Raw genomic sequence first — 122400 nt, 5'->3', positions numbered from 1 at the left:
TCAAAGGGAAGCAACTCTTTTCCTTCACGTATTTCCAAAATACCGATGTTGACACCTCCCACACATAGTCATCCGACAGGCAACTCGTTTCGCCTTGACATCCAAATCTCTTGAAACATGTCAGTGCACACAGAAGATACAATCAAATTGGACCAGGACTTTTCACTTTTCATTTGAACGTAAATATTTCCTGCTAACTCCAGGCGCGTAGCCATTTTTGCCGTGTAAGCGCGATAGGAGCAAAGTTTTGTATTTAGAGTGAGTGGGTGAGTTTAGTTTTACACCGCTTTTAGCAATATTCCAGCATTATCACGACAGGAGGACACCAGAAATGGGTTTCACACATGTTACGAATGTGGGGAATCGAACTCGGGTCATCGGCACGACAGGAGATAAAACTTTTCGTTGTGTGAGAAGATTCTCAGTGGTGAACGGGAACGTTGATAGAGAATAACCCGGATAGTGACGAGGATAAACGCACGAAAGAAAACAACCAAATAACAATTTTCACATCATTCACTGCATATTTATTTTTATCTAACATAATTTACACAATAACGATGCTCGAGCATACATTGATTCATACATTAGGTGAGATTTTGATACAGTGCCAATGAACATACATTTATTCATTTGTCATTTATGTTTTTGGAACATTGCGAATCATTATATTCATTTATAAAACATACATAGCTAAAACTATCTTCTCAAACTCTTCTGCACTTGTTAATGAAGCTATCAAATCTTTAAAACAAGAATTTAAAAAACCCATTTAACATAAAGCTAAAAAATTGTTTAGTTTGTGTTTTATGTTAAGGGAAGTAGGGATATGTTTGTTTTTTGTTGTTGTTTTTGTTCGTTGGGTGGGTGGGATTTTCCCGGACGCAGGAAAATCCGATTCTTTTAAGTGAAAGCTTATGAATATGGAGCTTTGGAAGCCACAGTCGTATATAAAAGTCCAACAAATATCGGGTTATTACTGTTACATAAACAACTGATACTTGTAATTTCCAATCAGTGTTCTATTTTATGCTGACAATCTGAAATCACGTCTCGTGTCCGTGTTTGTTCGTCCCAAATTAAAATTAGAAATGTGCTATAACTCACAGGAAGTGCAAGAAGTGGAAACAAACATTAACTTGACCCTTAGTTGCGCATGCGCGCACCATGTGAAGGCAACCAACTCGGGAAAGTGAGAGGCCTTCTGGATGTTTTGTTATTGATAAACATAAACTGGTGCCCGACTAGGGTACCAGTTATCACCGAAAATGGCGTGTCTAGCGAACTTGAAACAGGATATCAAACTTTTGGAGACTTCTTTCCCGAAAGACCACGAAAGGTTTCAGATTCGATCTGCAACACTCGATGAACTGTCATGTCGATTCATCGGAAGAAATGGGAATCACTACGACATTCAAGCAAATATCACGGTATAACGAAATACATTAAGAGCAATCTGATTTGAATTGCCTTGGAAGTAGTTGCAGCAAATCCTTCATTCACGTACTTCTGTTTTTGCGTCTGTTTCCTTGTCGTTCTAGCCATGAAATGATAAGCGGAAGTGATGTCAATGGGCTCGCAGTGAGTAAAGTTGACAACACTCCTCTTTGTCACAACATCAGGAGGGCCTAGCAATTACTCCAAATGGATATTAGGGTTAACTTATTAATACGTTATTAATGACAATACATTAATACGCAGGAATGACAAACGACTGTTACAAGAGGTGTAACATAAGCCCTATTGTAGCCCTTTGTTACAAAGCATGTTCATTCAATGAAATGGTATAAGTTAAGAGAAAATACATGTGTACCTGTATGTTTAGACAGTTTTAACTTTAAGGGAAGTTTCACAAAAAGTATAAGTAACAGAAACATGAACAAACGAAGCATTCATTATCAGCTCAGGCCATACATAGCAATCAACAGTAGATATGGTCAATCTCTTTTTGACTTCTCAAGTAAGGCCCTACCATTGTAACTGAATGTGTTTCAAATTATAAAATTGTGTGTCATTACTTGGGATCACACCGGTCAATATATATTTTTTGTACATTTTTGGCAAAGCATTCTGATACTATTGAATACCAGTGCAATGAAAGATACTCTATGTCTTTTAGATGTACTATTAGTGTCGTCATGATTGGGACATAGCACTTCATACAAAAGATGAACAAGTCAGATTTAGTCTTCTAAACTTGTATGATGCAACCAGGCTGTCGCTTAGGTTTGGTGGTAAATAGGAGCTGAACTACAAGTTTGTTTTGTTGTTGTTTAATCCTGCACTCAGCAATATTCCGGCTATATGGTGGTGGTCTGTAAATAATTGAGTCTGGACCAGAGAATCCAGTGATCAACAGAATGAGCATTGCATGTACATGTTTGGATATGATGACATTACTCAACCCAGTCAGTGAGTCTGACCACCAGATCCTGTTAGAGTCCTCTTATGACAAACATTGGTTTACAATAGATCAATTCTAACCCGCATCTTCGCAGATATATTATAGAGGTATATGCAGTACTATGGAAAGAACTATAGTCTGATGAATCTTGATGAGTTGTCAGACTTCAGTAATGTTGGAAGACGCGGTGGATTGGGGTTGGGTTACTGTGTGCTGATGCATGGGTGCATCACTGAAAGGTGGTGGGGTAGCCTAGGGGTTAAAGCATCGTGGTAGGGACACAGTTGGATTCCTTTCTCATGAGTACAATGTGTGAAGGCCATTTCTGGTGTCCTCTAACTTGATATTGCTGGAATTTTGTTAAAAGCAGTGTAAAACTTAATCTTCTCCCACTCTAAGTGAGTGGATTCCTATCCCCAGTTTTACTCGACCCCCAAGAAGTAAATAGTTTACATACATTATACTTCTGTTATTAGAATATTTATGTTACTCCAGTCTAAGATTTACAATGCAGACATTTTGATTTCCAGTGCTGCTATTTGGGGTTATTACTTCCTGATAATTTGCTGTAGGGAGTTATCAAAGATGACTGTGCCAGGATCTGCTACGGTGATTATTAGCTGGGTGTATTGGTTGCACATCCAGGTTGGTTGGTTTCACGTAGTGTTAATGTTGAACCTGCATCACTTTGGACTCTGCACCCACATTAGTGAGTGAGTTTGTTCTATGCAGCTTTGAGCAATATTCCAGCAATATCATGGCTCAGGACATCAGAAGTGTTCTTCACACTTGCACCCACACTGAAGTATGAGTAAACCTGAAATGCTCTATGTTAAAGTGAGTGATGAAATTTAAATGACCCTGAAGTCATTTTAATTTTAATCAACCACTTCTGCATAACAGATCTAGTCATGATTCCTTCAGAGATACTGTAAGCCTGTGATATGGTATTAGGTAGTGGTAAATATTTAATTTTCCATAGGTATCACCATACAATTTCCAGATATTGTGAATATGTGTGCATGACCCGACAAAGTGACATTATATGCAGAGTAAAGTCAGTACGAGGAAAAAGAAATCTGCTTGTTGGGTGTCCCGTTGGTAGGGCTGGTAGCTTGCACAAGTCTCTGGTATTTTTGTTATGTATGATGTACGGGCTGGTTTAACTGTGAATACAGGGATTGTTCCTGTAAGTCACCTCTACATGGGTCTGTGAAGTTACTTAATATCTGTCGCACTCATGCTCAGTTCGTGTCCTTTGTAGCTTGTAATTGTGCTTTGTAGGTTCACCATGGTGTTGTATCTTGTGCCGGAATCCTCTGATTTGCCAGGGGGTCTTCTTCTGTGGGTTATGAGTATCCCGCAGACTTGCACCTCGTGTACTGTAGTGGTTGGAGTGTCCGCCCGGAGAGAGGAAAGTCATAGGTTCGATCTCCGTCCATGTCATACCAAAGTATGTTAAAGTGAGCAAGGGTCCAGGTGATGATCAATGGATCGTGGCCAGTTTCTGACCTGTGTGTTATGGGTGTGCCACAGATTTGCATCTCTTTTCTGCGGGGATCTGCAGGATGAGGGTCCTCGTGGTTCACCAGTTTCCAACCTGTGTGTTCTGGATGCGCCACAGATTTGCATCTCCTTTCTGTGGAAATCTGCTGGGTGAGGGTCCAGGTGATTCGCCAGTTTCTAGCCTGTGTGTTCTGGTTGCGCCACAAATTTGCATCTCCTTCCTTCCGGGATCTGCTGGGTGAGGGTCCAGGTGTTTCACCAGTTTCCAACCTGTGTGTTCTGGTTGTGCCACAAATTTGCATCTCCTTCCTTCCGGGATCTGCTGGGTGAGGGTCCAGGTGTTTCACCAGTTTCCAACCTGTGTGTTCTGGATGCGCCACAAATTTGCATCTCCTTTCTTCCGGGATCTGCTGGGTTATTGTCCAAGTTTGATGGTTGTTTTAGTCAGTTTCTTATGTGTGTGTTATGGATGAGTCACAGATTTGCATCTCCTTCCTGCCAGCATCTGCTGGGCGAGGGTCAAGGTCGTATGGTCAGTGGTTTGAGAGTTTCTTACGTGTGTGTGCCACTGTTGTGGATAAGTCACTGATACATTTCCTTCCTGCTGGCATCTGCTGGTCAAGTTTTTTAGCTATTAATTAACAGTGAACATCAGGCACCAGTTTATATACAGTATGGTTCAAAATTATTGAGAATAGCTAAAGCATTTCATATTATTAAACGAGAACAAATCAGATAAAATTGAATGTATTGTGAAAGTGAACTGACCTTTTCATGTTGTGTAGGTAACAATTTAATATTTTATCAAGTCTCCTTGAGCTTCACGGCACAGTCTAAGACGGGTAGGCATACTTCCTATCAGAGAGGTTAGTGTCTCGTGAGTTATGCTGTCCCAGTATCGGACCACTTCTCTCTTCATGTCTTCAATTTTTGTCAACCCCTTTTGATTCACACATTCCTTCATCATCCCCCAAATGTTCTCAATGGGATTAAGTCAGGACTATATGCAGGAAATGGTAATGCAGTCACATTTTTCTCCTGAAACCACTGCTTGGCATGTTTTGCAATGTGTTTAGGATCATTATCTTGCTGCAAAATCCAGTCATTTCCATAAAACACATGTGCACTTGGAAGGAGAAAATTATCTAATATGTTAGTGTAGCGTTGACTTGTCAGATTTCCCTCAAACACACACAGCGGGGTCGTTCCTAATAAGGATATCCCTCCCCATACATGAAACTTTGGGCTGTATTTAGGTCGTTGATACAACGGTGCTGACGCAGACTTTGTCCATATTTTCACATTATTGGGATATACCCATATTGAGCTTTCATCAGTAAAAATCACATTTTCCCAGTCAAAGTTTTCATGTGCCCAACACCACTCAACACGCCTGTCTTTATGTTCTTGTTTCATGAGAGGAGAAGGAATTCCAGTCTTTTTCTCCCATCCAAGATCAATCAAATTTCTTCTAACTGTAGATTTTGATACAACTGTTGATCCCCTTTCTATCATTTCATACCTGATGTTGGAGATGCTTGCCCTTTGCTTTTTAGACGCTAAAATTCCCAGCCGGACGCGATCTGAGAAGTCCAATTTTCTGGGTCTCCCTGCTCCTTTCTGGTGCCCCAAATCCTTTCCCTCTTTAAAATTCTTCCTAATCCTATACACAGTAGAAAGAGGAGTTCCTGTTCTCTCTGCCAATGTATTTACATCATCAATTCCTTGATTACACAACTCAAAAATCAACCTTCTTTTATCTTCAGCAGACATTGTTGACAGTGCTGAGGAAAATGACGTCTGCTACAAATTCAGGGGAGGTAACTCTAATTGTACTATACTCAGTAGGCCAAGATGAGTTACCTCCCTTGTACCATTACTTAGTTTTAAGTATCAGTGAATCAGTTGAGGTGTTAGGATAGCTCAAAGTAAGAAGAAAAATTCTCAATAATTATGAACCAGACTATATAAGCTTTGGTACTGAGTAACTGTTGCATCTATTGCATATCTGCGTTGAGTATATCAGCTCATTACATTAACAAATTGTTGTTTCTCACCTGGTTACCAAGTGTGTCTACTTTGTTTTAATAATGAATACAAGTGAAGCTCAACAAGCATTATGTACTGATTATAACATCATTTCCCCCTTGAATTAAAGAAGCAGGATCCATTGTAATCAGGCTTAGGTACAGTGTTCAGAAGATCAGGGTTAGAAATGGTCTTCAATAATCCATGCGTCTTGTTGGAAGCTACTAACAGGATCCGATGGTCAGACCCGCTGTCTTACTTGATACATGTTATATCCCATTTGCCTAGATTGATGCTGATGCTGTTGATAGTTTGATTGTCTGGTCCACACTTGATTATTTCCAGACTGCCATCAATATTGTTGAGTGTGACGTTAAACGACAAACTAACTCTATCTGTGCTAGGTATTCTGATAAGCACAAGGCTAGTTCAGTCTCAAATATTTCGACTTAATTTATGTATAATATGAATTTTGTAACCTCTGATTATTTCTGCTAGTGCTTAACGAGCATGATAAGTCCCTTGAAAGCAGTGTGTGAAATAGTTTCAAACTTTAGCGAGCTAGTCAGCCTAGTTATGCCTGAAAGTTACTAGTTCACAAAATAATTCACTAGCCCGAAATCTGAAGCAAAATATTACAAAACAGATAAGGATAAGAAAAATATGATGTACATTTTTAACAGGCCATAATCTTGCATGATTTTATAGTGTATTATAACTTAATAAGTTGGAGAGAGATATATATATCTACAAAATGACCCCATGAGAATTCACTTACCAGTCGGGCCAGTGACTGTGGGGATTTACTGGCCCGATCGGGTTTTTACTTGCCAGTATAGTGGGCCGGTGGCCACTTCACACACTGCATGAATGTGCCTGTATTGCCGTCTCATTGGCAACGTTTGTGTTCATGTGAATCGTGATGATCATCATGGAGGTGACTGTTGTTAAGTGATTTTGTGGTGTTACTTCCTGGTTTCATCAAAAGTGAAATATAACATGGTTTGAGTCAAAGAAACAGGATGCCCTATAATGGTTTGAGTCAAAGAAACAGGATGTCCTATGGCAAGCATGATTATCACACGCCACAAAGTTCAGAAGGGATATGGGCTCCATCCTTTAGATTTCCCTTGCAATCAGTAACATTGTATTTCTCAAGCATCTTCAACTTACCCTGAAAGTTACTTCAGTATTTCTTTATCAAACTGTGCACAGATATCCTACCCTTGGTCTGGTGCCACTTTGCACACTTTCAAGTTTGAATACTTTCAGGATAGCATAGTTGTTGATAGTGTTCTGATCAATTGAAATAAGTGAGGATTGGTCACTATGACCAAATTACCAAGCTATCGATCACATTTTTTCATTATCAAACACAACCGATTTTGGAACTACTCTTTTAGAGTTTGAAACACTTGACGAATGAATGTTGCCAGGGTCTGAAAACATGTTTTATTCTTGGAAAACTGACTTGACGTTCTGAAAAGTCATGACTCAATATTTCTTGAAGTCACTTCAGCAAGTAGCAAGGTTTATCATTTGACATTGTATTTTAATTTTGTAAGTGCAGTTTGCACAGTTTGAACAAAAAGCAACAGGTAAACACGTTATACTTATCTGCAATAACAATTTGAATAGGAAAATCTGACAAGTGACGCTAACCTGTTTTTTTCTATGATTGCTTGTTGGTAACGAACCAGTTATGAATTGTAAGATTTCAATTCCAAAAGCTAGTTATTAATTAGGGCCTAGATTTTCAAATTTCTCTTAGTGCTAAGATAGTTGTAAGTGCCATACAATAACATTAACTTACGATTAACTTAGTGTTAAGAGAGCTTTGAAAATTTAGGCCTGGTTTCTACCATCATTATTTATGGCTAAAGGTTATTTTCTTTTTTCAGGAAACGTATCCACAGTCAGCTCCTATCTGGTTCAGTGATTCCGAGGAAGTGGTGGTCACCACTGTGATAGAGAGACTCACAGAAACCACTCCTGACAAATACAATGTAAGCTGGAACGGAGGTGCTGGGGAAAACCTGTTGATTCACAACCAGAATAGGATTTTATTACTTGATGTCACATTATCATGAGGGCAGCAGTATTAGGATCCATACGTTACAGTATCTGACCTGGCTGTTTACCATTTGCTTACCATGCTTAGATCTGACAAACTTATGGGTGTCTATGTAAACCTGTTTGGAACATTTAATTTTCAAACCATGAAGCCCATTTCACGTGTTCTTGCTGGTTCTGGTATGAAGGAGTTTGCTTGTTAAGCTGAAGGCTGGGGTTTGATTCCCCACATGAATACAGTGTGTTCTGAGTTGTGATATTAATGGACTATTGCTAAAAGTGGCGTAAACCTCACTTACACACTCACTGTGCTACTGCAGGTGAGATGAATTATATGAGCTTTGCTGTCGATATGGTATACTTTGCTTGTTATCCTCCTGGCATGTAGTCGACGCCTCGTCCGTTCGTCCGTAATCATTTTGTTTCCGGAGCGTAACTCACAACTCGTTGAATATTTCTAGTCCAAACTTGATAGATATAATAATCTCAACCTATAGTTGTGCCCTTTGCTATTTACAGAGTTTGACATTTTAAATTTTATTTGCTTTTCCATGGAACATTTTGATGTTAGTCTAATGGTGGGATAGGCTTCATTTCTGGAGCAGAACTCAAAAACCGTTCAATATTTTTCTGCAAAACATGGCAGATATATCAATCGGAACCCCAAGTGGTGCCTTTTGCTATTTGCAGGTTTTTGTGATTTATTATTTTCTCGGTTTCCATGGAAATGTTTCAGACTTAATCTCAAAAGTGAGTGATGCGTTTCGTTTCTGGAGCAGAACTCAAAAACTTCTTAATATCTGTCAGTAAAACTTGGTAGATATGTGTGGCAGATCCCGAAGTGGTGCCTTTTGGTATTTACAGGGTTTTGTGATTTATTATTTTGTCGGTTTCCATGGAAATGTTTTGGACTTGGTCTCAAAATTGAGGGATGGGCCGATAAGTTTGGGTGGTATCTGTCACGTTGTCCAGTAAAATATCAAAGCTATTTTTTGTCCAGCTTAACATCTTACCGATATGTCGCGGTAGGCGCGATAAACGGACCCTCGCGAGTGTGGTAACTGGAAATTGTACGCGTATGGAATGAGGTAATGCCATTCTCTCACGGGGTTTCTTTCAACAGTTTTACTAAATAAAATGAGGATTGAATTTTATCAAATAAAATGTGGTTTCTGACACCATACGTTTCTGGGATGACTGTGTTTTACCGTGCTTACCGCATGTTGCATCACAGCAAACATTGTAAGTATTCGTCGCATGTTTTAATTATTGTTGAGAAAACCCTGCATGTTTTAAGCATCTGAAACAATGAATATATACGATAAACATTGTCAGTTGCCATCCACACTGAATTTCACTAGTATATAAAATTTAAAGGAGTGCAACAGTGGATTTGTTGATGAGTTATTTTCGATTTCCTGAAGGGTGAGATCGCAGTTCAACTTTTTTTGTGGGAGCTACGGATTACCCCACGGTTTAACCGAATCTGTGGTTTCGTGAAGCATGTTATTGCGAGGGATGACTATATTTTGTATCACAAATCATCACTGTTATCATTGTTGTCACATGAACCCAGAAGTGTTAGACAAAAAAGATTAGATACTGATGGAAAAAACAACTGGTCCGTCTTTATTGTAGTTGCAATAAGGTCTATTAAAATGATTTTGACAGTAGTCAAGAAAAGACACCAGGGGGTTTCAAGGATGTTGACTGGTTGTTAGTGATAACGTCTGGATAAGTTTTTCCCTGATTTGATAAAGATGTTGACATGTGTCATATCAGATGTTGGTCTAGGGGCTGTGTCATTTGGGTCAAGAAAATTGACTGAATGCTGATATAAACTGGTAGGGGTGAAACAATACACTCTCACCACTGTATGGTACGTATTGCGATACAAGACAAGGTGTTCGGTTCAGTCCGTTTCACAAGATATGATCATGGTGGAGAAAATTGACAACAAGTGCCAAACTAAACGTTACATTGTTTATTGCATATTAAGACATTGTAATCTTTGTTATTTTGAGTCACAGTATGGCTGAAACATTGCCATGTGACATTAAATCTGAAGTCACTGTCTCACTTTGTTATTTTTTTATGAACAAAACCATCATTATTTAAATAAAATAAATTAACACAACACATAGGAACAGTACAGCAAATTGCACATGATCCTCACAAACATGTAAAAAATTAACTGCAGGTTTGGAAGACCACCAGGGATGTTCATGATTTATGCAAGAGCACGTCTGTTCATGGTTTCACTGGATTAACTTACCTTTTGATGGCTAACTACATATTTATATACTACAAACAAAAAGTATGGAAACACCCTAAATTTATGGGAACACCCTAAATTTGATAGCCATATATATACTCAAACGTGGTGAGGTCATTTATACTTATGTAAATGCAACTTTTTGTGTGTGTAATGGGCTCTTTGAACGACATGTTAGAACTTGCTTGGAACTTGTTAGAACTTAACACTAATTTTCCTTCCAATCATAATACTGTCATGGGCACACTGTCTCCCCCTTGACATAAAACTGTGTATATGTACTTGAACACAGTATACACCTGCAAGGCTTCAAAAATCCCATCATCCAATGCCCGGGACAAGTCAGTTTTCACTTTGAGCAATCAAATAATGGCATCTAACTTGTCCTGGGGCTACTAGATAATTTCCACTTATGGTTACAAACTGCAAATAAACTTGGATTTCATTTCATGTCTGCTCATAATGTAGCTGTTACATTTTGCAAAAATAATAAGTTAGAGATATCGTTCTATGAAATTTATCACTCTTAGGTTAATAGTCCAGTAAACATTAACATCAAACATTGTGTCATAAAATCAAGACATTAAAAAATTAGTCAGGACAAGTTACTTTCTTGAAGTTTCTTTCTTGTTAATACATGTATCAGAACAGGTGCTTTAAATAAGAAACTCATTCCAATGACACTTAATGTTGTGACACATTAAGATCTGGGTTAAAATTGTTGGACCACAACCTGTTGTTGCTGTAAGAAGCTATTAGTATTTGTGGTATAGGGAGGCCAAGCTTATTCACTTGGTTGATGCATGTCATCTTATCTCAGCTGCACAGATGATTGATTGTCTGGTCTGGTCTCCATTATTTGCAGACTTGATATATTTTGGTTGCACACACTTGTCAAGTTTATGTAGCAGTTTAACATTGTTTAATGTTAACATATGGCTGGTAGGGGTTTAACATTGTTTCATGTTAACATATGGCTGGTAGGGGTTTAACATTGTTTCATGTTAACATATGACTGGTAGGGGTTAAACATTATTTCTTAACGTATGGCTGGTAGGGGTTTAACATTATTTCATGTTTACATATGACCAGTAGGGGTTTAACATTATTTCATGTTAACATATGGGTGGTAGGGGTTTAACATCGTTTAATGTTAATATATGGGTGGTAGGGGTTTAACATTGTTTCATGTTGAAATGTGGGTGGTGAGGGTTTAACATTGTTTGTTTCATGTTGAAATGTGGGTGGTGAGGGTTTAACATTGTTTCACATTGGCATATGGATGGTGGGGGCAGCTTGTAGTTACGGAATGGCTTTCGCTTGTCACATGAAAGACCTGGATTTGATGGGTACACTGTGTGAAGCCTGTTACTGTTATTCCTCCACTGCATTATATTGCTTCAGTATTTGCTAAAAGTTGTGTAAAACCACCATCTTTCTCTCACTCATTTTGAAATCTGTAGATGGACTCGAGAGAAATGGTTACCAGGCAACCTATATAGCTCTTGTCCAAAGATAAACAAATGCCCATTGCAAATATCAGTTTTAGCTTATTGCCCATAAACATGGCAATATATGTAATAGTGACAATTTTGAAAGGAAGCTGTTAATGGGTTAGGCAAGTCACTTTGATGAGCTAATTTGTTCTTAATCAATAATACAGTGATTATTATCCCCAGCTTCACGCCAAACATGATGCGTAATACAGTAATAGTATTAGGTTCCTTGCGTGTTTCTGTACGTATGAATGAAGTGGAATATCTTTGGAACTGTTGACTAGATTCTTTCATATTTGGTACCTAGATTCATCACAGTGTAAGACCAGTCGCAGTGAGATTTGGTGACCTTGACTTTCATTTCAAGGTCATGAGAGGACTTTAACGTTTTATCTTTCACTGGATTTTCTTCAAAGTCAACACCAAGCTTTATCCTGGGAAGGTGCAGGGTGCAGTCTATTTTGGCAACACATTGACGATTTCACCATGTTACGAGGGAATGTCAAGAAGTTTTGAGTCTTGCATAGAAAAACACAAAATATTGGTATGAACCACATTTATTTTCCAACACAGTCCCCTTGTGAGTCAAGACACTTGTTCCATCTTTTCTGCTAGTCGCTGATGCCATCTCTGTAGAAGGTGCCATTTGGGTCCTCAAACCAAGCCTCAGTAGCAGCAATAGGCTCATTATCATCTTGAAATCTACAACTACGCAAGTGTTTCTTGAGATTTGGGAACAGATGGTAATCACTTGGTGCCATTTCTGGAGAGTAGGGGGGATGCGGCAAGATTTTGTACCCGCATTCCTGGATAGCAGTGGCTACAACGCGAGAGGTGTGTACTGGAGCATTGTCTTGATGTAGAAGAATACCACGTCTGATCTTGCCCCAGCGCTTCTCCTTGATTGATTGTCGCATTCATTATTCTACCTTTTGGTAAGTAATCTATGTGGCTGACGCCTTTGCTATCCCAGAAGACTGTTGCCATTACCTTCTGCACTGATCTGGAGGCTTTGAACTTTTTGGTCCTGGGAGAAGTGACATGTTTCCATTCCATGGATTCTTGTTTGCTCTCAGGGTCATAGTGGTGGATCCAGGTTTCATCACAGGTTACATCTGCTTAGGAAGCAGATGAAGGGGAGGACTTCCCATAAACTGCTGAAAGCCTTTCTTCAATGTTCTTCGGCGAGTTTCCTTCAAGAACTAAAAACTTAATTACTGCCCTATACTCAATTTTATTCATTTTCACTGCCGTGAAGGGGGTCTCTTTCTGTCAATGTGAGCTGTTCAATAACTTCTGAGAGTGGGATACCAAAACTTATATATCACATCAGCTACACCCCAAGGTTCAATGTCGTACCATAGGCTGTGACACCTGGGTATGAAAAATGCTCAAGGCTCAAAACTTATTGACATCCCCTCGTAACTAGCATGATAAGCTTGTCAGTGAGGTGGTCTTCAAACATTGTACCCATGTGGGGAATTGAACCCAGGTCTTCAGCGTGACGAGTGAACGACTTAACCACGAGGCTACCCAACCACCCGTCTAGTATGTAGTGTATCAACAGATGTGATTTTGAAATGTCAAAGCATGTTATTTACGATACATGTACAATACACACTGAACACATTCTATTGTGAGAAGGGAGCAGTGGGGTTAGAAAAGTGCCTAAAGCATTGATTAGTCGTACTGAAGACCCTGGTTTAAATGCCACATTGGTACACTGTATGAAGCCTATTTCTGACGTCCCCTCTGTGATATTTGCTGAAACATTGCTGTAGTATTGCTGAACATGGTGTAAAACAAAAATCACTGTTGGGGCACAACAGGAATAACATATTCAATTATGGTAATTCAATGTGAGATGATATATTATGTTTTCAATGAGAAGCCTTGATGAAAAGATTCCTTGATAGATATTTTTTTAGACATTTTAAGGACTAAGTTAGGTATTGGTATTGGTAGTCTGACATTCCGACCCTGAAACAAATATAGCCGAGAAAACCCATGGAAGTCAAGAATATGTGCAGGTCTACATTTCCACAGTTTCTCAAATGAAGAATGTTTCTGGGCTCCTTTTCATTATGTTTTACGATTATTTTGAAGGAAAAATATTTTTCTGTAAAATATGTTCATATCAGAGACTAGATGTTAGTCTGGGATGTTAGTTTTGCCATGAGACTGGTTTGTCTTCAGTCATATACTGTCTATAACTTGAGTATAAGTGCAGAGAGTTTGAAGCCTCGTTAACCCTGGGTTGGCCTCGTCTTGTAACTTTCCTCCACAGCTGCTGTGACTGATGTCATGGATATTCCACAGTAGTCAACAGCTGTGAAGTCTTTGCTTTGTCACTGTCAGTAGACTAGTGTATTCTGTGTGAATAGGTATGAGTTGGTTAATCGGATCAGATAGTATGAATTTCAGCAGTTTACAAAAAGCCACACTGGCACCTGTATGATAATTAAAAGGATTATAATGATAATATTTGGAGCATCATTTGGCAAACAAGCCTGGGTCCATCCCCTGAACAGCTGAACAATTCTCTGTTGTGAGAGATGACTAATGTGATCAGGTGGTCAGGATTTCTGACTTGGTTGACTCGTGTCATCAGTTCCAAGTTGCACAGGTCGATTCTCATGGTGTTTATCACTGGATTGTCTGGTCCAGACTTGATTAAATTTACAGACCACTGTCATGTAGCTGGAATATTGTTGAGTGCATCATAAAAGTAAAATCACTCACTCACTGAACAATTCTCTATTTCTTGGAAATGTTGTTAGTTTGACAAAGCACTAGTGATTGGAATGGACACCGAAACGTCGCATCATATGCAGTAGAAGAAGTTCTTATGTATAAAAAGATGTATATAGAGATTTTGGGTTTTTGGAAACACATATTGTCTGTATTTCTGTTGGATCCAATCAGCAAATACTGAAATGGTGAACTTCATCAAAGTGCAAAGAAACTGATAATGTGAATTTGCACCACTTTACTTCTGATCCTGTCATCCTGGAAAAATGGATGCAGATTGTTTGCAACCCACAGGTATAATAATATGTTGTGTACAAGTATCAGACCTACCGGTCAGTGTATTCCTTCTATGGTCAATGGCCTGATAGGTGTTAAGTTCAAATTGCATGTGGCCAATGACTGAAGTTGAATATTGCAGATTGTCATTAGCAAACTGTTGGGCAGATACATAGGTGTCAACAAAACACACATTGAGTTTTGTCACTGACAAAGACAACTTTTAACAGTCAACATATTTTATGTTTCCCTGGACATGTATTAGAACATTTCGGTTTTCAAGCTGAGCAATTTACTAGCAATTTAGTATTTTTAGAAATTAGTATTTCTAATGCTACACTGTCTTGAAAACTTGGTTTGCAAATCTTTTTGTTTTGGACTAGTGTATATTTATTACTGCAGACACAAGATACTTGCGGTCACAAGAAACATCTTCTTCTCTAACTTTGTCCATAGCAATAATCCTTGTACGTATCGCTTGCTCTATCACTTAGCCGCAAGAACATAAGTACTGTACATGACCTAGTGCTGTGGGAAAGTTAGTGTTTCGTTTGAACTGCGATTTCGCTGCCTTTTTTTCATTGCGTTATTTTTATAACTTTATAAGTTGAATTTGCAGTTTTGATAATTTGTTACTGTAAGTCCATGCCGAAAGGTATCAGAATCTTCAAAGTTGTGTTTTGTGTAGCATGTGACCTTCAACTTTTTTGATGCTTAACAGACAACTGATACTGAACTGATAGCTGTCCCTTGACAGGTGGTTGGAATTGGAAAGGATTGTGTTTGCTTTATTTGTTGTCTAATGTTGCACTCAGCAGTGTTCCAGTTGCTTGTCTGAAAGTAATCAAGTCTCCACTTGACAAACCAGTTCTTAACAGCATAAGCATCAGTTGAGATACAACCGATGGCTTATGTCAACCAAGTTAGCCAAGTTAGCCAGCCTGACCAACCAATCCTGTTAACCACCTCTTACTGTGTCAACCAAAATCGTCCAGTCTGACCAACCGATCCTTTTAATCACCTCTTACTGTGCCAACCAAGGTCATCCTGTCTGACCAGCCGATCCTTTAAATTACCTCTTACTGTGTCAACCAAGGTCGTCCAGTCTGACCAACCGATCCTTTTAATCACCTCTTACTGTGTCAGCCAAGGTCATCCAGTCCGACCAGCCAATCCTTTAAATTACCTCTTACTGTGTAAACAAAGTCAGCCTGCTTGACTAACCAATCCTGTTAATTACCTCTTACAACCAAGTCAGCCAGTAACCAATCCTGTTTAACTACCTCAAACTAAGCGCAAGTTGCTGAAGATTATTTTAACATGTTTATTCAGTTTAAGTCCATCTCCTACATTCTCTTCCCACTGAGGTTACTTGTCATATCTTCCTACGAGCCTCTGTTCTAATACGGCCATATTTTGCGGTTCTCATAAATTCCCCTAGCGTCAAAAAATGGCAGCAGATTTATCTCCCTTTTTTCTGTCCAATCAGAACATGTGTTACATCGACTTAGATTCAACTTGACAAATGCAAGCAATGTGGAGAAACAAAAATGACATGACTGAGTTCTGTCTAGAAGAAACATTTGAGTATTGCACTCGGGAAGAGGTTCTAGTTTTCATGATGCATCCGGAAATTACTGAGATCTTTCGAATGATAACTTTTGAAACAAGGTCGCTGATTGTATTACTAAATCACGAGTCTTGAACACTCACACCATGAAAGGATAGTATTAGAACAGAAGTTACGTAGGAAGATGTGACAAGTAACCACTGTGGGAAGAGAATGATCTTCTCCAAGTGGAATGAGTAATGATCTGGAATTATGTGTCTAACTATATCAATGTCTAAACTTGAGTATAATTATTTGAAAATTATTTGATATTATTTCCTTGACAAGTGTTTTTTGTGATCTAGTTGATTAACTGCTTGTCTAATTTGTGAAGGTAGCCAAATGTATTAGATGGTCAGACTTGATGACATGCTCAATTACATACTTTTCTCACTCGCTAAATGGGTACTTATCATATTGAGTCATTTACACACTGACATCATGAGGGTGCAGTGTTAACCTGCAAAGAAACAGGCTGATATTTACTTCAGATGACTTGTGGTAGATCTTATCTATGATTGAACCTTGTCACTGTGAGATTATACAGATTGACTTCTAGTCCCCTTACCTCACATAGTCAAGTAGGAAAATACAATGGGACATACTGATAGTTTAGGTTAAGTCATGTTTACCCGAAGTGATGTTGTTGTTAAAGCTATGTGACCGGTCTTTGAAATTAAGTATTAGATAGAGAATATTCCGTGTCAGATTGGGAACAGTTTTCTGATAAAATTCCCAAATTTGAATAAACCTTCCTCAGTTCATGATGATACAGTATTGACTGTTATTATGGCTTAATGGAGATGCATATTGTCAGGATACAGAAACAGAAAGAGAGGTGTTTTTCATTAAGGCAGTATTAATCGGTTTGATATCCTGGTCACACCCAAATACTGTCAACAGATGGGGTAGCCTTGTGGTTAAAGTGTTTGTCACGTTTAAGACCTGGGTTTCATTCCCCTGGGGTACAAAGTTTGAAGCCCATTTCTGGTGTTCCCAGCCGTAATATTGCTTGAATATTGCTTGAATATTGCTTGAATATTGCTAAAAGTGACACAAAACCCATCTCGGTCACTCTCTCTAATTGTAGACTCAGGCTTTGTTTCTGAATGTATATAAGTTTGACAGGTAGAAAAAAACCCACTAAGTTGGAAAGGAGCCCCAATGAGTTGGGAGATCCTAAACCTGAGGATATCTAGACTTGCTTCGATGAGGGCTATAGCATTTCAGTGACGGCTAGGCAGTAGGCTGGTTTATGATGTTAATGTTGTTTTAAGATGGTCTACCTGTAGTTAACTTGAATTTTACCTATCACAGTGAACCTGTGCAAAACCATCATGAATGGATTGAATTATGACTAATAGCAGCACATGCATGTACATCACTGTAGGAGAGAAACTGTTATGAATCAAAACAACAAACATTTTATTTGATGTCTTACGTTAGATGGTACCATTGTGTTGAAACATGTGACTTTAATTGTCATTTAAGGTATCCAGTTTTGCTGTCAACATGTTGAGTGCCACCTCGTATACTCGTATGAATTCTGGTCAAATTTGCCCCTACAAGTTACCTTGTAGCTATATCAGTGGTATTTAATTACAAGTTTCACAAAGAATCACATGTCAGTAAAATAGACACAAGATGCGATTGTTGCCTGGCAGTAACAAAGAACGTATTGTGCCTATTTTGCCGACTGATCTAGTTATGAGTTAACTAAGTTAATTCATGACACTGTTACGAATATGGTTAGACACCTTTGGTACTTAAACTTTCATTCTGACACAACATTTGACAATACAGCAGTTCTTTGGCTTTTCCATTTTCAAATGTCTGACACCTTTTCCTGTATGAGTTGGCAGCAGCATTTGAAATTGGCTTTACTCCACTCGCCTGGGATTTCTACATCATGATAAGCAATAAACCAGTGATACTACTGATCGTTGAGAAGTAACAGTGAGGGCTGTTACTTCCAATTCAGTTTTGATACTAACAAGTGAATATGCCTGACAGAATATGTAAATACGGTGAACAGTTTTTACTTATTTAAGCGGGACCAGCTATTAAATTCCTGATCTTGAGAACCTGTGAAGGTCAGGATTAGAATTGGCCTTCAGTAACCCTTGCTTGGCGACTAGCGGGATTGGGTGGTCAGGCAGCTGGCTTGGTTGACAGATTGATGCTCATGCCATTGATTATCTGGTCCAGACAGTCTTTACAGACTGCCACCATATGGCTGGAATATTTGCCAAGTGTTGCGTAAAACTAAACTCACTCACTCCCTTGATCTTGAGATCTAGTTTAACAAGTAGTAATCAGGGTCCCAATGCACAAAGCTTGTGTAGCATTAGGGGCTCTCAGATATGTAGAGTTTATAACAGGCTTATGAATATCATTGTAGCACAATTGCTTTAAAGATATTATGGTACTTGCCAAACATTATTTGGCCATGGTATTTCTTCAGGTAAACTGTCTTATAATTTTCCTTTGTCCTACAGCTTCCTAGATATGCCAAGGACATCAGCTTGGTCTGCCTAGTTTCAGACACTGAGGACACATGTCTGAGGTTACTGGATATCATTTCCTGCTAGTCTAGTTCCATCCCTTGTTCATGTTGTGACAGAGTGTTTGTCATGTTCCAGATTTTACAACAGGTAAAGCTACTCCTGACAGAGCTCTGTTCCCTCCACGACATCCCTGTACCAGAGGAGATCGCCTTTATTGACAGTGCTTTAGTCAACAGGGTAGGTGTGTCTCCTTATTAGGGTCCTGGAGCAGAGGTGTTTGAGCCTGACTGTTTTTTCTAAGATGCTTCAGTGAAAGATCAAATACTTATCAGACGATAATGTGCACTTTTTGCATTATGTCACAATGTGTTGACGTCAGTGCGCCATTCCAGTCTGCCCCCTCGTAATGGAATTTTTTTGCATTACGTCACAATGTAACCGACGTCACGATGGAGGTCAGTTGCCATCTCTTCGTACAGCCTCCCACAGTAAACTGCTTCGTCGCATCCTGTTTCTTGGTTTGCACTTGCATCACACAGCTAACATCACCGGTGGAAACATTATGTTTATGTTTTCAAAAGGATATATGCCTCACAGTTCGACTCAAAACTTTACAGAGACACGGTCATGTTTGCAATGTTTACATTCCCACAATGTAATCGTGGAATGTCGCATGACTAGTCAGCTTCAGCTGAATGTACTGATCTAAACTTTTATTGGTAGTAGAAATGAGACAGTCATTTTGCCTTGTATGGTTTAAGAGAATCACAGATGTAATTAAAATGATCTAGAGAAGATATTTAACCCAAACATAAACCTTCACGAAACTGTACATCATTTGTTTTTCTAGTAACGTTTGTCTTAATGTAGGGGGCTGACACGTCAAAAGAACAGCGCATCAGTTAGCCCTGCGCCAGGATTCTTAATTTAGGTCACAGACACTGTCGTTTGTTTTCTGCCATAGATTAATCGAAATTAGGCTTAGAATTTATTAAATACGTCATCTTAGAAAAGAAATACAGTTCGCTCTACCACCATGTATAGTGTAATAAAGCACACTTCTTAAACATAGCACTCCTTGCTTCATGTTTGTTTCTATATGAGGTGGTGGGGAAGCTGTAACCTGTAAGAGTTACTATGACATTAGGACATTAAGTCGATAATAAAATATTTAGGATCCTTTCAGGATGTGTGGTCATGTGGTGTCCAAAGCTCAGTATATCTGTCAAAGAAGGCACTGGTAACAGTGTGGTCTTAGGCACTTCAGTGTACCCTGAGAGGTGCATCCCTTTGTTTCAGCATTCACTGGTTTTGCAGTTAGATCCCAAATTAGCTCATATGAGCAGAGGAGTAAAATTGTTGAGGTGTAGTTTGACAAGTTTGGAGTTCATTCAATTTACTATGCTGGACAAATATGACTGCACAAAAATTCTTTCAAAATATCATTAAATTCATACACCTGCTGATGGATGTTTCAGGGACAACCAGTGCGTGACCGCCATGAGAGCTCTGAAGAAGAAGATGAAGATGAATTCCACTATGACATGGAAGATGATGCTCAAAGGTAGGGAAGAACTGCCGGATAAATGAGATCAATCGATTGCTCTTTGCTGTGAAACTGTGAGTTGACAGACAAAACAGTTTACCAGGGGTGATGATCCTGAAACAGTCTCATGAGGATAACCAAGACTGTAGTTGCTCTGTGTCAAGTTCAAGTGTTACTGCCCTGGGGACTTGGCCTTCCTGTATGAGAGAATTCCCTAATGATTTATGTGGGCAAACTGATATGTATTTTCCATACAGATTTATCTTGGAGGATGCACAGTTGTTGTTGTCTTGAAGTAAGTTCAGTCAAAGTAAACTTAGCCCTAGTGTTATTCGTTACACTCCTACACTGGGTCTAACAATCAGAACACACCTAACAAAAGTGGACATTCGCACATACCTTTTGAACTGTTACCCACGCAAAGGTTTGTACCTGAATGATTCCGAATGCTACTTTCCCTACAACACCCTCTGGGCGATGCACATGGAGCACGCCACAATAGAGAATAAACAATTGCAGAAAAATAGCGACTTCGTTAATATTCAAGGATGTCAGCTTGCAGAAATATTAGCTAATGGTAACCATGTCAACAGAAATCAAAAAGTGTATATATACACTGCAGGTCAAATGTCAGTGTTATATGCAGATTTTCATTTGTTGAAAGATCATTGTCAGTCACCGGTGTGTTTTGTAAGTCCCACCAAACCCTAAACAGTAGCCATTGTCTGATTGGTTAAATCCGTTAAGCAGTCTTGCATTCCACTGGATGGTCATAGGTCGCTCAAAGGTTACCTGACGCAACCTCCTACTAGGTTTTGTTAGACCCAGAGTAGGAGTGTAACGAATAACAGTGGGGATAAGTTTACCTAGACTGGAAATAAATTCTAAATGACAATATGTCAAAATTCTTAACTTCACAGAGTGCTTGTCTAATCAATAATGTGAAAAATCTGTAGATGCGTAAACATAGCCAAACATCAGGGACACTGCTCTGGTATCATAAGTCCCATTGAACCAGTAGTTAGCCAGTCTGGAGACAGGAGTCCATTTGTAGACATGACCTGTTGGCTGAGATTCATGGACACAAATATTATGTTATTTTAACAGATAAAGTGGCACAGAAGCACAGTAATCTTCTAAAATGTTTCTAGAATGACATCAACAGTAGACTGAACTGTATATTAAATTGTACTCTCATTTTGTCTAAGAAATGTTTCATAGCAGACTTGTCTTACCCAAGGAATGTATGTGTGTAAAGATGGTGATGGTGATGGTGATAATGACAATGGTGATGGTGATGGTGATAGTGATGATTATTGTAGTGATGATGATTGTGATGATTGTACTCTCTTGTCTAAGATATTTGCCAAGGAATGAATAAATTTGATGATGATGATGATGATGATGATGATGATGATGATGATGATGATGATGATGATTGTTCCAGCAGTGATCAGAAGGCCAAAGAAGAAATAGATGGAATTGACACAGAAAACCTGGCTGTCCTGGAACGGCTGAAACAGAATCAGCGTCTGTCTTACCTAAAGGTATTACAGTTTCTAAACTAGGATCTTAGTTGTGGGAAAATCACTAGTACTGGTACCTTTCTCAGACTTGTCATGAAAACTAAAGGGAAATGTTTTGTTGCTGAGGTGTAATTGGATAAAAACTGTTGTATAAAGTGATTTAATACTTCTGACTTAGCACTGCTGCAGTGTAATTGGTTGAAAAGGTTAAGGGGTTTTCTGTCTTGTTTTCTGGTACCGGATACTTTATGATGCCTGTGAGAGTGGAAATATGAGATGTGATTTATTTTTCCTTATTCTTATTCATGCTACATGCATATCTCCCTTTCCCTTAGAATATTATGTGAACGCTTGAATTCCAGAAGCAAATGTAAAATCACCCACCCAACAGGGTTACCTCCCCTTTCCACCACAGTTCCCAAATGACCGGAACACTGGAATGGTCCCGGCTCTCTGTTCTTCAATTTCTATCATTAAATTTTAGGAGAGTGTAAATAATTATCATCACTTGAAAAATGCTACTGGGATCTAATACAACTTCTATGCAAACTAGTGAGATGTGCCATGTGATAGGGGCAGTGGGTGGCTTAGTGGTTCAAGTGTCAGCTTATCATGCAGGAGACCCTGGTTCGATTCCCCACTGGGTACAGTATTTGAACCCCTTTTTTGGTATCCCATTTTTGATATTGCTGAAATACAGCTAAAACTAAAAGCACTTTTACTCTATCAAATTCTTGCCTGGTGAGATAATCCAGGTGTTAACTTGAATTATCACTGACTGTTGAGATACACTATTTATTACATACCCATATAAACTTTGGGGTAGTAGTCTTGGTTTACAATATGCATGTAGTGGTCAAATTCTGTATTGAAACCCATTAAAATCCCTGCTGGTCCTACTTTCTTCAAAGCTTCAGCCCTTTTCTAGGATTTTCTATACCCACAAAATTCTGAGATTTTTTTGATTTTATGAAATCTTGACAAGTCGAATAGCTTGTTTGTTCCTTCATACAAACTTGTATAAATTAAAATATATATGAATTTCATAAGAATGGTGTCATTCTTTTGCCTGTTGTAAGCTGTGAAAGTGGGGTTTTATTCATACCATCGTGTAGAGGAATGTATGATCTAGGGTCAGTTGCTTGATCCACACACGCACGGAGTGAAAATATATATTGCTACACTTTGATTTGTTTTATTGGATAACAGATTAATGCAAGATAAGAGGGTATATGATAAATATAGACTGTCGTACTAGTGCATTTGGATGTTTAGAATTGAACTCAAAAAACAAGTTGTTTCTCTGCACTTTTCCTCATTCAGTACAGTACACTCAAATGCACAAGCATGATGTTCTGTATATGTATTTACTGCTGTGATTGATTGTGTTGCTTTATGTTCTAAGCAGGGATCAGTGACTGGATCAGTCCAGGCCACTGACAGGCTGATGAAGGAGCTACGAGACATATATAAATCTGAAAGCTTTAAAAGACGTAAGACATTATCCTTCACCTTACTTGTGCCTTAAGCATTGTAACATACTTTCGCTATTCAATATTTATCATAAAAGTCAAAGTGTCCTGTATATTCCAAATAGTTTTAATCCTAATATCAGTATTTAAACTAACTACAAAGACCCAGATCATCTTAATTTCAAACACTAATTTTTTACATGTTTTGAAGATGTTATTTTTTGGACTGGAGTGGTTACTGTAAGGACAGCATCACGTTTGATTATGTGTTCTCTGTGAAGTGTCTGTATTCCGTGTTGACTGAACGGTTTATTTATTTTTTGATTATGTATTCTCTGTGAAATGTCTGTATTCCGTGTTGACTGAAAGGTTTATTTATTTTTTGATTATGTATTCTCTGTGAAATGTCTGTATTCTGTGTTGACTGAAAGGTTTATTTATTTTTTGATTATGTGTTCTCTGTGAAATGTCAGTATTCCGTGTTGACTGAAAAGTTTATTTATTTTTTGATTATGTGTTCTCTGTGAAATGTCTGTATTCCGTGTTGACTGAAAGGTTTATTTATTTTTTGATTATGTGTTCTCTGTGAAATGTCTGTATTCCGTGTTGACTGAAAGGTTTATTTATTTTTTGATTATGTGTTCTCTGTGAAATGTCTGTATTCCGTGTTGACTGAAAGGTTTATTTATTTTTTGATTATGTGTTCTCTGTGAAATGTCTGTATTCCGTGTTGACTGAAAGGTTTATTTATTTTTTGATTATGTGTTCTCTGTGAAATGTCTGTATTCCGTGTTGACTGAAAGGTTTATTTATTTTTTGATTATGTATTCTCTGTGAAATGTCAGTATTCCGTGTTGACTGAAAGGTTTATTTATTTTTTGATTATGTGTTCTCTGTGAAATGTCAGTATTCCGTGTTGACTGAAAGGTTTATTTATTTTTTGATTATGTGTTCTCTGTGAAATGTCTGTATTCCGTGTTGACTGAAAGGTTTATCATACATACACTGACTCCTAGATTACATTTCTTTCAGAAATCTATACTGTAGACCTAGTCAATGATTGCCTGTATGAATGGTGTGTCAAGTTGAAAAAGTAAGTAAATAATCCTGGTCATCTGAGCATTTATACCTGTCAGTAGGGGTAACAATTCACAGAACTATGTTTTGTCCTGAAATGCATGTTGACCCGTTTTTTTTGTAAATAACTCTTCATCCAGTGATCCAATCGATCTCAACCTATGCCAGTGGATGTTTTGCCAGACAACCTAATCACATAGTAAATTACTGATTTTATGCATTTGTATGAAAGAATCTGTCTCTGTAACTGTCAACAAAATAAACGGCAGAACGCTGACAGCTTGCAGAGGGAGGGAGCCAGTGACCTGTAACAGTGGCAGTGTTGGGTCACAAAGGTCAATGTTTGACAATGTAGGTCAGCTCTGCACGTGACAGGTATGCAGAGGTGTCACAGGTTCATTTCTAGCATATAGCTGGTGAATGATATCTCTGATGACAAAAGAATCTTAACTTTGAATGCCTACGTTTTTGTACAAAGTTTTGTTTATTGGTTGTTGGTTTATTTCTCACAATTTTTAGCCCGATATTCTTTTTCATGCCAAGAGCAAAAGCGTTTCATGTAATCCGACAGCTTATAAATCGGTTTGGTACGTTTGCTCTCTTTATAAAATACATGAAACACCTTTCTAATTAAACGTTTAGCTTCATCTGAATAAGCTTTCATGATGACAGCTAGAAGTTGTCAATGTGAATGATCCAAACAGTGTATCACTGTGTAGTGAACAGGTAACTATCATTAACTGCACATGCATTTACGTTTCTTTCCCAGCACTGCTACTGTTACAAGTCATTGGCTTCCTCCCTCTGCAAGCTGTCAGCATTCTGCTTGCAAAGTTTGAGATCGATTGGGTCATTGGATAAAGAGTTATTTACAAAATACTGCGGGTCCACATGCATTTCATGCCAAACTATAGTGATGTTTCACAGTACCTTTTGCCCGAATGGCATAAAAATTCCATGCATGTCATATTTCATTATTACTAACTTTTTTGAGAGGCATTTAGAAGTTGAGGCACCTGTTAAGGATAACTGGATATAGAACAACTTTTTATTACAGTGGGAGTGATGTGTTGGTTTTGGTGTTAGAATACACAGAGAACCTTGCTTGTTAGAACGTATGTCAAAATGCAAGAAAGTTTGCAGCTTGACTCGTTTGTGAGACAAACCAAGAGTTACCTCCCTTTCGAAGATATTTTTTGCTGTTTTAGAAGTGTGAAGTCTCATTTGGTAACTCATAGTCCATATACTTGTAGAGTAAATATGTCATCTCAAAAAGTATAACTGTTTGTACTTTCTGTTCAAATTAGTTTACGTTACCCAATGATTATGTTAAACTTTCAGAAAACTTTTACAGGCAGACTGGTTAGAAATAAGGAAAGAAAATGTTCAAGCAGGCCAGTTCCAGTGGCTGCTGCCATGATATTTGTTGTTTGTTATTTGTCTGGTATATTGAGTGTTATGTTCACAGGGTTGATCAAGACAGTCCTCTTCACTCCGATCTTCAGACATACAAGGAAAAGGAGGGGAAAGATTTCATCCAGCTTTGTTTTACTTTCAAAGTAAGTAGAAATATTTACAACTGTTCCCTTTTGTTTTGATATAGCCTGATTTAATTAAGACATGCTTCACTTTGGAGCATAAGTTGAATAATTTTTCAGTTTTTCTGTTCATATAGAAATAGCAATGGGTGTCTTTTCATGGAAAATGAATTGCTGAACCCTGTAGGATGTGTCCAGGTTTCACTGTTACTGACCTGTTTCAATGCAGAAATATTGTCCAAAACTAGAATTGGTGGATGAGTTTGGTGTTATGCTGCGTCTAGCGTTATTGCAGCAATATCAATGCCTGGGACACCAGAAATGGGCTTCAAAAACTTTACCCATGAGGGGAATCAAACCTAGGCCTTTCTCTGTGACAATCGAAAGCTTTAACCACCATCTCTCATAAGTAATCAAACAGGTACTTCTGTGATCTTAATTTTTTTCTGTGTGCTGTGTGTGCAGATATGTGTCCCTTGGATGTACCAGGAACTGCACCACCCATCATATTAGCTCTAATAACTATTACAGATATGATATAGAACCAATTTGACTGCTATTTGTTCTGTGTGGATCAGGTGCAGTGAGTGATTGTTTCTGTAAATTGTTACTGATAGAATGAAGTCTGAATTAGTATTGCAGTCACGGTGCTTTTATGGCACTACATGCAAGTTTAATAATCTTGAATGCAGCAAACTTTAACCCTTCTCTCACCTTACCTCTCCATATAATATTTACAATTTCATTCAGTGTTCAAATTTCATATGACTTATAAAGATCTGAGAAATAATTGTTCTGTAGCAAACCATGCTTGTCATAAGAGGCTGCTGATGATATCAGGTGCTCAGGCTTGCTGACACATTTCATCGTATTTCATCGAAGATTGATGCTCATGATGTTGATCACTCCGTTGTCATGTCTAGACTCAATTAATTGCAGACAGCCACCATATAGCTTGAAAATTGCTGAGTGCTGCTTAAACAATAAACGGCCGAAAGTGATTGCCAGTTGGAATAATGCCCCACTGTCCACTGACAAGATGCTTTATCTTTTCTTTGTAGGATTCCTTTCCTTTTGATCCTCCTTTTGTGAGAGTGGTGAATCCTGTCATATCTGGAGGCTATGTATTGGGTGGAGGAGCCATATGTATGGAGCTTCTTACAAAACAGGTAGGCTTCACAGCAGTGCTCCTCCAATTCATCTGTGTTGTAGAAAATGCTTGATTCATGCATCAAGTCTTCAAATCAACACAAGGCAGAGATGGTGCAGTGTAAGTCTGTGTCTAGAGTATGGGGAAAATGATGGCCCTGAGTTTGGGAACTGATAGTTTTGATAGAGGTATTTGTGGGCAAATTGGTTTATGAGTTACCTCCCTTTGTGTGATTGTTCAGCATCGCTTTAGTTAAATACAAGCATAAGACATTGAGAAATGTTAGGCCTGGCCACTTACGTAAGATTACATTTATGTTACGTTATCATATATTTTATAAATTCCAAACTAAGTATCAGACAAAACAGATGAATTATTTTGTTTGGATTTGAGACTAAAACTCTCTTTTTTGTAAACACATTTAATTTAACTGATATGGTAATGTGTTATGCAATACTAAAAGCAGAACTGAAAATTGATGCTGTTTGTTTATTGATCCTGTTTCAGGTGAGATGTAAGTCTACACAGCTGAAGAAGTTACCGTAATAGTTAAACAAGCAATGTTAAATGTCAGTGTTTAAAAGTTTACTGACAGTTGCATCTGATTTAAGATCACGTGTTGTCTACTGAGAATGTCTTTATGAATCCTTGTAAGTGGTGAAGATGCTTACCTGTACTCATGATTGTGTTTGTTTTGTTCAGGGTTGGAGTAGTGCGTACAGTCTGGAGTCTGTTATATTGCAGATTTCAGCTACTTTAGTGAAAGGAAAAGCACGCATCACATTCAGTGCTTCAAAGGTTTGTCTTCATTTGTGTTGAAACTTCATTCCTTGATGATGTTAGTCTTCATTTGTTTTGAAACTTCATTCCTTGTTGAAACTTCATTCCTTGATGATATTTGTCTTTCGATTTAATATTTACCAGTTTCTACAACCAAATGATCATTAGATGTAAAACATAAATACATACCATGGTACCATCAAGAACATTTAACATTAGCATTTGTATATAACTGTTTTCCGTGTTTATTGCTTGTACAAGGGTCAAGAAACCAAGTGATTTGTTCAATTTCTGATGCTGCTGGGTAGAAGGATAAGTTGGACATTCAAGTGTAATTTTTGTGGTAGCTTGTATTCTAGATGCCAACCCATATGATGTTATGATATTCATTACAAGAAAACAACACAAAATACAGGACTAAAAGATAATGCCTTGAATTTTCACTTGAGCAACCACAAGTACAAGAGGCATCTAATCATAAATTGATTCTGAATGAATCTTTATTAAGCGGTCTTGTATTGTACCTTAGTTTTGTGTGAATAATGTTCAGTTTCCTTGTACCAGGTGAAAAGAGATAGAGCTGCATTTATTTTACTTTGAATTTTCAATGTAAAAACCTGCTAAAGAATCTGTGTTTCTTATTAAGACTTATATATCAGTGCCATCCATCATATTAGTGTAAATTCCAAAATAAGGTGCAATAAGAACCAGTGACTTGGATGCTGGAGAATAAATACACAGTATAACCTGTTTGAACTGGCACCTCACAGGACCAAAGTAAAATTCTGGTTTAGACAGGGTGCTGGATTAGACAATGACAACAATTTTCCAACATGGTTGCCATTTGTAATTGTCGCTCACTTAATGCAATCTCCCAGTGTTTATATAGCATAACTGTGGTAATCTTACAAGCATTTGATTCACCATTTGTAATTCTACAAGTGTTTGATACACTAAGTGTATTGGATTAATGGACCTTGATTGGACTTATCGTACCATGTTGGTTTAGACAGAGTTATTTGCACTTGTTGGGGACTGGAAAGTAATGGTGGAATGCGGAATAGAAAGGTGCCAGAATTAGACAATGTTTTAAGGATCGTAATATCGTAAAATGGCCAGAATGTTATGACAGTTATTAAAGTGTGGTGGCTGAGACAGGCAGTGTTGGCTGGTTACGCTTTATAGTGATCTTTTTGAAGTTTTACATGTAAGTTTGAATGTGTAGTGTGAATATTTTCTTTTTTCTTTTGTACTAACAGACCCAGTACAGTTTGGCCAGAGCACAACAGTCTTTCAAATCACTTGTACAGATACATGAAAAGAATGGTATGTATGAGACAGGCTGGTATAATTCATTGCACATTGCGCCGGATGCAGAAATAATTAATATCTATGTTGATCTGAATAAATAGTATCAAAGGTGGGCTGATGTATGCTCTTATTGTCAGTCACTGGATTTGTCTGGTCCCAACTTTAATATTTACAGACAGATGACATTTGTTTGGATATTGACTGAGTGCTGTGTAAGCACCAAGCGAACACAAATCTTGAGTGAATATTTGGTGGTCTCCCTGTGTGTATTTCGAAGTTCAAGTAAAGAATGGAATACATGGTGATTTGTTTTGTCTCTTGGATTGTAAGATCATGTAATGCATGTGGTGTGGATGGCAGTCAGGGATAAAAATTGGTAAGACTTCCGCCCATATCTCCTCTTAATTCAAATGACGAGAAAGTATTTCTTTGCTTTTTTTAGAAGCTGGATATGCCTTTTCGTATTTTCAGGTACAATGAAAGAAACCTATTAAAACTAATCCTTATCAGATGCAAAATATATATTCCAGTGATTAATGATTTGGAAGGAATAAAGTTAAAGGAGGGGAGGGGGGAGTATTCGGGCAAAGTCTTTCCTAAAAATCTACTGATTAATATATGTAGGCCTATGGAAAAAAGTTATACTGAAGAAAAAAGTTGCCGATCATTTATGTTTGAGGATGATCCTGAACTTTTTTCATTCAATATAAGTTGGTTTTTGAATGGATGTATGCCTTTGTCAGCCATTCAAGAAAACTCAATCTCATTAAAATCAAACTTTAGTGCTCACTGCTTAAAGGTCTAAACGGAACCTGAAGTGACGTGTGATTTTAATATGCCCCTGCTCTCCCAGCAGTGAAAGGGGTACCAGGTAGAATGAGATTGAAGTGTGCGTAAATACTTGTAGCACCTTTAGAAAGTAGTTTGGAATTACCTTGAAATCTTTCTGCAGATACTGATCCTTTTCACTCAACATTTTTTTGTTGCAGGTTGGTTTACGCCACCGAAAGAAGACGGCTAAGTGACAATGCTACACTCACAAGTGCTTTGCTGTTATTGCGATGTCATCGATTTGATAAGAGAGGACTTAATGATGACACATAATAAACAATATACAGATGTTGTGCTATTGGGGATTAATGCAAGCTGTCTGACAACTTCCAGATGTACTGAGCTCTTCCTACAGCCTCAGTGTGGACTTCAGCCCATCCTTGGAAGACTGCACCAGTGATCAGTCAGCCATACCGAATAACCCTTAGATGCCACAACTGCATTGGATCAGCCTGGTCCTTCTATGTTCATAGTTCACACTTTGTATGCTTTAGTTCGTTTTCTGTCTGTATACTATGGATACTTTTGCAATAGGATGCTTTCAAATGATACTCTGTTCACATTGACAATAATGCAGCAGCCTTTCTCACTGCGATTTCATTTTGTCTTATTATCCAAATTTCATCATTGCATTTGTAGAATTTTCTTTTTGGTTGCCTCGGTAATCAGTGTCATTTCGTTTTGATGATTAGTTTCTGGTTCTTGGCCTCCACTTCCCTTCCCTTCCCTCCCCACCTCAACCCATCCGCTCCCCAACTTCCCCAACCCCTCCCGGAAACAAAAATATTTCCAGGTTTGAGAATGTACAGTTCAACATCGTCAAGCCGATCTGTTGATAACGAGAATGGGTAGAAAAGGACATATTTACAAATGTTAAGCAATCAGAATTGTGCTATGTGGGTTATCCTGAGATCTTTCTGTTTATTTATGAGTGTTATTCAACATTTACAAAGTTTGATGTTGGTTGATCATGATCTGCCTTGACAAAGTGTTCACATGTTCCTGGAATAGTGTCTCCAGACACGGACAGCAGTCTCAACTATCCGGACAAGAGGTCAGTGATGACCGCCCCCATGCTATACCAGCTTCAGAGGCATTCTCTAGCCGTAGCTATCTGATTGATATACAGCGCATGACAGAAAGTGGCATCTCAGCAAGTGTGTACAGGCGTTATATGCAACTCTTACACAGGGATTCTGGGATTATTTTGTAGTGTATGTGGTGTGAGGGATTTAACAGACGTCATGGACGATGCCGTGGGACTTCTCACCCCCTCAGTACAATTGCTTTTAGAGGAGATTCTCACACAATTATGATTCTGTACAAATAACGAATATTGTACTCTGAACATGTCGTCATCATCATCATCATCAAGTAAACTTCTGTATATGTTTAATCATTCAGTGTTTGTGTTTCCATGGTTTCAGCCTTGGCCAATTCCAAGGTTGAGAACTAAAGTTAAAAAAATTATGGGATTAGATAACAGTATTAGCACAAATCAGAATGATGTGACATCTGAATCAAGGATATTACCAAAACCTGTGGTGGAAATCAAGGATATGATCAAACCTGTGGTGGAAATAAAGGATGTGATCATATACAACCAAACCTTTAATTGAAGGAAAGGATATGATGAGACCTGTGGTTGAAATCAAGGTGTGACTAAACCTATGTTTGAGATCAAGGATATCATCAAATATAACCAAAGCTGTAGTTCAGATGAGGGATATGATGAGACCTGTGGTTGAAATCAAGGTGTGACCAAACCTATGTTTGAGATCAAGGATATCATCAAATATAACCAAACCTGTAGTTCAGCTGAAGGATATGATGAGACCTGTGGTTGAAATCAAGGTATGACCAAACCTATGGTTGAGATCAGTATCATCAAATATAACCAAATCTGTAGTTCAGCTGAAGGATATGATGAGACCTGTGGTTGAAATCAAGGTATGACCAAACCTATGGTTGAGATCAGTATCATCAAATATAACCAAACCTGTAGTTCAGCTGAAGGATATGATGAGACCTGTGGTTGAAGTCAAGGTATGACCAAACCTATGGTTGAGATCAGTATCATCAAATATAACCAAACCTGTAGTTCAGCTGAAGGATATGATGAGACCTGTGGTAGAAATCAAGGTATGACCAAACCTATGGTTGAGATCAAGGATATGATCAAATATAACCAAACCTGCAGTGCATTTGAAGGATATGATCAAACCTGTGGTAGAAATCAAGGTATGACTAAACCTTTTGTTGAATTGAGGACTGTGATCAAACCTGTGATAGAAATCAAGGATATGAGCAAACTTGTGGTTGACACGGAAATGATCCCAAACTGTTGTTAAAAGCAAGGATAGTACTGGAAACCTACCGTATATTACCAAAACCTATCATTTAGTACAGGGCCATCAGTAATGTGAATCAATAGCTTTCTGAAACATAGTTGTGCAGTAGTCTGCATCAACTGATTGCAATGCCAACGTATAATCTCCGCAATTGGTGTAGGCTCTGGACTAGGCTTACACAGATTAAGATACAGATAATCTATAATTTAGTCTGTAATAAGGAAGCTAGCAATACCGAAGACAATATTCATTTGGTAATCAGTAGGTCTTGATGGACACCAGAGAAGAAATGTCTAACCTGAATACCACAATGACATCCATTAGTAGTAGGATCTTTTTTATTGGTGTGCATTACATCAAGCTTTTCATTGCCAAAATCAACACTATCCAGTAACACAACTCAAGTACATTACGTTCATCAGGACGAAATGAACGAACCTCCACTTGATTCATCCTTGACCTCTCACAAAAGCGCTAATACAATCCTGACTATTGCCCCGGGGGTCAGCACTAACGTTTTGTGTGTTATTTTTCTATGTGGAAATATACTTCACAGTATGATTGGAAAGGAGCCCAAAGATTATCTCCCTGCCAAACCCGCAGATGCATCTTTGCAAGCGTTCACTTGTCAAAGTCAGGTGATCCAATTTTATGCTGTACTCCCCAATATTTCAGCTATATGGCTGCGGTCTGTAAAAATCGAGTCTGGACCAGACAATCTAGTGATCAACAGCTTTCTGACAACGTGACAGGGGTGCCATAGAACAACAGTCATCTATACTCACCCCCCCCCCCCCCCCCCTAAAAAAAAATGAAACGCAAAGCCGGATTGTATGGAACATTTCAAATTCATATAATTCAGAAATTACTAGCAATAGGAATTGCACAGACTTGAACAACATGACGGCACCCTTAGTGGCCAGTACAATTCCCAACGTCACATGTACCGTCCCACACCGTCAGTAACGGGTGTGCCCCTGCGCGGCAATCACTGCTTGACATCTCCTGCCCATAAACAACATCAGATTACGGATTACATCATCGGGAATTGCAGCCCACTCACCCAACTGTTGCAGTGTCTGTGCCTGGGGTTGTCGCCTTCGCACACGTCGATCCAATTCGTCCCAGGGATATTCTATAGGGTTCAAGTCAGGGGATCTGGACGGCCATGGCGTAATGTTGACGTTGTTGGCAAGGTAGGCTGTTGTGATGCGTGCTGTATGCAGCCGGGCATTGTCCTGTTGAAAAACAGCGTTGACGTTGGCAATAATGGGGACGACGTGCGGACGCAAAATCTCGTCCACGTAGCGCTGTGCCGTCAGGTTGCCTCTCGCCTGCACCAATGGTGTCCTAGCGTTGTATGAGATGTCTCCCCACATCTTCCCACCAATCTGTCAATTTGCTGCAAATCATTCACGTATCCTGCGGTAGACACGAACCCTCCCTTCTGCTCTGCGGAGTAGGAATTTCGTCACTGAACCAGACGCTCCTCCATCGTACCTGAGGCCACACCCTGTGTGCCCGACACCATTGGAGTCGACGTTGGCGATGATCCGGTGTCAGATTGACACCTCGAACAGGTCGTCTTGGACGGAACCCTGCCTGTCGCAGACGGTTCCGCACAGTCTGGTCCGAGATTCTACGGTGACCTGGTATTGCCGAGGCAGTAGAGGTGGCAGTGGTCGTTCTTTGGCGTAGGTGGGCCGGAGTAGTCACCCTTGGTCTGCCGGACCTGGGTCGGTCACGTGTGGATCCCTGCTGTTGGTAGCGATTCCAGAGTCTGGATATGGTGTAGGGGACACATTGAAGAATCTGGCCTGGTAACCTCAGATCTGCTTACGCCCGCTTCCACTCGCCCAATAGCGTTGTTCCTCTGCGCTTCAGTCAGCATTATTCACGTTGGGCTGGAAGTTGTAACCGAAGTGGAGGAAATTCGGGAACCCTACACTTTTATAGAGCTGGTTGTGCATATTGCACGTGCAGTGCATGAACTTGCTGCGATGACTCAAACGGACATAGTTGCGTTTTCTCGATTTGTCACTTTTTACACATGTCTATTGGAAATGTGTGACCTTAACGGACATTGTTTGATGAAAATGCATTCCTTAGGCTGTCTCGAACCATATATTCAGCTTTTGTAACACAAAATTCCCATTTGCATACATTAACCGGATATATTTCCCTTTTGCGTTTCTTTTTTTGAGGAGTTTATATCAGGAAAACTGGGGTGCGCAGCGTAAGCAGCAATACTCAAACCTTTGTTGTGACATGCGTCTCTCTTATCCCCTCGTCTACCTTGCATTTACTGAGTGTTACAGATCGTCCTGTGAGATTATGTCCCCAAAGCTCTTTGTGATATATATATAGAACACACATCCACATTATCGACTAGAAAAAGTTACCTATTTTCAGAATTTTCACATCGATCCCGTGGGTCGAAATATATATAACGTTTCATGGAAAGCGAAGTTTGAATGAGTTTTCCTGGTTAAAACGGAGGGCTTTCGCGGTGACGTTCGCATTTCCAGGGCAGCGGGGGACCATCGTGTTCAAAGTGCTCGCTTGTCACGCCAAAGATTCGGGTTCGATTCTCAATATGGGCACAGTGTGGAAATCCCGTTTCTGTTGTTCCCCACTCCAATATTGCTATACATGGCATAAACTTAATTTCACTCGCTCTTCTATTACATATAGCTGGAATATTGCTAATTTCTTGTTCAACAACATAGCAACCAACCAGTCTTCTATTGCAGAAGGGACGATGGTGTAGCCTAGTGGTAAAAGCCTTCGCTCGTCACGCCGAAGTCTCGGGTCGGGGCGTGTGGGCGGGAATTCTGGAAGTAAGTTTGTGTGACAAGTTTTGATTCGTGACTGATTCGAGAATACTGAATAAATTATAGTCACTTCTATTTTGTTGAGCTAACTACCGAAATATCTCGTTTTCGTGGTGTTGTAACGGTATTTAGAAGAATGAGAACTGTTATTATGGACACACAACGTCTTTACACAGTACAGACTATACAACTTGGCTACAGGTTCTCTATTCCGTATAACGAGATTGTGTTCTGTGTTTGATTAAATATAGAATGAGTAGTTGTGTAGGTAGCATTCATGTGTATGTCTGGAATGGTACGCCACGTTCTATCGCAGGGATGTAATGAAGTATCGTTTGTGTTTACTTTTTGAAAGCAATGTTGAAATAGGTACGAATATTTTTAGACAAGTGAAATTTTCTCCACTTAAAATGCAAAAGTCCAAAATAGGATCATTACCTGGGCTCAGTTCCTCAAAGCAATATAAGCGTCACCTCTATGATAAACCAAGGCCAACGATCGCTATGGTGAAATCCGAACACTGATAACATGTAATATATGTACCTTAGCTACCTCAATTATATCACATGCAGTTAGACTTTTTTTATGCGCAGTCAGACCATGAACAATGGGCAAAGTCGGGTCTAATCCAGTTTTCTTTGAACACCAAACAAAATATATTGAACAGCAAAAGAAACGAAAGTATCGAAAAAAAAAATGAAATCTCATAAAAGTTCCGCAGTTGCGTTTCTTTTGCTGTTCATTATATATGGACTACATAGAATAAACATTACACAGTTACCCGCTTTAGTTGTGACTATTGCTTCAAAAGGTAAACCGTTTGGTAGGATGATTTTGTGAACTTGCAGCCTATGAATCAAGGCATGTCAGTTTGATGCCAGTCTGTGAATAATAAAGTGTCCACCAAAGAACTTAATAGACAATACCATTATCGACCATCCATATCGTCGGTTGTGATGACTCATTAAAGAGGCGGTGGGGTAGCGTAGTGGTTAAGGCGTTCGCTCGTCACGCCGAAGACCCGGGTTCGATTCCCCACATGGGTACAATGTGTGAAGCCCATTTTCTGGTGTCCCCCGCCGTGATATTGCTGGCATATTGCTAAAAGCGGCGTAAAACGTAACTCACTCACTCACTCACTCATTAAAATTCAGCGAACCTGATCACTGGATCGTCACTTGTGATCAGAGGCGGCGAGGTAGCCTAGTGGTTAACCTGTTTAGTTTTAAGCCTCTTCCAGCAGTATTTTTGCAATAGTCCGGCATGGGACACCAGAAAATGGGCTTCATTATACCCACGTGGGGAACTGAACCCGGGTCTTCGGTATGACAAGCGAACGCTTTAACCTCTAGGCTACCCCACCATCTCTACAAAGTAAAGACACATGTAATGAACTACGTTGAGCGGACGTGCCTTCCACATGTACAACTTCAGTTCTTTTAGAATATGAGACGAACACCAGGTTGTAACAATGACTTTATTCTAACAAGTTGTTTACATATTTCGGCAAAACACAACATGGATTTCATGAACAAATGTAACACAGCATTAGCTGCCAGAAAGGCCCATCAGTACCCACGCTTTCCACGACGTCTTCACGACGTCATCACGCTGTCGCAGTAAGCTCTCTGTAGGAAAGCGCTAACCAGTATTCATTCTACTTGGTGCTGGGAATATTTTATGTAAAACAAACAATATAGCCTATGGAAAAAAAAATACAAAACAAAACAAAACAAAACAAGAAACACACACATATACTGGAAAAAAATAACAATTGATAAAAAAGCACTTTAAATTTATCGTCGGCGATATCCTAGCCTAACGAACTGAAACATTGTATTGTTGAAATCACGCACTGAAGTCTTCTGGAATGTTGCTTTTAAACGCAAGAATGCAATCAATGGCATACTGGAATAGTGATTGTGAAAATACGTAATCAAGATAAACTATATTATTCATATCGATTGCATATAAAGCGGTTAATCAGGGAAGATTGTTTCAAAAGTCGCGAAGCGCGGTCAGTGTTTGTAATTGCTTTTGAGAATAGTATTTCCTGCCATTAGACTTACAGCCATCTCTTCCGAACACTGCAGGGGCGGTGGGATTAGCCTAGTGGTTACAGCGTTCGTTCGTTACGCCGAAGGCCCAGGTTCGATTCCCCACATAGTTACACTGTATGAATCCCTTTCTGCGTAGGAGATTTTAGTTTTACCCCACCTTTAGTAATGTTCTAGCAATGTCAACAGCGTGGGACATATGCCTCACACATTTTACTCCTGTGGTGAATCGAACACGGGTCTTTGGTGTGATGAGCGAACGCCTTAACCACTACGCTACCCCACCGCCTCTTTAATGAGTCATCACAACCGACGATATGGATGGCTTACAAGGCTTACCTCACTCCATTCAATGGTAGGGTTTGCAAAGCTGTGTATATAAGGATATTGCATTGGTTAGCTAAGTCTACCGATGAAACCGAGAAGGTTTTAGAAACGTGTTGTCGCACTTACAAATACAGAAAAATTAAGAATTGGGAGCGTCATCTGTCAGAGACCATTAATTAATACGTGTTTTCTGAATCTGTGGGGAAATTTGGGATTTTATTGTTAGAACTAATGTCAAAAGTGTTGAATATGATCTTTGATAAACGGAAACATGTCACTGTGAGTAACTGAGTTTATAAATAACAATCTATTTCTGTGCCAATGACACGTGAGATCAAGGCGACACGGATGACCTAACGATTAACGACACCTCAACGGTACCTAAAGAATTGCCTCTATTCGTTTGCCATATGGAACTGGCTCTAGATATGGGACCATGCATTATTACATGAGCGGGGATTTGGTGATCATATGTCGATGTGCTCATTTACAGGTACAAAATAATCCTTTACTGATCGTGGATAAACCCATGTGATGACCCACCCATCTATCACCTCTTTCCAAACACCTCTAATCATCCCCGTTCCCTCCGACCCCTTCATGATAATTGATCTTGCTCTAACCAACACCCATGGGATTCATAACGCCTGGTGACACATGCCGACAATCAGTGTCAGTCAAGTATGACCTTAAACCCAAAAAGAATCACGTTTGATAAACCAGCTCTGGATGTACCAAAGTCAGAAGTGGTATTTCATTACCTCAACTTCCTTAAAGGCACAATGTCACGCTTTTTCGACAATAGTTTGGTCTATAACAGAGACCAGCTCCCAAACAGACTACACTGGTGCATATATGGAACATAACCGATTGCTCCGTACATCGAAAACTGTCGCACGCGGTGTTGTCGGTGTTTTTGAGAAGTGTAGCGTGGTGGTGTGCCTTTAAAACATGAGTCTGATATTCTGTTCAAAGTGGTGTTTTATCTAGTATTTTGGGCGTAAATTAAGAGTGTCCAGTGACCTCCCTTGGTTCAGACTGTATCATGACACGACATTAACTATGAGCTACAAAAAAAAACCCACAACAGAAACGGAATGAAATAAGTAAATGTTCTTGCAGAATGTTTTCAAGCAAAAAATGCAACCAGACTGGAACTGAGCAATACCTCTTTATTAAGTGATAGAAATTACAAAATATCAAATAAGTGTATGGTTTGTTACTTTCAGGAGAGTTCTCACTGCACAAAACGCATCACCAGGAAAGATGTTTTCACAAACGTTTATCAAAAACAATATTTTCCAAATTCAATAAATTCAAGTTAAAGGTAGATCTGTTCTTTCCTATTATGTTACAAAATACAAAACATTTCAAACACATTGAAACACATTTTGTAAAGTTTCTAAAAGTTCAATATTTCCTGTTTTTGGTTGCATTTTGTATGTTTGCGTTTTAAAAGTGATTCAGTCATTATTTACATGTTATTTTGATAAAATAATGTGAACTAACCTTTAAGTGAATTTGTCCAGCGATTCGACACCAGTTCGGGCAATATCAGCCTACAGTAATTTTGGCCTATCGCCTGTCATTGTAAATCAACCAGTAACTACATACGCCCAACAATTCACTATGTACAGATAAATGACAATATCCAGTGTGGAAAGTTCGTGCAATAAGGCCCCGTCAGTCTGTGATATAGCAAGATACACGCACTTCAGTCTATACAAATTATATACACAATCCAGGAAGGTTGAAACCGAAAACTAAATCTCTTATTATTCATTATTCATTATTCATTATTCATTATTCATTTTTCCGCAAAGTATTCCAGCACTAAGACTGGCTTAGTGATATTATCAATTCATTGAATGGGGCTAGTTCTTTCACATACTTTACTTTCATTATCAGAACATAATATTCCTAGTCATGGTGGAAATTTATTTCATAACAAGTCATCTTTGTGCAACAACGACCTTTCACTGAAGGTTCACAAGTTTATGTACAGTTCATGCATATTCATGAAGCTTACTATATAGTGGCCTTAACGGTAGGTTAGGAATCATGAATATACATAGAGTTCGCTGATAGGTCCCGTGTTTTTATTAGATCGGAATGCTTTTAAGTATATCTCACGTTGTACATTATATTCAGCAAATATTCAAAGATTTAATTGCAAATCAAAGTCTTTATCACAAATTGGCTACATGCATGTATTGCCAATTCACAATAGCTTGAGATCACAATAGCTTTGGGTGGACAAAATGCCTTCTTCATGAAAACCTTCGCACACCTATATACATCCATCAGCTCCCGATATTTGGACATCAACACAGGGAATAGTAGTTACCCCGACACTGTTACGAGGGATAACAACTGTTGGGACATTTTTTTCAGGAATTACTAATTAACAATTTCTGCCATATATAGAATCTTAACAGTCTCCAGATTAACAATTGTTCGGTATCCATGAAATGGCCCTATCACACAAGCTGCCTCATAAGTCGAGACACATCAAAACACCGAGTCTGCACATTCTGATTCCTGGTAAAGAGATATTACCTTAGACTGTCTCACCATCCCTGAATCGCAATACTCCCCCCTCCGCCAAGCCCTCTTGGTACCTTTTAAGCCCTAAATGAAACAAATCTAGATTTCCTCAGGTCTTCTCTCTCACTGGGGCTCCTTTTCAGTTAAAAGGAATTATTTGTTTCAAACATGTATTCAGAGAGTAAGCGTTTGTTGATGATGGCGGAGGTGAGACTGGTTTGTAGTATAGCCTCTTCCAATGAGTTCTACATCCCAGTAAGTGTTCTCATGAACAGTCCGATCTATTGCTTTTAGGGATATTGGTAACAAATATTGTTAGAAGTGGAGGTTGGACACACCCCTGCCATCTAGGGTATATTATCCCATTCTGGTAAGATAAATATCATGGACCTGCTTGTTAAGATGGCTTTGTTTTGTTTTGTTTTGTCTCCATCCATTCTGTTGTGTTACTGGATTGGGGAGAATAAAGCGTGCTTATCTCTGGTTGTTATTCGTGTGCGAAGTCGGCGTTAAGAAAGATGGAGATAGCGACATAATTTCTACATTAGCTGTTATAATGGCAGTTTAAAGGCTGATTTTTCCCTTTGCGTCTACCACTAAAGAAAGTAGCAGTAAGATTTCCTGAGTATACACAATTTTATGGATTATGTCGGTTTCCGTTGATTAACAAAAGTGTAAATAAATGACTCCTATTGTGTGTACCTGATGCAGTAACTGAATTAAGCAAACCACAGCAAACCATGTAAGCCCCATCAACTTGAAAGACAATCGTTTCGTCGTATATTCTGTCCATATTATACACTTACTCTGAGCATGCGTTGTTGAGCAAACGCCTCAGTCCCAACCCTGATTATGAACATCATTAATTATTATATTTATTTGTACATTTAAATGTTCCTTTGGTTCATCTCCGAACAACACAACTGTAAGTGTTTTGACAACACACTGTTAAGTCTTCTAGATTGCTTGAGAAACCATCTAGTCAATAACAAAATTCTTTCGGTTCGAGAACAGTTATTGATGACGCTGCTGAGCTAGGACTGTTGGTCCTAAAGTACCGAGCAGACGTTGCTTAGCTGACACTGCCAAGGCGACATTGCTCAGCTGACACCGTTCAGTCGACATTGCCAAGGTAACTTTCCCGAACTGACACTATTCAGTCGACACTGCCAAGGGACATTTCCGAAGCGATACTGTTCAGCCGGCAGTGCCAGAGCGACGTTCCCGAAGCGACACTGTTCAACCGACAGTGCCATAGCGAAATCGCCTAGTCGATACTGTTCAGTCGACACTCCCAAGGCTAAATTGCTGAACCTACACTGCCATAACGCCATTGCCGAGCCAACACGGCTGAGCTGTCACTGTCAGTCTGACACTACCTACTGACACAGGCCCAAGCCGACACTGTTTCTGCTGACATGGCCGGGTCGACATTGGTGGGCCAACACAGTCGTTACTACAGAGCCGACACAGCACAGCTGTCACTGGATCTAGAACATCATGACAATGTGACCGCATTTACACCAGTATTCTGAAAGTCCGCACATGTGTTCCTTTATCTCGAATACACATACCCTGAGTGCCGAAGATGATTTAAAACATGAGTGTCATATCTTTGAACGCACGAATAGAACCATTCTGTACACTCAAATGGAACCACTCATAAATGTACACTCTTCGCCTGGGTGCTGGATTCATTTGAACTATACATGACCGTAATTCATCTGATTCAAAGATCCTTGAAAGATCCATTTGAACTGTCATTGAAATTCATGTGATTCATTGTCTATGCCCGTACATTGGAATCAGGTAAGGCTCTTCTTCAGTAGACCATGTGTACCTTGAAACATCGTCCACCGCACGACTGTCGGTTTACCAATCCCGCACACCTTTCATGTTTCTCATGCAATTAAGTCCAGATAGGTTGGTTCCTTGAGACACAGACTGTCAAGGCGTTTGTGGATTTCCTTCATTGTCAGCCTCTCCGTCGGCTGCCGCTTCCAACATCCCAGCATCATTTTATACACGTCATCTGGACATATCTGGGGGCAGTCGAGCAGGTGCCCGTTCTGAATGCATTGTATGACCTGCAACAAAATTAAAGCGTCAGTCATATTAAACGTGAGGGGCTCGTGGGTCACACCCAGAGTTATACAATAAATATAACTATATGTACTGTAGATATTCATGTCAGTGACTGGTAATAGGATAATACGAGTCACCAAAACTGATGTCTTAACAACAAGTGAACATACCATCGATCAGTCACACGAAGCAACTTACGTCATGTTCCATGCAGGGAGTAATGATGTTTGATGGCATGAGTCAGTCATGTTCGGACCAATCAACCGATAATGTAAAATAAGACCTATTACAATTAATCATTCCATCTGGACGCGATGCTAGGTACAACCAACGAACCAAACACCTAACCTAACCTACTCCATCGACACGACATACAGACATTCAGACATTCAGACAGACAGACAGACAGACAGACAGACAGACAGGCACGCATCACCCACTTGGGCTGTCGGTTGCAAGTAACATCGTACCTCAATATTGGAGAGTTCGTAGTAAGGCTGTTTTCCGTATGTGAAGATCTCCCACATTACAACTCCGAAACTCCACACATCAGACTCCACTGTGAAGGTTCGATACAATAGACTCTCCGGAGGCATCCAGCGTACTGGCAACATGGCTGTTCCGCCGACCTGAACGACAAGGATGCACTGGCTGACAAGGAGGGGCGGTGAGTGTAAAGTAGGTTTAACAACATAACCTGTATACAAATAGCTACATGCGTCCTTGTGTGTGATGGGGTACCTGTCATAGTCTTAACGTAAAAAGGTTACGGACAACCGTACAGAGAAACCATGTAACATGGATATACGGACACGGTGTAGAGTTCCCGAACTAGGGTATCAAACGGTACCTTCTTTTAATGTCTGGTGGAAACGCCACACAGAAGCTCCATCGAGACTCTGTTCCAAACTATTTTACGCCAAGGATAGTTATAAAAATCCTTCCCCCAAAATACCAAACCGTTGGTCCACAATGAGTAGTCCCCTATCTTTAGGCGGTAGCATGTCCTAATGTCTTATCATATCAGTGTGCATACATGGTTGGTACAAATGCATCAGCCTAGAAACTTCCAAAAATAAATAGATAAAAAATAATCGTAAAAAAAAATAGAATAAAAAATGAAACACAAACACACAAAGAACAATGAATGAAGAACAGTGTTCAACATGTGCTCATGGATTTACATATTTTATAAATAGATTTTGTGGGACATATATGTTGTGAAAAAGAAAACAAACAAAAAAATAAATTAAAAGGTAAAACCTGCAACGTGCATCGACTATTCATAACAAGGATATATTACTGTAAGCAAGCCTTGTCTATATTATCCTGAATGTATTAGGCTAAACACTATGTTATCCGTAGCCTGGGTGGCAGCTAAGAAGGTCTAGCGATTTAGGTCAAAAAGGGGCAGCATCTCCGTCTCGTTGCTGCGAAACTACCTACCCTGTAGTAGTCGGTGCTGTAAACATCCCGTGACATGCCAAAATCCCCTATCTTCACTATGAGCTTGTCGTCAACCAGACAGTTCCTGGTGGCCATGTCGCGGTGCACGAAGTGCTGTGATGCCAAGTAGTCCATGCCGGTAGCGATCTGGTTGGAGATGTGCAAAAGCTGAGTGATGGTGAGCGCAGTGTTCTGTTGGGCTCCTTTACAAATCACTGACGAGTCCGGACCGTGGGATCTGTGACAAGGAGAATGAATGAATGAATGAATGAATGAATGAATGAATGACAGCTTGCTTCCTTGACTTCAGAATCTATGTCGAAACGTAGCCTATACAGAATAAAGAAGTTGCATATCCATGAAAATAATCCTCATTCTTGATCTACCCAAGATACCGAATGCCAGTCACAGAAATGAATGAATGAATGAACGAATTCTTGATCGCCGTATTCAACAAACGCCATTGCCGCCAAGCAACCACACTGCTTGTAAGTGATAACTACAGTGGAAGCTGTCTAAACCGGCACTCGTTGGCACTGAATAAATAATCCGGTTTAGACCGGAGTGTTGGATTGTTGAGCTGACGGTAAATGTACAGTCATGGATAGGGGGCTGTGATTTTATATCGGTGTTTCAAAACCTGCCGGATTGGACAATTGCCGGTTTTGACATCGTCCACTGTATACGTGAAGATCCGGGTTAGAACTAATCATCAGCAACCCGATCTTGTTGTAACAACGCGTCTAACGGGGTCGGTTGGTCACACTTGATGACTTGGTTGACATGTCATCGTGTTGCAATTGCGTTGATTGATGCTATGTTGTTGATCATTGGCTCGTCTGGTACAGACTCGAGTGCAGCGTTAAACTAATACATCGCCGATTTTGAAGGGCTTTATCAATGCATACCATATTATATATAAATGTGAATCCCTTACCTCAAATAGTTATTTAAATCTCCATTGGACATGAACTCGAATATCATCATATAGTTCTCATTGTTTTGGGAAACTCCATAAAATGTCACAATATTGTCATGTTGGAGGTTAGCCAGTAGCTCTGCCTCTCTGTCAAAGTCTTTCATCACTGATTCACTTGATGCATCTTTGAGAGTCTTGATTGCGATGAGAGTTACTTCCCCTTCTTCAACAAGCCCAGTGCACGTTCCAAGATAAACGCGTCCAAACGCACCTTCTCCAAGTTCTCGCAAAAAACATATTGTTTCTGGACGAATGGTTTTCAGTGCTGAAAAAATGAAATGTGTAAATATGGTTTTACTTTGTGGTGGGTGTTTATTGTTGAAATAGGACTTATTGACTTTACCAAGTCAAAAACTTATGGCATAAATATACTGAATATTTTAAAGGAACTGTGCATTTTGATTTTATATTCCTGTTATAACAGCCATATAGTTGGAATATTGCTGAGTGTGGCATAAAACTAAACTCGCTTACTCCTTTTATTCACTGTGAAATCTGTGCATATACTGAACTGCACAAGAACCGTAACTCTGGCTTGTTTTCAGGTGTTTAAATAGAAGACATAAACATGGACGCTCACTTGTATGAGATTTCTTTTTTCCGAAACTGCAGTATTTGTTTATGTTGTCAATAATTAATTTACAAATGCAGTATTGATATTGTAACAATCAGATGATATAGCAAACCCAAATAATAACACACTGCCATCTGTGCATACAGTTGAAGTTTTGGTCTCATCATATCATATATACACATACTTGAATTATTCCTGTAAGCTGTTTTTTGCATATAGTTAGGGTTTTCAATCAAATGAAGACTGTTGAGAGGTGCTGCTTCTAGGAGTAGTCCGCCCTTGGTGACCTTCGGACCCACGACCCCCTTGTTCCGATTGTGGAATGTCGCCTGACGATTGATCTTTCTTCTGTGCCGACGTATACAAACGACGAGCGTTATCGTGAACGCCAGGATGATTGCTGTTGCAGATGCTGTGACGATAACTGTCTGGAAGAAGACATAAGTTACCGTGGTATCAGTTATCATATCGTTTTTGCGTCGTAGTACCAATTTAAACTTAACCCTAAAGCACGGGAGTAAACTAACTATACAAGTCTCATTTCCACCGACCGGAAGTACGGTGTTGTGGTAGAAGCAGAGAACCTGTGCTTTGTCAAGTCAGTATCATGTAACTGAGGACATTTTGTTGATACAAAGTAAGGCGACTGTCGTTCAGCATTCGTGACTACTCGCCTCTTTCCGTGATGGCTTGCCGGAATAACACGAGTAGTTACAAATGTGTCTTTTAGAATTGCATGTCTAGCATCCGCTGGGTGTCGACATATGTTGTAAAATTTTTTTCATGTTTAACATCAATGTGCTGAGATAGGGCACGTCCAAGATAAGACAGCTTTTCACAATACACCGGGACATCTTGATTGGTTTATGTATCGTCTTGCCTGGGTGCTGTCTTTTTGTTTGAAGAAAATGCAAGTGATAGGAGAAGTGTGGTTCATCGACAGGTGAGGCATAATTTGTAATAATGATTGTTGTACTGAGGACAGGCGACAACCGTCTGGCCTATGATCATTTATAGTCAGTTAAACTGCTTCTCACGGAAAGAGCAGAAGAAATTCTTTCATCTTTCTTTCATCATGAAAGTCTGTAAACCAGTCCTCATCACCCTCCACCCTCATTATGTTTTGAGATGATATGAATGACAATGTTTCAGTACAGATGAGCTCACTTTGCTGAATGTTGAATGTTCATTTGTTGAATGTCTTCCTGCTAATATTCACCCTTCCCCCAAAAAAAGGTTAGGTGAGCCCAGAGACGTTGTATACTGTGCCTGAATGGGGTATGCATGTTGACCTATAGCTGGATATGCATAGCTAATGGCTGGATAACGTAATATTAACAGAGGTATGCAATTGTACAGGCATTTGTACGTGGCACAAGTGAGTGAGGTACTACGTTAGTGCTATTCCAGCAGAGGCAACAGAAAATGGAATCCCACGCTGTGGCCATGACAAGAATCAAACGCAGGGGCTTGGCGTGACACTTTCAGTACTAGGCTGCCCCAAAACACGGAGTTTCTATATGCGATATTCTTGAAAGAAATAATAGACCCTAATCCCCCATCCCCACCTCATCTGACCAAACTGTCTGTATTGCTTGTCATCATACAAGGATTGTTGTTCAAATATCAATCACAGACTGAATTGTTTAGTCCCGAATATCCAACATTGTGAAGCTTATACATTACTGAATGTTGCATTCAACTAAAACAAAACAAAAACATATACACATTACTGTGAGAGTACACTCAGTATGACATCGCTTCTTACTATTTTAAAGTCGTCTGTATTCTTCACTTTGGGTTGTGAAGTGCTTGTCACTTTAGGCAGAAAGGGTGGTTTGTTCGGAAAAGGGCGGGGTCTCTCAGGATGCCCTGAAAAATATCACCATAACTGATGTGAGTTGAAGTAGCTCTTAACAATACCGGGTTACATCACAGAAAGTCTGACATGATGCAAGTCTCATAGGAATCCGACAGACATAGGTATGCTGTTGCCAAACACAGGAACAATACGGGGCATGCCAAGATTCACACCACGAACATACATTGCTGGCATACACAAATGACCCAACTCTCGGGCGCAAACTGTCACCCCAAAAGAGTGGGCCATCTCTACCATATCTTCAAAAAAAACCATTGTCTTGTTTAATCTGCTTGGATATCAATATCATAGAACAAACAGAAGATTAAGTACACAAATACCGCCATTAGTTATCAAAGTCATTAAATATGTTGTTACAAAATATGGCCATGTATAACAAAATTTTGATAATTATTTCCATAAATAATATCAAAGTAATCCATAAAGTTCCAAAGGGTAGATAAGATCTTAAAAACAAACAAATCACCATGAATATTGTAAAGGAATAAAGTACACAAGCTATTGTCACAAAATGCAAAGAAACTGAAAGTCACAGACGGTTTTCTATGCCAACCAGGACTGCGACTTTGATATTCTCGTGAAATGATAACATACATTGTTTTTCTAGAGATAGAGAGTTGGTGTTTTATAGGTACATGCCCTAGAGATTCAAAACATTATGGTCCGGCGTTTTAAAGAATAACATACGTCGATGTCACTACCCGACCCTTTCCATAACCTCCAAGAAGCTATTCGGCTCGTCCCGGAATAACGGAAGCTGGTCATGAATGTGACATACTGTTACGAACCGTACGCGGAGTGATCTCCGTTGAGAAATAGTTCCATGTTATGTTTTTAACAATTTCGACAGCCAAGAAGTGGAGCAGTTCGTAAGTACTCATAGTTAAGGATTAGATCGACAAAATGCCAAGTGGGATCGTTGAAAGATGCACTAAGCCGAACCACAGATTCTGTGTTAGTGATGCTTCCAATTCAGCCAATGACGTATGAAGCAGAAATCTACAAACAGCAACAGGGGCACTAATGTAACTTTAACACCAGGTGTTCGGAATCAATCAGTTGCTATGGTATCAAAGCTCCAGACTAAACACTCCCTGCTATAGGATTTACAGCTTTTCACGTCTAATTTAATCAATTCAGACACGAGACGACCATTGACTGCACCATGTAAATGTCAAGCAGAGGGCATCCTCAGGATACTGAAGAAATAAATGCACGAAGCGCTAGGACAGGGAGTGAGAGACAGTCAAATAGTGTTACTGAAGAGGCAGACAGTCTGAAGAGGACAAGAAGATGGGTAAAAACGGGTTATCTACTAATCTACTTGTTGAACTGTTTACTCTACCATGTTCTGCAATTGTCAAATGTGCCACTGTATAAAATGCCTAACTTTACTTTTTCTACAATGTAGTACTGATTCTAGTCTTGTCTACTTGTTCTACTATGATATACTGTGCTTTACTGTTTCTGCTATGTTCAACTAATGCTATTATCTCCCTGTTCTACTATGATATACTGTGCTTTACTGTTTCTGCTATGTTCAACTAATGCTATTATCTCCCTGTTCTACTATGATATACTGTGCTTTACTGTTTCTGCTATGTTCAACGAATGCTATTATCTCCCTGTTCTACTATGATATACTGTGCTTTACTGTTTCTGCTATGTTCAACTAATGCTATTATCTCCCTGTTCTACTATGATATACTGTGCTTTACTGTTTCTGCTATGTTCAACGAATGCTATTATCTCCCTGTTCTACTATGATATACTGTGCTTTACTGTTTCTGCTATGTTCAACTTATGCTATTATCTACCTGTTCGACTGTAATATACAATGCATTACCATTTCTATACATAATCGACTGATTCCAATCTTGGTCATATTATGTTCTACTATGTTATACTTTGATGTACTACTTCTGTGTGCTTTCTATTCTATTATTATTTACTTGTTCTACTATAACAAAATTTTCTTAAATGTTGTTACTATATTCTCCTGGTTCAGCCAAGATCTGCTGATTTTACTTTCATCTATTAATTTTATCATAATCTACTACTGATTCTACTCTTGTGTACAGATTCTACTATTGTCTAAGGGTTCTACACTCTACCGATTCCACCATTACGTAGTGGATCTACTGTGATCTACATTGTGTACTATTATCCACTACTTCTACAAATATCTTCTGGCCTTTCATAATGCACTTTGTCACCATTCCAAAAGTTAAAATAGAAGTTTTGTGAATATATTTACATGGAGGGTAAACTCCTAGTCTATTGTCCGTTTGCAGGAAATGTCGAGGTCTGGCTGAAACAAGCTATAGTAGTTTCAAAAACATAATCAAAGACTCGATGGGCGAATGAGCATGTGCACCGATCATTCATCATTCATCATGAATGTTTAACCTATAAAGTGACATCTTCAGTGGTTATGTATATAAACCACAGAATCATTTGAACGGCCATATGGTGTCCAATTGGACAATTGGTCATGACACCTGGTGCAATACAACAATATAATCTTACAACACGCAGAGTGGACAGTTAGGAGTGATAATAGGAGATGTCAGAGAAACTGTCAGCAACGTTTCAAAAGGGAACCACATGTACAAAACGACATGAAAATGGACGTATTAATTTGGATATTACATTGATACTATATGAGTTTATTAAATGATAAGACAACAGGTTCCAGACATCACATTATAAGATCTCATGAGTATGCACTTTCTCAGAATAAAAAGAGAACTTACAACGTTAACCTGGGCAAATGTTGGGTTTCAGTTCAGTCCACAGCTATACACTCACATTCTGTTACCACGAACAGTCTAGCAGTTGCTGATTAACCTTATATTGAGATCACCTACAATTCCAATGCTTCGCTAATTGCAATGTCTAGACTGTGATTGATACTGTGCTTCAGGGCTTGAAACTCTTGCAGAAGGAAACAAGAGTAGATGTAGAATGTAAATCAAGAACGGCTGTCCTGAACATCACAAACGTATACATCCACAAAAAGATTGTCATTCTACAACGTCATGATGAAGCACATTGTCATTTTAGAATAAGGTCAAATACCCGGTCAATATATTGTGACATCAACAAACAAGACTGTTACTTTACCATGACACCAATGAACAAAACTGTCATCTTATGCCTCAAACAGACTTGTTATTTTATTACTGTGATATCAAAGTAGAGACTGTCACTACATTCTGACATGAAACATACCTAGTGCCCTGTGACATCAACAAACACACTGTCGATTACTGTAACATCAACTAACACGCTGTCATTATACTGTGACGTCAACAAACACACTGTCGTTTGCTTTGACATCAACAAACACACTGTCGTTTACTGTGACATCAACAAACATACTGACTCGAACACACTGACTGCAAGTCTCAAGACTTACGTATTTTATTTTGATTCCCTGATATGTAGATATTTCTTTGGTCCCTTCCATAAGTATTGTTGACGATGATGGTGTATGTTCCGCCGTATTGGTAATTTGCTGCATCAAATTCTAGAGAGCCCCGCACTAGGCCAGGATAGATCGTGAAGTTGGAGCCGAATATCCCTTTCCTGTTCAGAACTTTGTTATTAAACAACCACTGAATAGAAGGCTCGGGCCAGCCGTGGACTGCATATTTTAGTTTCTGGTCCGTGGCTTCGTTGATGGTCATGTTCACCTTTGTGATTTCCAACCGAGGAGCAGCTGGAATGAGCAAGGTTTATGAATTTGGGAAGGTGCGTTACACGACAGTGTATTCATATCCCTGCCATGTAATGACCCTAGACAACAAGGTTGTGTCTCATCTATACAACATAGAAAACATTTCTACCAGAGAACAACCAGTACTTTTTTTTAAACTAACCCCATTGCATAAAATGTAAAATAGTGGAGAAAATTATATGATCGGCTTTCTGGTAATCGCTGATGGCAGCAGGTCTTTGCGGATATCGTGAGCAGGCCACTGGACAAATCCTTTTAATCTTATCCGGATTCCCAGCGGATTCAACCACTGCCTTCAAGATTAGGGTAGGAAATATCCCCGCAGGCTGAGACATCCAAGTGCATGTGACCTTAATTTCTTTGTTTCCTCTAACCATGTTATCCCTGTAAGGACTGTTGGTTCCTTGTTGTCAACTGGCAACCATGAAACCATTGAAAAGGTATGAAACGTTGTTTGTCACCGGAAGTACTAAACAACGTAAAGTCACGCGAGGTGTCGATAAGGACTAACGGGTCGGCGAATCTATTTGTAGGATCGGGTCGGCGAATCTATTTGTATGATCAAGACCAAGCTGCTAACGGATTGCATATAGCTAAAGTGCGAGAATGGGGTGTTAGACAAATAAGCACAAAAACCCTTACAACAAAATTATTACAACAAAGTTATTGTTGAAGTTGTTAGTCACCGGCACAGTCTAAGTAACCTTAGTCTCAGTACTTTTCGTTACACTCCATTACTGAGTCTGACAAAACCTAGTAGAGTGAAGTCCAGTAAAGTGCCGCGAACTACTTAGGGGCTTTATTTGTAGGTTGCTTACAGCCTTCATTTAGTTTAAATAGGTGGGTTTTATAAACGAAATAAGGACAAAACTCCCCAGTGACAGCCATATCACAACAAACTTACAATTGACAAGTATTTCAACTTGAGCTGACACGTTATCGACTTCATTCTCCACAATGCACCGAGGGAGGTTGTTGTGGTCAGAAGAGCTGACATTCCACACTCTCAGTTCCTTCACCGTCTCATTGGCGGTGTCCTCCGTGCTGATCGTGTAATTAGAAACCAGATTCTTCAATTTCCATCTGACATCCGGTTTAGGACTTCCGGTTCCTTTACATATAAACACAGCGTCCTGAGAGGCGTTGATTGATATTTCAGAGGGGGACGCGTATACGTGTGGTGTTTCTGTAACAGGAATAAATCTTTGATTAGTAATGTTCTTGTCAAATACTGTTTAGTGTGATCAGTGCAATAAACAAATCGGATGACGTTGACAGCAGGATCCGATATTTATGCAAATGCGATTATCAGGAACTACTTTTATTATGTCTGCAATATCATTTCGCCAAACTCTCCCCAAAAGTTGCTAAAGGCGGCATAAAACACAACGTAATCACGCTATGAGTGGTCCCAACCAAAACTATTCATTTTAGCTAATATTCTTTCTCCCTTTTTCAAATCTGTGACAAAACAGAAGATTTAAAAGAATGCAAATATATTAAACAAATGGTTTTGGTATAATGCCAGCCAACGAAAACACTTCTAATACTATGCTATTCTGAAAAAAACATTCGAAACATAAACCGTGGCCATATTCCGGCATGTCTGTTGTGTTATTCAGACAAAAATGAACAATAAAAAGTAAGAGCCAACATCTCACAGAACAATCAAATCTATGGTTTCCTGATGCATACTGGATGGAAGCGTTGTTTCCGTGTGTCTACAAATATTGGACAACATACAAAAGATCTCAGTGCGCTGGATATGCGGAGGCGTCTTTCTTCATTTATTTATTTATGAATACAACTCAGTAAGCATCTGTCCTGTCTTTGACCCATCATGGGATGAGCAAAACAGCTGCAATGAATCATGTTAGACATGCAATATTTATGAACCAACCCAGCTTGGTGTCACGAAACTGAAACAGTTCCATCTAATTAATCAACCGCGAACGCTAGGGACGCTGAAACACGCTACTCTGATGTCATAGCAGCGTTACGTCAACGTCAGATAATGTTTGACGTTCATAGATAGTAAACAGATACATATATCGCTTTTATTATGAGTGACATTCGCTATTTGCATTTCATGGGTTATATCGCTGGCATCTTATCCTATCGGCGATCTGTTCCTGTTAGCATCAATTCTCCTGATTCTTCATTCATTCTTCAAGTTCCTACAAAGCCATCCTTTCATTCAACCCCACGTTCCTACAAAACAATCCCTTCATTCAATAGTATGCTCCTGCAAAGCCATCCTTTCGTTCAACATCATATTCCTACACAGCAACCCTTTCATTCAGCATTGCATTTGTACACAACAATCCCTTGATTCAACATCACATTTATAAAGATCAATCGTTTCATTAAAACTATATTCCTACCACGCAATTACCTCATTCAACATCATATTACCTTCAGTCAGCATCATATTTCTACACAGCAAACCCTCATCCAACATGGCATTAGTAAGGAGCAACCCATTTATTCTACATCACATTCCTACACTACAATACCTCCTCTTCAGCCAACCTTATATTGCCACACAACAATACTTCAACAACCTACCCCCCCCCCCCCCCCCCCCCGGACGCAGTGTCCGAGAGAGTATAACTGACTAACTGAGAAAGGTTTTACGCTGCATTTATAAATACATCCCAGCGATATTCCAGGGGACACCGCAAGTGGGATTCTCACATTCTACCCATGTTGGGACAAGAACTAGGGTCTTGAGGTCGACGAGCAACCGCTTCAACAACTAAGCTACCCTTCGTCTCCAGAGAAAGGTAAACACTCTAAATGGTCTCTAGCTCTCACCACAATCTGGGTTCTCCATCTCAGATATGTGGCGTTTGACCCCATCCTGTATACACATTATCCGTTGATTGTCCAAGAACTTGGAGTTAGATCTCTGTTTTAGTTTCAGCCATTGCATGTTGCAGCTGCACACCAGAGGGTTTTCATTGAGGTTCCTGCAGGAAATTCAAACATGTGTCAGACGAAATTGCCATTTGTTGTAAAACAATCTACTTTGAATCCTTTCTTAAACCACACGTTTGTTGTTTAACATCACGGTGTTTCAGCAATACGTGGACTTCATGTAATGATCTAGTCAAAGCTAACACCAACATAAAAACCTCAAAAAACCCAAAAAACAAAACAAAAAGAACAAAACAGCAACAACAACAACAACAACACACACACACACACCACCACCACCACCACCAAAAAGGAAAGAATAAAGAAAAAAAAATTCTTGGACACAGAAAACAAGAGACAGTTATCTGAAGTTTCATTGTAACTAGACAGTGATGCGTCTTTATCATATACAGGAGACAATACATTAAATATACAATGTTATGTACAATGCTACAACTGGAACCAACTTTGACAGTGAAAAGTAATGAAAATATCCATTAATATCATTAGTAATATAAAAAGCATAGTCCTAATACTCACAGCTCAATGATATGCAGGTGACTCACAAGGAATCGAGAGAACGTCTCCAGTTTGTTGTGTTCAAGGTTGCTGAAAACAGAAGACTTAAAAGTATTGACCAGCAACGCATGGAGGAATGTTTCGACACCATGTCTCTGCACTGGAGACACATTTCTTGGAACATCGTTATAGATTAGTATTATCACAATGTACAGCGAATATTGCAATAATTAGTTCTGAATGTTGTCTCTAATGGATGTTTTATTCCAGTTTAAATAAAAAAATCACCCCTAAAAACAGAAAACAAAATCGAAAGGGATTTTGCGTGTGCTTTAGCAAACCAGATGTACACTTCAGAAATGATTTTCTGGCACTATAGATGCAAGGAGGGGATATAAATACCATATCACTAAGTATATTTGATCATATATTTGGTTCTCAGTAGAAAATATGTAACGGTGCCGCTATTAAATTTGGAAACTTAAGACATATGGACTTCATATCTGGAAATCGAGCCCGGGTCTTCGGCGAACATTTTAACCACAAAGGTATCCATATCGCCTCTGTGCCAGTGGACAGACAGCGAATTCGCTCCATACGCGAAACGTTTTAGTCAGAATGTGAGTGTCATATATGAAACCTTTCGAGCATATGGAGGAATAAACTGTCAATTCGAAACATTGTGTTTCCGGATTGCACTGTGTCATCTCTTGAAGATAGTACATAGTTTTGTGTTTTCTTGAAATTCGGGCCTTCCTCGCTAGTCATCAGTTTCATGTGAGGTCATCTGGTACCCTATTCAAGATACTTCGAGTTGTGCAGCGAACACAAAATCACACCTTATAATACAGGAAATGTATATCAGTTATAATACTTACATTTTATTCAGTTGTGTATTTGTTTCAAAAGCTCCATCTTCTATAAACCGAACACCACTGTATTTTATAACACTGCAAATGGAATAACATTTGATTAATAAAATATATGTCAGTGTATTCTGAGGTGAGAATTCCGTTGATTCACAACCGCAGTGATTGTTGAAATGGGTCGATGAGTTACAACGGCATCGCGGCAATATGATATCATCATTAATGCTGCTGCTGATAATTTGCAATACGTACAGCTCTTGCAAACTTTCGTACGGCTTGAGGTCATCTTTTCTTATTCTTGTCAAGTTATTCTGACTGAGAATCTCTCTGCAAAAAGAAAGAAATGGATACCAGAAATGAAGAATGTCTTGTTATATTCTCAATGTAGTTACACAGAAGCAATGGGAAGACAATGAAGTATGCCCTCTGTGGAATCATAACGTTGGGAATCTGCACACACTACATAGAATTCTTCACTTACAACTGATACATTACTGATCACCCTGAATATCAGTGTGGCCTTTGCTGAGATCTGAAGCAAATGAAGAGGATCATATTTTATGGACTGACAACTTTTGTTTGCAATAGATTCGATGATTTTCTTGAAGATATTAGGATCTGCACCGAAACGTTTCATCCACTGCATTACAGAAGTTGGCTATCCATCCATAAAAAGGGTTCCTCTACATCATACCAGCTTCAAAATACCACTTTAAAAAGTAGTAAATCTCAAACAACATACATCTTGTGAGGTAATACGTTTTGCCACTCTTTAGAGCATTCTAACACTGTGATATGAGTTGTTGGTGCTTTTTCTACCAAGTTACATTAAAGTACAACTGATACAATTGGGCCTCCTGCACAACAGTCTGTTATTTGGTCACGTCTGTCATAAATGCCGAATAGATTCCATCTGACGTTTCTTCACGCTTATCTTTCAAGTTCTTTGAAAGTTTACGACTATGTATAGGCAGACCCTCTTCGTGCTGCAGTGAAGGCATTCTGCTGTGAGTCTACTCCCTGCAAGCATTTACACTACACACACATCGCACTATACCACCATTGAACCATTCCTGTAATAAATCATTTCAATGCGAGTCCTTTCTGATTTTTGTACTCGGTACAATCATTCAGACCGAAAGTGTCTGAAATAATCTGAATTAACAGCACAATGTCCTTCCCAATCTGACAAGGTATGACAATGCACTTGGTATATAACTGTGCAGTGATTTAGGAGAGGGAACTTAGATAATATCATCAGTTCCTATCACTTAATAAACCACGCACGTCACAGCCATATCATCAGTTCCTATCACTTAATAAACTATGCACATCACAGCCATATCATCAGTTCCCATCACTTAATAAACAACGCACATCACAGCCATATCATCAATTCTTATCACCTAATAAACCATGCACATCACAGCCATATCATCAGTTCCTATCACTTAAAAAACCACGCACGTCACAGCCATATCATCAGTTCCTATCACTTAATAAACCATGCACGTCACAGCCATATCATCAGTTCCTATCACTTACTAAACCATGCACGTCACAGCCATATCATCAGTTCCTATCACTTAATAAACCATGCACGTCACAGCCATATCATCAGTTCCTATCACTTACTAAACCATGCACGTCACAGCCATATGATAAATGCACAACACGTAATAAAGTACGGCCGTCACAGCCATATGATAAATGCACAACACGTAATAAAGTACGGACGTCACAGCCATATGATAAATGCACAACACGTAATAAAGTACGGACGTCACAGCCATATCATAAATGCACAACACGTAATAAAGTACGGACGTCACAGCCATATCATAAATGCACAACACGTAATAAAGTACGGCCGTCACAGCCATATCATAAATGCACAACACGTAATAAAGTACGGACGTCACAGCCATATCATAAATGCACAACACGTAATAAAGTACGGCCGTCACAGCCATATGATAAATGCACAACACGTAATAAAGTACGGCCGTCACAGCCATATGATAAATGCACAACACGTAATAAAGTACGGCCGTCACAGCGATAGACATCATCAGCGAATACCATACCGTCTCACAAATCATGCACGTCACAGCCATATGATAAATGCACAACACGTAATAAAGTACGGCCGTCACAGCCATATGATAAATGCACAACACGTAATAAAGTACGGCCGTCACAGCCATATCATAAATGCACAACACGTAATAAAGTACGGACGTCACAGCCATATGATAAATGCACAACACGTAATAAAGTACGGACGTCACAGCCATATCATAAATGCACAACACGTAATAAAGTACGGCCGTCACAGCCATATCATAAATGCACAACACGTAATAAAGTACGGACGTCACAGCCATATCATAAATGCACAACACGTAATAAAGTACGGCCGTCACAGCCATATGATAAATGCACAACACGTAATAAAGTACGGCCGTCACAGCCATATGATAAATGCACAACACGTAATAAAGTACGGCCGTCACAGCGATAGACATCATCAGCGAATACCACACCGTCTCACAAATCATGCATGCCATAATGATGCCGCAATACAAGCATGTTTTAAAGTCATGTTACGAATACAGCGGTAGCATGTGATCTGTATACTAAATAATACACCTCCTACTGCTTAGCCAGGAACGATGCTTCAGAGGATAATTCTTTTATAATTTAAAAGATAAAAATATTTCAGTTACTCTCACCACCCTCCCACGCACATTGAAACCTTTATACGATAAAAAGGATATCTTACAGGATATCATGACTGTTTTTTGACGCATCAGCAGTTTTGGTGCTTACGATATTGGTGTTACACTCGTGCCAAGCGTGTCTCTAATACGGCAACATAATAGTTTCCCTCACACTGACAATGTCCCCCGCTGGCTGATATAACCCGATGATCCAGACTGATTGATGCCATTCATGTGAACACGTGGGTGGATGTTGTAGGCGACAATGAATGCCACGACTTCCCAACTCGAGGCCATTGTCAAGGTATTAGTTCAGCATCAGAACTCCATGGTATTGGGTCGGAGAATGAGTGCTGCTGTCGAGTTACGGGTTGGATTGCTTAACACCAAACACGATTACGCCAAAAGAGTGGAAATGAGAGACAGTCACTATGTTGTATATAGGGGTCTTACGTACCGCCCCTGTGATTGCCAAGTCAGAAAGCGTCATTATGTTGAGGTGATAAGTAAGGCGGCCTCGAAAAGAAGCGATTATCCTCTTCCACATTCATTAAGAAGCTTTACGGTTCCAACTATATCATGACTCTTTTTAACTGACTCACGATGTCAGGAAGCCGGACGTAAGCCTCCCACATCGGTGGCATAAACTACATAAACACGTGCGTTGGCTTGTCAGTTGTGCAGCTGACACCTGCTCCCACATCCCAAACAAACAAACAAACAAACAAACAAACAATATGCTTTTGGATATCTGAATTAATTATTACCCCCAACCAAAAACAACAGCAAAAACAACAACAAAAAAACAAAACCAAAACAAAATCCAAAACAAACAGCAAAAGAACAAAATTGTGAATAAAACATGAAAAACCTATAAAAAACAACAAACAAACCAAATACAGGCAAACTCCAAAAGCCAAGAATATACAACAAGAACGAAATACAAAACCAAACAGACAGGCAACTAGTGAACAAGCAAGAAACATAAAAAACAAACAAACAAAACAAAAACCGAAAGCCAAAAACCAAAAATTCATACAACCCAAAAACACAACACACACACACGCACGCACGCACGCACAGACACAGACACAGACACAGACACAGACACAGACACACACACACACACACACACACACACAAACACACAAACACACAAACACCAAGACAAGAGGTCGCTCTGAAAAGGGCAACGTCTGAGCAGCGGGCTTGTCTCAACCATAGTATATCATTGCATACTCTCTTTGAACAACCACAAACGTTTAAAAAAAAAACCCCAAAACAAAAACAAACAAAAAAAAAGAGAAAAAAAGACCAAAGCAAAAGAAAAACAAAACAAAAAACAAAACAAAACTGTTTAATATAGTGCGGGTTGATTCATTTTCCTCCTTTTAAGTGCTTTCTACCAATGACATCATCGCAATGGCGCAGCCCACTCTCAATGAGCGAGTGAGTGAGTGAGTGAGAATGCCCTTACGCTGCTTTTAGCAACATTCCGGTAACGTCATAGCGGGGGCACCAGAAATGGGCTACACACAATGTACCTACGTGGGGAATCGAACCCGGGCCTTCGATGTGACGAGCTTACGCGTTACCAGTTGGCTACCTCACCACACGATATTCCTATTAATGTAAATCTATGCAAAGGCTTGTCTAATTTTCATCAGGACCTCCAACTTGACTTAACATTAAGAAGCCATGTAGACTTTCAATATCTGACATTTATGAAGTAATTTATGTATAATGATGGGAAAGTAAGATTTGAGCATACACAGGGCCGTAATTGGTAGCCGAGTATCAGTCAGTGCATCTGACCGGCAACCCACACAATACCTTTCGCCAGAGTGCAGTCAGTAGGCGGCGTGTTTTGCCTTGAAAGGGACTGTCTGTTAGGTCTCAGATGTAATGTAGCGTGGTCAAAGCTTCTGATGTTATGGATCCACACGATACTCTCAACGAACCAACGAAGGAACGAACGAACAAACGAAGGAATAAATAGAATTATGCAGTGTCTGCTTGTCTCAGTATCAGGAAAGTCTTTGTATATGTCAATTGATATTAGATATAAGATATGTCACCACGAGTCCTTCTATGCTTACCAGTGTTTAAACATTTATGGAACATATATACTTGCTATCAAAAGACGCTCAGAGGCGATTCTGTTAAACATAGGTCCGTAATATAAGTCCGTGATTGGACACTATGTGGTTGATGTCCAAAGGTCATATAAAGACGGAACACTTTCTTAATTGTCATCATCGATAATTCATCGATAACCTTCTAACACCTGAGCCATGAACTCATATGCAACAGAGTGTTATAGATTTCAACTGTTTCTTAATGGGAGTTTGATGTTATCTACTTGCAGCATCACAGCCACCTTCAAGATCCGCAGATATGTCTCACCCTTATTTTGTGGATGGTCACTCTGGTTTGGGTAGTGAGCAGTAAGCTGGGTTACGTCGTGGGTGTATGTTGCGTTATACATTAGAGCTCCACTGGGCAGACACAATAGGCTTCACCGATTCATTTCTCAAATGGTACAATTTTAGCGTGTGTAAGAAACCGATGACTACAGTTGTGGTCGCCATATACCATTTATGTTACAACTACCATGAGCTCAATCAATCGGTTACAAAACAACTCGTTGGTATCCGACAGACAGTCCTGCAGTAATGGTTGTGTCTCCCAAGAGCTGTTGCTTCATCTCAACCAAAAAGGTGCGGTGGGGTACCATTGTGGTTAAAGCGTTTGCTCGTCACCCCGGAGATCCGGGATCGATTCCTCACATGGGTACAAGGTATGGAGCCCGGGTGTCCCCCGCTGTGATACTGCTGAAATATTGCTAAACGCGGCGTTAAACCATACTCACTCACTAATCTCCACCAAGCCGTATCTGTTGTAGAAGCACGTTTGGGATGGTGAATCTGGATCTCTTAGAGATGAAAAGCATGCCTCACCAGACACTACATTCAAATTCAATGTCGATGACATAACTGTGGACAATCCATTATCTCCTGTTCTACATTAATTTACGACGATACTTTGGGGATTGTTTGTTTTTGTATAACGCCTCTTTCACCAACATTTAAAGTTATATGATGGCGGTCGGTAAATGCGGAGTCTGGGCCCATGCTTGACGACTTACAGGATCGGGTTGTCAGACTCGCTGTCATCGAATCCCAATTGCGTAGATCGATGCTCATGCTGTTGATCACTTGAATATTGCTGACAGCGGCGGAAAGCTAAACTCAATCGCTCATACACTAACGGTTAGTTTACTTCGCGAGGAGTTGCGGTGCTTAAGACCTTGGATAACTCATGCTCCTGCAAGTTTTACACTTTTAATAAGTTTGATAAACTGTTCCAGATCTGTAATTTGCCTTCACAATGACAAAGCGTACAGAAAATACGGGGTCCACGGATTAACATGGATGATGTATGAGCCAAACATGCACCACATCTTCCGGGGTGCGATACATTGATCAGTGATTGAAATGGATTAGGAACCAACGGCGTCCTTCCTCGCTACAATAACCGGGATATAATAACAAGGTTCTGGCAGACGTGCTAGTATTGGTATCACTTCATCCGGAGTGTGTCAGACAGACAGTCGGGCACCACGTGGCGAGTAACAGATCCTAGGATGAATATGAACACTACAATTTAGAATACTAAGACGGAAACAGTTTTGGAACCGTGAAGCATTACTGAAAGGCATAATCGGTGATTGCTTGAGACAGCTCCTGTCTGATGGTGTCAAGGAGTTCTGATGCTCTTGGGATAGGACGAGGGGATGGTGAAAACAAGAAACAAGTTCCAGAAATTGTATTCTTTAAATGGCTGGAAGAGTTGTTCGACAATATTTACATATAACATGTCACAATATAATTCTGGAAACCCTAATGCCCTCTTATCTGACAAGTGATTTGAGGAAATTCAACACGCAGATACCACGAACAAACGCTGTGGATGAAAACATTTTGTTTTGAAAAATAACCAGCTCGAATACTTTTGCTGAAAAAGTATGTGTTGAAGCTGGCAAATGAATGAAAGTAGTTTTATAGGCATCATTGCACAAAACTCAAGTCATTTAACTTAATTCGACCTACTTAGAACATTATTGAAATATTTCGCCCGATATTTACTATTGTTTAAGAGGTTGTGACATGTTACATCATTAACATTGCTGCTTGTACCTTCTATGAACATGAAAGTATATGCCCTTTTGCAATGCAGGAGTAAACTATTTTGCTAGCGCTTGTTTGTTTGTTGTAATATTCCAGCTCTGTAAATGCCACACCAGATAATCCAGTGATCATCATGAGCGTCGATCTACTCAAATGGGATAGGATTACATGTGTCAGCCAAGTCATCGAACCTGATCTCTTACGACAACAACGGGTTCGATTCTAATCAACTCTAAAAAACCTAGGGCTGCGTGCATCTTTAACTTCACAAAAGAGTCCTGGTTTCCTTGTCACAGAGACATCAAGCTGACTTAAAGGTACATGGTAAATATCAGTCGCTGACTGTTTTATTAAGGACTGCGGAATGTTATACATGCATCAGTTGAGTCATGCTACGTTTGAATATTTCTTGTCACGATTCCAATATTTTGAGGAGTTACTATAAAGTATTATGTTTGCCTTGTAGAGCAAGATTAAAATACAGATGTAACGGATTTATTTTGGAACTAAACTCAAAGTGCGATTAAATCTACATGTATACTAGCTCTTGTACTATAACGTCCAATCTTAACGGCCACACCGCGGGTTCATTGGGGTTAGCGAAGATATTGAAAGAAACGCGATGGGACTGAGACATTCTCTGATATCAAAAACCATGATATAATCGATATATGTTGTCTGCCAACAAACATGGTTCCACATGTAATATAACTGTACATGCTCTTTTTTCCCAAACATTCCTTATGAGACTGAGTGAGAAAAAAATACTTATATTTCGCGGTGTCTGTGCCTTTGATGTGGCTGTTTTTATCAGAGATGGTTGTAATTATTGTAAACTCCTCATTACAAATCAGTCTCCAATGATGTTACAACTGATGGAAAAATACATATCTGTTCTATTTACTAATGATGTCGGATACCTCTATTTTAATGAAGATGTTCCATGACTACACCTATGATTGAAACGTAATATGATAAGTCATTTGTGAGTTCTGAAGATGGTACTAAAATTCAGTGTTCCATGTAAAGCCGATGTCACTTGAACTAGATCAAATACAACAGAACTGCTTGGATCGAGACATATAAATGTTTCCTACTACAATTCGACGTGTACACTCACATGCACTCTCAATCAAGCACACAGACACACACACACACAATTGATATTTATGCTCATATAAACACAAATATGTAATCACGCGGAGATATTTTCATATAAAATAAAACAGATATACATAGACATTCCCCTACACAGACATACTCAGACATACACCCATGCTCACTTACAGACATAAGGCTACAATCATTGACTTGGTTGACACATGACATCTTATCCTAATTAACATTGTTTCATCATACTGTTTTAAACTCACAGTTCCAACACAGTGCTTCCACACAGTTTCAACGCACTGCTTCAATATACAGTTTCCGTATCAACATAGTTTCAACGAACTGCTTCATCAACACACAGATTCAACACACTGTTTCAACACACAGTTTCAAGATACAGTTTCAACACATTATTTCAGCACACTGCTTTAACATACATTTGCAACATAGTTTCAACAAACTGCTTAAACATACGGTTTCAACATACTGTTACAACATAAAGCTCAAGCATAGGTTCAACAAACTGCTTCGACATACAGTTTCAACACACTGCTTCAACACACCATAAACAGGCCTGACACTTTGTGTCTATGTAAGGAATTTGCCTTTGTTGTGGCCAGCGTACGTTACAACAACTAGACTACACCACCACTCTTTGAAGAAAGCGATTGTCCACACTATATATTTTTGTTATGGCGTTGTTTTTGCCTGAAAGACGGACACAAATATGTTCGCTCTGATGTTAAATTTTGAGAGTTATGCACGTTCAACGATTTACTTGCATGTAGCAATTGTAAAAAGTACATTTTCAGCCATGGCTGTCCGAGAAGGACAATTTCGCGAACAATGGCCGTACAGTACAGATAACAAGGAGATGTGGGTAAGGGTGATTACTGTGATAGCCGCGATGGATGAGGCAGGCTAATTGAGCATGCTGAAAACCAATTGCAGACCAGGTCTACTTGTTGAAGGATGAAAAACGATATCGAGAGAGAGTTTAGAGGTTTTGCTGAAAAGTGGAATAAATATGCACCTGGGTTAGCTGAAGGTCACATGTAACTACTTTGTTTTTCGTGGCAAGATCGTGTGACCTTGGACGTAAATATAGGAGATTTGATAGAGGTGCTGGTTTGTGTGTCAATAATTTAGCAAGCAACAACTGTTAAGCTTTACTTTTTCTGCTTTATTAAAATGGGTTTTGCTGGTTAAAAACGCTTGAGACAATATGACGTGTTCAGTCTTGCTTATAAACATGTTTTCTTCAACGTCTTTTTTCAAGAATTTTACGTTAATATTTGAGACTGTCATTCGATTGACGATTTTCCTTTTTCAATCTGACGATAACATATTGACGCCAGACTCGTTCAACGCTTATCCTCCTTACTGGTGTTACTTTTTAATACACCCGTCTGATCTGGTTGAGAAATGATCTTCAGCAACCAAAGATGGCAAGTAGAGCCGTGTAACGGAATCGGTTGGTCATTCTCACTGACCTGGTCATCGATAATGGCACTGGATTTTTTGGTTCAGAAACAATCATTACATGCCATATATCTGGATTATTGCGACGTTTAACAACCCCACTGAAATGAAGACCTTGCATCTGTATTGTATGATTTATGTGAAATCCTAAATGTCATGATAGAATGAATTTCACGACATTATTAGTCAAGACGTATGCCAAAACCATAACATAAAATGGCAACAAAGTATGAACCATGGATTTGTATGCAAAGTTTGAAGGTATCTCACACTGAAGAGCTTATAATAACAAATGACAATGTAGGTAAATGGGCGTGCAGTACGTTAATGTCAATCAAACAATTGATGGCACTAACCACACATAAACACGCCTCCCCCTCCCCCTCCCCCCAAACATGTTAAAATTCAGAAAAATCCAAAACAAAACACCAACAACAGTAAACAAAACAAATCAAAACAATCCCTCTGTTTGATTGTGTTTGTGTCAGATGTTTCCTCTCGAATATTTGTCAAATTTATAACAAATGTAGTATTTTATTGCATTCCAAAAATGTTACACACTGAATTTCGGTGGAGCTATTAATGAGAGTTGATCAAACTACAGCGGGTCATTGAGCATTCACGTCCATCACTTTTATCAGCCAGGCAGGGAAACATTTTGTCAATTTTATTCATGAACAAGATCAATGTAGGATTTAACAAAAAAAACCTGTAAACTGTAGTTTTAATTTTGTTCCACTTTCCTGAAATTGGGGTCGGCTGATGCGCAAACTAGTTAATAAAAATCAAACGCCTTATCCTCCAATGTAATCTTATCAATATGCAAATGACAGCATGGCAGACCTCTCCCGGAAAAGGAGTGCTAGCATTTCCATGTAGCTCAGCCTGTCCGGCGTGTTACTTCCTGCATAACAGCTGCGCTGATTCAGTAGCCCTGGGAATATGATCAACAGCAACCAGGCGTGAAGCGTTCAATACGGCGTGACTCAGCAGATGTGGTCCTCGTTAGGTTGTTGTTGTTTAACGACGCACTAAGCAATATTGCACCTATATGGCGGCCCTATTAAATCCAGTTTCTCGAGATTATGGCATTTTCAAAAGCACGATCTACCTACATGACAATGACAGTGAATTCCAAACGTGTTACCTAACTCACCGTTGACGTATTAGTGTCAATGTTAACGCAAAAGTGACCTTCAAACAATAACGTGTCTTTATGGCACTTAACAGGTTTGGATATAGTTTAGTCGATATTTGCCTTAACTGAGCGTGTGAATTGTACCACTGTCGTGTTGACGCATGGATCAGTATCGTTAGGAATCGAACCCGGTAGAGTTGCAATAAACGAACACTTGATCCATATGACTACTCCTTTTTTGACGCTTCCAACCATGGGTACAGTATATGAAGTATATTTCTGATGTCTCCCGTCGTGAAATTAATGGAATATTGCTAAAAGCGGCGTAAAACTAAAGCCATTCATTCACTTTATTTGAGGAAATCTGTACTGTGCAACCTTGCACCAACTGCCGGAATAGGTCCTTGTTTTGGGGAGCATGAGTGCATTTAGGATTGCCAAATGGTAGACTATATGTAATGTTCGTATTGTTACACATAAAACATATATAATCTGAATTAAAAGGAAACTGATTGGGGATCCTACCCATATACGTTTATCAGGCCTTCCAGCTGATGTGCGCTGTGGTTTTCTATCCATATATATACACACTAATGGAATGGCTGTTAATACTGTATTTCATATACTCATGAACTATAAAACACAGGGATATCATTTCCCTGAATATATAGGAGCTGAGTACATGATAATTTATCATTGGTCGTCAGATTACATGAGCAGCTTTCACCCATCTTCACAACTTAAAGGACGGTGGGCTAGCCCAGTGGTTGGAATGGTTTGCTCGTCACGCAGAAGACCCGGGTTCGATTCCACACATGGGTACAATGTGTGAAGCTCATTCCTCGTGTTCCCCGCCGTTCCCCTGCCTCATTTAAATATAAATACGAAACGGCGAAGGAAGATAATCAGCATTGTGCGAAACAGAGTTCGATGTATTAAACGAAAAAAGAACTATATGAATGGATGATTGCAAATTCAGGAATGACACCAAGTTTTCGCTAATATGGTATGCATGTCCTGATCTGTTCTCTTCAACACTCACAACATAACACACGGAAATAATTACATTAAAATCCTTAAATCCTGAAACATCTTATAAATTCTTCAATCCCAGCATAATACATATTTGAATTTTTATCTGATGAAGTCAGTCTCGTTTTACCGGTAGTCCTTGAGATTTAGGGTTCTTCCTGTCATTGTAAATCAAGTGTTAGTTCCGTTATTTAGGAGAATATTGCCACGGAGACTGGATGCTTGCCACGAAAACACCCTTAATGCGTTCATTATTTTCATGATTGCTGTTACCATAACATTTGCTGCCAGTGTCGATTATCTCGACTGAGTTATACCATTATTTCATACATAATACATCCCGCATTTATTAGTTTACATCTAAACGGCCCAATGCATTGATTTTCGTTAATCACATAGGACGCCAGCCATGTAGTGATTGTTAACACCTGATTAAGATCCTATTTGTTTGATTGTGGTGTGTTGTGCAGTCATCTAGGAACCCTTGCACAGTTTTTGAGGCCACGTATACTTCTTTTATAGTATTACGGGACGTCTTTGGGACCTTGGTGATTAAAGCGTTATAGAGAGGTTTAAGATCATCTCGTTATGCTCACTTGATCACTTCACGCATCTGACACAGATTTTGGAATTTTTGTTAGAAATTGATTTTTTCTCTTAAAACTTTCCAAAATATTTTTTCGTTGAGATAAGTACAAATTATTTTGTTACATAACCGAAAATACAATTTAAAGTCCATAAAAAAACCAACGATTTTTTTTTTTTACTTTGGCGGCTTATAGTTCTGTTCCTTAAGCATTTATACTATGTATATTCCATTGTGACCAAAGCATACTGGAATTGGAACAGAACACATTAGTTTTGTATCATGCAATAACTACAGGAGAGAAATTCTGTTTCTTGAAACAGACACTGGTTTACTGAATTCGAAAACACTGAGCCTACACTAATGTCACGAAGCATGTTAAGCATCGAGGAAGCGGAATCCTACTGTTGTATCTTAGCCTAAAAAATATACCGAACACCTGATTTAAAGTTTCGGTATTGTAAAAGTGCGAGTTTAGGACATTCAAAGTAATTTTTTCCTTTGGGTGAGAGATAGTTGGATTACACATCAAAATGTGAACAAGTTGTAGTTGGAACATTTCAGACTATTGCTTTGAACAATGCTTTTTTATGCTTTGTGAGTGTGTGAGGGATTTGGTTTACGGAACTTTTAGCAATATTCCAGCAATATCACGGCTGGGACACCTGAAATGTGCTTTATATAACGTATCCATGTGGGGAATCGAACCCGGGTCTTCAGCGTGACGAACGAACGCTTTAACCAGTTGGCTACCCCACGGCCTCTTACGCTTTATGAAGCAGCGACAATAGTACTGTGGACATGTCCATCAATATTATCGACTTTTGATGAGTACGCACACATTCTTGGCACTTCTTCTATGAGTTCATTATATTGCAATTTGTTTAAACTAAACTGAAAGAAAGCCGAGTGCGACATAAATATTACACAAGTTATCAACATGTACATATGCCGCCGAATGACTGTAATCGTAAGTGAGTCAGTGAGTTTAGTTTTACGACGCACTCAGCAATATTCCAGCTATATGGCGGTGGTCTGTACATAATCGAGTCTGCACCAGACAATCCAGTGATTAACATCATGAGCATCGATCTGCGCAATTGGGAACCGATGACATGTGTCAACCAAGTCGGCGAGCCTGAGTACCCGATCCCGTTAGTCGCCTCTTACGAGAAGCATAGTCCGCCTCGTCTTTTATGGGTTGCTGAAGGCTTATTCTACCCCGGGACCTTCACGGGTCCTGTAATCGTAAGCCTTCAAAGAGTACTCGAATCACATCCTTGCCTTCCAGAAAATATATAACTTCTTGTTTGTATCAATATAGCACAAATCAGTTTATAAAGAAATTATTTTTCATGTTAGCAAACTTTTAAGTCGAGAGCACATTTATATAAACATAAAACGTCACATATAGTCAAAAATAAAATAAAAAATGAAAATTCAAACTTACCTCCATTGCCAAAAACCTGATATGTTATTTGAGCCGGACGACTGATAAATCTTTTTCCCTTCTACATCTTTAAAATTTTGTTGACGCAGCAGAGCCGCTAAGCATCTTTTGTTCGTTTGATACTGTCCTTTGTCCGGCGTACTTATCGATTACTGTTATTTGACGTTCGACGTGTTTGCTATCGCTAGAAGCTGGCCACCGAACATTAGTTCAAAGCGGTAATTATTCGATAAATTGCCTTTATTATCGGAAATCTTTAGGTAATTGTAACCTCTATCTTGCCTCGTCATCAACTAATTATCTTTTCCACTTTCGACGGTTTGTATTGATGCTATTTATATCAGTACATGGTATTGTACTGTTAAACTGTTAAACTCAGTCCGTGGTGGTGACTGGATAAGGGTGAAGCTATTTCACATTAAGGAGTATTGATGTTTGCCGCCAGATTGGAGAATATGTCAAGGGAACGCTTTTCCTGCATTTATACACCTAAAAGGTAGTTTTTAGGAATATATTACACAACTAGGTAAGCGTAATAGGGTCACGGTGAATTTGACTTAGTTTCTCCTACGTAGGACTTAGTTTCTCCTACGTAGGACTAAATATCTCCAAACAAGGACTTATTATTCGGGGTCGGATACAGCTGCCTGATAAAGGTGAGGGTGGCTGGGTGCACACTATTTAACTAGTTTTAACGATCATTTAACAAAGGGTAGAGGGGTGGGGGGCCGGTGGGGCACCCCCTCTGGATCCGCCTATGTTGCTTAGTATCTCCTTAAGACTCAGTACTTAGTATCTCCTACGTAGGACTTACCGTCTCCTATGTAGTACTTAATATGACATACGTAGGACTTACTATCTCTTACGTAGGACTTACTATCTCACTCGTACTACTTACTATCTCCTACGTAATTGTTTGCGGTTTGCCTTTTCGTGATTGCTTACAAGTTGATTGTTTGGGCTGGAAAAGTGTTTAGCGCGGGGTAAAACACTTTAAATTAAAAAAGGCAAAAGATTGTCAGTATAGTTGTTTGATAAATATACGGGAATAAGTACTCATAGATTACCACCGACAGTCTCTACGACATGTCTGTGCACGCAGATATGACTCACGTGCAACGTCGTCTGACCCTGAAATATTCATGGTATAATGGTAAAGTGTAACAAAGTTCAACATATAACAGTACAGCAAACTTATCGCGAATCATTAAAGTACAACATTCGATGCAACACATAGCAGTAATGTGCAATAATTAGTTGAACACGAGTCTAATGGTAAATGAAACAGTTGACTCTCACAGTATATGAAACACATTAGACTCTAATGGTAAATGTAAAGCATAACTGTAGACTCTAAAAGTGAATGAAACACATCACTCTAGATCCTAACAGTGACGAAACAACGACGCAGTAGATTGTGTCCGTGTCTGGGGTTTGAAGTTAACCATTTCAGACTAATGTATATTAACATATATCGATCATCTCCTTCAGGAGATACTGAGTCCTACGTGGGAGATTTTAAGTGCTGGGTAGGAAATAGTCAATTCTACGTAGGAGATACTAAGTCCTACATTGGAGATACTAAGTCTTACATTGGAGATACTAAGTCCTACATTGGAGATACTAAGTCCTACATTGGAGATACTAAGTCTTACATTGGAGATATTAAGTCCTACATTGGAGATGCTGTCACACGTAGGAGATAATAGGTACTGCGCAAGAGATACCATATACTACGTAGGAGATATTAAGTCTTTCGTAGGAGATATGAAGTGTTACGTAGGCGGTATTGGGTCGTACGTGGGAGATATGCAGTCCTACGTTGGAGATAGTATCTCCTACGTAGGAGATAATGACACAAAAAAAAACGTTTTCGCCGTGGCCCAATTATGCTTTCGTATACAACGGACCTTCCTTGTGGAGAATGTCATCATGATCTCTGTCTCATCACCTTCGTCATCAGTGACTTAATATCAAGCTGTCATCAATTTTCCCCTTCGACCCGTTGGCGATGACAACATTTTCCGATGATGTAAACAGAAATGGTAAACATGTTAATAATAAGTTTTCTCAAATAGTCTGTACACACACACTTAACAACACGTCTGTTTCTGTTGAATAGTTTTATTCAATATTAATATTGATCACCGGTTTATATGGGTATACGTATAGATTTATGAAGATGCATTATCTATTCATGATGTAATGAAGCATGTGAAACGTCGATAAGGGTATTGTTAAAAAACAATGGAGCAAAACATGCGAATGTTTACTCGTGCTTTATATGTTTACATGTACTTTAATACACAAACACCGCTGTTTCAGTTTCTGAACGAATGAAATCATGGCAGGTCGTGCATAATGGCGACCGGTAAGTGAACACTGTCATATTGCATAGACTGGGCGAGCCTGTGTTACACGACGTAGTAACGTGCTTGTTTACTTCCTATATTTACTCGGAAGAAAATTCAATTGTTGTTGTATTCATTAGTACATTTGTATATAGTGGAATAGCGTTGACGTCTTTGAGAGATCTTCTTGCTCAGGTCAACACTGTATTGTGTCTGCGTATTGAACGCTATACTTTAAGCACAGCTGGTGGCAATGAAATTTGCATCTATGTTGTTGGTAAGCCAATTTATCTTTGCAATAGCCTAATACAGTTCTATTTATCACAGAATGGCAATTCAGTGGAGTGTTTATTGTGCTGTAGATCTTTTATTTGGATCATCGTTAAAGCACTAACAGAAGAATCAATAATAAGCTGCCAGAAAACAGAGTTTAGTATTTTCTTCTTGTGATCGATCTTTGAAGCTCACTTGACGAAATTAGCATTCTCTCCGCTTTTGTGGCCTATTAACCGAGCCCCGGACTATCAATTCCAGCGCGGACATTACATTCGAAGCTAATGATGTTCGCTCCAAACAACATATATGAATTATCGAGTCCTAGTCACAGCTTGTTTCCTATAATCGTGCATGTACTAGCAGGTAATATAATACTGCATATTACGTTCCCACGCTACTCGAGTCGGTGGGTTACTCTAGTCTTTAAAGCGTGAGTTCGTAACGCCGAAGACCGGGGTTCGATTCCCCACATGGATACAATGTTTGAAGCCCATTTCTATTGTTCCCCGCGTGATATGGCTGGAATATTGCTAAAGCGGCGTAAAATCATTCTCACTCACTCACTCCCACGTGTCATGGTATTAACAACACGGTACTCAGCTGTCCTTGTCTTTCATAACTGTGGAAGGAGTAAGCATCGTTTGACGTGACTTTCACGGTATTCGTGTTACGTCACGTCGTTTCTGCTGTGTTACGTTGGTCGTGGGTGTTCACCACTTATGTAGCCCAGTGGATAAAACGTTTGCTCGTTACGTCGAAGGTCACATGGGCACAATACCTGCAGCTCATTTCTGGTGACCCCGCCGTGATGTAGTTGGTATATTGCTGAAAGCGGTGTAAACCCCACTCCCATTTAAATATGAATAGCATGGCGTTGACAAACCCAGAAACATAATCGAGACGAAACGGGATTCAAACACTCATTGATACCTTAATGTCGTAAGCAAGAGACGCAACTCAACAGTCAATAAATCCAAGGGAATGAAACGGCTTCCATTCATTGTGAATAAGGAGGCGCTGAGGTGGTCTAGTGGTAAAAACGTCCCCTCGTCACGCCGAAAACCCGGGTTTGATTCCCAACATGGGTACAGTGTATGAAGCCCATCGATCATCGATGCTGTCGAATCATGAAACGTGGGTTCGTGTGAAACGGAACATGCTGAATTATGTTCTGAGTTGGCAAGGTAGCCTAGTGGTTAAAGCGTTCGCTCGTCATGCCAAAGGTCCTGGTTCGATTCCCCACGTGGATACAATGTGTGAAGCCCAGTTCTGGATTCGCACGCTGTGAATATTGCTAAAAGCAGCATAAAAACAAACTTAACTTGAAAGGTACTTTAAACCACACACCTAGTACGAATTATAGTTAGTTCCCTTTTGGGATTCATTTCGCTTATGTTATGGTCACCCATTTACAGTTATAGTCGAGTCATTGATCACACTAAAGACTCACAACAATCGTCTCACGTACGTTTCATGACGATAATGACAGATCCGTACCATAACCGCGAAAGCAACAATTACCTTTAGTACACGATCTATAACGCTGGCGGACACAGACTATCATTCATTCCATTTACGTAATTAAAGTTGTTACCTACTCAATCTACTGCTGTAATTTCCAAGAGAGGAATCATTAAGTTCAATTCTAACTGAGCTGAGTGAATTTGAAAGCAGACTTATTAATTCTACCGAACCTGGCTATTCCGTGCAATAGGTTTACACTTACAATCCCTACATGACCCGCAATGACAATATTGAATACCGCGGTCGCCATAGGGATGAAATAATGCGGTAATAAATTTCACTCACTCACTCACTCACTCACTCACTTAATACCCTGTAGAAACACATGATTATTGTTTCTGAAACAACCTGTCATTTCAAAGTAAGGACCCGTGTTATAGAGCAGGGTTGTTCTGAGAGGTGGTTCGATCCCCACCGCGTTACACCAAACTACGTTAAAAATGGCACTTGTTACCCTGCCTGATTCCAGGCTTTAATGGGAGAACGTAAGGACTGGTAGGCTCAAAATCTGTATACATGTTAAGTATATAAAAGTATCACAGCGAGCAAGCATACCAGTGTGTGTGTAAATAACGATGACATGTGTCAATCAAGTCAGCGATCCTGACCATCCGATCCTGTTGGTCGCCTAATACGACAAGCATGTTCTTTCTTTTCATTTTTACTTTACTATCCCCATTCAACAATCATCCAAGACAGTTTTAAGTATTTGTATTGCTTGTAGCCTCTTTGAATCAAAGCTTAACATTTTGTTTTTCCAGACAAAGTCACATTTAATGAAATCGGAGCTAGAACATTTCTCCAGGCTCGGAAATCATGAAGGAACATTGTTCTTTGATCTGGCGAGAAGCAGACACAAAGTCCAAGAGAATGAAACAAGCATTGGACAAATCAATCAGACAGCCATACAGTGTGGTACGCCATATGAGTGAGATTAACTAAAGTAAACTAGCCCTTATTTGTTTTTAATCATAAATTATTTTTTGTCCCTGTGAAGATCGGTTGGAACTGACCTTCAGCAACCCATCTTCATCACCAGCGGAGACTACTGCGGTGCTGTATTGGTTCACACATGTCATCGTGTTCCAGTTCCTTAGATCAATGCCTCTCATGCTAATCACTGGAATTTCTGGTCCAGAAGCGATAATTTACATAGGGCTGATAGCCAATATTGTTGAAAAAGCTCTTAAATTTCGTCATTCACATTGTACATGCGATCATAACCCCCCAGCCATACATTATGAACGGTCCCTTATTCACCCTATATTAAAAGTTAAGTAAGAACAACTTACAACATCACCTGTCCACACCCGTGTACCGAGCACCACATGACGCACCAACAGTTATAAATATACATATGACATACGTTCTCACTTGGCCTTAAAACTACTTACAGCATCGCCGATTCACACCTGTTTTAACGAGCAACACATGACTCACCTACAGCAACGGCCAGTTATAAATATACGTATTTCTGGAACAGTAGACAGAGATGTTCCTGTATTACTAACATGGCTCATATGAAATGCCATCGTGACAAGAATTTAACAGCATGCCTGTAGGTAAAACTGTTCATCTTATGTCTAGTGAAGACTCCCCTCGGCATGTTTAGACTTGAAGAAGGTCGGCATAAGTGAGTGAGTTTAGTTTTACGCCTTTCATGGCATTATTCCAGCAGTATCACGACTTGGGACACCAGAAATGGGCTTGAAACACTGAATCAATGTGGAGAATCGAACACAGGTCTTCTGCGTGACGAGCGAACACCTTTCAGCAGGTCAGACTTGCCATTCGACTCGTGCTGAAAAGTTGTTTCACAAGCTTTAGAAATTGAATTCCTTAGAAACAAAGATCCTGTTTTATGGTATTCATCAGGATAACAGATGATGTAGGTTTCTGTTCCCGAGTTTGCTGACACTTGACTGATATTTGCACGTGTTTGCAAGCGCCAACGTTGGGTCACAGCTTACGTGTTCACAGTTTACCAGTAGCTGGTTTCCTACGTATCACAGTCATGCATTAACACATGTCTGTCATATAGTCGGAATCGTGCAATGACTGCCTTGAGCAACCATGTCTCATGATTCAGGTGGCAGGACCCAATCTCTGGAATCAACCCCCACTTGACCATTGATAACCTGAACATTTTCAAATCAAAACTGAAGACATACGTTTTAAGAAAACATACAATGCCTAACTTTTCACATTCGAGTTGTTCAGAGCGCTCTACGGAGCAGTACACTTGACTGGACCTGGCGCTATATAAATGTTTGATGATGATGATGATGATGATGATGATGATTATTATGGAGCAATATTTGGCATGTAGCTATAAGAGGTACCTCAGGCTGCCTCTGTGTAAATCTTCAATCGCTTTAAAAAATTAAAGGGGGTTCAGAAACGTTTTCACTTCTTTTTAATAAATAATGTGTCCTCATCATTGGAATCTCTCCATCACGAGTCAAATGATAAGAACACATGGAGTGTAAAGTAAAAGTCCTAAATGAAGGAAGTCCCGATTTTCCTCTTTCGAAAGATTTAAACTGAAAAGGAGCAAATTTGACACGGGGGACTTTGAACTCCAGATTTGATTCATGGGCTTTGCATCCCCTTTGAGCCTCGACGGATAGAAACGTAAGGTTTTTCTGGGAATGGCGGCACAACTATGACACCTGTATCAAATGTTTTGCCATCGAACACCTGGTGCTCTCGTTTGTTCCATTTGTAGTCGTCAGCAAACATGGGTGCATACTTTCCTTGCCAGTTAGTTCATGAATTATTTTTCTGCGATGTCATATTCTGTGAGAGGATACTGAACATTCTCCTAGACGCATATTCCATCGATCACTGCCAGAATTGACGCCCGACACATTATTTTATTATAGGAAATAATCTTGTTTTCACTTTCACCGTACACTTGTACTGTGATTTCACACGAAGAGTCTTTGTAACAACGGTATGACAACTGTAGATACTATTCAAATTTAAAGGCCCTGTGGCAGTACACCACGTTAACCCATCACAAAATTATTCACGAGAATTGTTTGTCGAGTTGCGCCCCTTACGACACAACGGGATGCGCGGATCGTGGTTTCAAATAATTGATGCCGACTCAAGCGGTCTATTGTGTGGTAAACGTTCACGACATGTCCACGAATGTGGTTTCATATAAAGATGTCACAACTTGATAAAACTAAATGTGGCGTAAACTCAATGACGATTTAAGCCTTCTCTATGATAGTTTATACACAAAGATGGAACAAATGGTATAATATATAGAAACAGAATTTCCACGATGATTACTTAGTAACTGTGTATCTACAACCCTGCTCAGGGACGCATCTAAGGATGTTGGGGAGTGGATGGGGCTAAACCACAACCGTCACTCACCATCCCCCCCCCCCCCCCCACACACACACACACACAGCCACACAGCCACACACAACAATGAAATTTAGTTTGCACCTTTAACCGAATTGAATGTCTAATATCAACACAGGATGTCATACCAAGAGGATCATACCTGATGCGTTAATAAAATATTAGGTGAAACTATGTATGCACATTAAAATGTTTTATGGAGATGACGTTCAAATGCGGGCTACACTCTCACATCAATGAACAAGACAGTGCAGAAAAATCAGACATTGCAATGTGTAACGCAGAACAATTTACAGCTCATAGAAGTAAGTCAGGTAAACATGATGCGGTATTACTTACATTTTGGTAATATTTTCTCTCACTTGAAGATCCTGGATAGAGGGGATTGTATTCACATTCACATCGGGAGTCACACACGCAAGCTTATATGCTCCATTGTGTAGGTGGGATGTCGTGCATCCCCAACACGCATGCACGTGCAAGCCAATCACAAGCACGTGCACAACAAAGCACCATAACTTCCTCCACTGTGTCACAGAATTAAACATATCACAGTAGTTTTGAAAAAAAAGTCAATATTCCACTTATTGTCTCAAGACATTAACCATACCGTAAAATGTAACACTATCCAAGACGCGCGTCACATTCAGAGTCACTTCATCGCTGGAGACTCTTTAACCTTTGAAGATAGTTGCTGCTTTCCACCGTGGTGGACGTGCTCATGGCTTATTATAACGAGTGATAGCGCGGTTGGTGTAAGTCGTCACTTTGTCAGCGATCTGTTGCGTTTATGAAAAGGCACGAGCTCAATATCCTGGGGTCTTTTATGTTCCCAAGTTTCTTTCGTCACATCTGGTGCCGAGCCTCTAAACCGGGCACAATTCGCCTTGTTATAGTCTTTCTTCGATCAATCAAGCGATAGCTGATGACCAATCGAAATAACGCTAAGAACCGTCCGCGTGCTGTCTGTCATATGATGTGTAGAAATACAACTGCCAACGGTAACTACATCTAGCTGTGACCATAACACCAAGTTATGTGTGCTTCACACTGACGTCACAACATAACCTGAAATATACTGTTTCTTGGATAAGGCTAGAAGCAACTGAAATAATTCGGCTAAAACACGCTTTTCTTGTGTTAATGTTTTCAGTACGAGTGGGCTATTGAACTGTTTAACAGTCTGAATCGCTTAGTATTTTATAGGAAAACTGACTGTCATCTGGACACTGACGAAGCAATCAAAATAGTTAAATTCGGTGTTCCTTGGTAATTCTGTCAATAAGTGCAAGGAGTGCTTTAACGCAGTTTAAGTGTTTGAATCGCTTGGTATTTTTGGAAAGTGTGACTGACCTTAATAGTCTTATGGACATCTTTAGAAGTGACCAACGCTGTTCTTTGCTGATTCTTTCAGTAAGTGCGAGAAATATGTTAACGCTATGTTACAGCTGGAATTGCTCAGTATTTAATAGCATGTGTGATTGACCCATTATCCATTGAACAACTGTCTTACAAAAATCACCCAAACGCTCTTTGTTGCTAATACCATTCAATAAGTGTGAACTTTGTTTGAACGAAATTCGACTGTTTGAATCACTTAGAATTTTGGCCACGTGACTGCAAATTAGTTTGACTTTTTAAACACCATGTATACTTCACTGCCAAAACGTGCTTTTATATCATGCAAAGGGGAAACATATTTCATATGGATAGATTTAATATTGTATATAAATATGATATTATTTATGTTTAGTGTTTATACTACATTATGTCACGTTATATTCTAATCTCACTTATAACATTTAAAGGGTGTTTCAGATTTATGTTACGTTTAATAGGTATGTTTAGATAGGTATCTTTTGTCAGTTGAGAGAAAATGCTGAAATAAATACATGTCTGTCTATCTGTTTGTCTGTGGAAGCAACCGTTGCTAATTTCATTCAATAGGTGTACGATTTGTCTCAACGCTGTTTAACAGTTTGAATCATTCAGTATTTCATAGACCAACTGACTGACCCAGTCTTTACAGCTCCACAAATCACGACTATATTGTGAATTTACAAAGAGGACACCCGTTGTTGCATCAGCTCACACTCAAGGATACGATAGACCCAAAGTGATTTTGTCCAAGGATAAAATCGTTGCTCTCAAGATCATAGTAGTCACTCATTGCAGGGGGCGGTAGGGTAGCCTTGTGGCTAAAGCGTTCGCTCGCAAACGCCGGAGGCCCGGGTTCTATTCTCCACACGGGCACAATATATGAAGCCCATTTGTAGTGTCCACCGGAATATTGGTAAAAGCGGCGTAACACCAAACTCACTCACTCACTCATTGCAAGATGAAAACGCACCTGCTCACTCTCCACGTTCGTTCACGATATGAAGCAGCACCAAGTTCATAACTGATTTGTTTGTTGTTTATCGCTGCACTCAGATATATTCCTACTATGTTGCGGCAGGCTGTAAATAATCGAGACTGGACCAGACAACAATGTGCACGTGATCCCGACCATGAGCATCGATGTATGCAAGTGGGGTAATGGGAGACCAGTCTCATCCGGAGCGGCCATTAAATTTACTAAATTAGTAAGTAAGTCAAGATGTAATAATAAATAAAAAATGAATCTATATGAAAGTATGGAATGTATTCCCTTCATCTTAAAGTTTGTGCTTATAATTTCAGACTCTCTCTCTCTCTCTATATATATATATATATATATATATATATACTTATTGATTCAGGCCATACACACACACACACTCACTCACACACACACACACACACACACACACACACACACACACACACACATACATACATACATACATACATACATACATACATACAGACTATATATGCTGACTCCGTGCCATTATTTAGAAATGCCAGCAGGAATAGGAATGTCATCATCAAATTATCCAGATCTATATCTAGAGGTACTGCACCAATGGTACACTTGAGGTTTTGGAGCTCAGTAAGTAACGTGACACATACAACTGTTAACAAAGCAATTTGACTTTGACAATTTTCTCTGTCCTCTCAAAAATATATCAGAGTATACTCTATCTGTTTCCATTTGGGCTGGGACCGGTAACCCGATAGCTGGGACGGGTGAGTTGAGTTGACCCCGGAGTCCGTCTCAATACCCGCACCCGTTAATAATGTGGATAATAGATTAAACAATGTAATAAGTTACTCTTTCATGATTAAAATCTTACATTGTCTTTGAAGATTTCGACATAACTGTTGTATAGAGGGCATCTATACAACACATAACTTACAGCCAATTCTTTTGAATATACACATGGTTAAGATATAAAACTCAAAATCTAAGAATACATTGCCGTTCCTTGCAAATCTGATGTCAGGAATTAACATAACGGGTATCAGTGTAGGGTAGGGTAACATGAGGTGGTGTACCCGGGTAGAAAATTTGGACCCGTTCCACTTTTCAAAGTTTGGTTATTTCCTAATAAACGCTGCAGACGCATTGTATGGTGTAATTTGTGGCAAGGAACGCTCCAGTTCTCTTCAGTGACTTTGAAGACTCAATTTTCCACACAGATGGTGAATCCGATCGACCAAGCAACGATGGTGGAATTAAATGTTATCAAGTAGGCGTCATGACGGGTTATCCTAATTTGCCACTGGACCTACACGCAGCCAGCTTAACCACTGGTTGTAGCGGAGAATACATTGGTAAGATCACTATAATTAAACAGAATTTCCCCTGACAAGTGTAAATTCAAGGTTTGGTTCCTCTCAGTGCGTACCTAAAGAGACCAGTGGTTTCTTCTTCTTGAGAATATTAAGTTCTCTGTTGGGTAAGTGTTAATTCATCGACGTCTCCTGGATATAATCGTGTAAAGAAGATAAATATATAAATGTGTTAAGGATGCACTATCTGCTTGGCAGCGTATAAACCGTAGAACGTTGGGGCATTCGATCGGTTTGAAGAAATTGGCAATTTCAGGGGTAGAATTGAGAATGCGAAAAACATGTTGTCACTATGGGATTCTTGATAAAACACCGGAAATCGTTGTGTGGAAACAGTAGCATAAGGATGTAGAAGGTTCTCGAATAGTCTAGAGATTTTTCCAATACCCATTTTTGTGTGGGCGCATCTTTTACATTGGGAAGACGCGGAAACGGGCGGTCATGCTTGCTGGTTCGGATGAGACTCTTACACCAATTCCACATATCTATGCTTACACTGTTGATCACTGGACTGTGTGGACCAGATTCGATTATCTACACATAATCGCCAAATTTACATATAACAACCATTTTGCTGAAATATTGCTAGTTTCGGCGTTTCGAACCAACAAAAACAAAGCTGATTTAATCAACACAGATACCATCTATGACAAAAAGCATTTGATTTATTCTTTCACATTGATATACAAGATCATAGATACATTACTTCCACACCTAAATTTTCGCATGAAACTAGCTGTTGGCGCCTTGGCAGTGCCACTGTGAATATCTATTCAGTGCTGAAGAAGGGAGGTGCATGATCTATCAGAAAAGAATCTGTGATACTTGCAGGACATTTATTGATTCAGGCTATCCATGATTTCCCTGCTGTGATCCGCCAATCCGGAAACAAAGGATTCTAATCTGGACACTGGTGGCCTGTGATTTAATCAAGCAGGGTCGCAAATAACCTTAAATCATCCAAAGACTTAACAACGTCAAATTGAAGCGACACGTAAGAACAGGATGATATAACCGGGTTATTTGATTGATGTGATGGTCATTATCACTGTGTAAATGACATGACTTGAAGTTACTATTATCGTAATATACACCTGTGTTTCTTATAGTTTGGAGTTAGTTTGAATCAAGACCAGAAACAAATTTTGCGTTGACTGAAACGTTTATGAAAATACCGAAACTTATTCCATCCGACACAAAAACAAATAAAACGGAACCTGAGTGTCGAACCTATTAATGCTCTTGACGTTTACAATGAGTTTTCTATATTGTAGGTTGAATTCCATTTGCTGATGTTTATTAGTGCACGTGGTAGTTAAGTAGATCCAAAGATCTTCAGCCAGCCGTAAGAGTTGGCATTTCTTCTGAAGCGACAATTGATTTTTCTGTAGTATGTTTCAAAGAATCTATTTCCCTTGAAGCAAAAATCAAACAGGTTGTTAAGTTATTTTACTTCATAACATGAGCGAACACAAACACAGCCTTCCCTGACAATGTTGCTTCAGTTGTCATCAAAGGAAAGTGTCCAATGTGCACGTTAACAAGGAAAAAGCATTCGATTATGTAACCAGCCAAACATTTGTAAAGAAAACTTTACATACAATCTAGAAACGCTGAAAGAATACAGGTCCACCGGCGACTGTTTATTCAACCTTTCCGAAGTTGTTTATTAATTAAAGAACATGTCAAGACAGTAATTGTTTGCGCGTAGCAAAGTGGTTATGTATTGTATTTGAATATTGCGAGATCTGTCCTATTACGTCGGTGATTAACTTCTCTCTATATATAGGGTAGTTTTTGTAACTCTGAAATCATGAGGAACGAGCCCTGAAAGGTAGAGAGGTAAGTCATCGTTTTTCCTTTGTTTTCTGATTTATTCCATATTAACATCGGCCAAGAAGACACGTGGATGTCAAGCTGTTTCAAATTCTTTTTTTAAAAAGGTCTGTGAAAGAAGATCGGAGAATGAATATTCCGCTGTTCATTTTTGTGGACAAGGACAGTTTGCCTTTGCTTTAGTGGTTCTGATTACTCTTGAATGATACTGCCTTGAAAAGTAACAAAAATTTAGATCTAAATGATAGCTTTACACCTATCTTTTATCTTCTAGTGGTGTGACTGTCGACCCGTGAAGATCCGGGTTAGAATTGATCTTCAGTAACACTTGCTTGTCGTAAGGCGACTAATGGGATCGGGTGGTCAGGCTCGCTGACTTGGTTGACACATGTCATCATATTTCGTAGATCAATGCTCATGCTGTTGGTCAGTGGATTGCCTTGTCCAGACTCCATTATTTACATATTGCCGCCACATGGCTGGAATATTACTGCGTAAAACTAAACTCACTTCGGTATGGTATTATTTACGTTATGTGTCATGAATGTATAACTTCACGTGATCACGATGTGACTGAAATACTGCCTATGCGACTAAATATCCTTACTTACTCACACACTCACTTGACGGTGTCCTCTGAGAGCATATTCTCAAGCTGAAAGTTGAGTTTGGTCTGCTGTAAGTTTACATGTCGGTATGACCAAAATGACCAATTTCGGAGGCTTCGTAAAGATCGATTATATGACGATACAGGTTGGTTGAGAAAGGCTAGTGGTGTTGCAGCTGGACCCAAGCCACCTTATGTATTTTGAAATCTGTTTCATTTTACTCAAGTTCGATGGACAACGGATCTGGCAGTTGACGAGGTTGAGGATGTTCTGGCTTGTAATGAAGTCGACGACGATTCAGGGACACATAAGGTATTACAAGGTGTTTTGTGTATTTCAAGACAAACTGACCGTCACTCTGGAATTATTTTGCGACATAGTTTCTCGTTCGTAAACTACCAGATTATTGTGAAACAACATGACCTTTAACCTGTTTTGAAAAAGAATGAAAACAACCATTGATATTTCTCTCACGCACCAAATTGACATTTTACTGTCGGCATCCAATTCTGAAGGCTGACACTGAGCATCAACGTCCGTAAACTCAGCTATTTGCTTCAAGAAGATTTGCATGCAATGTGAAAGTACTGACACATCTAAAGTGGCGTCCATGGGATTTGTAAGTATGCATGGTTCCATCTGAATAAAGACGTCATGTTGGAGCTACTTATTTTGTAAAGTGGGTATTCTCCACAAAAGCAGTATGAAACAGAATCTGTTTAGAATGTTAGCGATACACCTGTTAAAGGTACTGTTCTGAGGATACGTTTTGATAAATTGAAATGTCACATTAGTTTACCTTTAGTTATCACGCATCACAAAGGTTTGAAGCCCTGAATGTGGATTTGAAGTCACACCTCGACTTGGCCTATACCTTGTAACTTGTTGAGAGTGGGCCTGGGGGTTACTTGCCCTTGTGGAATGTCAATATACCTACTGAGTACTTCAGGGATAACCGATCAATTCGGGACTGGATCAAACCGTTTCAAACACCTGTATCACGATTATTGTAGGTCAGACCAGATTCAGTTACACTAAACAGCGTCCCGGGTCACGATACTTTCAAACATAAGTGGGCATTGTTGTGTGGATATCAGAGAACAAAACTAACTACAGTCTTGATATTAAAAGTCAGGCTCGAATACAATAGCCAAAGGATTACCATCAGTACTTAGATCTTTTAAAAGTTATTTCACAGTAACTTGGATCATCACCAAATCTATGAATCGCGAACACGAACAATATGTACAGGACCTCAAAACCCTTACGAAACCTTTTTCCAACTGGTATTTGGTAAATAATCCAAAAGCACCATATTCATTAATAATATATTCATGTTTATTTATAAAAGTAATCCATAAACATCTCTTGTGTAATTTGGTTTGTATGTCAATATGTTTCTATGCCAGTTCTGACCAAACATTCACAATACATATTATGTAGTTCCTTTTGGCCAAGAGCTATGTCACCATTGTTGGATATACTATCAACAGTAATAGTTGTGACAGTGTAACCCTGATGCCGTAAGCATGGATTATGTGTTATAAAGTGTATCTGAAAACGCGAAGGTTGGCGAATGACAAATCAGAAGTGGCACTGAAGGGTGATCGTGAAACAGCGTTTGTGCAAAATGTGTGTTAACTGTGTTGTCGGCCAGGTAGCAATGAATATTTATTGATGTCACAGGTCACAGGATGAAAAACGACCCTCACAGATACTCACCGTCTGTGTCATGAGACAAATATGCAAGGTGACGCCATGTCAAATATTGCAGTTCTGTCAAAGCCGGACTAGAGTAATTGGTACAAACGACGGGGAATAAAACTATCTGATGAACCTGGCTCAGTATATTAGGGTTTGATACGCCCTGTTAGTATTACACACTATTTCGTAGGTCACCTGGCGTGTCGTCAACTGTAGCATGGTTTTTAATTAGACGCATTTCTTTGCAGCATTAGTCATCAACATCATGCTGACATTTGTCATCAACATCATGCTGACATTTGCCGATAGCCAACTCAGCTACTCAAAAGCGCTTTGTGTTTCCCCCGATTACTGTACGTCGGTCTCAACGGCATGTCGTATTATCAATCTCTGCTGCCTGGGGATCACACAACGTACTCTTGCTGTCACTTTATGTGGCTTTCCGATGCTTATGAGGTACCCATACACATCTGGGTAGACTGGGACACATAGTCACAGTACTTTGTCCAAGTTTGTTTTACGTTAGAGGCGACTAACGGGATCGGTTGACACATTTCATCGGTTTCCAATTGCGCAGATCTATGCTCATGCTGTTGATCACTGGATTGTCTGGTCCAGACTCGATTATTTATAGACCACCGCCATATAGCTGGAATATTGCTCAGTACGTCGTAAAACTAAACTCACTCACTCATCTTCGATAATGGTACACAATGGACATAATCTTTGGGTCTTTTGAATAGAAAATTATCTTCCACACCATCACTTCTGGTGTCATAAACAGCCACAATCTGGGGTCGAACGGGCCAGAACATAATCATGGACACTGAATTAACGTCCTACGTCCTACACATTTTTTGAAATGTTGAATAAGCAACCGTTGGACTTGTATTCTAACTGCTTTACATGATTGCATGTACTGCGTTTGTACTTGTATGATGTAATCATTTGTCCTTGTTAAGGTTTTCTTGTGAAGATTAACCACCTTATTTTGAAGAACCAAGAGTGTTGATGGAAACTATGTTTGCGTTCGTTCATGTTAAAGGTTACAATGTTAGTTTTTACTTCACAAGAAATGAAATCTTTGAAATAAAAGACTCAAATGTGGTTTCAGAAGAAATGCCATTTCAGACGTCTAGCTCATAATCCTTGATTTTAACCATTACTCGTTGGCACAGGTGCATTATAGTACCAGTAAATGGAATTCAATGCACATTACACCGGAGTGATTGTAACCTGTATAGTAATGAAAGTTCATCATGATAAACTTTTCTGTGATTACCTGTAATCTTGTTTATCATCGGGGCAGAATGTGTGAAATAATTCTTGTGATAGCTGCCAGTTACGCTGATTAAAGTCAAGGATGCCAGGCTTATGCAGACTGACTACAGTAACAGTTACTATGAAGCTGCTTCAGATGTCTGCATGCCCAGATTACACAAAAAGTGACATATTTGAATACATGGAATTATTGAAAAAAATATATCACTTTGGACCACTTGGGTTCCAGTAAACATCAAGACTGATGTTTGATGCAATTACCTGACGCCATTTCTTTGTACATGCCTGAAACACTGTGAAGATCAATCGCACTTACTTCAATGGAATTCTTGTAAGTTAAATTGTTTTGTTCATCACTGGGCAGAGTATATGAAGGAATTGTCATTGTCTTGCTATAGTTGATATCTGTGATCATAACAATGTGAGGACCATGGACAGTAGGGTATTTGGATCATATAACTATATTGCCACTTCAGAGTGTTCTCTCTTCTGACAAATTGTTAGAAGTCATCGTGGCTCATATTGGATAAAATTGTTCCATTATGGTTTCTGGGTCGATCATTTTCCCCACTTGTGGGAAAAACCGAGTCATCTTTGAGGTCATTGAAAACAATCGTAACGTTCTTTTTCACAATTTTTACACCGAATAATACGCCTGCAGGATTACATAACTAGGGAAACCCACTGCAGACCTTAAGTAGTTATTCTTGAGTTCTTCAAAAAACTGTCTTCATTATGCATTAATGTAACTTTGAAATAATGTGGCACACGTGATATTATCCCTTACAGTTGATATGAACTCACTGAAGTGTTCTTATGAATCACATAACCTGAAGCATTATTCCATCTTTCTGTCGCCACCAACGAGAGTAAAGTAAGAGTTCTCGTATGAAGAAAGGGAGGCTTCTGTACTATTGACAGAGGTTAATGTGAGCAGCCATCACAGTGTACCCTCTCATAGACTGCCCGACAAATCCGCGTCATATTCCGTGACTAATTAGCCTTAGAGAGCGCTCATATAACTCTATTTTTGAAGTTTGGCAGTTATCAAAGGTATGTTTTGCCTCAAGTGACTCGGTTTCACCAAGATAAGCATACGTTACGAAGTTATTATTCTTGGGACTTTTGTTTGCAAAGACCGGTATACTTTTAGTATAGTTTCAGCGTTATCATTCGTAATCATTGCACCATTATGTATACGTGAGTCATCTGATTACCATACTAGAATATGTCAACTCCAACACAATGAGATATTAATGTGCATTTTGTGACGTTGCACAGGAATTTGTCTCGTCCCTTTGTAGGAATCTGGCAACATATAGATAAGTTGGAATGGGTAATCATTTACAGAAAAACAGAACTGTCTGTGTCACGAATACTTGCTTGTTATTACTTTATGTGAAGTCTGGAATCTCTGATACATTACATACTTTAATTTAAAGTTCTATCGGTTTGAAAGGAACAATGAATTTTTGCACCAGATAATCGACTGACTTTCTGAAGCATCTGGTATATCTATCAAACGTTTTCTGGAACCACACGTTACTTTATATAGCCCTCCCCTACACAACGGATAGGCAACGGTCGATAAGAAAAGGTATAAAGAGTATCATTCACATATACTTCCTTGAGGCGATGTGGACTCACGTCCATATCATGATGATCAGTTATCGTTATTCAATTATTATTGTTCAATTTCTTTTGCATCTCGCCTTTGGCAAACGCTTTGTAAAACTAACATCAAACGCTATTTGTTGAGCACATATTCCTATATTAAGCTACAATAATATGAATTCCTCATATAGTAGCTTAAAGATGTCTTGTTATGAGCATCTTTCAACAATAAGTAGTTTTCGATTTAGTCTCATAACTAATAATTTTATCGAGGAAGGAAATAGAAGTTTAAGCATCTTTGACATTAACGTTTGATGAGCCAGAAAGTTGAGTACCTATTTCTAAAGTATGAAACTTTTAGGCAATAATTTTCCTTTATCAAGATCTGTGGATGTAACAAGGTCAGGAACTCATTCTATCTGACAAGACATGGCAGGTTTGTGTCATGAACTTCACATCGCATCCGTTGAGCGTTAATGTGTATCAGGCACATGCATGGGTCAAGGGAGTGAGTTTGTGAATGAGAGTATAGTTGCGCAGTGGCATGCACGAATCACATTCGGTTGGAAGAATATGCTTTGTGCTTCTACTGAGGTGATTCATTCACACAACACCAGAGTTCTGTCTGAAAATCGAGCCTGGTGTAATCAATAATCATGATTTAAGATATGTAGTTGTATTTTATAACGTAAACTGTGCAATGACTTCACACGACCTGTCATTTCCCGTTTAAAAATACATTTTCGTAAAGGTTAAATTTACAACCAGTGGACGTGTTTTCTTCGTGCCTGTAAGGATTGCATGTACATGTGTTTTCTTTGCACGTGGTTTGCGACTTGCAAAACAAGATCCATTTCCAAGTTAAAAAGAACATTGGTCACCTCCCTTTGATCAAAACCAAAGCAACATGAAGACCGTGTTCGCATGCGCTAAAGTTATACATTACAATAACCAACATGTCTGTGTGATGTTGAATTCAAAGAGAGTGGAAACGTTGCAACATATTACAGAAATCTCAACTGTCACTTCAGACAACATGCCATCTCTTACATCTGACTCAAGATCTACTTACCATCCATTGTCGCACATGTACTCAACCAATGGTCTTCATTTCTAGTTTCAACGGAGGCATTTTGTATATGAATAACAAACCACGTTTAACGTCTTTGGCAATCATCTATTTTGCTTCTACTACGGTTAGTGGAATCAATTTCTGCGGTTTATTCAGAGTATTGTTTGATGTTGGCGAAAATTCTACTCTGAAATTGCCGGCTTAACGATTGAATTTTCCGTCATCATTCGATTCATATACCGTCAAACACATACTACATTTTGAACACAGTCATGCTGTTACTTTCTTCACTAGATTTAGTTAATTGACAGGAGAAAAATAGAAAACACCAACCTAGCTGGAAACTAAATATTCCCAAGGAATGGAAACCACTGCTCTTTCGAGGTACAAACTATTGGGAATCAACACTGTGTTTACATTTATCAGTAGAGTTGGTCTCCAGTTATTGTGATCTAATCAATGCATATTTAGCAGACTAGTCTGGACTTGCGTCCCGTGTACTACAACAATGGATAAACAGGCCAGCTACAACATTTGTGGTTAAATTGTTGTAACGGCCATGACGCCTCCTTGGTAAAATTTAATTCTCCATCACTGCTGGGTCGGAATATGAAGTCTTTATTGAAGCAGACTGGAGCACACTTGTCATCAAATTACATCGCGCAAGGCATCTGCAGTGGGCATAAGTAAATAACCGTGCTCTGATAGAGTGAACTCAAAATCACTGCAGAGAATACTGCAGTAGTTTGAAGTCAAAGCACGTTGTGATCGCATGTGTTGACATGTTTCTTGAGCAGTACACATGTATGTAGTCTTTGAGGCTTCTCCCGGGGACGTATTTTCTCCACAATAATACAGAAACAACGTTAAATTTAATTTGGAGGCAAAATTAGTCGTAAGATCATAAACCATTTTCATTCTTGGTCAATATTTTATGGTTTCACAGATCAATCCAGTTGAGTTGAGGAGGTTAAATTGTTTTCATCACGTGGTAGTCATACAACGTCATCTTATCTTCCTACTTCAACATCGTCTCTAAACAAAATGGGTGAAAGAGGGCTATGTACAGTTACCGATATCTCTTGTATTTACTATGCATAGGTGTGTATGCGTGCATGCCAGGTCTATAGCGCGGCACCACTGAGATGCCGTGTGGCCTGTATGCCCCACACAGACTCTGAATACCGACCTCAAGCCGATCATTACCTCAACTGAATGATGGCACGGCAACAACCTGTTGTATTTTCACGTCCTGGTTGTCTGGAATTAGAGTGAGTGAGTGAGGTTAGTTGACGCCGCTTTTAGCTATATTCCTGCAATATCATGACGGGGGTCGGCAGAAAGGGAATTCACACATTGTGCCCTTTGAGAAAATCGAACCCGTCTCTTCATCTTTAACCAGTAGACTACCTCTCCGCCCTCTGTAATTAAAACAGTCAAGATTATTAAGAATGTGTTAATGAAGGTGGAAGTACGCATTGAATTCTAATTGCTTTCCTGATATTTATGCAGTTAGAAATGTTTGAGCTATTCTGCCCTGCCCCCACCACCTATGGCTACAGTATATCAACTAAAGTCAACACTATTAAGAATTAATCGGTAGACCTTTCCCTAATTTGACAGTATGGCATAAGTACAATAAAAAGGCCTCCAGATTCAACACATTATTGGATCAAATGTATCTTCTATGCTCACAACAATGTACCTCTTCGCAGGATATACAACATCACTCTACACGGACGATAAACTTGACTCACCTCACTGTAAGTGATTCTGTCAAAATTTCAGTCGAAAACCATTTTCTCATCTGCCGGGTATGATTGTCTGACCGACCATGGTGTTACTGGCTATAGTCCAGAAAGTGGTCAGTGCCTAGCGTGTCCAGAGAGTGAGTGAGTTTAGTTTTACGCCGCTTTTAACAATATTCCCGCAATATCACTGCGGGGGACAGCAGAAAATGGGCTTCACATATTGCACCTATGTGGGGAATCGAACCCGGGTCTTCGGCGGCATGACGAGCGAACGCTTTAACCATTGGACTGCTCCAGACTGCTCCCTCAGCGTGTCCAGACTGTTAGTACAGTTACTGCATGGCGTTAGGATAAATAGAAAAATGGCTAGCCACACGGTTTTGAGTGTGACATAAGACTTTCGTGGTTTGATATTTAACAAAGTTATTTTACATGAAATGAACATTTTATTCCGTATTTGAAAATGACTCGGTCTCGTTTACTTTAAATATGTAATGAAGTTGAATACATGACTAATTTTTATGGATAACGACTTCTTTTTATTCTTTATAATTCATTACAATGAATGGTCTCTTGCTTGAAAGAGCAGGAGTTAGCTCTGAAATGTTGTATAAAGAATAAAAAAGAGCTGTAATCCATACCGGCATGTGAGGTATTCATCTTCGTCAAGGTTACAGGAGTTCTCACTGTTTGGACTTAATGCATGCAATGATCCGGATGAAACAAGGAAGTGGTAAGGGGAGAAGTATTACTGTTTGTTTGAGACACCTTCAGTGTCAATGTCCATCTATTATCCCAGCAAGTAACTAATGGTCGATCCCTAATGTAAGATTGACCATGGAATTCCATGAAGGTTAATGGCAAGGGTTCCTTGAGTGACAAGTAAGACAATGGGACGGAGCATGAACAGCCGGTTAATGCCATTAGGCATTGTATTCACGTCATTATTTAGTTTATCCAGCATGCTAAAAGGCTTTACTAAAGCTTTGTACTGATCACGACTTTCTGTATTGAGCTGAAAGAAACTTAATGATGTCTTGGTAACAGAATGTCCCATGCTTAATAAGTTTCCGATTAGATTTGGATAACAACATGACATGATTTCGTTCTAACTGTATGCGTTTGTGCTTCACATGATAGCAATTCTTTTCAGAGTTAGACGTAAACACTACAAGTCAGTTGGGTACAAGTGGAAAAAATAGTGCAGTGATATAATTGCCAGGTTAAGTGAGTGATGTAGTTTGACAACCAGTAGCATCTGGTGCACCTTCCACAAAACGGGTTTGTCATGTCATGGAACTAATAGACGCACATGCATATCGAAAATTTAAAACCCAAAGAGGGTTTTGGATATATATGTAATTACACTCGAGTTACCAGTACTGGTCTCTTGCCGCAATATCTGACAGAAAATTGATGGACATGGGTGTAGACCTGCATTTGCATGCTGTTGTGGCGGGTTCTTATGATGGGACAAGACACGCTTACCTTTCACAAACTCCTGTTGTCACTTTGTAATAATACTATAAACACGTGTGCTTGTGACATAGCATGAACAGTGCAATGGATCTCCAGTGAGCAATGAAGTTCTTTATGAGTTTGGAAATGGTTTCTCTACGTTTAGTGTTGTCATGACAACACATGACATGTCATAAGAAAACAAACAAGTGTCTGAAACTGGATCATGACTGACTTGACAGGGTGTGTGAGTAAGTGTCATTAACACTGCGATTACAAATATTCGAGGTATGATTCTACGGACTGTAATTAAGTCTGTAGGTAAACCACTGGTTGATATGTCAACAGTCACCGCTGTTGAGTACGAGCTTATTAGAACCACTCATATACTGTATAGCGGAATATTTGCAAGAATGCTGGTGCGGCATTAAGTAATAATCATTCACTTGCATTGTCACCATCTGCACCTCTGTCGGTTCTTGCACGGGCACTGAAGATATGGCCAACTGTGGAAAACGCGAAGTTCAAACCCAGACCAGTATATACTGAAAAGATTCTCCAAACCAAAACCAAATTCTTTGCAAACTGTGCGTTATACTGCAACGACCACGCATTTCAAGACCAACTGAATGTCACTCAACTGAATGTGCCGTTCCTTATTTTGCGAAATAGTTTCTAGTTCCTAATCTACTAGATTATTGTGAAACAATATCACCTTTAACGTGTTTAAAAAAGACACGCAAACAGCCATTGATATTTCCCTCACGTGCCAAATTGACATTTTACTGTCGCCATCCAAGTTCGAAGGCCGACACTGAGCATCAACGTCCGTAAACTCAGCTATTTGCTTCAAGAAGATTTGCATGCAATGTGAAAGTACTGACACATCTAAAGTGGCGTTGGCCGACCTGAGTCCATGGGATTTGTAACTATGACTGGTTCCATCTGAATAAAGACGTCATGCTGGAGCTACTTATTTTGTAAAGTGGAGATTTTCCACTGCAACATACACTAGTTTTGTCGATTTGAAACCCGAGAACACCATGTGTTGTGTGTACACCACTGACACGTGACTTGGAAACCAAAAAGATGTTCAGGGACTATCACTAGTATTTGGAGATGAGGCTGAGGCTTGGGCTGAGGCTGAGGCCGAGGGCGAATCATGCAAACAAAGATGTAAATAATTATTCAAGTAATCAGACTGTACAGGTTACCTCGATGCAGAAATGCATGGAAAAAGATGATGTTCTACATCCTAGGGTAACATCAAAGACCTATTGGAATTACACGCAAAACATTTACTTCATCCGTACGTTTTCTTACATTAAAAAGTGCACGAAATATAACAAATACATATAGACAAAAAGTATAAAAATGAAAATATCTGGGTTTTGTTGATATTCATACTGAAGGATTCATTCCTAAAAAGGAATGTTTTTATCTGCATGCACTGGGAACGATTTGCTAGGATACAAAAATACCGGGAACACGTTACCACCCCAGCACATCACATGAGAAGACTGTGGAAAGTGAATTTTTGAGACAAGAATATGATGTCTTTTCATTTGTCTGTCATCACAACTGTGCAGATATTTAAAGAAAGCATGCCACAACTGACTGACGCTCAGCGCTTCAAATTCATCCGTCTACTACAGACAGAAACTCAACTTCGGTCATAACCACGTTTTTTTCAATATTGCCATACTCAGGGGTCAGCCTGTGACCCTTGACCTGGCCGACCACATATCACGGGTTCGTCACAGTGACTCACCTCGACCCACTCTACAGCAATACCAGGATTTCGTAGGATGTCAGTCCAGACACGACTAAACCGTCTGCCGCTGCGGGTATTCGCCCGAGACGACAGTTCCATGCGTCATTCTGTCTGAACAGAATGGTCGTCAATGGTTTCAATGGATTAGGATATGAGGACAAAGACGATGGACGCGTATTCCTTACAGAAGGAAGAAGACGTGTTTACTGACGTCACGTGTAAGGTCAGGATTGTAGGCAGAAGCATCATCATGTGGGCTGCCATTTCCCATACCATAGACTTGGTAAACGTTCAGGGCAACGAAAGAGCACAAAGTTACACCGGTGACACGCTCTTGATCAAAGTCTGCGATCACGTCAGCAACACCCATATAACCTCCAACTTTTGGCGCAAGCACTGCAGGAAGACAACAGTTGATTCCATTGTTTCATGTTTGCTAGGGAGAAACTCAGTCAGAGGCAATAATTTGTGCCACATTCGAATAATTTATTTCGATCTGTGTATTATACACATAAATATACATCTGAAAAATACTGTTTTTCATTTTTTTGTACACTGTCAGTATATTTTCAAGGTTTATGACATCATCGTGCTCATGGGAGTTTTGTGTCAAATGTTCAGACACAACATTCAAAATGTGTACATTTTGTTGTCGCCTATGTCCCATAAACAGGAATGGATACAGTGGCATGAAATGTACTAAGAGCATTACTGTGAGTGAATGACAAGTCAGAAGTGATACAGAAAGGTGAACGCGAAACAGTGTTCGTGCGAAATGTGAGGTATTTGTCGATTAGGTAGCTATGAGTATTTCCTTGATGTCACACGTCTTGGTGTCTCAGAGGATGAACAGCGACGCTAACAGATACTCACCGTCTGTGACAGGAGGCAAATATGCAAGTTGGCGCCGTATCAAATATTGCAGCTCTATCAAAGCCGCATCAGAGTAATTGGTACAAAGCAATGGGGAATAAAACTATCTGATGGAACTGAGACAATGAGAAGCAGTCGAAGCGAATCAGACAGAGAAAGAGAAAAAAGTACTTTTTATGCTTTTCATATATAATGGATAATATTAAGAAAACAGGACAAAGTAACGCGGTTGATTATGAAAATGAAACGTACTTTTCTCACAGATATCCAGTAGTATATTGGCGACTATTATTCATTTCAATCTCACGTGTACAAGATATAATTATTTCTTTCTTAAATACTTAATCTTCAAGATTTTCATCAGATTCTTCCTACATCTACAATACCTGAGAAAGTCAATCAGCTTGGTTAAATCCCGAAATGAACTGAGCACCAAGCAATGCGTCCAAACGGAACTCGGAGATTGAGCATCAGACGTTTGGAACACGTATGGTTTTACATGGAAGGTCGTTTAGGATCGTCTGTGTATTAAAAAGTCAAGGATGTTAGGATCATTGAAACTGGTATTATATATTTCTTGCATCTTTGAGTCATTATGATACTAGTTCCCGCTATCCCGTGGGCGTCACAAGGAACCATAATGTGCAGCAGACGGACGTCTTTTGCGTATATAGAATTTTTGGTAATCATTATATAATTACGAGTCTAGTGACACATGTAGTTTCATCATGTATTTCCTGTTTCTAGGATTCATACGTCAAAGAATGATGTTTGATGTAAATACCACACATCATTTCTTTACACATACCTACAGGAACGTCACCAGGAGTATGAAGGAGTGGACACCGGGTCATATTCTACGTCATACAATGATGCATATGCACATAAGCTTGAATTGTATGAGACGCCATGTTAAGGGTACAATAATCGTAGCAGAAATATTCTTCTTCTTCAAATGATCCTTAACATACACACACAGACACAGACACAGACAAACACACACACACACACATACAAAAGAAAATCCCCCAAAACAAAAACACATAGCGAGCAAGATAAAACAAAACAAAAACAAAAGACAAACAAAATAAACAAAAACAAAAACAAACAAAACAACCAAACAAGAAAACAAACAGGTCTTGTGATGTGAAGACTTAGTGATGGCGAGCAGTTGCAGCTGATATTGGTAACATGCAGTCTCAGTTCAGATAGTAGCTTGCGTTTGGTATTTGACGTGGGTGTTAATCAGTAAGATTCTGACTGTGAGTCCTGAATACGTTTTGGCCCTGAATAGATTTTCACCTTTTCACATTCCTTTTATGCAGTTGAGATAACCAAGTTTCATTATCGACCTATAAAATACCCAAGTCTTTTGGGAATAATTTGATGAACCGAAGGAATGAACAAAACAGATGATTGCCCAACCGTGGTGCGCTTACCGATTCAGACAAAATCGAATAAGACGTCCTACCAAGGCGTGTCATTTTGAGTTGAGGGCCCAATGTCTTTGCCATCAACCTCCCTCTTTTGGAGACACCCACGAGGACACCTACAGTGTAAAGTAACCTGAACAGAAAAATCAATGGGAATCTCAGACTTGATCTCAGAAATGAAGTTTCCTGGAATGACTAAAGGACGTAGCAGCAAAAAGTATTTAAACACATATATATGATATAATTGAAACAAAAAACAAAACAAAAACAAAACAAAAAAACAAAACAAAACTAAATGACGTGCAAACACGAGGTATCAAACGTGACATATACAGTATGCACATGTAAACTGCCTTACCACCTTCAAACAGACGTAAAATATAAAGTGTTCATGAATACGTTTAATTCAACAGTAAATCATCACAGCCGAAAAAACTATAAAAATGAAATTTCTTTTGAGAAAACGAGGACTTCCTAGATTTTTATGCTACTACTACTACTATTTCACAAACCAATTAGTCTTCTGTTGATGGCAACATCTTTTTCTTATTTTAGAATTTCATCCTCTGAAATTGCCAATTACGTCAATACGATTGAATCTCCCACCATGCCTCGACTTATGCGCTACCAAGCAGATATTGCATGCTAAACACATTTGTAAATGTGCTTTCTTCATTGGATTTAATTTACCAGAAGGAAGTAAAATAACAGTTATACCACTGTAGTTAAGCAGGCTGTGTAATGCCCTTCTGGTAAATTAGGATAACCCATATGACGCCTGCTTGATAACATTTAATTCCACCATCGTTGCTGGGTCGATCGGATTGACCATCTGTGTGGAAAATTAAGTCTTCACGGAGGTCATTGAAGAGCATGGAGCTTTCTTTAGCACACAATACATCGTACAACACGTCTGCAGTGTCTATTAGTAAATAGGTATACGTAACCATGGCTTGGAAACTGATAGAGTGAACTCAAAATATTCTGGACGGCAGAGTAAAGGTTTGAAGTCAAATGACATTGTGATCGTTGTGATATGTTGCAGTGTCTTTGTAACATGTGTTTGTGGGTCTTGTTCTCTTGTTCCGACCGATTGAATAGTGCATGTATATGGATATTTTGAGTCTCCTCCGAAGCGGGAAAAGAAAAGAATGAAGGTCGTAGCAAAACCACTTACAGTTCTTTTTAGTTGAGTTAACGCTATGTTGAAAAAGTAAATATTGCATCATGTTTCATTACAATATTGCACAAGATATATCATTATATCATTTATATAATGCATACATAAATATTCAACTGAAAAACCCTTTCTTTTCTTTTTTTTGAACATAATTTTTTCAACGTTTATGACCCCTTCACATTCATAGGATGTTTTGATCAAATGTTCAGATATGACATTCATAACGTGTAGAAATCTTTGTTGTGTGTGGGCGAGAAGCCAAAGTCACCTATGTTCCACACACGGTTGCGTAATAGTGCTATTAGAATGGATACAGTGGGATATGATGAACTAATAACATAACTGTTAGCGAATGACAAATCAGAAATGATACAGAAAGGTGATCGCGGAACAGCGTTCAAGCGAAATGTGTGTTTTATGTTGGCGAGGTAGTTATGAATCATTCATCGATGCCTTAGGTCTTGGTGTCTCAAGAAGTGTAAAGAGACGCACACAGACACTCTGTGTCATGGGGCGGTTGTGCAAGTTGGCGTCTTAGCAAATATTGCAGTTCTGTTAAAGCTGGATTAGAGTAATTGGTACAAAGCAATGGGGAATAAAACTATCTGATGAACTTGTCTCAGTGTATGTAGCTGGATGACCCTGTGGTATTATGCCTACTTCCTGTACATCACCGATCCCATAACCATCTTCTTAGTTTCTTCACCTGGCAATAGGGAGCGGGTGGTAAATGCTGAGATATGGAAGCGTTTGGAATGCTTGAGAGACAGAGACAAGTACTAGTAATTGGACAGAGACACACAAAGAGAAGTATAAGGGGAGAAAATGAGAGGCTCAAACAAAGAGAAAGACAGTCAGAGATGCAGAAACTGACAGATGCAAATGAGGAAGCGAGAGAATAAGAGGCTCACCCTGAGTGAGTTGGAGACAAGGGAGAGAGAGAGTCGGAAAGAGTAGAAGCTAATCAGAGAGAGAAATAGAAAGAGAAAGAGTTGTGTATTACGCTATTTATTATGGATAGTATCAATCATACAAAGGATGGTCAGAGTACCAAGATTGATTATGGAGAGGAAATCCGGGAATCTTTTCCTCTCACACACATCCAGTTAGATGTGGATGACAATTATTCCTAACAACTTCACGTAGCTCAGGTTAAAATATTTAGTGTCCTACAGGTTTTCCTTATATCTATAACACTCGAGGAAGTGAGTCATCTTGGTAAAATCTCACTTTGAGCGGTTTCCAGCTTTGAGTTGAGTATCTAGCAATGTGTCCAAACGGAAGCTGACTGAGCATAAGACATTTGGAACACTTGTAAGCCAAAAAAAATGTGCATCCAAATTTGTACAGCCATTTTATTTCTCCTCCTGACTACGATCCCTTATCACCGGACCCGTGAAGGTCCCGGGGTAGAATAGGCCTTCAGCAACCCATGCTTGCCACAAAAGACGACTAACGGGATCGGGTGGTCAGGCTCGCTGACTTGGTTGACACATGTCATTGGTTCCCAATTGCGTAGATCGATGCTCATGTTGTTGATCGCTGGATTGTCTGGTCCTGACTCTATTATGTACAGACCACCGCCATACAGCTGGAAACTGAACTCACTCACTCACTCACCCTTATCACCGGTAGCCACAACCTGAACTATCCATGTATCCTGAAGACATGCAAGAACATTATACAGGCAGGTCGAAAAGAAACTCTTCATTTTATAACCATTTTCAGGGTTTTAAAAGCAAAAGAATAGTGGACGTGTAGGCAATTTACGTTTGTATGTGTGTTTTCTTATATGTGTTTGGAATGTGAACACTGGCCACCTTCCAAAGAAGACAACCGAAGTAAAACTGTTGATGAAGAAATGTCATGTCTAACCTGCTCCAGATCTGTGATTCTAATTTGGAATCATGGGCACATGTAAACTGTGCTCCTGCTCAAGATCTGTGATTCTAATTTGACCTCATTGGCACAGGTAAACTGTGTTCCTGCACAGGATCTGTGCTTCTGCTCAAGGTGTGTGATTATAAAGTGGACTCATTGGCACAAGTAAACTAATAAACACCAGTAAATGGAATTCATTCCACATTACAGGAGTGATTGCAAAAGTTCATAAAGGAATTCATTGTAATGAATTAAGTTTCTGTGTATAATTGAGGTATGCAATGCCCTGGCATTGATGTCTCTAATTCCATGCATACTTACTCTAATCACTCTAATCGCTGGTTTCATAAGTGACACAGTTCAACTCAGCTCGAGTTCCACGAGTGCTTCTGACGAGATTTAACGAAGCTATCAGAGTATGAATACTATTACAGCGTTTGATATGATTAAGATAGATACAACATAGTTCCATACAGGTTCCAGTCAATAAAAGAATATTTTTGGATCCAGATTCTACTTCAGGTAATGATACTTTCGACGATGGATTTGTATATGTGGGCTAATTTGTGGATTAATACTCTTCCATGTAACTTCCTCTAGTGTGGCGAAGGTAAATGGAGGATGATCTAAACTATTTTAGGATTCTGCATGATCACATCCCTGATCCCTGACAATCTTAGACCATAGTTCAACCCTTTGTTTCCAGATCCTACGGCCCCTGCTGGCAATTCCCGAATTTTTTCACGAATAAATATAGATCTCATCCTGCAAGTCTGACATTTTCTTGTATGATAATTCACACATCTCCCCTCTTCACCATCGAGCAGACTAAAGCAGTACCGCCAACGTGCTATACGTTGGTTTCTTATAACCGATTTGTGTGTAACCAGTGTACCTGCAATCTTGCCTATCATCAAGATAACCTCTACCCTGTTTATACCAAAATGTCAAGGATGCAAGGGTCATGGAAATTGAGTTCTTTATTTCATGTAATTTTGGTGCCATTTCAGATATTTGTTCCTGCTGTCTCGTGGGCGTCTCTCCAAGGCGACACAATGTACACTGCCAGACTGACCCCTTTTGCGTATGTAGAGTCCCTGATAATCATTATGGATCAAGTGACACATGTACTGTAATCATCATGTTTCCAGGACACATTCATCAACGAGTGATGTTTGATGTAATTACTACACGCCATTTCTTTATACATACCTGTAAGTACGTCTTCGGAAGTCTAAAAGAAAGGACACCGGCTTATATTCTACATAATACAATGATGCATAAGCATACCAACCTTGATGACTTCATCTGAAGGGTACAGTAATCGCAACTTTAGCATTATTATTCTTGAAATAATCCTTAAAAAAGACAACACAAATGTGAATAGTATTTGAAGCATTGGGGGTGTAAGTTAAGTACGTCAACATTGATAGTGTGAGGGGAGGCGTAAGAAAATTAATTAATCGTCTTAAAAAGAAGACATGTCTTCTAGAAATATATGAAGTAATTATCAGCACATGGTTTTGCAGTGAGCTGGGAGTAATTCGAGTTAATGCTGTTTGGAAAAGGATCAAGTCTTTCATCACAGAAAAGCGGATTAACAGGTGCTACAGGGGATGGGGTTGAAGAGTTGAAAGTTGCTTGAAACCAAGCGATGGAGCGTAATTCGATTGAAATAAGCTGGTGACCGGTGTTATATTCGATTTCCGAGAACGTACAGGGAATGTTGCATGAACACTGGATCAACCCGTTTACTATTTCTGTTTGGGTACCTTAGAAAGGTACCACGACAAGAAAAAAGTCATCCGTTAAAAAGGTATGTCTACTGTTGTTCAAAATCAAAAGGGAATGATGTAATACTCAGCATTAACGAAACAAATGGAACATCTATTTCTTCTCATTCCCCATTCGCGAATTTTATCATAAGGTCGAATCTGAAAATACATGAAATGAAGACGTGGAAATACAAAATGCAGTTACACCAAGATGCCTTGAATGTTATTATACACCATAAGATCAACGCATTTTAGAGGAGAAGTTACACTTTGTGCCGAAAACTTTTTGTGTGTCCTTTTCCAGAAAAACCAATGACGTTGATCTTGAGGTGTGATGGCTTTTGTGCTGGGAACTAGCTTAAGCTGATATCGGTAACATTACAAATTTCAGGTTACACAGTAGCTTTAAACTGGCTCTTCACATGGGTGTTAACAGGTACGATTTTATGGTTCTGTGTACATTTCGCAAATTCTTGTCATTAAGTATTTGGAACAAAAACAACAACAAACAATAAAAAACAAAACAAAACAAAAAACCCAACCAAACAAACAAAAAACAAACAAACAAAAACAAAAAATAACTTCACTATTAACCTAAAACATACTGAGGTCCTTGGGGATTACCTAGATGAACCAGATAAACAGATAATTGCATGTCCGTGGTGTGCTTGCCGATCCGGACCAAAACGAATGAGACATACTACGCCGTGTTAATATGACGTGAGTGTTGAACCCAGTACTAGTTTCTTTGCCATCAATCGTTTGGTGACATCCACGAGCAAGGCTTCAGTGCAATGTAACCTATAAGGATCTCACACCTGAACCCAGTATTGAAGTTTCCACGGATGTTTAAAGGATGTACCAGTAAAAAGGAGCCACTTCTGTGTGCCACATGGTAACATTATGAAAATACATTTGGATAGTTTTTTAAGAAAGTAACTATCATCCAACGATCCATGTATTTGACATGACATACATAATTTTTTTCCAAGCTAATATTTTGACAAACAGAAGCAAAATATAACTTGCTGACGAATGTCTTTAAACGCTCAGTAAATCATCATTGCAGAAAAAAACATTACAATTAGAAACCCCCTTGAAACAAGAACCTTCCAAATCCTGATGTTACTATTTCACACATCAGTTAGGTTTTTTTTATTAAAGAACCGGTGATGGCAACATGTTTTTCTCATTTTAGAATTTCAGCCTCTGAAATTGCCAATTACGTCAATACGATTGAATCTCCCACCGTGCCTCGACTTATGCGCTACCAAGCAGATATTGCATGCTAAACACATTTGTAAATGTGCTTTCTTTACTGGATTTAATTTACCAGAAGGAATTAAAATAGCAGTTATTCCACTGTGGTAAAGGAGGCTGTGTAATGCCCCTCTGGTAAATTAGGATAACACGTCATGACGCCTACTTGATAACATTTAATTCCACCATCGTTGCTGGGTCGATCGGATTGACCATCTGTGTGGAAAATTAAGTCTTCACGGAGGTCATTGAAGAGCATGGAGCTTTCTTTAGCACACATTACATCGTACAACACGTCTGTAGTGTGAATTAGCAAATAACCAAACCTTAGAAATTAATAGAGTGAACTCAAAATAACAGAATACAGAATAAAACTTTGAGGTCAAGTGTCATTGTGGTCGCTTGTTTGCACATTCCCGTCGCTGTTTATTTTTGACATGTTTGCGTGCCTCCTTTCCTACATCATCTTCGGACAGAAACAGTCGCGACCAGTAGAACAGACCATGTATATGGATTTTTCGAGCCTCTTCCCACCGATAGTTTTGTCAAAAGTAGTGGAGAAAATATTAATATCTAGGTCACTTAAACTGAAGTTAAGTTGTAACACTTGTCATATGACCATGAAGACGTTGTTTTCATTCACTGTTGTATTATAATATTGGAGATAATTCCATGCTGTTGAATGAGATGATTGAATATCTTCTTGCCACATAATCACACGACGTGAGTGTCGCTTCATCTTCTATGTGGTCGACAGCCAGAGTGATAAATTGTTTCTCTTACAAACTGTGCAGCCCAAACTGAAACAGAGGGTTGTGTGAATGATCTTCAACATCTCTATATTTTGAGATTTAAGAAGGTCGTAACAAATGTTATTTCTTGGCACACAGTACTCACAAAATACATCACCAAGATTGTCCTTCAAACAGAAATGAACAGCAGACTCACAGACTTTACTGCAGACTCTGTTCTTATAGTAGTCTATTATACGTGCGGCATGTAATGTAAGAATCACATAGTAACGTGACAGATTCATCGGATGCAAAGGAAAATATGATGTTAATGATCACCTAGGAAACTATATACAGTATAGTATTTCGGAAACCTGCAATTTGCTCATGAAGGTATAGGAGTATAAAGACATACGGTGGGATGTGAATAGTCCGAGCCACGGGGATTTTGCTGTAGACGTTAACTGACGAAACATTTCTGAGATGAATAAGATTTTATGCCACCGTTTACAATATGTCAGCAACATCACAAAGGGATGGGTGAGGCCAGGTATAAGCCTACAACTTTTTTATTTTGTGACGTATTGAACCCTGGTCTAAGATGTAGTGATTCGCTAGGTAACCATACCGCCCTTCGGGATATGTCGTCTATGCGAGTTAGTGAGCGATTGAATGACACAGATGGGTGAGGGGTATGGTGAGGGTTGTGGGTTGTGTGTGTGTTAATAATTAATGGAGCTGTTGGCAATTACAGCAACTCATGTCTCTAGGCTTAAAATCCGATTTGGCTCGACATTTCGAGGAGTAGTAAGCCATCTTTGAATCTCCCATGTGTCACTTTCTGAAGGATAAAACGGAAACAGTATTGAATTCAACTTAAATAACAAAGTAGAGTAAAACTGCGAAAGTCCGTCAGCTTTAACAGTTCTCACAACATTTTAATATTTAATTTACAAGGCAGTTGTAATGGGCTATAATGAAGTCTAGTGATCAAGCCTGTTTCACCAGAGATTAAACACTCAGTATGTTTTATGGACACTGTTGCTATATATGACGTCTTATATCTCCGTGAACTTATGTTTCGCGGATGCTTTGTTTGAATCAAATTACGGGAGTTATGCGAAATGTCCCATAGCCAATATATTTCCCCTATCGGCTTTGTATGAAACGTTGCAGTACACATCGTTCGTGTGTGCAACAGGACTGCTGGCAACGGAGACCCAATGTCAACATGAAGACAATCGTCTCTGTGATCATCTTATTTGCTTTCCGCATATCACGTCGACGGACGTAACCCTGATGGCGAGTGGGAGGGGTACGATGTGTTAACTGACCACCAAACAGGAAACACAGACCAGATGTGCAAACATTTAAGCCGGACCATCGCTCCACACGTTATTGGTCCAGATTTTGCACTTCAAACAAAGGTTTATTGATCAATTCGCTGTAGTGTCCTTATGTCAGAGTTGGGTGTAATTATTAACAAAGTTGACGGTGTTATTATTAACAGTCGTGACAAAAATAACAATAAATAAATTAAACGTTGATTATATGTTGCAAACATTTGCAATGCAAATAATATTTAAATTGCTTCGAGTTCAACATGTTTAGTGATACCCATGGAGGTTAAGCAGAATATGAATGCATTGTTTTGTATTGTATTGTATTTTATGTATGTATGTATGTATGTATGTATGTATGTATGTATGTATGTATGTATGTATGTATGTATGTATGTATGTATGTATGTATGTATGTATTTTATGTATGTATGTATGTATGTATGTATGTATGTATGTATGAGTGTGTGTGTGTGTGTGTGTGTGTGTGTATGTGTCTGTCTGTCTCTGTGAGTGTGTATATGTACTATTCACTACGATCATTGACCTCCTAAAGAACGGGCAAGAATTAGCTCAGAAACACCGCTGACAAACAAACACAAGAAGTTGTTATCCATAAGAATGGTCTTGTATGAAATCCTCGCAGTTATCAAAGACAGACAAAATTCCCCTCTTGACAACACTGAAAGGACTAATAGGATCAGGGGATAGAATTACGTCACAAACAACATACACTGGCTGTTAGAAGCCAGCTAATTGGATGGGTATTCAGCACATTATAACCCGAAGTCGTATTCAGTCCATTATATTAATCACTGGATTGTGTTCGAGACGCGGCAATAGACAGTGAACCGGAATACACATTAATGACGTAGAGAACAACAAATACGCAAAACATCGTATAGATAATCATTACACCTATTGTAAATACACATTGATGGGGGAATTCGTTGCTATGGCAACTATACAAATTGTACATATTCCTATTGTTGTACTGTGTAAATAGATGCATGCAAACAGTATGTCGGTATTCACTCTACATATTGACATGCTCCTTTTGATTATGAAGTTTTCACATTTGATTAGAATGCCATGTAATTACTTTGAATCTGTTTTTAAATGTAAACTTCTTCTCTATCTTCCATTTTCAATTATGGTTATTTTTAACGTCAGAATATACAACGTTGTTATGTAATTGTTTTATTTTATCATAAACGTCGTTATCATGCCTTCTGCTTTAACAGACCAAACATCAATACAAACATCAATACAAACATCAATACAAACATCAATACAAACATCACTGAGAAGTAATATACCGAAGCTGTTTCAAAGTGATGTGCAAGAAGAATTGTACATAGCCAAGTACATACAACATTTCGCTGTAACTGCATGAAAACGACAACGTTGTACAATGTTTCTAAAATAAGGGAGTACTACTGCGTACGGTCTATGTGTCTCATATACCTGTCTATTGTTTTTCATTGCATGGACAGACCGGATCACACAAGCCAGTGTCTGGTAAGCGAATTAATGGATAGAATGGTCATTTGTTTGATAATGGCCAATTCGTTTTACGAATCACCATCGCTGATGTCATAGAGCTTATTGATCGCGTCATTAAAGATACACGTCATACAAAACACACTGGGGAAGCAGTGATTGATCTTCATGAGCCCTTCTTTATTGCGTAAACACGGAATAACGGGATAGGGTGGTCAGGCTCCATGATTTGTTTGATAGTTTCATGGTTTCCCAATTACGTACATCGGTGCTCATGATGTCTAACAGTAGATTGCCTGAAACCGACTCCACTATTTAAACACAGTCATCGTAACTTTCAAATGTTGCTGATTACATCATTAAACAATAGACAGACAATTTTGTCAACCGATGCAAAAATATGAACTTTTAAGTGCATGTATTTTATGGAAAGAGAAGTTGGCTTTCGTACACATTAATAAAATAAAGTATTTGAGTAAAGTAATATTTTCCGATTATAAAACTAGTATACTATTGCCAGGGTGTAAAATTCCCAGGATCTATCAGTATAATATTTTCTTTCGTACTAAATTCAATATAAATTCGTTATTCACTAATGATATTGCTCCCTTTTATAAATGGTTTATAAATAAGTACAGGTTTGTAAGTCATACAGGAATATATGTGATTTACACATCGCGTGAACTATGGCAGTAATAAATGTTAAGAACGGATTGACGACCATCCACATATAATGCTGTGATTTAAAAATACCAGAGCGGCAGAACAGTATACGAAATGGATTTTTCGCACGGTGTATATCATGTGTAACTCTCCTTAAACATAAAATTCCATGCATCGATCTATGGATGAATTCAGTCAGTTATGTAAACAAATTGTTAGGTCTAAACCAACATTACCTAATTAGGCTGTCCGTAAAAATGATTAATTTTACAATACGAACCTGCACGCAAAACGAAAAAAACTGCAATGTAATTGTTAGCACGAAACGAAGAAACCAAAAATACGGAATGCCTTTATTTGCTATGGTAAAGATCAACAGGTGTAATTTATAATGGTTACAATTTCTTTCATCAAGTGCTGAATGTTACGTCCTTTGTTTCAGTAAACACTGTCGAAGACAGCTCGGTAGAAACCCAACAAGAAAACTTCCGGACATTGTGTTAAATCCAGGCCTGTGCATACCGCAGACGAAAGAGGAGACACGCGAATGCTGATCTGCAGGTGAAAAATAAATAACAAATACAAACAGTTCATGTTTAATTTACTTGATTTCAAGCCAGCCACAGCAAACGCGGTCACTTCCGATACAAACAAGCTACACAAGCCTATATACGTTTGAGTCATTGAATTAAAATCACTCTCAGTCAGAATTTGCTGTGGTACGTTGAGACAGAGAAACGGAATTTTCCCCAAGAACATAATGGGTTTTCGGTGTTACATATGGCTCTACGTACTGTTAATTTCGGAAACTGTGGAAACTGTTCTAACGTTGCGGTCAAACACTTCGGTATCCGACAATGCCGCAGATGATATATTTTGTGATCGCAGCTTGTACGACAAAATCTGGCTGCGGCACCCTACTAACTGCTCCCGTCATTTCATATGCGCCGATGGACAGGTTACGGAGTTAAGACCATGTGAAAATGGCCGAGTCTTCTCCCTCAAATCAAAAACCTGTGTCAAAGCCAAGTCTGATTCAGATGACTGTGACGAACTTATCTTCAGCATACCAGTTCCAGCATCGCAGTCCAATGGTCCGCCACTTCTCTGGCAGCCACAGCTCTGGAAAAACCCTCTTCTGAAACACGGCGCTAAGGCAACATCTATCAAAGTCGACGGTAAGAACGTTACGGTGTTGGAGGACACCAAGTATCTGTACTTTTCATGCCCCTGAAAAAAACCCATCATTATGTGATGTTGTAATTGAAAGAGTTAATAATCTTACGTGTATGTCCTTATGTTTACTTTTATCATATCATGTCATGTTGTACATAGGCTTGGATGAGTAATAATGATTACACGATGCCATGTAGGAAGTGGTCAAATGCAACATACAGTATGGTTCAAAATTATTGAGAATAGCTAAAGCATGTCATATTATTAAACGAGAACAAATCAGATAAAATTGAATGTATTGTGAAAGTGAACTGACCTTTTCATGTTGTTTAGGTAACAATTTAATATTTTATCAAGTCTCCTTGAGCTTCACGGCACAGTCTAAGACGGGTAGGCATACTTCCTATCAGAGAGGTTAGGGTCTCGTGAGTTATGCTGTCCCAGTATCGGACCACTTCTCTCTTCATGTCTTCAATTTTTGTCAACCCCTTTTGATTCACACACTCCTTCATCATCCCCCAAATGTTCTCAATGGGATTTAAGTCAGGACTATATGCAGGAAATGGTAATGCAGTCACATTTTTCTCCTGTAACCACTGCTTGGCATGTTTTGCGGTGTGTTTAGGATCATTATCTTGCTGCAAAATCCAGTCATTTCCATAAAACACATGTGCACTTGGAAGGAGAAAATTATCTAATATGTTAGTGTAGCGTTGACTTGTCAGATTTCCCTCAAACACAAACAGCGGGGTCGTTCCTAATAAGGATATCCCTACCCATACATGAAACTTTGGGCTGTATTTAGGTCGTCGATACAACGGTGCTGACGCAGACTTTGTCCATATTTTCACATTATTGGGATATAGCCATATTGAGCTTTCATCAGTAAAAATCACATTTTCCCAGTCAAAGTTTTCATGTGCCAAACACCACTCAACACGCCTGTCTTTATGTTCTTGTTTCATGAGAGGAGAAGGAATTCCAGTCTTTTTCTCCCATCCAAGATCAATCAAATTTCTTCTAACTGTAGATTTTGATACAACTGTTGATCCCCTTTCTATCATTTCATACCTGATGTTGGAGATGCTTGCCCTTTGCTTTTTAGACGCTAAAATTCCCAGCCGGACGCGATCTGAGAAGTCCAATTTTCTGGGTCTCCCTGCTCCTTTCTCGTGCCCAAAATCCTTTCCCTCTTTAAAATTCTTCCTAATCCTATACACAGTAGCAAGAGGAGTTCCTGTTCTCTGCCAATGTATTTACATCATCAATTCCTTGATTACACAACTCAAAAATCAACCTTCTTTTATCTTCAGCAGACATTGTTGACAGTGCTGAGGAAAATGACGTCTGCTACAAATTCAGGGGAGGTAACTCTAATTGTACTATACTCAGTAGGCCAAGATGAGATACCTCCTTTATACCATTACTTAGTTTTAAGTATCAGTGAATCAGTTGAGGTGTTAGGATAGCTCAAAGTAAGAAGAAAAATTCTCAATAATTATGAACCAGACTATATGTCATATTTGGGATTTGTGTACCCCTCTGATAAGTGTGACTCTGAGGGTACGGGTTCGAATCCCGGATGGGACTCAACCAAAAAAGTACTAGAATTTGTACTTTACTGAGGTAGTGAAATCCCAAATATGACATATGTTGCATGAGTAATAATTACAACGTCTGCAGTGTTGGTAGTGTGGTGTAAGCTAAAATTTACAATATAAAACTGAAACATGACCAACTGAATCATGGTAGCTTATATCCAAAGGGCAAGCGTCAAGTACTTTGTGTCATGAAGCCGTGAAAGAGTTGGTTTAACGTTGCTTTAAGCCCGCCTCCAGATATACATCAAGACATTACTGTTTAACGAGGGAGGAAATCCTAAACTAATGTGGGGCTTAGATGTTTAACACTCTGGCGAAACCCTAGAGTAAGGAGAACGAGGGAAAGTAAATAACTTTTAAGAACTCACTACCTAAGATTGAGAAATACCTAGCAGTATTGCATACATTGATCATTCATTTGATACCTGTGAAAGTTTGAACACCTCGCATAAAACGGTAGTAATATTGTGATTCCTGGAAGAGATTTGGGGAAGAGGGGCACCATAATGATCTTCACACATTGTACCCATGCGGTGAATCGAACCGGGGTCTTCGGAGTGACCCGCGAACGCTTTAACCAATAGGCTGTCCGACCGCTCCCGCACACATGAGTGAACTGTGGGTGGATATTGAGCGACATATCATCTACATTTAGAGCAAGCATCACGTTAATCTGATTTTTACGTCTTTGGGTTTGAATTATCATGGTTGGTTTGAATTATCATGGTTAGACAGTATTGCCTTTGCTGTCTTACAATATCCCGAATGCAAGGTTTTCGGTATAAGTGGATCTGTCGTAAGGAGGAGATTTGTATATTATTGAGTCCAGTGCAAAATTCCTGTCATGAATATGCTTTTATGCATAACTATCAAGTAGCTGTGACAGCTTGCTTTCGAGAAAAGGCCAGTCTATCTTTTCCCACTGTTTGGACCTGTCACAAACACCTGCAAAGGCATGTCAGTCGTGCAGGTCAATGGTGTTGACTTTTTAATAAAATGCCGAGCCAAATAAAAAATATATTTATTATCCCAACGAAACCATAAGCTCCACGCCACTAACAGCTAGCAAAAGGACCAATGTCATTTATCAAACGGACTAAACGAACCACTTTTGAATATAAAAGTATGAACGTATTCTACTTATTTTCCCAAAGATTTAAAGACAAAGACAAAATTTAATAACAAAGAGTCACCACACGTTTAATGTTTGCCCATGCCATCGCCGACTACCAGAGAACGTAAATGTGTCGCCATATCAGACATGTGATTGTATGAGCATCCAATTCTCTTGTGACTGGTTTAGAATGTTTTAGGCTTGAGCCTTCTTTTGTCAGATATTCCAGCAATATAACAAAGCCAGAAATGGGCTCGACAAAACATGATTAAATTGTGACCTGGGATAGTCCCATTGACTTCTATGTAATGATACAATTCGGAACCGAATATAGCGATTGTATTTATAAGTCTCGCAAATATTTGGATATAGGATACAATGAAGTTGTAGTTGTGTAATGACCCGACAGAATTCCAAGAAAATCGCAGTAAAACGTCAGTTAAATGAAAGGCCATTTCCGTTACGGCACTCACTAACGGTGAAAATGTTTTTTCTTCGTATGTCGTTTATCTTGCTTATGTCGTTTGATATACAGCTAGTGTGAACACAACAAAATTGTATGTCGAAGTAAAACCGGCAGGTCTCTGTGTAAAACAGTTAGGATTCACTGGAATCAAAGAGAGAGTGAGCGATTGAGGGTCAGTGCGTTGGGGAGGGAGTTTTTTTCTGAAATCTAAGTTTTAATGGTTCATGTACCTTGTGGGTTGTTTATTCAGTAATACAAATATTCGAACGACTGAAGTCCAGATGGCGTTATAACTAGTGTTAACAACCAGGGCATTGCAGCCCCTGATCTTGAGAGGTCCATGTACTGTTGCCGGATGAACAACAGACGCAACACGACCCGAGGAGACTTGACTGAAGGAATATGAACAGGAAATGGACAACACGACTTGTTGGGAATCAGATTTTGGAGGATGAGCACGAGAAGGTAAACACTACCTGTAGGGGCTCAATTTGTTTTTTGAAGCTGAATCCGGGATGGACAAAACGACAAGACGACTCAAATACTGGAAGATGAGCGCGAGATGGTCAAGACCTACAGGGACTCAAATGTTGGAAGATGTGCACGAGACAACTCGACTCGTATTGACGCAAATGCTGGAAAATGACTCGAACACGAGATGGACAACTGTGTTGACTCAAGTGATGGAAATAGCACGAGATGGACAACTGTGTTGACTCAAGTGACGGAAATAGCACGAGATGGACATCACAAACTGCTTTGAATCAAATGTTTGAAGATGATCACGAGGTGGATCTGTATTGACTCAAGTGTATAAACATGAGCACGAGACTCTACTTGTAAGGACTCAACTGTTTAAGGATGAACACGAGACTGGCTTGACTGTCTGTAAGGAAGCTAAAGTAGGTTTATGTAGGCGTGTGTGTTTGAAACTTACGCTGACATAAATTTACAGTGAGCTATTCGCAGTATGTCTCGCTATTGTTTATATCCATCCTTTAAACAGATCGTCGGGCAGACAAATGTATGGTGGCTAAAGGAAACAGATTTGACATTCCAAGAAATATATTCTTCCAGCAGCTCAGCTCGGTTTTCACACGTTCAAATGGAATCATTTGATGTGATTTTGTCCTATATGTTGCCAGTGTATTGCATTTCTACCTGATACCCCAGTGCATTGATGGGCCATTTTAAGACGTCTGAAAGTCCCGTTGAACGAGAAATACTGGTCAGAGAACAATCACATTAGTTTCTGACTTGTTTCCTAATCTAATTATAGCCAACAGTGTAGGCTTGGGGAAAAGTGTCACACCCACGATGAAGGCTTTGTGGCCCTTCCAGACGCCCATCCATCTGGACACGTGTTGACTGTGAACTTAGCACTCACTGTCTGCATCGTCAATACAATCAGCCACTTACCGACAGTCAGACATGTTCAAGAAGTCGGCACAATGACCATTTGTGCTCGGCAGCATTTATTTACTCAGGTTAAGACAACTGCTTGTTTCCATCCGTGGCGTGAAAGGACAAGTATACGGAATATTATTTTAAGCCACGAAATGCTGAGCAAACAGTGTGTTTTATTTAGGATGTTAGCCTGGAAGACTCGTTGTTATTTAAAATCAGCACATTTTCCCACAACAGATGCCATTGTACCCATCCGGTTTCGAGTTTTGCACATTTCTTCCTTTTGTATGTTGGGCAATGCTTCAAATTGTGACATACATGCGCTTTTGAAGCAGGTTTTAAGGGTTTGTAAACCATCAGAGCAATAATATTGATCTCATCATAATACAGGTGTCGATGGTCTGGTCAAACAGGTAGGTGTGTAAATCTTAAATATAAATATCACAACACGCAAGAGCTCTCTCTCTCTCTCTCTCTCTCTCTCTCTCTCTCTCTCTCTCTCTCTCTCTCTCTCACACACACACACATACATACACTCACACACGCACACACATACAGAGCGATTCCTTCGTGAAGGCGTTTCTTCAGGACAAAGGAATATGACGCATCCTTTGGAACTGATTTTGTTCTAGCATTTCATTTACGCAATAAGCACCTAACTATATTTCTGGTCGTCATAGCAAGGGTATAAATCTTTTTTCTTCCCTTCGATTGGCATTTACCTGTTAATAATTATCTCGTACCGATGTGTTGCCAAGGCAGATGTCATTTCTACTTACTTTTCCAGTCCTGGACCTTTTTTTCGCAAACCATTCTTCGACAAATAAAGCAAATCTCAAACAAGCAGGCATTCATATTAAAGTCTTGTCATCCTGATCAATCAACTTCTTCAAAAAAAAAAAAAGAATCAAATCGAGTCACCGCATTAAGTGCAGTTCGCGTCATAAGGATCCTCAGAGCTTTACAAAACAATATTTTACCGACACCTGATGGAATTAGACCCATGGACCATTAATCTCAATGTAAGGCGAAGATCCGAGTCCTGTGACCTGCATGATGCCGGGGACAGATATATGTTTCTTACACACCCGGCGGTAAGAAACCGATCTGAGGTAATTGATATTATTAGGGGTAATTGCAGCTGGCTGATTAGCTACTGTGTGAGGATCACCCAAGGTCAGAATACTGGACTGCATGGATTGTAATTCATTGATACGTTTCTTGTGTGTTAAATATAAACTGACGTGAAAAAGAAAGCATACACCTGGTATTCAGAGATTGTTTGAAAGCCATATTTACATGAAAGGCATTTCGAGAAACAAAATTGTGAGTACAGGTGCACTACAATTATAAGCAGCAGAGTGTTGAACACTTTCGTACATCAGTCTATGCCATTTGATTGTAACTGACTTGGGGTATCAACGTCACTTTGCGTTTCAGAAAAGATAAGTTGAATGTATGAATAGTATACTACATTTAAACAGGTGAAGATTTAGGTTAGAATTTGTTTTCAGCAAACCCACGCTTGGCGTAAGGAGCGATTATCGGGATCTGGTGATCAAGCTTGCTGGTTGCTTAACATATGTCACCGAATACCAATTGCGTAGATCGATGCTCATGCTGTTGATCAGTGGACCTACAGACTTGCAGATTGACTTCAGATACCTTGGATATAACTGGGTACGGCGTTTAAACAAAAACTAAATTACCGTAACAAGAACGATTTTCACGAGAGATATACATGTGCCCATCGTAATATGCAATGTAATGTACTTTAAGAGTCCAGTGAGTTTACATATGCCATGAACGGCATGAATGAAACGCGGCTTGAATTTTGATCTAGATTCCATCGTCTTTATTGCTTGTCCCGACACTTCGGATATAGTTCTTGCTTCATCAACATGACGTGAATATATTTAAGGAGAACGTTGCTCTGAATCAGCAGACAAATAATAAAGAAAGTTGTTATCCTCACCAAGTCGTGTATCCACGTAAAACAAACTTCGACATGTTCACCGAGGAATACGTATATGCCCATTAATGCATGTTCATCTATCGTCACTGTCTGCGGTTCGGATGAGTTCAATTGTTGGGTAGGTAATTGGTTACACATGTATCACTCGGTGGCATTAAGGGGTCATATATTCACATGAGCAATCTATGTGATAATCGTTATTGGAACCTGGAGCCATGTTGTTGCCGTATAAACGTGTTTTATATTTGTCTTGTGATAATCACCTGGTTGCGTTGACATGCCTGTAAGATCTGAGTTGCCCACTTCCCGAAGGCGAAGTTCTTCGTTGTGCAGAGTTGCGCCCCCTGGCTATCAGGATCCGACATTTTGAGGTCTCAGTTTTCGTGACCTGTGATAGATAGTCACCTAGATATAGAACCAAGACCAAATGTCCATGGTTCTGGATTTCATCAAAGAAAGGAACATTCCCTATGACATTTCTCTAAATGCCCTCAAAAGATTTGGACCTTTCTCCATTGATACGCCGAGGGTTAGATCATGAATCACTGATCAAATAAAGTTTCCTTTTATGCCCTAAATAATGTGACGAAAGAAGAATTACATATAAATATAACTCACAGACACATGAAGAGGCCATCGCAAAGATGCAGAGGAAATCACTAACACATACATGGGTCATCACAAACATACAGGAGTCACCACAAACATCACGAATATACATGATCCATTACTAACACATGCAGGATCATCGTAAAAACATTTTTGGTTAATCACAAACACATGCAAGGGTCATCACAGACACAAACAGTGGTCATCACAAACACATGCAAGGGGTCATCACAGACACAAACAGTGGTCATCACAAACGGATTCATGGTTGACATAGACAAACACAAGGGCACCACTAACACGCATAGGGGCCATCACGACCATGAGATCATTCCAGATACATGCAGGGGTCATCACGAAACATTGTAGGGGTCATCACAAACACGCACTGGTATCATCACGTCCACAAACAGTGATCATTACAAACACATGCATGGTTGTCATAACCACAGACACATTCAGTTTCATGATTAACACGTACAGGGTTCATCACCAACAATCAATGCTAACTATTGACTGATTTTGCATGTTACTGTTCCGTGTACAATACATTTGTATATTGCAGACTAAATTGATTTTTACGTTATCATGGAATCGGGGAACATTAGGTTCAAACGATGAAAACATGATTTTACATAAAAACAACAACTGTGGCTTGAGCTCGTCAAACATTTCAAATGTTCTGTTTCCTCTTCTTTTAACGCAAATGATATGCCAAGGTTCAGATATACTTGTCTGATCCCTCAATGCAACATTACCTAACGGTAAGTAATTGACAACCGTTTGAACACATTGTCCTGACTTAAAAACTAAGACTAATAAGCTTTGATTGATTTTTCTGTTTGACGTACACGTAAGCATGTATGAGGCTTTGATCGGCAGGCATCATCACGGAGATCAACAGTCAGACACCGTCCGTTTGGAAATCTGGGTAATTCACTCTGACTAATGATATCTGACCCCGGGGTAGTTAATGGTAGCCACGGTTTTCTGGGTTTATGTCAGGCTAATTTGTAGTCACCATATGTAACCCACGGCTCAAACTGATTGACGATGGTTATTCATTTATCGGACTGTCGACAGAGCATCGCCGCGATGACGTCCTAAACATGCAGTATTGACGCATTTGAAGAACCCCGATGGGCCATATTGATTGTAAGGTATAAACACATGTGATTATTGTTTAATCTGAATGCTATTTTTAGAATAGAACGTTCCAAAATTATGAAACACAAAATATTTAAAACATGAACAAATACCATTATGTAAAGAATTATTTCGAATGGGGCTATTCCGAGTAAAATCGGCAGAAACAATAGAGTACAAACATGGTAATTAGACACAACTCACAATTATTAACTCTTGTGAACTATTTCATAATCAGAGTACATTTTACCATTTTAGTGATGATGCCAAGTGATCGTGAAAAAAGATTAGGGTATCCTGCCACATTAAAAGCACCAATACACCCGAACATAGGAAAGGCGAATGCTTCCCTAGAAATATAAAACCTCGAACGAATCTTCATGAGGACTTACACAGAACAATACTTTCGTGAGTGATGTGATATTGCTCTAAATGTCCTCACTATTCGTGCAATAACACCTTTCAAATGCATTTACATCAGATAAATTCTTCACGTGGACCGTGGATGTCAGAGCCCTGATGTATGGAATACTGTAAGGGACATTCTCGTGATCTCGCATTCTCGCGATCTCGACCTTTGGAAGCAAGCCTAAAAAGCCAAAAGTGCGAGAATGCGAGATCGCGAGAACGCGAGATTTGGCCAAATGTCAAATGGCCAGCTTGTACAAATGTCGCATTCTCATGTTATCGACTTTTGACAGAAACGTGCTCTGTACCGAAAACACGAGAATGCGAGATCGCATTCTCGCACTTTTGGCTTTTTAGGCTTGCTTCCAAAGGTCGAGATCGCGAGAATGCGAGATCACGAGAATGTCCCTTACAGTATTCCATACTTACGTTGTGAAAACGATCTGGTTCCACCTCTTGCCTGTACTCCTTGAAGGGTCAGCAATTTCAAATATCTGTAAGGTTAATAATTGGCTCATGCAAGTAGCCAATGCATCAAAAATGTAAAAAGGACAAGTGTGTGTGTGTGACTAAAACATGCGTCACTGAATGTCATCGTTGACTGTGCTTACCTGAGGCATGCTTACCTTAAATAGTGTTACCAGGTTGCAATTATTTCATTTTTCACTTTAAAATCAGTTTTGAGGCGAAACAATTATATATACAATAAGTCAATAATATACATTTTGCATAAAAAGCATAAAACAATTTTTAGAATAATTCATGATGTTCTTGAGCAGGAAGAGCGGTAGCCGTTCCGATACTGTCAACGGTCATTCTATAGTCCGGTGCAGGGGTGGTAGGGTAGCCTGTGTAGTTTAAGCGTTCGCTCGTCACGCCGAAGACCCAGGTTCAATTAACCCATTTCCGATGTTGCCTATTATGATATTGATATAATATAAGTACAAAACCGGTTTCTCTCACTCGCTCACACATCTGGTACAAGATCAACCATTACGATATACACAATGCTAGTTATAACGTTATATGAAATCGATTTCCTTATGATCTTCCAGTTAACGTGAAAAAAAACGGGAACAACGACGACTCTATGAGCAAGCATACGTTATTACATGGACTCCACTGAATTCTGATAGGACCACAGGTGCAATTGGCTTCAGTGAAGGGTTCCTGTATCTGTCCATGGTCCCCTCTTCTCTTGTCATATAAAGTCCCCCATTGTCGTTTATATGCGCTGAAGCAGTGAAACGCCGTTCGCAAGTCGGCGACAATGCGCCCATTTGCGAACGAGATGATCGTTAGCTCGATACCTTCCTATGTACCGAATAGTTGTTATGGCGGGTTCGTGGTAAGACGGGCTCTCGGGATGGTTAGTTTCTTCAAAAACGACTTTGGATAGGTACTAGATTTGCCAGATGCATGACTTATTCGTGGTGTCGAAAGACAATGGTTGTCCAGGGATTTGATTCACTAGACGGTTCATTGGTTTGATATTACGTGTTGATGCGAAAAGAGAGTGTAGTGTTTGAGTGAATGGGATTGATTGGACGCCCGTTTTACTCTCAAGTCACCCAAATCAAGACGCTGGAACACTAGACATGGACTTCATTGGGATGACAACAAAATTGAAACCTGTCCAATATTATTTTTGCTAACAGTATTTATCGCCATGGGCGAGTTCGCTAAAACGCCAGGCTAGTGAAATAGTGAGGTTGAGGTGTCGGGATCGAGCCCACCTGTGGCCGGGTGTAAAAACCTTGGAGTCAATTTTATGTGCAGACTGTTGTCACAAACCCTTGTGTATCGTACACAACCCAGTGCTCTTAAATTCGTTGGTATATGACCAGATGGTGGCCACACAATACAAATACCTACTTGTGCAGTAAAATTGGACAAGGTAATTTGATCTGTCCCAGTCCACCCACCTGGGAATAGGTACCTCGTTAGGATGCATGAGAAAACCACAGGGACTGAGCGCGGCTAGTGCCAGCAAGAGTTGTATGTTCCTAAAGGGTTGAGACTGATAATACGACATCCAGTGACAGAGGGAAAACAAAGCTCCTTTGAACAGCTGAACTGGAAAGCGGCGCTGTACAAAGGCTAGTATGTATGCATTTAAAATGTCCTGGTACCAGTTACAACTAATAACAAATGTCCAAGGAAAAAAACAACTTATGTGCAGCGCATTGAGAAGAAGAGCCATGAGTCCTTCACGTGGGATGAAAACTGAATATGTTTTTTCATTGCTGCTTAGTCCAGCCTGGTCTTAAATGAAGCCGTTTTGTGTGTTGTTTTTCATCCAATTGTTAATATGCCATACAAAATGAATGTAAATGCAAAGAATGTAATGCAACCGTCCAATACTTTGGTCGGCAATTCCTATCGTTTGCAATGAACCATTCTAAACGATATGGTAATAGTCCTGGGTAGTTTTTGTAGTCTTGACTCAGAGATCCATACAAGGTTCGACTTGATGAAAAAAACGTTCTTTTTTAATTCTTTTGAATATTCACGTATACAGCCTCAGATTCATCAAGCTAAGAAACATGACAGTCAATTTTGAGAGATCAAATAAATTCTTCTATTTCTAGTTCGTTTTGACACTGATGTGATTGACAGGATTCAACATGGCCAATATTCACACTTAGATTACGATATGTCATAAATACCAGTTTGGCCGACTCGCAATAGTTCTAGGTGTCTCGGTACCCGCTAGCCCGTGGCTCGTAAAATCCAGACGGACCTGTAAATCACCATAGTCACTGGCTTGAGTGGCTGGTAAATTTTCATGGGATCATTTTGTAAATATATTACGCTCTCCGACTTGTTAAGTTATAAGAAACTTTTAAATCCCACAAGATTATGGTCTGATAAAACGTTCTTCATATAAGTAGCTTAGTGATGAAATCCGTGTCATGCCGACAATATCTCATTCTGAGCCATCTTTTTGCAATCTTTGGCTCAGTAAAATTCAAATTTTACATTCACATTTTGCGCAAGTGAATTATTTTGTGGGCTAGTAACTTTCAGGTAAAGTTAGATCGACTGGCTACCAAAATTTGGAAACAATTTCGCACACTGTTCAGGTATGGTACCTCGCAATTCCTTGACTGGTATTGGGAGTATACACATCTTTGTGAACACATTCTGGGTAATACAGGATTCAGAGTTGGGGCGTTTTCAGAGTCCGAGAAACTTCACGAATTCGATTGAGCAGTGCTTCCTGGGAGAAATCCTATTCGCTGTCTGGGGTGCGTATGAAGGGGACGTGTCCTGAGATGATGAGCTTATTGGAGCCCGGATTATGAAACTTCATTGTGGCCATTATCTATTCTGATCTGTGAATGATAATAATGACAGTTCAGAGCTGCTATTGAATCATGGCGCTAAACACAAAACACCCTGATACTATCATCCGGAAAAACGCACAGGTATTCTATTGAAATACATATATATTGTCTCATGTTATTGACTGACATACAATCCAAAGTGTATATTTTGTGATATACATATGTCAGACTACAAAAGTATTTTTGCAGAGAAATCTATGACATTCATTAAACCCCATGCTGTTTTAACATCTGCATTTTTGTGTTTTTTTGAAATTGCGATATTAATTCTCTAACCATCTGTGGTATACTGACATACATTTTATACTCTTTTAGCTAACCCTTCAGAAGCAGTTTGATCGTTACCTACAATAAACGTACTCAATATATAGTCTTTCGATATACATCTGTTGCTTTATTTTTTTGTTCCGTCGCCTCTTTGAAGTTTTCCTTCACAATAAGCAAGGGTTTCCATTTATAGGACATCAAAAACGAAAAAAAACTTGATGCACTTAACATGACTTCATGTCGATGTCTGCCCCGAGAGCAGAATGTGTGTCTTTCGATTTAATGGGTGCGGCATACTAAAACATATCAAAAGAAAAAATTCGTTGCTACCATGTACAGTATATTGTAGAAGAGGATAAGTAGGCTGTAGTAGTTGATGAAACTGGCACCGGATCCGGTATACTGTTTCTGGTTATCCATTTTCAACTTCAACACGTGTCCCCAGTTAGGAAGCACTGTAAAATTGGCAGCAACTTGAAACTGGTTCGGTACTGGGGGTTGAGACTTCGAATTCGAATCCTGAATCTGATTGTTTTGTATAGAAACGAATTCGGATTGGAGAGTTGGGATTCAAACCCCGAATCCGATTCTTAAGAAACCGATTGCGTATTGGGGGGAACAAAAAATCCCCAAATGCCCAATCCGCTTCATGTTGGTAAAATAATACTCAGCCTAACGGTATCCTCGAAGTCCAATGTTTGAAAAGCTTTCAGTGTATTGTGAAGGAACCATTAGCAAAGCCATATCATCACAGCACATTGGGGTATAACAGAAATGAAAAAAAAATCCAACAAAACAACGGCATGTCATTTGGTACCAACTGGATAATGGTATGCCTTCCAGATAATTTCATATAAAATATGCCCAGTATAATATTTTATGACTACCCGTCATAATCAAAATTCAAAGATTAGATTTGCGTGATCTGTTTTAGACGGGAGCTGTTTCTCTAAAGACACCCCAGTTTCATCTTTCAAAAACATTGTGTCCATATATTTAAGCTAGCACTGTTTACAATATATTGAGAAATTTGTGTGACCATTCCCAATTTAGTTTGAACCCTTCGCGTCACATGAGAATAAGTTACGATCTTATGATTACATCATATGAAAGGAGTGTGAAGTGTCTCCAAAACAAACACTTTCAGGAGGCATGACGTGGCGAGTCACTTTAACAAGTTATTGTAGTTTCAGATTGCATTTTTATGCACTAAATGTCTAAGTTTGATTCTAGCTGTTTTCTCTGTTATCTCAAACACAAAAATGTGTCATAATACTTTCTTCCCTGAATATTGTGATGTATTTCTTGCAGGTTTGCGTTTTTGGGGCTTTCAAGATAAAAAGGAAATCAAAATGGGGATCGTGAGGCTGGAACATAGCAAAATAAGTGTGCATGTGGTTGGCATTTAAAGTGAAACATTAAAACACTTCATTTGTTTCATCTACCAGAAGGAGTTTAGAAATATTGAACGCCTCTCACATGGCTAGTAAAATACTATCCCCCACATCGCATCAGTATATAGATCGAAACATGTAATATTCTTGAAGCCCCAGTTGCATCCTATTTCATCCCAGGTGTGGCCATTACAGACAGTACGTCATGCACACCCGGAACACTTTGGTATAGCCTTCCTTACACAATATCCGGTATTCTCAAAGACTTCAGTGATCCATGCTGATTCTTCCACTCAGTGGATTGTGTTTTGTCGGGTAATCGAGACTGGTTACGTACAGTATCATTATTTCCTCTTCCAAAGCAATTGAAACAAGGAATTCAAGTGTTGTAGTAGTTAGTCAGTCATCAAACCCTAGGTTTTGATGTTCTTATACGAACAATACTCTACGAATACACACACAAACATGATAACTGTGAGTGTGAGTGAGTATACTTTTACGCCGGCTTTAACAACATTCCAGCAATATCACGGCGAGAGACATAAGAAATGGCCTTCACACTTTGGGTCTTCAACGTCACGAGCGAACGCTTTAACCCATAGGCTGCCCCAACTCAGACACCTTGGAATTGTCAAAGGCTTAATGCGTCAGACTTTTTCTCTACATGTATTTCGATACAAAACTTATTACTATTATTACTCGCAGGAGTTGAAATGAAATGCCAAATGTTGATTGTGTGCCCTCAAGCTATAATATGGGTCTGTGCTCATGATGTTAACCACTGTGCCTGACGTGATAATTTAATGACTGCCCTTGAGCTTGAGGAAAATATATTCACCAAGTCATAGACTGGAGTGGTACATATTGGCCAAAAGAAGTGCAGTCAGTACGGAAGGAAAGTTGTTAGTATGGAAATCATAAGGAGTAATCCTATAATTAGTTGCGCCTGTCAATACAGTATTCGACCTGATGAACAAAGCACAGCTGAGGAATGTTTGACGTCAAGCACACGTTGAACCTACTACTGAAAGGGTAGAAAACACATAAGGTACCATCTGGTTCACCTTTTGATGGTCTCAATCTGCTGTCCTGCATCTAAAGGTTTAGGTATGCGGTATACTGATACAACAGTCGGGGAACATACATGTACTACCCATAATAAGTTTAAATTCACTTAAATCACTCACTATATGCTACGTGATACACACACACACACACACACACACACACACACACACACACACACACATATATATATATATGTGTGTGTGTGTGTGTGTGTGCTGTAAGGCATGTGCAAATATCGGTCATTCGAACAGCTGTGTTCTGATGTAAAGTTTTGTTAAGAAGTCGACACTTTGCACCGAGTTTCGCTATTTATTAAACTCACGACAACAATCTTTTTAACGCTACGAATGTATTTTACAAAACATGAGTTCAAGTGTAAACAGTTCCTTTTAACAGTAGGGAATATTTTGCAAAATCAAATTCAGAGCAGCTGAT

At 39.3% G+C, this 122400-nt stretch overlaps 2 protein-coding genes across 3 annotated transcripts; one reads left to right on the top strand and one right to left on the bottom strand.

Annotated features, from left to right (window-relative positions):
• Positions 1-1144: 1144 nt before the first annotated feature.
• LOC137278294 (ubiquitin-conjugating enzyme E2 Q2-like) lies at positions 1145-31555 on the top strand. Of its 2 annotated transcripts, none has more exons than XM_067810540.1 (12): positions 1145-1430; positions 7840-7944; positions 19061-19162; positions 20404-20489; positions 21919-22018; positions 23403-23490; positions 24502-24562; positions 26015-26105; positions 27146-27253; positions 27937-28032; positions 29274-29340; positions 30315-31555. In XM_067810540.1, exons 1-12 carry the CDS (start codon positions 1269-1271, stop codon positions 30344-30346), a joined length of 1098 nt encoding a protein of 365 aa, XP_067666641.1. In that variant the 5' UTR covers positions 1145-1268; the 3' UTR covers positions 30347-31555. The 2 variants fall into 2 exon arrangements, with proteins under 2 accessions (XP_067666641.1, XP_067666642.1); XM_067810541.1 differs by having other exon boundaries at positions 1149-1430; positions 21922-22018.
• Positions 31556-42173: 10618 nt separating this feature from the next.
• On the bottom strand, positions 42174-77078 carry LOC137276971 (BDNF/NT-3 growth factors receptor-like). The gene is made up of 14 exons (XM_067808623.1): positions 76870-77078; positions 55540-55614; positions 55297-55368; positions 54440-54508; positions 53798-53952; positions 51885-52166; positions 50660-50962; positions 49496-49549; positions 47125-47228; positions 45541-45784; positions 44741-45047; positions 43804-44041; positions 42828-42986; positions 42174-42359 (listed from the first exon to the last, which is right to left on the bottom strand). Exons 1-14 carry the CDS (start codon positions 77076-77078, stop codon positions 42174-42176), a joined length of 2457 nt encoding a protein of 818 aa, XP_067664724.1.
• Between the last annotated feature and the right edge of the window lie 45322 nt (positions 77079-122400).

This window comes from Haliotis asinina, chromosome 3 (genome assembly GCF_037392515.1).
Source record: "Haliotis asinina isolate JCU_RB_2024 chromosome 3, JCU_Hal_asi_v2, whole genome shotgun sequence".
NCBI lineage: Eukaryota > Metazoa > Mollusca > Gastropoda > Lepetellida > Haliotidae > Haliotis > Haliotis asinina.
The sequence above is the reverse complement of the archived record's forward strand: the minus strand, read 5'-3'. Positions and strand labels throughout refer to the sequence as shown.

What these genes read in the sequence shown, in the direction of transcription:
- LOC137276971 (XM_067808623.1), bottom strand. Translation starts at nt 77,078, where the DNA reads ATGTTTAATTCTGTGACACAGTGGAGGAAGTTATGGTGCTTTGTTGTG. An exon ending in AGAGAAAATATTACCAAAAT is followed by an intron (nt 55,615 to 76,869) that starts GTAAGTAATACC and finishes TTCTTTTTGCAG; the next exon opens with AGAGATTCTCAGTCAGAATA. An exon ending in TACGAAAGTTTGCAAGAGCT is followed by an intron (nt 55,369 to 55,539) that starts GTACGTATTGCA and finishes TTCCATTTGCAG; the next exon opens with TGTTATAAAATACAGTGGTG.
- LOC137278294 (XM_067810540.1), top strand. Translation starts at nt 1,269, where the DNA reads ATGGCGTGTCTAGCGAACTTGAAACAGGATATCAAACTTTTGGAGACT. An exon ending in ATGGAAGATGATGCTCAAAG is followed by an intron (nt 20,490 to 21,918) that starts GTAGGGAAGAAC and finishes TGATTGTTCCAG; the next exon opens with CAGTGATCAGAAGGCCAAAG. An exon ending in ATCTGAAAGCTTTAAAAGAC is followed by an intron (nt 23,491 to 24,501) that starts GTAAGACATTAT and finishes CATTTCTTTCAG; the next exon opens with AAATCTATACTGTAGACCTA.